The 131,769-nt window shown below is 39.4% G+C and overlaps 7 protein-coding genes across 8 annotated transcripts; 6 read left to right on the top strand and 1 right to left on the bottom strand.

Moving 5' to 3' along the window:
- Nucleotides 1-15,312: 15,312 nt before the first annotated feature.
- TAAR1 (trace amine associated receptor 1) lies at nucleotides 15,313-16,320 on the top strand. The gene has a single exon (XM_036249453.1). The coding sequence runs from the start codon at nucleotides 15,313-15,315 to the stop codon at nucleotides 16,318-16,320; it is 1,008 nt and encodes a 335-aa protein (XP_036105346.1).
- Nucleotides 16,321-25,749: 9,429 nt separating this feature from the next.
- LOC118621845 (trace amine-associated receptor 2) lies at nucleotides 25,750-31,595 on the top strand. The gene is made up of 2 exons (XM_036249243.1): nucleotides 25,750-25,766; nucleotides 30,596-31,595. Exon 2 carries the CDS (start codon nucleotides 30,603-30,605, stop codon nucleotides 31,593-31,595), a length of 993 nt encoding a protein of 330 aa, XP_036105136.1. The 5' UTR covers nucleotides 25,750-25,766; nucleotides 30,596-30,602.
- A 10,668-nt stretch (nucleotides 31,596-42,263) lies between these two features.
- LOC118621780 (trace amine-associated receptor 3) lies at nucleotides 42,264-43,332 on the top strand. Its single transcript, XM_036249180.1, has one exon. It carries the CDS (start codon nucleotides 42,284-42,286, stop codon nucleotides 43,313-43,315), a length of 1,032 nt encoding a protein of 343 aa, XP_036105073.1. The 5' UTR covers nucleotides 42,264-42,283; the 3' UTR covers nucleotides 43,316-43,332.
- Nucleotides 43,333-49,849: 6,517 nt separating this feature from the next.
- On the top strand, nucleotides 49,850-50,954 carry LOC118620822 (trace amine-associated receptor 4-like). The gene has a single exon (XM_036247831.1). The coding sequence runs from the start codon at nucleotides 49,911-49,913 to the stop codon at nucleotides 50,952-50,954; it is 1,044 nt and encodes a 347-aa protein (XP_036103724.1). The 5' UTR covers nucleotides 49,850-49,910.
- Nucleotides 50,955-56,392: 5,438 nt separating this feature from the next.
- Nucleotides 56,393-57,528, top strand: LOC118621661 (trace amine-associated receptor 5). The gene has a single exon (XM_036249024.1). The coding sequence runs from the start codon at nucleotides 56,443-56,445 to the stop codon at nucleotides 57,454-57,456; it is 1,014 nt and encodes a 337-aa protein (XP_036104917.1). The 5' UTR covers nucleotides 56,393-56,442; the 3' UTR covers nucleotides 57,457-57,528.
- Nucleotides 57,529-64,593: 7,065 nt separating this feature from the next.
- On the bottom strand, nucleotides 64,594-82,288 carry LOC118620760 (trace amine-associated receptor 9-like). Its single transcript, XM_036247765.1, is given in 3 exon segments — nucleotides 64,594-65,099; nucleotides 65,102-65,481; nucleotides 82,134-82,288. Coding segments are annotated over 3 exon segments (1,041 nt in total).
- A 2-nt stretch (nucleotides 82,289-82,290) lies between these two features.
- STX7 (syntaxin 7) lies at nucleotides 82,291-122,192 on the top strand. 2 transcript variants are annotated; one of them, XM_036248274.1, is made up of 10 exons: nucleotides 82,291-82,397; nucleotides 88,164-88,314; nucleotides 108,471-108,540; nucleotides 111,043-111,136; nucleotides 111,825-111,962; nucleotides 113,003-113,055; nucleotides 113,581-113,677; nucleotides 114,883-114,955; nucleotides 119,563-119,645; nucleotides 121,925-122,192. In XM_036248274.1, exons 2-10 carry the CDS (start codon nucleotides 88,230-88,232, stop codon nucleotides 122,012-122,014), a joined length of 783 nt encoding a protein of 260 aa, XP_036104167.1. In that variant the 5' UTR covers nucleotides 82,291-82,397; nucleotides 88,164-88,229; the 3' UTR covers nucleotides 122,015-122,192. The 2 variants fall into 2 exon arrangements, with proteins under 2 accessions (XP_036104167.1, XP_036104168.1); XM_036248275.1 differs by lacking the exon at nucleotides 82,291-82,397 and adding an exon at nucleotides 86,902-86,933.
- Nucleotides 122,193-131,769: the final 9,577 nt, after the last annotated feature.

The raw sequence follows: 131,769 nt of genomic DNA, 5'->3' as shown, positions 1-131,769 counted from the left end.
AAAACAAGTAAGGCCCACCTGTCGGTATGGTGGTAGGTTATCTGATAAATAGTTAATGTTTGGGCAATGTGCTTTGTAGACATGTTGACTGGATAAACTTGGAATTGAGTTATAAAAATATGAGTATCACAAAATACTGTTTTAACAGATTACAGTGTTGATTTAATTGAAATTGATTGTGAACTAGCTGATTTTTCTTTCCTTTTTATGATGAAATTTCACCTTGCTCTATCAAATACAATTAACTGAGAGTTTATTTGCTATCACACTATGAGTGAAAATTAATTGAAAAGCCTGTCAGTATGTGTATTCACTTCTAGCTGTAGAGGTGAAATATAAAAGCATTGTAGCAAGAAAATAAAATCTGATAACCTAAAAATTTTCCCCAAGTACATATATAATTTAATTTTAGCTGAATGTAAAAGTTTTCTTCAGAGATTGTTGATAAAAAATATATGATAACAATTTTAGTGCTTAAGAAAATTACAAATACTAATTTTAAAATGTTTTAAAATTACTATTAATATGTTATTTCACTTGCTTAGCTTGTAAGTAATAAGATTCTCCTGGTCACCTATGCACAGATAGGTGTGAAGTCAACTTCTTATTAATGTAGTTATCTCCTCTTTTCCTGGCCAGTTATTTGGAAGGGTCTGTGGAGGAAATCAGCTATGAAGAAAGAAAACACTTCATTTAGACTGTTTTTCTGAAATTTTTTTAGTCATTAGAAGGTTGGAACTCTCAGACAAATATAGAATCAAATTCTACTGCTGCTTCTCAGCAGTAACTTAACACCTAGTTCTCAGTTTCTTGCTTTGTAAAGCAGGGATAATAGCATCATTATTTAGAATCCTTGCGTAAATAAACTAGAGATTTTATGTCATGCCCTCTGCCCAGTGACTGGTTGTAGTTTTAGTAAAAGTTGTTTCTTCTCCCTGTTTTCTCTTCCTCTTTCTCTTCTTCCTCGTCCTCCTTCCATGTTTGAGCCTCTTCCTTCTAGTCCTTCTTCATCTTTCCTCTTTCCTCTCCTCTTCTTCCTTATTATTTCCCTTTCTTATTAGTGACAATAGCCTAGCTTAAGCTGTGCTTACTTGAGCAGTATATTCAGGTTCTGTCTTCAAGAGTTCCCAAGATGCAGCACATTGTGGAAGATCTTCTATTACAAACCATTGCCCCAGTGTATCACTGCCACCCCTCCCATGGCGGGAAAGGTGAGGAGGATGACGTTACTTCTTTTTTTATCCTCACTAGAGGACATTTTTGCATTTTATCTTCAGATAGAGCTGGAGGGAAAGAGGGGGAAGAGAGAGAGAGAGAAACATTAATGTGGGAGAGACACAAACATCAAGTGGTTGCCACCCACATGACCCCAACTGGGGCCAGGGACAAACTGCAACCGAGGTACGTGCCCTTAGTGGGAACTGAACCCAGGACTCTCTGGCCCATGGACTGGCGCTCTAACCGCTGAGCCAAACTGGCCAGGGCTGAAGTCACTTCTTACTGGGTCTCTCCATTCTAGGGCACGTGGGAGGATAGGGGAGGGGTCCAGTATAAAAATACATATCCTACAAAATTTTGCAGAATGCTGTCCTCTCTAGGTCTCTGTGGATATAGTACCTGGGACAAAGATTCAAGTTCAATAAGAAATTAACATTCCAGGGGCCCATGGACAGCTTCTTGCCTTTTGCAAAGCTAATAATAAAAGGCATCCTTGTCATTTTCTGCACTGTATCATAGATTAAGCTTTTAAGGAAAAATATCATTTATTCTCTTTCTCGTCAAGAAATGGATAGATTATACAAAGTTGACCTTTGTGGGAGGGGGTCTATTTCCTGTACGTTTCTCGATACTGCAAGTTCAGAAACTCAGTTGTCTCAATTCCACCAGGTGTGACCAGGCTCAGGGAAATTGAGCCACTTTAACTAAACCCTCCAGGTTATAAGCCAGAGTCTAGCTGTTTATACAATGGGAGAAATAAAACGGCAGAACAGAGAGATGGAACTTCGGCGTCAGGCCTGTCTGTGATTCCTGGCTTTGCTACTTACCTTGAGCATCAGTCTATGGGTCCACAGCCTCCGGGCTGGCATGAAGATTAAATGTGACAGCACAGTTTAGGGTCTGGCATGCAGGAGGTGCTCCATAAGTGATCGATTGCTTATTACTAAGCCAGCTGGATACTCGTTTCAGAACAGCAGTAGCTTCATGATATAGAGCTTGCTTGGGAAATTCAAATAACATATATAGTTCTACTTGCAAAAAAATCATTCAAGGATTAGAGTAAAATAATTTAACCTCTTAGGAGTCCCTGTCAGGAGGCCATGCTAATTTGTTGTATCAGCATTTTCCACAACAGGGGTGGCACTGCCCAGCGGACCATATGCATGTCTCACGTCAGGAAAGACTCAGTCACACACAATGCCAGGCCTATGCCATGCTTTCAGGGACTTAAAACAATACCCTTTGTACAAGGATCTTTTCCCCACCTACCCTAAATTCCACGGGTAGAGATTTTTTTTGATGTATTGAACACCTGACTTACTGAAGTCCTTTTAATGGCAGGTATTTCTGGATGTGGTCGTATTTGCTTTGTTATTGAAATCTTGGAGCCATTGACAGCCATTCACCCTGGATCTCTGCGACAAAGAAGCGGGAGGGCATCTGAGAAAAAGGTGAGGTGAAAAGACGTCAAAGTAAATTTCTGATCCCATCACCCTCAACCTCCCTGAGCCTGCGCCCCTTCGAATACCTCTCCTTTGATGTTCACTCTTTCTTTACCGCTTATCTGTCCTGGGGGCTGAGAAATTCTTTCCCATTTGTTCTAATCTAAAAGATGCTTCTGTTGGTGAATATACTTAAAACAAAATCTGCTCCCAAGCCAGAAAACCACTAAGGTAGAGAAAGAAGAAAACAATTTTATTATTGAATAAGCATTGAACCAGAATGTGACACACATCACAGGCAAACTGCTAAGATATTGCAGACAAGAAACCTTACCTTTTCTACAGCCGAGCAGATGCAACCCATTTCGTAACCTGCGACAGCGTATTTTATGTATCAACTTGACTGGGCCATGGGGTGTTCAGATTTTTGCTCAAACATTATTCTGGTGTTTCAGGGAGAATCTGTTTGGTTGAGATTAACACTGAAATTGAAACACTGAGGGAAGCAGATTGCCGTCCCGCATATGGGTGGGACTCATCCAATCTGTTGAGGGACTGAACAGAACCGAAACGCTCACCATCCCTGAGTAGGAAAGGACCCTTCTGCCTGACTGCTTTTGAACTGGAACATTGACTTTGGATTCAAACTGAAGCACTGGCTCTTCTTGGGTCTCGAATCTGCTGTCCTTTGGACTGGAACTATACCATTGGCTTCCCTGGAGACCTAGCTTGCTCTGCAGATGCTGTGGTTTGTCAGCCTCCATAATCACATGAGTTAATTTGCTATAATAAATCTCTTTCTATATCTATATGCAACCTGTTGATCTGTTGTTTTTTTTTCCTTTAGAGAACCTTGACTCATGCATATCTATTCTCAAGATAAATAATAACTAGTACTCAAGTAAAGAGGACAGACAACACCATTTGTCACACACAGTTGATCCTAAATTCATTTGGTTAAATAAATTTTCAGGTTAAAAAAATGACTCACTTTAAAATGAAAAGAAGATTGACTTGCAGTGTAGGTTTATATGAATTATGAGAATTCCATATCAATGTAATACTTTGATTTTAAAAGCTTAAAAAAAGAACAATTAATTTAATTAGTAATTCAACATTATTGGATCAACAGCTATATACTGAGCATTTATGGCTTGCAGGCAGTACTTTAGGCGAGAGTGAGGCAGTAATGAACAAAGCAGATAAGGTCTCTGATTTCCTAGACCTCCAATACATGAGACATTGTGCTTGGTTGCAAAGAAAACTCATTCACAAAATGAAAAGTATTTGTGGAATCTGAGGAACAAAATAAACTGATGAACAAAATGGAACCAGAAGCATGGATACATTGAGCAGACTGGTGGGTGCCAGAGGAGAGGGGTGACTAGATAAAGAGGGTGAAGGAATTAGCTAAAGAACATATATGCACACCCCAAGAACACAGACAGTAGTGTGGTGAAGGCCAAGGGAGGAGGAGGCGGGGGAAATGGGGGACACCTACAATAGTGTCAGCATTAAAAAAATTTTAATAAAAAAAAGAAAAGCATTTGTATAATTCAGCCACACAGTAAACTCATTTTTAGAAAGATGAATGATATTTTCTATAGATTATTAATAATAAGTAAACTTGGGTGTTATTTCTAGACCCAACCTTAACATCCAGGAATTTCTGAAGCAGGAATTATATTCACCCAGTAAAAGGTCAACTTCATTTAGTAAAGTGTAGTTTTGTTTTATGCTTTCTTTTTGTTTTGCTATTGTAGCTTTTGTTAATGGCTATTTAGATCACAGGTGACCCACTGTGGGGCGTGAGTTTTCCTTGTGGCAGTGTTACTCCAAAGCAGGACAGGGTAGTAGATCTCAAGAGTTTCTTTCAGAAATACAGTTAATCCAGGTAGCTATTGCCGTGAAAGTGCTGTGTAACAAATGACCCCTAAACTAAGTAGCTTAGAATAATAGCAATTTACACTCACGAATCTAAAGGGGCAGCTAGGAGAGCTTGGCCATATGCTGCATGTCTTTATGCCCCAGTCTGTTCCACATGCCTCTCAACCTCTTTGGACAAGTGGGCTTCACTGGAATATGTTATTATGAGGATGGCACAGAGACATTCATAGACATGTAAGTCCTAATGACTAGGCTTGGAATTGACAACCTGTTTTCCGTCTACATTCTTTGGCAAAAACAAGTCAAATGGCAAAGCTCAAGTTCAAAGGACAAGGCAAAACCTCCCACTCCTAGTGAAGTCAAGACGAAGGTGAAGATGCTAGGAAAGTAAAGAATTGGAACCAATAATCAATCTATCATAATGATCTTATGATTTACTGTCGCAGAATGAGAAACAGAAATAGATGAGAAACTGTACTTGGTTCAGCTATCCATTTTGCTATATTGAAGGTCCTGGCTCCATGTATTAAGAGTATCATTTTGGAAGTTTTGTATATAGGAATTAAAAAATTGATGTGCTAAATATGTGTGATTATATAACCTCTAAAGCAGCGTTTTCCTAATTGTGTTTAGTAACGTTATGGGGTGTAAATCCCACTAACTAAAAAATAGAATAAAATAAATAGCAGAGTGAATTCATTTAATGAGGTAAGGGTATTTTTTAATGAAAACATTTGCTTCTGTTATGGATACACACCTATCTGTGGACTGGGTCACGCTATGAAAGGCATTTCTTTATAGTGGTTTAAAAAGCTTGAAAGCCACTGCTTTAAATTATTTTCTAACTATAAGATGTTATTCAGTCTAGGATATTCTCCTTTTCAGAAATATTCCTTTGGTGGTACAAGCCATCTGTTTTGAAAATGAATGATTTCTTTAGTGCTAGTTATTTCCTTTGTACAGATGTCTAATACAGGAGTAGTTTCCTTTCAAATCAATCAACGATTAAGGCAGTTTTAATGGACAGGTGCCTTAATTTATATGCTGTTAACACCCATGACTGTGGTTACTGGTGGCCCATGCTTGAGATGATTTTTAAAGTAATGGTAATATTTACCTTCTCCATTTAGCTTGCTCACTGCTAGCTTCCTGATGCTGGTTTAGAATAAAAGCACCTTCCAGTTATATTTCCCAATAATATACTGTTACCTTGTGTCAGAAAGATTTATTATCAGCTTATCATTTTCTGGTTTTAATGTTTGCGTCATCCTGTCTGTGTGAACTGTGGCCTATGGAGAGGAGCTGAGGCTCCAGCCCGCAGCAGCTGTGCTGTGCAGTCTCCTCCCAAAGGCAGTGTTTCTGCAGTCGGCTCATCCGCTTGCTCTGTGCGCTTACCTGAGCAGGTAGGTCTGAATGCGCTCGCTGACAGCCAGGCCACAGTGCGGAGACCAGCCCGGGGCTCTAGGTCACCTCTTACAGGGAGAATGCTCAAGAGAAGGAGACTTACCAGTGGCTCATTACTTATTCATACATTAATTTTAGGATTGTTTAATGCAAAAAATTAACACGGTTTCTATGGGTTTAGGCAGTTAATACAGGCTTTTTTTTTTTTAACAGTAAGAGAAGGTAAAAAAAATAATTATATGTTTTAAATAGCTTGCCTTACAGGTGCTTTTTAAAATGTTTCCCTTTTATGGAAAATTTACCTATGGAAAGTTAGGAAATTTGAAAGGTTGAAATATAATTTTTTAAATCTCCTTTTCTTGTACATAAAGAAGGAAATTCCATGTTGTGTACTTGGCTAGTTTTAGTATGATAAAAAAAAAAAGTCTTCCTTGACATTTTTACAGGTTTGAAATTAAAATGTATCATATTGTTACCATAATAAATTACAGAACTAAAATCTGATTTGTACAACTATTATTTGGTAATAATAATCCTAGCACATTTCTGAATGACTTCGCACTTTAGTGTGTGTGTGCCTGTATGTTTATACATGCCATATATTAGATCAATTAACTTAAGAATCTTTCAGTTATGATTATTGAAATCTGATACGTATTATCTTATGAATGTACACATAGCAGAAACACGTTCAGGTATAGTCTATTGACCACAATATTGCTGTAGATTGTTTTTCTCTCTTATCTATGGGTCTATGGTGATGTATGAGCAAACAAATAGATTTAGCTACACTTCCTGTTTCTTTAGGATGGAAACAGTTTGCTTCCAGTGATGTCTCACCCCAGGAATCATGACCTAAACATTTGGAAATTCTGTTTCTCTGCTGCCCCTTGTCTCTTGCTGTCTTTTAAAATAAGTATTTTTCAAAAATATGCTTAGTATTTTAATAAATATTATTGGATAAGTTTCAGAGCTACAAACATATTTTTGGAATAAAATTTTTATCAAGTCCTAATTTTGTTTCCAAATTTGTAGAGTAGAATAACTTTGTATGGGTTAAGTTCAGAAATATAGCAAAAGTGTGATTTTAATATAAAGACAAAAATAACTCATGTAAATAATTATAAAAGCAAAATAAACACAAGTAATATAAATATATTAGTAATTATTCACCAATACTTTTTAAAGTTTCACTTGAAACTTAATTTGTAGACAATACCTTTAATTTTATTAAATATATTTTTTCTTGTTATGAAAGTGAAACATTCCCATAACACAAAACTTGGAAGATGTAGAAGTCATAGAGAAGAAAGCAAAACTCACCCATCAGTTCACCACCCAGGAAAAATTATTGCTAAAATTTGGTGTTATATGTCATTTTTGTTGTAATTATTTTTGTTTTTGAGTTTTAATTTCAGTATATCTAAGTAAACTATAATGAGAATTTAGAGTATATCATTCAATTCTATTTGATTTATTTTATTTTAATGTTTTCCTTCTTTGTTCCCCTCCCCCACCTCCTTTCCCTCTGCCTGTGGTGACACTCAAGAGCGCATTTTTCACATTAATTTAAACATATGTGTATTCTTAAAGCTTTATGATGTTTCTTATACATTTTCTTAATATGCTCTTAATATTCCCCTTGAATGTTTACTTATTTGATTAACATCATGCACAAGATGCTATTTTGCAAATCTTAACTTATTCCAGCCTCAGAAAATCCCAGGAAATAGATTATTTTTCCACATAAGAAAACTGAAGGCCCAAGAGGTTGGGTAGCATGTCCAAGTCTGCAGAACCAGTGAATGGCCAAGCCCAGACTTGAACAGGGGCAGCTGGACACAAAAGGCCGTGTTGCTCAGCCCTCAGCTCCACCCTCCCAAGTTCAAAACTGAAGTCCTGACTTCCTCCTGCTTCCTGTCCTTCTCCATCCACCATCTTTCCCATCTCAGTACATGGGACCTCCACTCCGCAAGCTGTTCAACACCAAAAGCCTTACTATTTCCCTTAACAACTTTCTCCCAACCCACGTTCAGTCTGTGGTCAAAACTCTGCCCGCTGTATCTCAGAACCTATCCCAGCTTGACCAGCACGCTCCACAGTCACAGCCGCTGCCCTGGCCAACTCACCATCTCCTCCCACAGGGTATTGCAGCAGCTTCCTCATCGTGGCCTCACTTTTGTCCTAGCCCTCTGCCTTTGTTCTCAACACAGCAGCCACAGCGCGTTTGCTAGAAAGGGTCAGATCACGTGGCTGAGTTCAAAATGCTTTGCTACCTCTCTTCTCACGCAAAGGTAACGCTGAAATTCTTACTGTAACCTCCAAGGTCCTATTCAGCAGCCGTGTGCAGTGTCTCTGGTGTCCCCAGCTGTTTTTCTGTTTTGCTCACCCTGCTCCAACCACACAGACCTGTGCCATTTTGCAAACACACGAGGCAGGCTCCCACCTCAGAACCTTCGCTGCACCCTCTAGCTGGGTTGCACTTACTCCAGATGCCCACGTGGTGGTCAGCTCCTCACCTCTTTCAGGTCAACTTCAGTCACTCTCTTATTTTAGTCTTCCATGGCTACCTTATCTTTAATTTCAGTCCTCTCCCCAAACATTCCGTATCTTGCTTCCCTGCTTTATTTTTTTTTCCTTAGCAACAATTGCAATCTAATATCTTATTTATTTATCATCTTTATTTTCTGTGCCCCACCCCCAAGTGGAATGTAAGTTGCACACGGGCGGGAAGTTTGCTGTGTCTGTCCACCACTCCTTCAGCACCCAGTGCCTGGCAGAGGGAAAGCATCCACTCAATATTTATTGAAAGAGAATGAGTGGATTTCTATTTCTTGTATTTTACCTTAATGTATGTGGTATTCTTCCACTCGCTTCACAGATCAGTGATTCGCTTTTCAGTTGCACCTATTCTCTTTTATAATTTATGCATTTCCGAAATGTCTGATTTCCTTTTCTGTACTCTAATTTGATTTTCTCGCCCGCCTTTACTAAATTTTGTTTCAAGTTCTCATTTTTCTGCCACCTTTTCTAATTGACGTGGCCTCTCTCTCTGTGCTGTTACTGTATTTGCTTACATGGGAAAAATTTCCTTTCGTAGGCAAGTCTGTTCACAGTGCTTGCTTCCAATTCTTAAATGGTTTGACTTTTCTCAAGCCCAATTTTTAAAAATGTATTTTTTTTTATCAGTGGCATGTCAATTCTAAAACTAGATATGCCAGGATAATTTAAAACTCAACTCTATGTTTGATTTTTTGTTGTTGTTGAATGTATTACAGATGCTCCCCTTTTTCCTCATTGACCCCCTCCTTCCTGCTCCCACCTCCCCCCTTGTATTTGATTTGCATAAAGCTAATTATTAGACCTTTACTGGCTCAGCTTCCCAATTCTTGAGATCCTAAATCTCATACCTTTCACAAGCAACTAATGCTTCTCTGCAAGTAATTTGTTTTTTCGAAGAAGATACACGGGTAGTGCATTTTATGAACACTTGAATATCATAGACCATTTTTTACAGCTCCATAAAGACATATTTCCTGCATATAAAATTTTTGGTTTCAAAAGTTTCTCCTCACATCTCTCAATATACTACTCTGTTAAGGTAAGGAATTTGGTATTTCTGAGAGGTTTGAAGTCAGCCTTATAGTCATCCCTGTGAAGGTACCTTATTTGGGGGTTTTGGATTTGTAGGGGAAAACCAAATCACATCGCTTACAAAGTTAAATTCTAGACCGTATTAGCTGTGAATACAAGAACTACCTGGTGTCTTCAAGTAGACATGCAAAGTAGAACTCAGCGCATTTCAACAGTTTCTGAGAAATACTGAGGGGACCCCTGGCAGTTAGCAACCCTCTCCTGCCTGGGGGGGTCTCACCAGATTAGCATGTTCAGTCTTGCTCTACTCACTGCTCTTTAAATGGAGTCTTGGAACAACATCCTTTCAGAAGAGCTTATCCTCACCATTAGTTTTTTATTTTAGGGCATAGTTTAAAAAGGTGAGGCTCTCTTGGCTTAAAGCCAAAGCAGAGTCAACAAGTTCCCAGTCCCATCTAGCCGGAGGGCGCAGTTCGGGCCCCTGAACAAGCATGTTCTATATTTGAGGACTATTAATGCTTTCACGTAGCGTGAATGACTTTTTCCTGGCACACTTCAACTCTTGTATCTCCCTGTGCGTCATAGACCCGTGACATTTTATAAACTCTACTGGCTGCATTGGCTGACAATGTTTTCTTTATGCTGCTCAAATGGTCACAGATTGGTCAAGAACCATCTACAACCTTAAAAGTTTACTAAAAGTTCAAGTGCAGAAGTTTCCGTTGGACCATACCATTTTTATAATGTTCTCTAAAGTGCAATAAGAAATCATGAAACTGTAAATATTGATTAACACAAAGTTTAGTTGCAATTTTAGGTCTATATTATTTTTAAATCCCCTGCCTTAATTCAATCAGGTATTATACATTTGAAAGTTTTTCTTGCAAAAGCAAGTACAGAATAGCCATAGAGAGTTCTAGAACAATCAAGTTTTGAATTATTATGTCTCATTTCGCAATTTCTAATTTTACATTATGTGGTAAATGCAAATCACCCCATAGAAGAAACACAAAGTCACTTAAAAAAAAATCCAAACACGCTAACCAGGCATTGAAATTCTGACTTCTTTCTGGGTCAAGGACAATTATTTATTATTAGATTCAAGTGGCCCCTGACTTGAATTGCCCAGTTAAACAGGTCCACATTTTCTGCTTGGAGCTGCTTTTGCAGGTCTTTTTATTTGGCTTGTACATCTGGGTGAGGACACACCAGCACCTATACTTGATGAGAGGTTTTGCACTACTGCAGCTCCGGGCTATTCCACTGTTATTTCCTTGAAGGGCTGTCAGTTTCCTTGAGGTAAAGGACAGGGGATCTTAATTTCTCCCAAAATTTGTAACAGGGGTTAGGTGATTTTCTCCTCAAGAGTTTGGGTATGCTGAGAAATTACTCATCTTATCCTATGTAACTCCTGCCTCTCCCAATCTCTGTGCACCTGGATACCTGGGAGAGCAACTTGGCTTTTAAAAGGCTATGACTTTTCTCTTTCTACATCATGATCATCTCCCTACATCATGATTGACTCTCGACACCATGATTGCCTCTTTTTAAGGGCACTTTGGGCCTCCTTTTCTTTTACTTCATAACTAATTTCCACACCTGATTGCAAAGAGAACATTTTCTATTAAATATACTCTCTGTACCTTCATTCATGTTCTTTCATTCATATTCTTTACCTTTTATGAAACAGTGGTGAAGACAGAACTGATTTTTTTCTTGGCTGAGAAGCTATGTGCTTGAGTCAAAAAATCTAAAAGTAAACCAAAAAGAAAGGAAAAAAATAAGATAGTTCAGCTTATTGAAATATATAGCTTCAAAGAAACCAGGGATGTTTCTGTCTTTTATTATTGGTATCATTGTTGTTGTTATTATTTTTATATTGTATGTCTCTAGTCAAACAAAAAAATCCTTCCATGTATACTTTTACCAATGCCAATTTATTACCTCAATCATTTCTTTTTTAGTTTTTCACCTACAAGACAACAATTATTGTATAGAGGTTGCCCTCTGAATATCCATGAAAAATAACACTTAGGATGCACAAGTCACAGAACACCAGGTTTGCAGCTCTTTCCTGCCTCGACTGTAAGAAGAGCATAATCATGACATTGCGAGGTGAAATAGGGTGAAGAACACATTTGTTGGAAGGGAGAGGGTTAAGGAGCTGAAAGTCCATTATTGGATCATTTATGTGGACCAACAACATCATTAAGAATTTTGGCAAGGATAGCCTTGGAGAAAGTGATAGGAGGGAGCTAATATCTTCAAGGAATAGAGACATGACATGGGAGTCTATAGATGTCTGTAGCAAGAGGGGATACAGTTTGAACACAGCTTCATAGCTTGCAGAGAGTGGAGTTTAGAAAGGAAAGAGGGACAATGCTATGCAATGACAAAGAGTACTAGAGGACATTTACTTTTCCTCCAGGTCCTATAGTATAAAGGGGTTCTCTGGATACAGGAGAGAAACCTGCCACCTTTGGTAGAGCACAGGGTATGAAGTATCCTCAGAGGAGAGACAGTTTTAGTGAGAACCAAGTCTGGAAAGCATTTAGAAAAGAGTTTGAGGAAGTAGGGTGATGACCACGAGCTCCAAAGGGAACACTTGGAAGGGCTTTGTGAGTAATGGTACTTTAAGAGATGGGTTCAGGTTAGAAGTTATATACAATAACAGTACGGAGATGAGAGACGGATGCTTGATAAAGCCAGGGACAAGGGGCACGGTGGGATTAGTGTGGCCAACCTTTCACTGGGACATTGGGAGCATTCTACCGGTAAATTCCTGTCCTGCTAGACAGATCTACTTAAAACTATAACTCCTACCAATATATTTTCATTCAAATGTCATTTTCAAACATTGGGTGATTAGATCATTTGCACAGAAGTGTTTGCTTAACTAGATAATTAATGAGAGATTTATTAACTTTCCATTTTACTGTTGTATGTTCAACTTGGATAATTTACAGATATATATATACAGATAACAATCATTTCCAGCTAGCTAAAATTTTTAAGCTGGAAGAAAAGAAACAAAACTACTATTATATCATATTCTTAGATAAACATTCAACTCATGATAGCATCATAGGACATTTATTTAAACAAGTCAATCTAAAAACAAATGATAAAACTTTATAAAATACACACACACAAATGATGTGTCATATTCTTTAAATTGTGCAGAAAAATTATTCTATGGAGGTGTTATTAACAATAACAATTTCCAAGACACTATGCTTAAGGCTCCATTTCTCCGAAATCAGGTTGTAAAAATATGGGAGGGGAAGCCTCTGAGTTGTTTGTTTTGATCTGGAAACCTAACATTTTAGATGCACAAAGAACAAGGCATACAACGTTGTCAAATGACTTTTTCATCTTCTATAAAGTAAGTCTTTCAAAATTGAACAAGTCCCCCCCCCCACCACCTTCTCTTACTGGTGTTCTGGACCCAGTTTCCACTGAGCGAACGAACCTATTCAAGATGATATCAGTAGGAATGATTTTTTGACTGGTAGTAATTAATTAACACACACTTCTAAATAGTGATTGGGGTGTTTTGCTTGGTTCCTTTAATATGTCAACAGAATAAGTAAAAGAAAGAAGGAAAAGGGAAAAATAGTGAGAAAAAAAAAGTCTAAGTAGAAGATTAGTAACTTAACTGAGAGTTTAGTGGAGTGTACCCTTAAATTTCATAGTAAAAAAAATCATTCTTTTAGTGAAATTATAATTCAAGGATTGCTTAGTTCGATAACCTCCTTTTCGTCTACTCTTTGTTCTTTCATAAAATGGGCCTGGGTGTCTACTAAAATAAATCTTGCAATTCATTTGGTATGAATAAGTTTCCTCCTGGGAACAGAAGGCAGAAAGGGGGAGAGGTGTTTTAAATTCATTAAAATATGCATTTTAGTTTCTAAATATTTTATTCATCCAGTTTTAGTTCTGGATACATTTGGATTTCTGTGAGGTCTTGATCTGTACTGTCAACCTAGAGGGAATGGGAAGAGTTGAAAAGGAATGCCAACTCCGGGAATTCTAAGGCTTGTTTTATTTTCTGGCAGTTTCATCGTATAATGTCAGGTTGTTCAATGATTGCCAGAAATTTAGATGCTTCCTCCAAACTACCCTCCATTTATCTAATCTATCTATCTGTTTTCCTATCTATCTCTATTATATTTAATAGATACACATCCATAATACTATATATAGTAAAATATACTGCAAATTCCCTAATTTATCTGCTACTTAGAGAATCATATAAAAACAAAAGGGAATTTTTTTAAAGAACTTTATTTTATTTTATTTTTTTTGTTAATCCTCACCTGAGGATATTTTTCCATTGATTTCTAGATAGAGTGGAAGGGAGGGAGGGAGAGAGAGAGAGAGAAACATCTATGTGAGAGAGACATTGATTGGTTGCCTCCCCCAAGGGCCGGGGATCGAACTGCAACCCAGTACGTGCCCTTGACCAGAATTGAACCTGAGACCTTTTGGTCCACTGAGACCAATGCTCCTACCATTGAGTCAAACTGGCACAAAAAGGACATTTTTAAACTGGGTCCCATGAAGCTTTGAGGTCTTCAGTGAGGCATGAGGAGGTTAGCAGAAGGACACATCACTGCTTTAACAAGATCTTACTTTTATCTGTTTTGCATGGGAAACAATCTTAATGGGTTTTAGAACTTAGACAAAGAAAAAGAGGCCCAGTACCCACAGTCCACAGAGAAGCTCGGGTCCCTGGGTTCTCATCTCAACGCTCTTTTCTCTGTGCCACGGGACTTCCTACCATGTGCTTTGTTCTGCACATTTAAAACCCTTAATAATATGGGCCAGAATACCACACTTCAGTAGTAGGTGCCATTATTCAAGACATTCTCCTTTCTTATATGAAAGTTCAAAGCCTAATGTTCTTGAAAATTATTCACCTGAGTTGATCCTTTCTGCAGTGAAACACACACACACACACACACACAAAACTGGGTTAGTAACAAAGACACTGTCCTAGCAATTGAGACATCAGATCTTATTCCAGCATTAATGATTTTATGAAATGAGCCTCAATTTCTTGCTAGTAAAATGGTCATGTCTTCCATATAAGGAATAATGTTGCTATTTTTGATGTCAAAATGTTAAATGTAATCATGCATAGAATATATGTAGAAGTGCTTTGCAAAGTGGAAGTAAAGGTATGTGTGTTTCTTTCTATTATCACCAATTATAAAATAAAATTGTTTACATGTGATCAAGTGCACAAGCAGGCATTAGTGGATATTACTTCTCTGTAAAAGGCATATTTAAAAGATTTCACTAAGTTATGTCAATTCTAAACTTTTTGGCAATTTGTATCTACCCTTTAGAATGTAAGCTTCCCTTACAAAACTTTCCTTTGAGTGAAGACTATTTTCACAGAGTAAAGCATATGAAAAATTCATCTTCTGACCTTCTCTGAGCTACAAAAGTAGCAATTTTATATATTTCAATCTAGTAATCCAGCTTTTCATTTCTAGCACAGTATCTGTAGATGTTAAAAAAATCATTAAACTCAACTTAGAAACAAAAGCTCTTTCTAAAGTAATTATGTTTCAGCAAGAAGTAATAGGTAAATGTGTTAGAAGTAAGCAAAATCAAATTGTCAATGATTCAGTCTTTTTTTTACCCCCTTCCAGTTTTCTGTGGAAATAAAAGATGGAAGTGTAAACCGATCATGGATTTCGAAGAAAGATTCAACACACAAAGGAAAAAATAAACTGGTGGATAGCCTTCAGAAACGATGTCTTTTTGCCACAATATAATTAACATTTCCTGTGTGGAAAACAGCTGGTCGAATGATGTCCGTGCTTCCCTGTATAGTTTCATGGTGCTCATAATTCTGACCACAGTGGTTGGCAACCTGATAGTTATTATTTCCATATCACACTTCAAGCAACTTCATACCCCAACTAATTGGCTCATTCATTCCATGGCCACTGTGGACTTTCTGCTGGGGTGCCTGGTCATGCCTTATAGCATGGTGAGATCTGTTGAGCACTGCTGGTATTTTGGAGACGTCTTCTGTAAAATTCACACCAGCATTGATATTATGCTGAGCTCAGCATCTATCTTCCACTTGTCCTTCATTTCCATTGACCGCTACTACGCTGTGTGTGACCCATTGAGATACAAAGCCAAGATCAGTATCACGGTTATTTTTGTGATGATCTTCATTAGCTGGAGCATCCCTGCTCTTTTTGCATTTGGAATGATCTTCTTGGAGCTAAACTTCAAAGGAGCTGAGCAGATGTATTACAAACATATTCACTGCGTAGGGGGTTGCTCTGTCTTCTTTAGCAAAACCCCTGGGGTACTGGCTTTTATGACTTCTTTCTATATACCTGGATCTATTATGTTGTGTGTCTATTATAGAATATATTTCATAGCTAAAGGACAGGCAAGATCAATTAATAATGCAAATCAAAAGTTTCAAATTGGATTGGAAGAGAAAAGTGGAATTTCACGAAGCAAAGAAAGAAAAGCTGCAAAGACTTTAGGGATTGTGATGGGAGTTTTCCTAGTATGCTGGTGTCCTTTCTTTGTCTGCACGGTCATGGATCCTTTCCTGGACTATACTATTCCACTCACCTTGAATGATGCGTTGATTTGGTTTGGCTACTTGAACTCTACTTTAAATCCAATGGTTTATGCATTTTTCTATCCCTGGTTCAGAAGAGCACTAAAGATGATCCTATTAGGTAAAATTTTTCAAAAAAATTCATCTAGGTGTAAATTATTTTTAGAATAACATCCATAGAATTATTATACCTTACTGTTTTGCACAACAGCTGGTGATCATATTTATGAACACAGCATAATCAACCGTATGCACCAACTGCAAGGTCTTTGGTCAATTACTTGATTTAAAGAATGTGTAATGAGATATGATAATTACATCTTGCTTCCTATTTGGGATGTAGTAGATCTGATCTTTGCCATTCTTACTATACATATGAAACTTTGCAAGTTCAGAATTTAAGGTCCTACATTTATAAAAACATTTCCTGCTCTTTCATGAATTGTCATGAGATTGAAAGTGGTTCTTTATTCAGTTATTTAGTGGTAGAAACTGCATTTGGAAATGCAAATTGGTGACATTGTCCTATATTTGCTTAAATATATACGGTGGTTTGTTTTTTTAATATATAAAATCAACTAAAAGTACACATAACTTATTTATTAAATAACTATTTATACATACTTTACTATTTATCAAAAATTCTTATTAATATGTATTTTAATTATTTTTTATGTTTATTTTTTATTGTTTTTGTTCTAATTCTTAAAAATCTTCATTTTCATCTTTTTAAGATAAGTATTTCTAATTCTCATACTTGTAGGAAATTTGGAAAATAAAGAAAAATATAAATAAAATATCATATGGAGACAGTCTTTGTAGAGTCATAAATATTTGTCAAGGAAGTAGGGCACATGAACTCCATTTCAGTGTGGATTCTGGTGAGTCACAGTTTCTGTTTAGTTGTACATATCAATAAGAGCTTGAACTTTAACTTAAATATATAGATATACATGAAGAATGATTAGTATTTTTAAATTTAGCAGACTACAAATTGTTCTAACAAAACTCTTATTCAGAGAAATATTTTGGATGCTGCTCTCAAATAATCTACATAAAGTAATAATCAGATTAAGCTAAAACATACATGCATTTTCCACAGTGTTCCAATGCAGGTTATTGAGTACATGAGTATCTGGCCAGCTGTAAAAAGTTTTCAAAAGGAAGTAAATTTGTCTTTGACAGGTCCTGACCTTTCTTCCCCACAGCCTAAAACTCCTCCTTTTAAAACCCCTTTCCTAGTCTCTAAGCTCCTAGTGAATTGACTATGCTCCAATATTCTAACTTGGTTAGAATATTTCATTGGAGATGGTTTTACTGTGAAGTCTTATCAACCTCAGCAATTAATTTGTTTCTCTCTTTGATATTTCCCAGGAGAAAGAAATCACTAGCTCACACAAATTAAATTTATTAGCATATGTATTAATTAAAGTGACTTAGAAGCTTAAAGTTAAGCCACTCACAATGGTTTATCAATGGCACACTTTCCTCTTCATTAATCTATAAATCATATAAGCAATAACTGAGATGATAAACCCTAAAATTTGTTTATTGGTCAACGTTTTCATGATGTGATATGTTAAAGTAGTGTTTCTCAACCCTGGGCTATGAATATAGGCTGAGAAGCTATGATATAAATATAAATAATGTGGATGCTCAGGCCCTGTGTCAAGAAGATGAGCTGTGATTAAGAGGGCAAGCTTGGGAGCCAGATGTCAATGGGTTTAAGTTCTGGCTTCAATATCTATCGGTTCTTATTTGGACACAGTTACTTAAAAAATCTCAACCTTAGTTTACTCACAAGATGAGGACAATGATATTACCTACCTCACTGGACCATTTATTATTAGATGAGACATACCACCTAGTATGGGGCCTTGCACATAAAAACACTCAGCAAACATACATTATTAGCACTGTTTCCTGTCATTTTATCGGTATGTGCTATGGTGGTGGTGCTCACTCAGAATACGCTAAGGTAGTATACACAGAGAAGTTCACATAGGCAAACATTACAGTTTCTTTTAAAAGTCAGTGCAGCCCGGCTGGTGTGGCTCAGGGGGTGAGTATCAGCCTAGGCATCAGGAGGTCCACAGTTTGATTCTCGGTCAGGGTAAATGCCCAGGTTGTGGGCTCCATCCCCAGAGAGGGGCATGCAGGAGGCAGCCAATTGCTGTTTCTCTCTTTCCCTCTCTCTGAACTCAATAAAAACATATTTTAAAAAAAAATAATAATAAAATAAAAGTCAGTGCAGACTTACATCATCCTCTTTCCTAGTAAGTTTCACAATTACAATTATGCAAAAGAATAGCAGAGAGTTACTCCAAGGTCTGCACAGAAGAGGGTTAACCTGGTGACACATTTTTGCATTGTCGGTCTGCCCCGTGTTGGTATTTGGCATATAGTATGTTTAAGACACTGGGAACAGCCTGGCCAGTTTGGCTCAGTAGTTAGACCGTTGGCCTGGGGACCAAAGAGGTGCAGTTCGGTCCAGAGCCCTGGTCGGGGTCGTGCAGGAGGGAACTAGTCAATGTGTCTCTCTCATATTGACCTCTCTCTCTCTCTTTCTCCCTACCACACTATCTGAAGATAAAAAATGGAACAAATTATCCTCGGGTGAGGATTTAAAAAAAAAGACACTGGGAATATTTCTTTCCCTAAAAATTATTTATAAAAAACATGTATTTATATGTACATATATAATATTGCTATTTATCTACAAATATCTACAAAATAACTTATCTACATATGTAATGAATTTGATGAACACTTTATGTAATCCCCACAGCATGTTAGCAGAGAGTCCTGAGGCACCAAGGGGCGTCCTTGGGCTTTGGAACCAGTCAAGCCTGGGTTCAAATCCCAGCTCCCTGCAGAGCCTGTGCTTCCTCTCCTTCGTGCCTTTGCTTCTGCAGCCCCAGTGCCTGAAATGCCTCCTCCCCCACTTGACCTCCCTTAACTGGCTGACATTTACCCATTTGACAGACTCATCTTGAAAGTTATTACCTCTCCAGGAATTTATCTATAATCCCCTTAGACCAGGTAGGTATCTCCCTCTGAATTCCCCAAATATCCCATGCACTCCTTGCCAGTGCTCTTACAGATTATGCTCAAGTGCTCACTGTCTCCACTGCACTGCAAACTGTTAGGTGCTGTGTTTTACTCATCGTTGTACCCTGTGCTTGGCACCACGCCTGTCACCGAGAAGTCACTCTACGTGTGGTTTTTAGGGAAATAAATGAATAGGGAATAATAAGGTGTCCAAGTGTATAGAACTAATACAAGTTAGAGGAAGATTTGAGCTCACATGTATCTGGCTACAAACTCCACCTTCTTTCCTAATTCAGGAAGTAAAGCGAACGACGGGGAAGCTGTGGGATTCATGGTTTTTCTCCAGCCACATTTAAGCAGATGTGCCTATGTGGGTTTAATTTTGGCAATAAACATACATTTTTATGAATATGTACATATGTAGAACATATTTTGCTTCTCTTGCATCAGCTAAAGTTTTCTTCCCCAGATTTACACTTTGCCTTTGCTTAATAGTCTGAGAATTCCCCAAACATTTGGTTTCTCAAATAAAGTTTTGTGATAAATGTTTTCCTATCTCTACTAAGTACAGCTGCTTCCCCAGTGACTTGTAGTGTGAAATGATTTCCCATCATGACCAAGGCGAAACAACAGATGTGTTAATGATGCCCTCTGGTCTCTACTTATTTGGAAGTTGGGCAAATGAAAGCAAAGTGAAAGAGATGTTGATTATACTTGTCTCTTTGGACTTTGGGCTCAAATTGCAGCTTCAGAGTGTCAAACTGTAAATGAAGTGTAGTGGGCATTGGTAAATATCCAATCAACACATTTAATTACCATTATTAGCAATTCTCACAAGACCTTACTTTGAACAAACAGAAGAGTTTGCAAACAGTGATATCATATGCTAGAAATGTGTTGATAACTTTATTTTCGAATGGCTAAGGGTTTTCACCTTTTTATACAAATTCTCCTAAACACAAAAAATTATAAAAGTTTGGGCAATAAGGAAAAACACATGGATCATCCACTGGTTTCTCCTCCATGGTTCATAGTACAAGGAACAATAAAATAAAACACAACAAAACAGAACATCACAGTTAATTTCTCTGCCATGTGGTAGACTCGACTATGACAATGCTAAATTTGAATATGTACAGCTAGATGACTGGGTGAGCTCTATGTAAAAAAGCGAAGTAGAAAATGATGGTTATTACCTGGGTAATCAGGTCATCTAAATTCTCTTCTTTATCACTCCCGTTACCTTGGTCAAATAAGACCAGAAACAAAAGGAACCAGAATCATTGCTTGTAATGTACCTGGAAACGTATCGGTCTGAGTTTATATTAAAATACTGGTGATTATTAACCATTTAGCAATGTTCAAAAGCTGAAAGTAATTTACTACACCTCTTTAAATTTCAGTTTCCTTATTTGTACAATAGGTAATGGGTAACTTTCAGGGTTGTGGTGAAGATTTATTCATTTATTAAATGATTTATTTATTCTCATAAAATTATTTATTGAGCATCTTTTATATGTCATTGTGTTAACTACATGCTAAGGATACAGATGTGAACAAAATCCACATGTCCTCCATCCTTCTGGAATTTCCATGGAAATGAAATAAAGATTTTAAAGTGCAATGAGATTGTATTTGTCAAGTGACTGCATGATGCACAATGGACAGTTCATAGCACATGGTTAATCAGTTAGAATTATTATTATTGTTATTATTTACAGTTCACTTGGTCATTGTCAATCTTGTTCACAGTTGCAGAGATAGAATTAAAAATATATTCCTGGCTGAAGGGCTTAAGAAGTATATATTGGTAGTTACAAAATAGCCATGGGCATGTAAAGTACAACATACAGAATATAGTCAATAATATTGAGATAAATATGTATAATGCCAATTGGGCACTGGAACTATCATAGGCAAGTAAAGTATATGATTGTCTAACCACTAAGCTGTACACCTGGAACCAATGCAAAATAATGTTTAAAGTAAATTGTTGTTGGGGGGGATAAAAAGAAATATATATATATATATATATATATATATATATATATATATATATATTAGACCAGACATTGATCCCTGGCTAACAATTTTGAGCTCAGATCACAGTATTATGTCTCTCTTTCTATACAGCTGATACAGCAACCCTAAAGGTTATTGCTGTGATTATGCTCTTACTACTCTCTTCTAATTTCTCTCCTTGCCCAGCCAAATCACAGAACATACACTGGTGTTTTTATTTCTCTTCAGTAGACACCCAAACTTCTATACATGCTAAACTAAACTAAATTATCCCATTATCCAACCTTCTTCTCCTATATTCTGTATTAGATGACATCACTGTCCTTGGAATTGTTCAAGCTGGAAATCTGTCAAAAATCCTTGACTCCTCCTTATTCTCCAAATCCAATCAAGTGTGGGCAATGTGTCTTAATTCAGGTCTTGGCTTACCCTCCCATGGGCTTTGGATAAATCCCACAACTGGTTTCATTTCCCAAGTCTTGACTTATCTGGTCCATTCTCCACACAGTAGCTACTGAGTATCTAAAACCCAAATCTGGTCCCTAATCCAAATGTCTTTCTGCTGTTGACCAGCCTTACGTTATTTTGTAGTACCTTTTGTATTAGTTATATTATAATGTAAAAATTCCTTGGGTAACATAAAAGACATTCTATGATCTGTCCTGCCTACTTTTCCATCTATATCTCCTACCTTTCTCTTATTAGTTTATTTTATTTCAGCCATACCAAGTTACCTGAATTTCCTGAAAACTCTGTGTTTTTACAGAACTCCCAGTTTTTGAACACCTGATTGCTGCTGTTCATAAGGCCCTTCATCAATTTGTTTACCTACTCATTGATGATGCCTTGACTTTAGCATTACTCTTTTCTGAAGTTTGCCTTGCTCAGGCCCATGTATTGCTTCCTTCTCTGATCTCCAAAAACAATTCAAACATGGTTCTATTGTTGCACATAATGATTCCATTGTGATTTGCTAGTTAATAATAAGAGGAAAGGATCAAAGGGAAAGCCAGACATTGTAGGCATGTCATTTGGGCAGCTTCACCAGGAAGCTGCAACTTTGCACTCCCCAGGGAATCACTAGCTTATTCCCTGAAAAACACTGGGGGAAGGGATCCAACAAAGGGAAGACAGACACATGCCCAGTGAAGTTGGGGTGACATAGGGAAGGTACTTGCCTGCCAGTCAAACCTGGAGACAGAGACAGTTAGCTAGAATGGGCATGGCCACTGCAAACCCACAAAAATTTGGGAATATATAATCCCCTAAACAAAGGAGTTCATTCTCTTATGACATTTGGTTTGAGATTAGCACTTGGCTTCCTTGCATTCACTCATGTTTCCTCCATAGCCCTGTGGCCCTGTGACCCCATGTGCAATGAACTGATGGACTGCAGTAGGGAACATAAGCTAAGCTAGCCTGATGCTGGATTGGACCCAGCTCCAATATGGAAAGGAGACTCTGGACACTGGCTCTGATTTTAGCTCTACTGAAGCCCCAGCTACAGGTCTATGTCTAGACTAAAGGAAATGGAACTTTGGAGACCCAGGGGTGTAATTCCACAGGAATCAAACTTTCTTCTATATTACATCCTCCCATGTGAGTCTCAGAAAATTCTTTTTTTGGAGGGGCTATTGCAAGAAATCCACCCCCACTAACAGGGGGAGAAGAGGCCCTCTCTCCTCTGTTAACACTCCCAGATTAAATTATTGTCAACTTAGTTCAATTAAACTATTGTCAATTTATTGATGTAAACTATTGTCAACTCAGTTCAGAGCCATGGGTGTTTATTATGTTATAAATAAATAAAGCAAGCAAGTCAAATGTGCTGTGATTGTGATTAATTCAAGTTCTACACACCTGAATTCCATTAAAAAATGTGAAAACTTGGTTAGTGATGTATCCCTTTGTTACAGCTGGAGATACAAAATAAGATCACATCTCTTTGTATTATTTAAAGAGTTAGCCATTCTCTGGGGACTGAACCCAGAGGTTCATTTCTCTTAAACTGCCACAGGGTGTCACTGCTCAAGCTAGAAGATTATGCCATTCCATCTACAATGATGTGGGGATAATGGACTGTGAGGGGAAAGCTACAGTTCTTTTTTTTTTTTCCCCCTGAAAACATGTCTAGAAACAGAGTTTATTTTGTGATAAAATGGTTTGTACATTTTATTTTATTTTTTAAATTAATTTATCTATTTTTGTTACAGATGCTTCTTCTTTTTCCTCCATTGATTCCCCCTCCCCCTCTCTCCCCGTCCTGTCCTCAGCTTTGTTGTCCATGTCCATTGTTCATGCATACATGCATGTAAGTTCTGTAGTTTATCTCTCCTCCCCCCACCCCCTCTTCTGGGGATTGTCAGTCTGTACCCCACTTCCATGTCTCTGGCACTACCCCATTCCTCAGACTGTTATGTTCATTATATTCCACAAATAAGTGAGATCATATGATACTTGTCTTTCTCTGTTTGGCTTGTTTCACTTAGGATAATACTCTCCAGGTCCCTCCATGTCGTCTCAAAGGATAAGAGATCTTTCTTTCTTACACCTGCATAGTACTCCATTGTGTATATGTACCACTGCTTTTTTATCCATTCATCTACTGATGGACATTTGGGCTTTTTCCAGATCTTAGCTATTGTAAATAGTGCTGCTATGAACGTGGGGGTACAGTGATCCCACTTCTAGAAATATACCCTAAGAAGCCTGAAACACCAATCAGAAAGAAGCTATAGTTCTTAAGGGCTTAGAAAGAAGAGTAGCGAGTTGGTGCTCATTATACTTATCTTTACCAAAGAGCTCTCACTTTCAAACCCTCAGGAGAGGTTGGTTCAGAAGAACCAACTCAACCAGTTTTCAAGGCTCAGCCATATATTGTTTCTAGAATTTGGTTTTGACTCTGCACCATCAGTCCTCTGGCCTCCCTCATGGTCAGTTCCAGTCAAGAAAGCTCTCATGATTTTTCCTTGCCAGATGGTTTAAAGTGTTATGTTTTGGTTTACTAGATATATTTAAATATCAGTGAACTTCAAAAAGGAAGAGGATAAGACTGATTGCTTTGCTCCATGATGGGTCCTTAACTCTTTAAAAATAGCAGTATAATTTCTAACCTCCCCCTGGTACTTGTCTGTCATTTATATTATTAAGAGAGAAAGCTTAAGTAGTTTTTTACAGAACCAAGGAGGTTTATCCAAAATGACTGACCATCTCCCCCAGCAGAGATAGAAGTTATGGTCAGTACTTGAGTAATAACATCTTTGGCTATTAAAGAAATTAAGTTCTATCTCTTGGCAAACAATTGCGCTAATATTTGTAAAGCTTTCTTTTAAAATACTTTTGTTACTGGTGGGAGTGGGGTTCTTGAGGTACTGTTGGCATAAGAATTTCCAGAGGCTCCCACAGGAGGATGAAATATTGTAGAAAGTTTTATTTTTATGGAGTCAAACCCCTGAGTTTCCAAGGTCCCATTTCCCTTTGTCTCTCCAAGGAAGAAGTCCCATTTTGCCTTTAGCAAGGCTAAAATCAGAGCCAGTGTCCAGAGTTGTTGTTCCATATTGGAGCAGTGTTCAACCTAGCATCAGGCTTACTTAGCTTGTGTTCCCCGCTGCAGTCCATCAGTTCATTGCATGGGGGGGAGGGGGGGGTCCGCAAGGCCATATGGCAATGGAGGAAACACGTGCAAATGCAAGGAAACAGGAGCAAAATAACCCCATGAGCCAAGAGTCAAACGCAACAAGAGCAACAAAAGAGTAAATTTGTTTAGGGAATTATGTATTCCCAAATTTTCATGGGCTGGCAGTGGTTACACCCATTCTGGCCAACCATCTTTGCCCCAGGTTTGACTGGCAGGCAAGTACCTTCTCTGTGTTACCCCAACTTCACTGGACATGTGTCTATCTCCCTTTTGTTGGACCCCTTCCCCGGTGATCTATGGGAAATGGGCCAGTGGTTCCCTGGAGAGTGTGAAATTGCAGCTTCCTGGTGCAGCTGCCCCAGATGACATGCCTGTAATGTCTGGCCTTCCCTTTGCTCTTTTCCTATTATTAATAACTAGCTAATTACAATGGTATCACGTTCATATACATTTTATCATCATAACATAATATAAATGTGAAAATATTCCTAAATGAAAAGATATTTGTTTTTTTAGTTACTCTTTGTCATAACTTCAAAAAGAGCTCCTGAGAAACACTGAGCCAGGACCAACTACATAATGTGTAAGGCCCACTGTAAAATAAAAATGCAGAGTCCTTTGTTAAAAGAATTATTACAAATTTCAAGAGGTGACTGCAAAACATTAAGTCAAGCTTGGGCCCTTTGGAATTCAGGTCCCACGTGACTGCAAAAATTGCATGCCCAAGCAGCAGCCCTGAGCCAAACTGACTGAGATCCCACAGAGCAGGTATAATTATAAGTCAAGCAGGACTCTGATGTCTTCTAGTGACCAGTATCATATTTTATCTACATCTAGGGTATGTTGCCTTCCAAGGCTCTCAGTGTAGAATAAACTTTCACATTCATTTTAGAAAAACACAAACAAAAGAGTAGAACCATTAGCACATAGTTTTAAGCCAGTAGCCTCTGAGAAGATTCTAGCATTATCATGTGAGTTCCTTAAAGAGATAGTGTGCCCCATTTGTCCAAGTCTAAGAGCATTGATTAGATTTATTCTTTTAGTCAGATTTATACAAAGGAAATAAGAGAAAACCAATGGGTGATAAGGCCTCTTCTCAGTGACTAGATTATGAAACAAAATTTGGACTTGGCAGTCTCTGATTTTCCTAAAGAAATGGAAACCATTTATTCATTTTTCTACCTGACCCACTGGTCCCACTCAATGTGGTTGGGATCATGTTCCCTAGGACCACCCATAACTCAATGGTTTAGATTTGCTTTGCAGTAGGTACATAATAGACTTAGAGCCTTCAGTGTTGCAGGTGATGAAAACTTAGGTAAGCAGAGATTCCTGAGAGAATGAAGTGGTTTAGGCTCATTAAGCTGTTAAAATTTAGAAAGGCGGGGTTTATTTTTGCTTAAAAAAAAAAAATCTTTAGAACCAAATCCCTTGAGACTAATTGTTAAGTTATTGAAATAGCACAATTCACATAGTTCGGGTTTTTTAGTTCCATATAAGCAGTCACAGGAGAGAGAGAGAGAGAGAGAGAGAGAGAGAGAGAGAGAGAGAGAGAGAGAGAGAGAGAGAGAAGAGAGAGAGAAGAAAGAGAAAGAAAGAAAGAAAGAAAGAAAGAAAGAAAGAAAGAAAGAAAGAAAGAAAGAAGAAAAGAAAGAAAGGAAGAAAGAAAGAAGAAAAGAAAAAAAGGAAGAAAGATCTATCAGGAAGACATTTAATTAACAATGGCTTCTTCTACAATGCAACAGGTATGTGGAAAAGGTATTAACAAAAACAGCTCTGTTTTCTCTTCCTTGAGGTTTTCTTAAGAAGTAAATTGTGACTCTGATAATGCAGTTGCAGGAACACTGATTCTTCTTTATACGCATTTGGGTCATGTGCAGAGAGAACGTGTAGAAATATGGAAGTTGATAAGTGCAGGATTTAACACGAATTGGTAATAAAAGCAGAGCCTTTAAAATATGTGAACAGGATAATGTGCTGCCTTTGGCCAGTGCACCATGTTTCCTGGGAAAACAACTTGGAGTCCTGGAAAGGGTTACCTCTTCCTAAGTGGCTGAGTAAAGTATTTATCAGTATTGTTCACCTAAGTGAAGCAGAAGGTGAGAGCAGTTACCTGGGCTTTTTACATACAATCCCATGCCTTTACTTTCTTAGGAGAAATCTTTTTCTGGTGAAATGTATTATTGAATGCAGTGTTCATCCCAACAAGGAAGAAGGATGAGAAAAAAGGTACTTTGATGGAGCTCTTTACGTATGAGGCATTGTGTTAAGGCTGTTTGTATGTATTATTTAATAAGTTAAAATTCATTAACACTTAATATTTAATAGAAATTGAACAACTAAAAGAAATAAATAGCTTGGGTAAGGAAAAAAAGAATTCAAGGAAAATAGAAAGAATAATTAGTAGGGAGAAAGACACTGTAAAGTCATAAGTTTCAAAAGTGGTCGCTAAAGCAGAGGAATATATAATATGAAAACACTGAATTTAATGATAAGGTTAAAAGAAATGAGATCACATTAGAAAGATCGGAAAATTCTTTATTATTGTGGCCATGTTCCTGCAAATTAATTACTTTATTAGGGATTGCAGAAGACATTTATATTTTAATAATTTAGCAGAATAAAGTTCGGATATGGTATTTATTCATAAGCTGAATAGACAGCAATTCATTATGTTCCAAATCTTTAATTTTTGTGCTTTTTATAGAAACATAACAGTAATGGAGAAAAGGCCAAATTTTTCATTTAATTTTGTTGCAATCCATGTATCTATATATTTATACTAATAGGTTTAAAAAAATAGAAAAAATGACCCTTGAGCTACATAGCCTTGAAAATATTGTTTTATGCATTTGGCTTTCACAGGCAACCGGTCTGAAAGGTGTGAAAGGTATGGCCGTTGAAAGGTTTAAATCGATGGTGCAGGGCACCTGCAGGAAACCTGCCAGCTACACCGTGGAGAACGGAGAATGGGATTTACTTAATAGCACTGTTTGATGAGCTCACCAAATACTCATCATCCTGCCTGTTCCGTAGCGAGTGTGTGAGCAATACAAATACTAATGTATGCATCACATTATGTGTTTCAAAGAACTTCACTATAGTTCTTAGAGTGGATTAGCTAATTAAAGCCTCCAAATGCTAAACGGGAAGAAAGGCAAGCTCCACACTCTATAATTTGAAGGTTAGAAGGATTAAGACTTTTCCAAAAGTGGAATAGTAAGGTGATTCATTAAATCAGTCACTAAGCCAGGAACACAATGATGTTTTAATTAAATCTTAAAATTTATTGTTGCTTTGGAGTTGCCTTTAGTACAAGAACATTGTGTGTGTGTGTGTGTCTGTGTGTACCATATTCATTAAAATGAAATTATTTGTTATTTCTCTTAGCTGTTCCTTCCAAGAAGTAAAGTGATTTAGAAATAAACCAATAAAATGGTCTTCAGCTCTCCTATGCGTTTGAATGAGTATACTGAAGGGGATTTAAACCTTCCTGTCTCTTTCATAAGACTGCATTTTCTCCCAGTATTTTTTTCTGTGGTGATTTTTCACTGGTCAGCAGGTGGCCAACGAGATGATGAGCAGTTGAAGTTGGCACCAAGATGGAGGGAAATTCCTTGCCTCTTATTTTCTCCTACTTTTTTTTTCTTCCCCTGGGAGGATGCTAGAAGGAATAGGAGAGAAATGTTATGTAGATATTAAAAATCCCTATGGTAGCTGTTAAGAATGAACGGACAAATAATTCAGTTTGAAAATCAGTTGTACACATTTTAGAAATTTTGGGATAAAAATGTTTTGGCAAAAGCATTTTTCAGAAATAAGCCTGTTGTTTCTGTAAGTAACAGTGAAGGCATTAGTTGGCAGACCCCAAGTGCAGTTTGGTAGCATTCTTATTATGTGGTTGTATCACCCATACCCCCCTCCCCCTTCCATCTTTAGTTCCATTGCTGAAATAGGTCCTGTCTCACAGTTAGGACATTGCTTCTGCACAGGTGGGTTGTAACTCCTGAGCAGGAAGGAGATTAAACTGCCTGGGACGCAACATTTAAAATCAGTTGGAGACAGCTTTTCATTTCAATCTTCATTCATTCGCCTGTAGCTTACAGTTGTTTTCTTTCTTTCTTTTAAAAATCCCTACTGACATTTGAGAACCAAGTGGGAAAGCTCCTTTGACTATATGCTGCGAAGAACACAGCCATAGGGGACAACGACAAAACTACAAATCCTCTCCTCGCCCACTCTGTCCTCTCTTCAAGCCCCCACATCCTCTGCTGTGCTTCAGGCACCCTGAGCGTGGCTTTCAAAGGTCTGCAAAAATCCTGTGCTTCTTCCTCGCCCTTCCTTTAGCTTGGTGTAGGCTTTTTTTGTCCCCTGCTCAAAGTCCACTCACTCACTGAGAGCCGGGTCAAGAGTTTCACCTCACTGGGAACATGCTTGTCTACCCCAGCCTGAAATGATCTTGTCCATATTTGATGTTTGATTTCACATTTTGCCTAGACCTCTCTTTGGTCAATTAATGGCCATTGTTACTTTTTACATGTGGTGCAGGATCATTTAGTTTGTACGTGTTTTGATGTGTTTTGTCTCTTCCGCTGTTTTACAGACTTTCCACAGACATGGACTAGTTTACGCTTTCTCGTTCCTTTCATTGCGTCTGGTGTGTTGTAGGCACTCAATATTCAGTGTGTGTGATGGTGCTCTTACACAACAGAGGCTGCGAATGTATTGTCTATCTATTAGTAGTTGCTCAGGTCTGACATGTGGGAAGTCGTTGATGGCCAAAGGCTTTCTGCAACATTAATAGTTATGCTTTTTATTTAATAGTGTTTTTTATATATGCTGGGTTTTATGTGCAAAATGAAGATACTGGACCAACACAGGAACAAGTCGCTTATTTTTCTTGTGGTGGCAATGGCTTTCGTTCCTAAAGCTTGCTAACCATCTGCTCTTGGGTCTCTGTGTGGCCCGCACAGAGGAACTTGTCAGGCTGTCACTGTCGCCTGTAGTTCACTGCATGGGGCTCTGAGGAGAGCTGGGAGGTGCACTTGCTCCTCACGAAGTGAGGGTGGTCCACCCTTGGTCTTCACCCACTCTGATTTAGCTGCTCTGGCTGGTGAGATGTTTAGCAAGGCTTCTTGATTGGCTGAAGAGGATGATACTATCAGATCGTTAGACATCCTTTAATGATTCTTCTTTTAAACAAGCATGAAAAAAATGGAAGCATAATGAAACACATGAATAAAACGATTTTCAAATAATAACCTCCAGGTCCCATAAAGCAATAAACCTCAACAAATTAAATCTGATTATGTATTCCTGACTCATTTGAAGAAGAACTGAATGTATTGTCTAGTAGATAGTGTTCTTTATATGTGTACAAGGAGGACCAATAAGTTCAATAATAAACCTATTCCTTCTTCTCCTCCCTCTTACCTCCTTCTCCTCCTCTTTCTTTTTAATTTCAGGCCCTGGCATAATGGAAGAGCTTACCAAATGTTGGTGGTACGCTTTGAATCAAGAACAGTATAAACAATGGTCATGTAAACTCATTAGGATTCTATGAAGTTGCAAATACAGATTGAGATGAATAACTGAGAAAGATCATAAGTAATATTTTAGCATACATTATCTTCCTTGAGTCTTTTACGTCTTTCTTGAGATTTTCTATGAAAACTATATAAAATGTAGACTGTTTTATCTATTATCTGACAAAATTACGTATGTTCCTGCTTTTCTAAAGGAAATGTTCAATTGCTCCGAATATGGAAATGGATCTTGCCCAGAAAACGAAAGGCCCCTGGGCATCCGAGCTGCCATGTATTCATTTATGGTGGGAGCCATATTCATCACGGTGTTTGGCAACCTCACCATGATCATTTCCATCGCCTACTTCAAGCAGCTTCACACACCAACCAACTTTCTTATCCTCTCCATGGCTGTCACTGATTTCCTCCTGGGGCTCACCATCATGCCGTACAGCATGATCAGATCGGTGGAGAACTGCTGGTATTTCGGGCTTACCTTTTGCAAGATCCATTATAGTTTTGACTTGATGCTTAGCATAACGTCCATTTTCCATCTTTGCTCAGTGGCCATTGATAGATTTTACGCTATCTGTTACCCTTTACGGTATTCCACCAAAATAACGATTTCCGTCATTAAACGGTTGCTAATTCTCTGCTGGTCAGTCCCCGGAGCATTTGCCTTCGGGGTGGTCTTCTCAGAGGCCTACGCTGATGGAATAGAGGGTTACGATATCTTGGTCGCTTGTTCCAGTTCCTGCCCAGTGATGTTCAACAAGCTATGGGGGACCACCTTGTTTATGGCAGGGTTCTTCACTCCTGGGTCTGTGATGGTGGGGATTTATGGCAAGATTTTTGCAGTATCCAGAAAGCATGCTCGTGCAATCAATAACTTGCCAGAAAATCAAAATAACCAAATGAGGAAAGACAAAAAGGCAGCCAAAACTTTAGGAATAGTGATGGGTGTCTTCTTATTATGTTGGTTTCCCTGTTTCTTCACAATTTTATTGGACCCTTTTTTGAACTTCTCTACTCCTGTCATTTTGTTTGATGCCTTGACGTGGTTCGGCTATTTCAATTCTACATGTAATCCCTTAATCTATGGTTTCTTCTATCCCTGGTTTCGCAGGGCACTGAGGTACATTCTGCTCGGTAAAGTTTTCAGCTCACATTTCTATAACACTAACTTGCTTACTCAAAAAGAAACTGAGTAGATTTATTCTGTATGAGTGAATTGAAGAAAAAGAACTAAAATTAAGAAGAATAAAGACACTTAAAGCACGTGTGTGTGTGTGTGTGTGTGTGTGTGAGAGAGAGAGAGAGAGAGAGAGAGAGAGAGATTTTGGCTACCATGGAAAGCTCTTAGTTTCTAAGGTTTGAGGGGGAAAATGAGGAATCTTCTTTTTGAACTAAAAATCCCTCCTTTTCAGAATGCTTCAGATGCTCACCACTTCTAGGTAGAGAAAAAAAGAATCTTAGAAAGGTGAAGAGGAGGACAAGCCAGGGATGGGATGCAGAGGAAGGGATCAAAACACAAGCTGCCCTCTTTCACCACCACACACAGTTCGGGGGATATTTCCATTTACTTTTTTTTAATTATTATTTTTTCTTTATTGATTTTTGAGAGATAGGAAGGGAGAGAGAGGGAAAGATAGAAACATCGATGAAAGAGAATATCGATTGGCCACCTCCTGCATGCCCCCCACTGGTGATCGGACCCACAACCTGGGCATGTGCCTTCACTGGGAATCGAACCAGCGACCTCCTGGTGCATGGGTTGACACTCAACTACTGAGCCACACCGCCCCGGCCCATTTACTTTGCTTCTTCAATGCCTGACCAGATGTACTGTGACACATCTACAACCAAAAATTATAGGTAAATAAATATGGAATTAACAATTTCAAAACCACGTAGTCTATCAGGAATCAGTCATTAGTTAGCTGAGAGTTAGATTTTACTGTTGTGAGGTTAAACATTTTTTAAATGAAAGAAGAAATGGAAACTGTGTAACTGGGGCCACAGATTCAACCAACGTTTTCATTCATGTATCATCTTAATTATAGCAATTTCTGTGTTAGTAGCAGGAGAATTTTATTCAGTGCCTTCCTTTCTTCTTCAGGCTCATCAACATTTTGTATTGCTAATTGGTATCCTGATTTTTAATAAATGTAAAATACAAACCCAAAAATGTTGTGAATCCATCATTTCTTTTTGCTCTGTGTGTGTGTGTGTGTGTGTATGTGTATTTGTGCATGTTAGAATAGTGAGAGAAGGAAACAAAGAAGAAAACTACTATTTACAGGGTGGGGAGACCTCAAGTTCTATAATGTTTTTTATTCAGTGTCTTTTGAACTATAAGTTGAGACCCATTAATAACTTGTGATCAGCAACCAATGGAGTGCTGGTAAGTGTTTAACACCTGGCTTGGAAAAAAAAAACAAAACAAAACCCAATTTCTAGAATTGTATTATTTTCTTGGTATATATAAAAAATAATCCTTATTAAGCCAATTTCAAGCTGTGAATGTAATATCAGCTTCTTTTCAAAATTTTTGCAAAGTTATCCTATTCTTGTAAGTGGGCATGAGTGGTCCCAGTATACTCCTGGCTGCAAATAACATTTTTAATGAGCAGCACTGGAGTAGAGGAAACTAGATAATCTCAAATACATTATTTGTGCTGAGGGTAAATATTGCCTCATTTTAAATTTTATTTATATATGTATATGTTTTGTGTGCGTGTGTTTTTGCATATGTAAGTAAAATGTTCACAAAAATTTTTTTGTTTAATTTCTTTATTTACAACATTTCAATGAACAAATTGACCTTTTTTTTTCTCTTTGTGGGAAAGTTTACATCATTGCCCACAAATTTGCTTTGACCTTATTGCACAGATCACAGCTCAGCGGTGACCACTCAGCTGTCAGCTAAGGTGCTGACCTTGCCTCGCTGCCCAAACACAGCCCGCACCTGTTGTCTGGACTGTCCATCGCCTCTGACCGGCCCCTCCCTACCGCCTGTGTGGTGCAGGTGGCAGAGTGGAGCTTCTTGGAAATGGTGAGACTACAAGTACAAAACAAATGGAAAAAGAGATTTTTCAAGAACAGCGAAATTAAAGCCAAATGCTTTTATAAGACCTAATATGGTATACTAGATACCGTTGAGTATTTATTTCAATAATTCTTCTTAATGAAATGATTGTGTTTTGGTATTTAAACATGCACATATACGTAAAGACTTTCTGTTTCTATTTTAAAAGACCCATTGCTAAGAAATGAGCGAAATAACCCTGGCCAGTTTGGTTCAGCGCTTAGAGCGTCGGCCTGTGGTCCAGAGACACCTGGGTTCGGTTCCGCTAAGGGCATGTACCTCGGTTGTAGTTTGTCCCCGGCCCTGGTCGGTTGTGCGGGTGGCAGCCATTCGATGTGTTCCTTTCACATCGATGTTTCTCTCTCTCTGTTCCTCTCTCTTCCTCCCACTCTACCTGAACAAAAAAATGGGAAAATGTCCTCGGGTGAGGATAAAAAAAAAAAAAGAAAAAAAAGAAATGAGCGAAATAGATTTTAGCCTCACCGTAAAGTGGAATGATTTTGAATGAATGTTTATTCAGTTTACCTCTCAATTCATTAATATGTGACTTTAGAAAATAAAACTAAATAGCTTGATGTAAGGCTGCCTGTTGATATTTATTGGAACGGGGTTTATGACTGTTCTTTCTGCAGAATGATGATGTCTGTGATGGTGGTTATTTTTATGCCGCTGCTTACAAATGAAATAAAAAATTGGCAGTCCTATGTGGACCATAAAGTTTCTTATGATATTTCTCTCCTTGTATTAGAATTTTATTTGCACTTTACAACATCATTGAAAACAAATTGCTCCTCTGCAAAGTTCTGCTCATTTTCTCTGTACCTTTTCACGGCACTCTTCAGTTTCGTGGTGTCGTCGTCCTGCCTGGTCAGCCAGGGAAAGGGTGGCCCGGCCTCCTGTGAATGTTCTGCCTCCATCGTTCTTCCTGCTTTCATTCTCGGAGTTAGAAACGTCTTCCCTCCACACCCAGAATTTCATAGGAAGTTAGAGATGACCGAAATGAACCTGGGGAAACCAGCAACTTGTCCTAGGTTATACAACTAATTATAACAACAGGACTAGAACCCAGCCTTCTTGTTTCCATCAGTGAGTGTCATTTGCTGAAGTTTTTTTTTTTTTTCCAAGACTTGTGACACTTGGGTATTTTTCCCACTTTTTTTAAAAACTAAGGATTTTAATCAAACTGGTAAAAATCACTGAAGCAAAAATAAATGCTTTCCTCCCAGGACAAAATATTCATGTTATGTCTGGGAATCAAAGTATAAACAGAAATCTTGTATTCCTCCTTTGGATATCAGCCAACACTTAATGCAGCCTACACATGTCCGTGTATTTTTAATATACAGAAGTTTCCAGTACCTTATCTTTCTAAAGCAAAACTCAAGGGACTATGCAATCACTATAAATTGTCCTTCATTTGGAAAAAAAGAAACTGAAAACTATCTGAGACATTAAAAACACAAAGAAGATTTCTGTGTCCCCCAGGAAGGAGAGTTAAAAGAGCAATTCTGCTGGGGCTCTGCTGTTAGTTCCTCTCCTGGAGCTCCCAGATTGAGTTCTTAACTCCAGCTCTCCCGGGGGCAGAGAACATCTTATATGATCAGACCTCTTACTCCTCAGCAGGACACTTTGTAGAATTTCCTGACCTCACGCCTGCAAAGCCAGAAGAGACACATAACTCACAAGCTTTTCAGGAGAGGGAAGGTACTGGGGGCATGAAAAGAATTGGGAATGCATTAGTCTTTTTAAAAATTGTTAATTCATTCCCTTCTTCAAAACAATTGCACAATGATAATTAAATTTTAAAAGAATCAGAAATTGTTATAAATAGGATGCAATAGAGAAGGTAGGTTTTTGTTTTTTTTTCTAACTGAAAAATAATCATTATTATATTTAGGGGAAAGAAAGGTCTTAACTTTTCCTTCAAAATTTGTTTGGCAATTTATAAATTTTTATATAGTGACATTATAAAAAGTTTTTTGCAAGGTACAAGAACTATGAAGGACATGATTTAGTAAATGTAAGGTACTTATGAATTTTAATAATGTTAAAATACACTCTTCTCTTTGATATTATACCTTAATTTCAATATCTTGTTATATACTACTTCATTCACTGTCAGATACTACATGTTTTATTTTTGGCATTTTTTCTCTTGCAAGCAGGTTTACTGATGATATTCTGCTTCTCTTTGCTCCTCATCTTAGATTCAAAAAATGCTCAAACTAAAAATTAAATTTCTCTGCCGTCATGAATTGGTCTTGAATTCAGTGAGCATACAAGTAATGCAGATATCTTGCTAAAAAGTACATTGTTGAATGGGTCTGATATTTTACATTTCCAGAAGTGTTTCCAGAAGATGATGATGTGCTGGTTTATGGACCATACTTTGACTAGTGAAGACTAGACAGGAGAAACTAAGTAGATGATGCCACAGCTGTTCTTGTTGTTCAAATAGATCAGAAATAAAGTGTTGCTCAGTATTAGAGATGTTAAGAGGTGCTGGGAGGCTCACTGGAACAGAAGCCTTTTAAAAGACCCAGATTATGATGTTGATTTTGGCAATTAGTAGCAATAGCTACCCACGACCTTAGTTGTTTCATACATACATGGAACAGTTGGGAGGATACTGTGGAAATGTACCTTTTAAGTAATTTAAAGACTTTAAGACATGCAGAATTTTTATCGTTGATTAGGTGTAATTTGAAATGCTGTTCGTTTTAAGGGGAATTTATTAGGTACTTTCTAAGCAGCATTTACTGTTTTCCTAATATTTGTATCTTTCCCAATTAGGTGTCTCTAATACCATGAGACTAAATGCCTATTAACTAGGTTTCATGATGTGTTGGAATTAACGTCTTCCCATTTAATTCAACTGCTTCCCTGCCATGTACATGGTTCTATGTTAAATGTTTCAAAGGATAGATGGTTAATAAGATGTTACCACAGAAACTATAAATTTCATGAGAAATGTAAATTTCTACAGAAATTTCTTGTGGTTAGGATAAAGCAGTTGTTAAAAAGTGCTAGGCCCGCGCTGGCCAGTTTGGCTCAGCGGTTGAGCATCAGCCTGCGGACCAGAGAGTCCCAGGTTTGGTTCCTGCTAGGAGCACGTACCACCAAAAAATAAATAAATAAATAAATAAATAAATAAATAAATAAATAAATAAATAAAAAGTACTGGGCCAGAAGAAAGAAACAAGGCGTTTGAAATCAGCTATAAGAAGAGGAAATAAAAGCTCTCTAAGATGTTTGGCCACCCCAATAGTCTATAATATTATGAGATTAACTCCAACTGGGAGAATCACAAAAGGTTTCTGGAAAGAAATGATATGTGAGCTGAGCCTTGAAGTGGCCAGAGATGAAAGGACTGGCAAGCAGGTGGGAGAAAGGGAGTCGCCCAAGCCGCAGAGTAGGCATTTGTAAGGCAATGTAGAGACCACTGTGGCCAAAGGTGACTGGAGAATTATAGACTGAAGGGAAGAAAGACTACAGCTAGGATTTCCAGGTAAACAGACACTGAAAGATACATTTATAACATGTAAGACAGTGCTCTGATGTTCTAGCTGAGGCGCATTGTCCCAGATCCTTTTCACTGTATGCACCAAAAAAAAAAAAAAGCAGATTGGGGCAAAAGTAGGTTTACAGTTATGAGTACTTGAAACCCAGAATTTATTTCTGTATTATTATTTATTTATTATTGTATTATTTTCCATGTGAACAACTGTAAACCTACTTTTGCCCCACCCTGTATATGTAGTCTTGATAAAAGATTTATTTAGATCAATTCCTTTTTGGTCCCCTACTTCTAACACATTCTCTGATGTTTAGTTTTTTGTTTGTTTTTTTATCCTCACCCGAGGACATTTTTCTAATTTTTGTTCAGATAGAGCAAAGGAAGAGAGAGAGAGAGAGAGAAACATCAACGTGAAAGGGACACATCAAGTGGCTGCCACCCACACGACCAACCAGGGCCGGGGACAAACTGCAACCGAGGTACGTGCCCTTAGTGGGAACCGAACCCAGGTCTCTCTGGACCGCAGGCCGACGCTCTAACAGCTGAGCCAAACCGGCCAGGGCTGATGTTTAGTTTTAATACAGATTCTTCTCTTCTGCCAGTCTTCAAATAATGCTGTGTTTTCTCGCTAAGTACAGGAATGGTGCTTTGCTTTGGTATTCCTTTTCCCTCTCTTTTCAGCCCTGCTCTCTGAAGTGGAGGGTCTCTGCCTGTTCCGTGAGTGAGGGTGCCTACTGCCGCTCTCTGCCAGCTGCTTTTAAGACGACAACGTCTCAAGATGTCATCTCTGCTCCAAATGCCATGTGGCTTTATAAGGCTTACTTATAACTGTAAGCTATTTGGAATAAATGTTATTTACGTGCCAGACCCCTCCTATTTTTACTTTTTGACGTCACAATGAGCAGATTAGTAAAGATAGTTACAAAATAGATTTATAGAAGAAATCATTTTCTTCTGCTTATTTCAGTGTTCTGTGCTTCATTTGAATACAGTCAACTTACTTTCATCCCTAAAATGGCTTTGAAGTTGTTTTTGTTATTGTAGTCTTAAATATTCATTATCATCTATATTAGATATTTGAGAAAAGATACAATACAATGAATTTTCATAAATTTCAAACCTTTGCTTATCTTTTCTATTATACTACATATACCATTTACAGATTTCTGATAAGATACTAGTCTAAATTTTGAAATTACTCATGAAATTGTACTGTCACACTGTTGTTTTTATTTAATGAGTTAAGTAAAAAATTAGTACAATTTTTTCTTTTGGATGGAATTTACGTTTAGGCCAAGAATGATTTTAGAGCTTTAAAAACAGAATTTATATTCAAGACCTTATAGTTTAAGATCAATTTTTAAATAGATTATATAAAATTTGACATTACCTTCTGGCCCGTGGTAAGAGAAATGATACAATAATCATTGTTAATATTAGTTCTAGGTCTTTAAATGCTTGCTGATTTTGGTAAGAAACTCTTCCTCCTACCCAGCAACCCTGAGCAAGCCTTCAGAAGTCGTCAGAGAGGCGAGTTTGAAATTTTATGTGGTTCTTTTAAGCAATTATCTAATCAGCTAAAATACTTTAGACTTTAGACTTAAATTCCAGAAGCATGGGACAATCAGACTTAAGGAGAAAAAGAAAACACATTATTTATGAAAGTTATGCACATTTGTGCTTAAAAAGAAAAACCTAAAGATTTATTTCTTATTACATTTAATTTTAATCAATATATTACACTAATTGCTCATATTTTTGTTTGCTGATCCTTCTTATCTGATTTTCTCCAACAAATAAAAATAAGGGAAATCATAATTGGATTATTAATGTGTTTCCGTACATGCATACAGAGGTGGCAATGGCGACTTGACCTGAATAGCTCAGTTTAGAAGACAGGAGCATGTTTTATAGCAGTGGTGACACTTGTGTTAGTTGGTACCATGTAGATAGCATGTGAATGTATTTGCCTCCTCCTGTTAGAGCCATGGAGTGTAAGTTCCTATTGTCTACCACATCTTGTATGCCATTCCTATTTCAAGGCTATAAAAATTAGATTCTGAACCTCGAGTTTGCTGTTGGGCCAACTCTTCCTCCTTCTGAAATAAATGTGTTCAGCTCATTGAAGTTTCTCTTTAGTAAGCTTCAGCGCAATGATTCAATCTTGCACTGAAAATCTGACTCGAAATTTTAAAAAATTTATCTTTATTGTTGAGAGTGTTGTAGATTTCCCCCCTTTTCCCCCATTGCCCCCTCCATTGAGTTCCTGCCCCGCCCCAGGCCTTCGCCATCTTACTGTCTGTGTCTATGGGCGATGCATGTATGCATAGAAGTTATTTGATTAATCTCTTCCAGTCTCCCCTCCCTGCTTCCCTCTAAGATTCATCAACTGGCAAATTGTTATGACTAGAGTTATGTCAACCTTTTTTTTTTAATATTAGTCAGTGCTTAAAATTGAAGCGTGAGGGGGAAAAGGAAAAGATCCTAAAGAGTAATTATAAATATTTAAACATTTTGACATACAAAATAGCAATTTAATGAAGGGTAATTATCAACATAATAGACAATATGGAAGACTCAACAAAGGGCAAAATTGAAGGAAATGTCATCGTTCTTATGAGAAAAAGCAGGAAGAAAGGTAAGAATAATGCCAATATCTCCACAGACAACTTCCAATCTTCAGGCAAGTTATGAAACAAAAGTTTATTTGAAAAGCAGTCATTTGGAAATCAGAATATAGTATTTTAAACCTGGTTAATGTGGGCTTCATTGAGTGCTTACCAGGTAGATGCCATTCTTTTCATATGTTATCTCTGATCTTTAAATCAAACGTATACCACCCTGGCCAGTTTGGCTCAGAGGGTGGAGCGTTGGCCTGTGGACCAGAGAGTCCCGGGTTCGGTTCCCGCTAGGAACATGTACCTAAAAAATAAATAAATAAATAAATAAATAAATAAATAAATAAACAAATAAATAAATAAATAAAACGTATACCATCCTTAATTTATAAAAGAAAAAACTGAGGCTTAGGGACACTTTTGCAAACTAATGTGGTTAATAAGTTGTAGAATCAATAATGAAACACAGATCTGCCTGATTTCAAAACCATGCTATGGAATGTAAGTTAGACGCAGTGCCGGAAACGACACCACATAATAAATCTTTGTAAACATTCTATTTGAGGTCTTTTCCAGTTCTGAAAATATATGAAGTTTCCTTTAGATAAATATAAGTGTGTGGAGTGGGAGATTTGATTTCAGGTTGAACCACCTCTTAGGAGAATCCTCTTAATCCTAAAAAACAAATTGAGCAGTTACTTGTATGCGATAGTCATGTGAGCTGGTTTCAATGTCATGGCTGTGATCATTAAGATCTTATGGGCAACTGAGGTGTGGCCGAGTTTCCTGGGTTATAATATACTTTAACTGAATACATCTTCGTGGATTTAAATACTGTACAAGTTTCGCTGTAAGTCTGGGATCTCCCACACAGCATTTTCTTTCATTTTTGAGAGTATGAGTTTCAGCTAGAAGAGACCTCCAACTCCCCTAAGTGGTAGGTAAGGAGCTGGGCATTGAATCGGGGACTGAAAAGAGCCTATAACCACATCTTAACATGTCCATAAAACACCGAGGGGGCTCTTGTGGCATCACTGCCACCACCTCCCAAGTGCAGCTTTTATTCCCTTTTACCTTTGTAGCTCTGTGTGGGCTCAACATCATCTGTTCTCTTCTCACCAGCCTAAGGATCAGTAAAGCATGTCTGGAGCAAATCTCTCAGCTCCGCTTGTCTAACTGCTACTCTAGGTTGTTTTATAGCAGCATCAGAAGCAACTTAATGCCAAAAAAATGTTTTTATGAATGGTGCTTGTTGAACGAGTCCATTCAACTATGGCAAAATTTCAAGCATATGGAACCGATTGTTTTTATCGTGACAATGCCGATTTTTAAAAACTGACCATAATTTGCCATTTATTTATATATGTACTCATTCAAAAATATGTACCTAGTGCCTGCTACAAGCACTAGTTAAAGTACTGAAAATCCAGTGGCAAACAAGATAGACAAGTTCTTTGCCTCACAGTATGTCAGAAAGTCATGCCTGTGCCCAACAGCAGTCTCATGAAACTTGATTGGCCCCAGTGTATGAGTGTGAAATTTGTGATCCTGTGAGGCACTGGGGATGGAGTATGTAACTTGACTCCACTAGTTAGAATCTCAGATAAGTGAGAAGGTTCAAGAACCACGGGGAAGGGGAATGAAGAGGGGGAGGGAGTAGACAGTAGAGAAGCTGTGAAGCATTGAGCCAGGTGCAGGTTTAGCCCATAGGTACAAGGTTTTCTGTATATTTCAATAGCCATGCGCCATTTCTAACTCTTAAGACATCTGTAGGCCTTTTAGAAATGAAGATTTCAAATTATTGAAATAATTCATTAAAAAAAAATGTGATTTCACTCAGCTTTCATGTATTAAGTATTTTTATGGTGGAAAAAAATGTTAGCTTATTGTACTTCAAAGAAGTTTCTAGGACAGTAGTTGGTCAAGGTGAATGTAGATTACAAATTCTTTTTTTTTTTTTTAACAGCTTTATTGAGTATCATTGCTCAACAAAGAGCTGCACAATTTGGACATATGCAAACATCTGTGATAGCACCATCACAATCAAAGTAATGGACATAACCAATACTTTCCAAAGTTTCCTTATGTTCCTTCATTTTTGTGTGTATGTGGTTACAATACTCAATTCAATCTAACAAAATTTGAAGTGCACAGTATCATATTATTAACTGTAGGCACTCTCCAGAACTTACTCATCTAACATAACTGACACTTGATAACCATTGAACAAAACTGCCTATTTCCCCGACCCCCTGCCCCTGGTGACCACTATTGCATTCTCTGCTTCTGTGAGTTCGGCTATATTAGATACTTCATATGAGTCAAATAAACTCTGGAAAAACTTCCAATACATTACCAGGAGTAGAGTAGTCAATAGATAAACCCATGTTGAATAAATATATGGAAAGAGATGAAAAAGAATAAAATAGGAAAGACAAACAGAGTTGAGATTTTTTTATTTTCTAATGCAGTAAAACAACAACAAGAACAACTCAGAAAGCAAACACAATTGCTATAATTTGAAATATTTAAATACATTATAATGGAAATGAATTAATAACAAGTGACTTTGAACTTTGTTGTACTATTAGGAGCTGAAAGTCACTGGACTGATTTTCAGAAGAGAGAAAACACTGATTCACCTTCCTAGAAAAGAATTTGAAAAGATAAAGCACCATGGACCTAACTTATATTCCTGAAGACTTATCCAGCTGTCCAACATTTGGAAACAAATCCTGTCCTCCCACCAACCGCCCTTTTCGCCTCCGGGTGATAATGTATTCGATGATGACTGGAGCCATGGTGATCACGGTCTTCGGAAACTTGGTTATAATGATTTCCATATCGCATTTCAAACAACTGCACTCTCCTACGAACTTTCTGATCCTCTCCATGGCAACCACGGACTTTCTGCTGGGTGTGCTCATTATGCCCTACAGCATGGTGCGATCAGTGGAGAGCTGCTGGTATTTTGGGGATGGCTTTTGTAAATTCCATGCAAGCTTTGACATGATGCTAAGCCTGACTTCCATTTTCCACCTCTGTTCTATTGCTATTGATCGATTCTATGCTGTGTGTTACCCTTTGCAGTACACAACCACAATGACCCCCTCCGTGATAAAGAGGCTGCTGGCATTCTGCTGGTCGGCCCCCGCGTTTTTTTCCTTCGGTTTAGTTCTATCCGAAGCCAATGTTTCGGGGATGCAGAGCTATGAGATTCTTGTTGCTTGCTTCAATTTCTGTGCACTCACTTTTAACAAATTTTGGGGGACAATATTGTTTGCTACATGTTTCTTTACTCCTGGCTCCATCATGGTTGGTATTTATGGCAAAATTTTTATCGTTTCCAAGCAACATGCTCGAGTTACCAGCAACAGGCCCGCAAAGACGAAGGAGGAAGTGAAAAAAAATGTGTCTAAGAAAAAGGACAGGAAAGCCGCTAAGACTCTGGGTATAATAATGGGGGTGTTTCTAGCTTGCTGGTTGCCTTGTTTTCTTGCTGTTTTGATCAACCCATATCTGGACTATTCTGCCCCCATAATACTACTTGATCTTTTAGTGTGGCTTGGTTATTTCAATTCTACTTGCAACCCCCTCATTCATGGTTTTTTTTATCCATGGTTTCGAAAAGCTCTCAAGTACATAGTGTCAGGGAAAATATTTAGCTCCCATTCAGAGACTGCAAATCTGTTTCCTGAAACACACTAATTACAAAGACACTAGAAAAGTGAATAGAATATTGAAAATGAGATTGTTTTTATTTTTACCTGCAGCACATACATTGCATCCCCAGATCATTGCAAATATTCTATTAACTTGCGGTAATCTAGATACGTGTTCTGTAACCTACACAAATGCTACATTCAGTGTCTCTGGTCAGCAAACTAACCAATCATTTAGAATTGTCAACCTCTGACTGCTAAGGAAAATGTACAAAAGAAGTATAAAACATAGTTGAAAATAAGTTGGTCTTGATTTGTATACATGAAATAATTAAAGACCATATGAGAATTTTTTAAAAAGTGCTAATGTTTTGGGGTCCTCTCTGATTTCATTACAGGAATTCAGAAAAAGGATCATTATGACTTGTGAACCCATAGAAGAAGTGAAACATACCACTTGTTTTTACTATCAACTGGAAGTCCACCTTTTCATTTGGCTTGGGAGAATTATTCATAATCATTACATAAATTATTCAGTTATTTTCTGACACCCAGAAGCTCACTAGAAAGAGCTGCTCATAGGAGAGGCAGTTTATTACAAATTATCAGATGCAATTTGAGCTTTTATTCTTATGACTTTTTTCTTTGTGGTTTATATTTGAAATGACTTTCTGTTTCCTCTGACTCTAGCTTCTTAACCTGCATGGTGTGTCTACACCATCAGCTAGCAATCACAAAGCCCCGCCTCGTACTTGTTTTAACCACTTTCTCTGAAAGTTGTCTAGAGTTCCACCAAATAAATTTCATCCATACCACAATGCCTATGATTCAAGTCAGATCATTAACACTAGGTAAAAGTCCTTCCAGTAATTTTTCTGGGAAACATTAAGAGACAAATAGAACCTTTCTTTATATGACAGATTGGGATGTACATGAGTACATTTAACAATCATGTTCAATTCCTTTGTTCCTGGGATTAAGTTGTTCCTTAATCTTAATTCAGCTTTAGGCCCATAGAGAGTGAAAGGAGGTAAAGTGAGACACAGTGGAGTCAGATGAGTGGTTTGAAATGCTTTTGGTGTAAAGAATAAATCATTAGAGAACAAGAGTGAATTGAGAAGAATAGGTAGGAGGCTACTTATTGCAAGTCCAGATGAGAGATGAAGGTAACTTAGACTGGGGGGATGTTGATGAAGTGGAGAGAATCTGCCAAGTCACCAGATACTCACCTGGCAAAACCAGAAGGATTTAGTAATATGTAGACTTTAGAGGGTGATAGAGAGAGAAGTTCCAAGCACGATTTATAGGTTCCTGACTTGTGCAACGGGAGGTGTGGTAGATAGCAAATCCCACAGGAAACCAGTTTGGGGAAGGAGGGAAGATCATGCATTCTGTCTGGGGCACTTGAGAATTTGAGACATCCTAGTAATATTAAACGTGTGATTGGATTGAAGGGTCAGAGCTCAGAAAGGTCTGGGTAGAAATGGGTCTGCAGGTATTGGCATGTGGGTGACATCTGAAAGAGAGGGAATGGTTGAGCCCACTTAGGGAGAGAATGTAGGAAGAGAAATGGGGGTCTAAGACTAGGCTTGAGGAGTTCCCACTTTTATGGCCAGGTGGAAAAGAAAAGAAAAAACAGGTCTGCTTTTAGATCAAGCTTTGAATAGAAAAATTTAATCCTGGCTTTTCCCTGTCTTTCTTCTCAGCCCTTCATTTAACATACCCTGACACCCCATGTCTTAGATCCAACTACAGAAAATTACCTAGGCTCATCCTGTGTCTTTATAGATGATATGATTCCATAAGGACTACTCCTCTTCAGCACCATTACAGTTTCATTTCCTCTAGTTGTAAGGAGAAAACCAAATGTGCATAATAAAAGTTTCGTGTTTACCAAAAGATATTTACTAATCTGTCTAACTGCTGGCCTTGAGGAGGACGTTCTAGGCTGTGTCAGGAAGAGATATGAGACCGTGAAAACCACGGCCAGGCTCCCTCTTCCCGTCTCAGAGGACCATGGACAGCTCCCATCAGCCTCTTCCTTCACAGATGACAACGTATGCTAAGTGAGATAAGCCAGAGAAAGACAAATACCATATGATCTCACTTTTATGTTGAATCTAATGACAACATAAACTGATAAACAAAATAGAAACAGGCATGGATACATGGAGCTGACCGACAGCTATCAGAAGGGAGGGGGAAAAGGGGGTGGGCTGGATGAAAGGTGAAGAGATTAGCTCAAGAACATATATGCATAACCCGTGGGCACAGACAACAGTGTGGTGATGGCCTGAGGGAAGGGCGGTGGGGGCTGGATAGAGGGGGGTAAACTGTAATAGTGTCAATAGTAAAAATAAAGTTATATAAAAAATTGACTTGCCCCACTTTGAAGTGCCAGACGTTTCATGGCTAGGGATCTTCCTAGTACTTCTGGCTTCCTCTCAGTTCCTGCTTAGAAAAGTCTCGTTTGTTTCTCTACTTCTGAACAATTTCTCTACTCTAAAAACATCATGGGGTGTGTGTTAGGGGAAAAAGTGATTCATTACACTTATCAAAGATGATAAGGCAGACTTTATTCAAGGGAGGCCACTACAGTGAGGTTTTTGTAGTAATAGGAGAGAGAGATTAGACTCAACAACTCCAGCAAAGCCAAGTGGGGGTTTATACCCAAGAACAGGGTGAGGGATAAACCCCAAATCTATGTTTAAAAATGCAAGTTTCTTCTTATGTGATTCTTAACTAAATGGACTGGTCTGTCCAAAAGTCATTTAAAAAAAAATCAGTGGCCTTTGTGGGGAACTTTTAAAATACCCAAACTTACTTTTCTTAAAACCAAATTGAACAATAATAGCTTTGACATTTGCAAAACTGAATGGAGTGCCCATTTTGAGTTCTATTTTGAACCTTTCAAAGATTACCAGGAATCAGAAGTGGCCTCTTTCTGAAATAAGGTTTTCAAATGGACTAAGGCTACAAACCTTTCATGCAAGAGAAAATGTCCTCTGAAGCCTGGTGTCCCCTGCCTCGGGCCCATCTTTCCCGTCCCCTGGACTCATCCTTTGCTTCACTCATCCTTGGCCCCTGGGCCATCACGCTCTTTTCCTTGACACATGGAGACACAATATGTCCCTTTTCATTCGGTTGGTTTGAAACATGGTTCTTAGTGGTTTTTGTTTGGGCTGAGACCTTTATTTGGAAAACTACAGACAATGAGCTACAGAGTGAATGAACATTCCTGACTGCGCATGCCAAATGAATGAAAAGATAAAGATGAGTCAAATTCCTAATGGGGATTAAAGAACTCACTGTTTGAAAACATTTAGCATTTAGTAATAAGTGAAGTGAGCATTTGTTGGATTTGAACTAAATTTTCTTCCTTCCTTCTTTTTTTCCTCCCTCCTTCCCTCCCTCTCATATTTTTATTCTCTTCCACTTGGGTCTTGTGTGAGGTTAGTCACATTATCCCTGGAAGTCGTAGGAATGATAGCACATCACAGATTCATCCTCCCAGAGCCAAGTCTCTGGTGACTTGCTGCGATCTCTTTGCTGGCAGCACACTGAAGGTTGTTAAAGGACACACCTGTCAAAAACATGACACAGGTCATAAGCCTCAGGAGGCATATTCTGTGTATAAGTACTGATGGAAGCACAGCCTGCCAGGAGCCTACCTGTGAGAGCTGGGGTCTAAGTGCGTTTTCTGGGGGAATCAGCAGGGAAGGGAGTAGTGGGGCAGGATGCTCATTTGCATGGTAAGAAACTTCAGCACAACAGCTAAGTCACCTTTCATGGTTTTAGCTCCAAAATAGCTAATTAGCCATACAAATTCTGGTAAACCAAAGGAGAATATATTAAGAGAGGGGGGGAAATCAAATAGATTTATCTTTTTTAATGTGGTGAAAAGAATCAAATTTAAAATACTGATCTATAAATATGATCACTGAAATTCTAAAGAGGCAATGAGAGGGTGACTTATCACAAATCTTTCTTAAATCTAATTCATAAATAACCTCTCTTACTTAAAAAACTGTGGTGAGATATATCAAAGCAAGATAAAATCCTTTTCAGAGAAAGACTCAGAGGTGAAGTGTTTGAGCTATTTAACCAGAGAGAGAAGAAAAATCATGCCTGATAAAGCAAGTATAATGTGTCCTCTTCTGATTTCTCGTTCTGTTTACGACTATTATTAAGCTTGTTGACTACATCCCTTCTTATTTAAGAAAAATACAAATACATCATTAAAGTGTTAGGTATTTAATAATTGAGAAATGACTACATAATTCCTTTTTCATTTTTTTCCTTGAAATTCTGAGGACATTTTAGATTTCGAAATCATTATTTCAGAGTCTTTGTATCTGTTTCCTTACTCTGTAATCTTTTCCCTTAAGGAACTAAATTTGAACTGAAAACCAATGCAATCTTTGCTCCGGCTTCAGAATTGTTAGAAAATGTTTATTTTTACCTCCTGGCAAAAAGAATGAACCGTTTTCTATGCTTTTATCAGGTGATAGTTTGCAGTGTTGCTGTGAATTTGGTTCCTTGTTGCAATACTATTGAGAAAAAGAAAAAAAATTGTTACAATGTCTCGGGATAAAAGTGAATGTCAAAGAGGGTTTAATTTCATCCTGTTTTATTAAAAAATTACTGTTATCTTTTGTGGAGGTGAATCTTTAAAGAAAAGAAAAATCTCTATTCTGTTTAGTTTTTAAATAACAAGCAAAACCCCCAATGCATTTCATTTCATGACAGTCTCTTCTCTTAGCAGAGCACAGACCTGCAGTCATATTTGTATTTTCTTATTTGTTTTTATAACTTTTGGTCAAAGCTTATACCTTTGACATTACCTTAACAATTTACCCATGTAATAACTTTATAAATAAATGTGTGTTTATTCTTTTTGTCTTAATCTAACATTTAGATGTCTAAATATTTCCCTAATATATATAAAATCATATATCATAAAAATATGAGCTAATACTATTAATTTCTAGCAGCTGTTCCATATTGTGTTTTCCAAAAAAATAAAATAAAATAAAATAAAATAAATAATATTTCCCTGATAAGCCTAGGAGTTAAATAATATTGATCCTTTCAAGGATTATATTTTCAAAAGTGAAACTTTAAACTCCAAAAATATATCATGAAATATTAAAGAGTGTACTATTTTATATGAGGAATGCTACTCATGTATATACAGTGACAAATACCTAAGCTGTGGCAATTTTTAGCTATCTTTAAAGATAATTTTAAAAGAATTAAGTGAAAGATTTTAGAAGGAGGTAGAAGAGGGTGTAGGGGGAATAAATGGTGATGAAAAAAATAAAAGAAAATAAGATTTTTAATTCACAAATACAAAGAATATAAAATGCAGAATAAAGTTAATTAATTAAAGAAGGTAGTTAGGTGTTTAAGATTCCATTATATTCAGTATCCTAGAGCATAGAAACCAAAGTGATAAGTAAGGAAATTATTTGTTCCAAAACTGAGAGACTAGAGTTTTGAAAAAAAGTTAAATTAAGTCTTTGTCTTTCTTACATTTTATTTCCCTATGTGTCAAGTTCAATTCAGTGGCATAATGTTTAATTGTTATAATTAAAATATATCTAAAGAAAAATGCTAATCTGAGACATTAAATAACAATATCCAGAATAAATTAAATGTGCTATACTGATAAGATTTCATCTACTACACATTGGAAAGAATGCTGGGCTATAGTAGCAAATACTGTAAGTATTATTTTCAAAGGTACTTGTATTCTCATTAATATCTTTTCCAAGTAAATCTGGTAGGATGTGCTTGTAGGCTCATTTTCCCAATGGACCAGGGAGTTTTTATCTATTCTCAGACCAAAGTCCACTTCTCTAACTTGGCCCTAGATCTCATTAATGTTTGTCATTGGTCGTCAGCGTTACATATCCAGTCCTAGAACTGGAAAAACAAATTAAACCCATGCCATATTCTGGATGAGTCAGTCCTATTAATTCCACATTTTAAGAGCAACGGCATGAATTATATAAAACAACAGTTTAAACAATGATGTATTATAAAATTGTATTCCTGAAACCTATATAATTTTGTTAACCAATGTCACCCCAATAAATTCAGTAAAAAAGATGTTTAAAATAAATAAATAAATAAGATTAAAAAAAAAAAAATGAGCACACACGTATCTCACATTTGTTTCTAATGCAAGACTTGAAATCTGTGGACAAGGCAACTTCAACCTGAATTTGAATTCATGAAATTTATGCTAAATGAATGGAGATCAACCACAAGATGAACAGAATTTATCATTTGAAATATTCCTCCCTTTATTTTGAGAGTATTCATGTATAATCTTGTAGGCATTAGCATATTTTTAATTTACCACACATTGCTCTAAGTTATAAAAACTATATTGTTTACATTGCACAGACAGATGTTTCCCTAATTGAATATATTGTGTGTAGTAAGTGGCAGCATCCAAAGCAGTGCTCCTGATCAATAGGGAATTCAACCTGGGATTGAAAATGCAGCTAGCTGGACCTCTCTGAGAAGTTGCAATGATTTTTATTGCTTTTTTTTTTTCTCTCTCTTTCACAGTAAAGAAAGGAACACGGCACTCTTGCAAAAAGACTCATAGTACCCAAGGGACCAAGGCAATGAATTCACCTGAACTTGGAAACCCCCCAGAAGTACAGTTTTGCTTTGCTTTGATTAACAATTCATGCCCGAGAAATGTGAGGTCCGTGCTGAGCATCTCTGCCATGTACATTGTCATGACTGGCGCTATAATGATGACCATACTGGGCAATCTGGTTGTGATCATTGCCATCACCCACTTCAAACAGCTCCACACCCCAACCAACTTCCTGATTCTCTCCATGGCCACCACTGACTTTCTGCTGAGCTGTGTGGTCATGCCCTTCAGCATGATCCGGTCCATCGAATCCTGCTGGTACTTTGGTGATCTCTTTTGCAAAGTCCACAGCAGCTGTGACATCATGCTTTGTACCACCTCAATTTTTCACCTCTGCTTTATCTCAGTGGACCGTTACTATGCTGTTTGTGACCCTTTGCATTATGTCACCAAAATTACCATTCCTGTCATAGAGGTCTTTCTGCTCCTCAGCTGGTCTATTCCAATTGTTTTTGCCTTTGGCCTGGTATTCTCCGAATTAAACATAATTGGTGCAGAAGATTTTGTTGCAGCCATTGACTGCACAGGTTTGTGTGTGTTGATATTTAACAAAGTTTGGGGGGTTATGGCCTCCTTTATAGCCTTTTTTCTCCCTGGGATGGTAATGGTGGGGATTTACACACACATTTTCAGAGTAGCCAGGAAGCACGCTAAGCAAATTGGCATGGACCCTAGGATGAAACAGGTTGGGTCAAAAAGCAAAATGAAAGCGTCATCCAAAACAGAAAGCAAGGCCACCAAGACTTTAAGCATAGTCATGGGAGTGTTTGTGTTCTGCTGGCTGCCCTTTTTCCTCTTGACAATCACAGACCCTTTCATTAATTTTACAGCTCCTGAAGATTTGTATAATATCTTCCTCTGGCTGGGTTATTTCAATTCCACTTTCAATCCCATTATATATGGCATGTTTTATCCTTGGTTTCGCAAGGCACTGAGGATGATTGTCACAGGAATGATCTTCCGCCCTGACTCCTCCACCCTGAGCCTGTTTCTTGGGCATGCTTAGGCAATGCTCTCTGTTCTCTAGGATTCTTTCCTGGTAGGGACTCTGGGATGCTCTTTACGCCCAAAGGTAGGGATGGGACAGAGTAGATATGGAGATTCTTCCAGTTAGTATAACAGACATCTAAATAGGAGCGCTTTAGATTTATCTAGCCTCTGGGTATACCAGAGCTACCAAAGTGGCTGATTTCTAGGGTTCTGAGGAAGGTGACTCTTATGAGAGGAAACTCTTCCAAGGTTTGCTGATTCCTGAATTTCCAAAATTAGAGATTTGGAATTTCAATCCTTCAGCATCAACCAAATAATAAGGGCCATCTACTTCTTTTTTTTTTTTTTTTGTAGTCATCAGAAGAAGAGACACAGTTGGTATTTACACTCATTGACAATCATGTACAGTTCATCTAAATATTATTTTTAATCTTTATTGTTGAAAGTGTTACGGATATCCTCCCATCCCCCCCCCCATTGTATCTAATATTTCTTGAGATTATTGTGACATCTTAGGAGAGGGGAGAGAGCTTGAGAATACTGGGGGCCTGAACTGTGAAGCATGTGACAAACAGAAAGAGAGAAGGAAGCAGATCATTGTATTTACTTCCAATTTTATAGTTCTGACTTAAACCTCTTTTCAAAAACACTAGACTGTCTTATTAAATGAAAAGAATGGACAAAAAGTTTAGAAGTATATTCTTTCTTTTTCTCAATATATACTTTTTCTTTATATACACTTGTGGCCTACACGTGTATATACAGGTGGTGTGTCCATCTCCTTGGGTGTGTGTGTACATACTAATCGCCAAGGCTGAGCTTCATCCACAAACTGAAGTTCTTTCCCTGCCCCAGAGTTTTAAGACAATATTCATTGCCTCGATGAATGTCTCTTCTCTGTGTCCTTTTGTCTTTCTCTTCCTTCTCCTACCCCATAAACTTATTCCACCAAATTTTTTTTTAATAATGTTCTTTTAATTCTTCACACTATTTCTCTGATCTCTCTAATCCAGTGGTCCTCACTCAAAGACAATTTTGCCCCTTGGAGACATTTGGCAATGTCTGGAGATATTTTTGGTTTTTACAACCAAAGAGGGAGTAGTAATGAAATGATATGCAGGGGTAGAGGTAAGGGATGTTGCTAAACATCTTACAATGCATAGAACAGCCCCCACAACAAAGACTTATCTGATCCAAAACTTCAGTAATGCCATGGTTGAGAAACCCTGTTCTAATCTCATCTAATCGCATAGCTTCAATGACCACCTCTCTCTATATTTCTCTCAAATATATTTATTGTCATCCCTATCATTTCCCCCAATTCAAATTTCTCTCTCTCTCTCTCTCTCTTTTTTTTTTTTTTTTTTTTACTATCAGTAAAGTATCCTTTGGATGCTTTGTCAGGATCTCAAACTAAACATATCCAGCATCTTCCTTCTCTGCCCACCCTACCTCCCCAAACCTGTCTCTTCTGGCCCCTGCTTTGTAGTAGAGTTGGGTGTGCTCAGGTGTGTTAGTTGCTCATCTAGCCTATAAGCTTCTAGTATGCAAGACTATAACCTTATATTATTCATGTTGGTATCCCATAGTGCTTGACATGGTGCCCTCCCCATAAAAAACTCTTAACACATTCACTGGCTGACTAAAACAGAGAAACTTTGAGGAAAATGAGAAAGAGTTACTCAGATTCCCAGAAATAAATAATTATACAACAAAGGATGTTAGACAGTGGGGACTTCTTTTCTTGGAAGGTCAAATAAAGGAAAAAAGCCTATTTGTAAAGAAGGAATTAAACTGAACTTAATTCCTGTTCTGATGGGCTTTGGTCATGTGCACACCATGTTGTTCTGGGGAACCCAAGCACGGGGCCAGCAGAGGCACAGGGTGGAAAATGACTCACCAACTCAGAAACACTTGCAACATGTAGAAAGAAGCTTGCATGTTCACACAGTGAGATTCCTGCTGATAGAAATTAGGTCTTCTGTTTCTTCTCCTAATGCATCAACAGTCCATATGCTTCCCAGAACAGTTTGGTCATGCAGAAATACTGTTCACTATCCTATGTATTGATCAATTGGAAAATTTTTAAGTGGAACTTACTTATAAACTTAGAATGTTGATATGTGGCTGGAACAATTTATTTACTAATGTCTGCCTATATTTGCAGGAAGTAAGGTTGCTTTCCATAGCAATAACCTTAAGACACTGGTAGGTTGCAAAGAAAACATTTGTTGACATTACCATAGATTTTAATGTTAAGCGTATTTCATTGTAGTAATTCTTATAGCAATATCAGAATATTTGGTTAATCAACCCCTTTCCTTTCTCTGAGCTGGCCAATGACATCACAGCTCTACGCAGAACATTTAATCCAAAGGTTTCTAATGTTCACACACATACATTCTAAATGCATTCATAAACCTTTTTGCTTTTTTCGATCCACCCTTGCTATTGGGAAACTACTCGTTGCTCCAAAACACCTTCAGTAACCTCTCTATTCAGTTAAGATTGCCGTACTCTCTTGATCTACCTGTTCTGTTGGACATTTATAGCTTCCCTTGCTGACTTCAGTTATATATGCTGACTTAACATATTTAGGTCCTGAGATTTCAGTAAATCATTGTTTTTGCAGAACAGTATTTGAAATCAGAATTGGGTTTTAGCAGAGAATTGGTTTGTTCTCTTCTGAATGCAGTAATTTAATCTTTCAGGAGGAGATTTCCTCTGCCCCTAATCTAGAAGGCAACGTGGAGGGGCTACGGTATTCCTTCCTTTTGAAGAATACAAGGAACAGGAGAAAGTTCCTCAGGCTTTGGGCCGAGCTAGACCTCTTTCCAGGGCTTGACAGAGCAATAGACCACCTTACAATGTCAGGAGTACGTTACTATGTGCTTTTCATGATGAGCTTCTTGTCCTCTTCGGGAATTCAACACAGACACTTAGACTGCTAAACCTGAGGGGCTGAGTAGGAAGGGCAGCCAGTCATTCAGCACAGATACAGTTTTTTAAAAAATAAATTTAATGCTTATAATATCATAAAATATGTAACTCAACATCAAGGAACTAATGTTTGAGCCCATGTGATGGTCCATTTTGCAGACCAGATTTTATTTTGCTCACTAAGAGCAGAGGTCAATAGAGGAGAAATGAAGGAGCAGGTGGAAGCTTCTGTTGCTGTCATAATCATTCCTTACCTCAATAAAGAACTTTTGTACTTTACCAAGGGTGTCCATGAACATTAGCTCAATTATTTCTCAAAATAGTTCCATATGCTCTTCCCAGGCTAGTCCAAGGAAAAGTAAACAATCCCATCATTACTCCTAATCTAATGCTCTACTTTCTAGGACTCATCCAGCCTGAACAGAGTAGCCATTATTTCAGGAGGATGGTGACTACAATGAATACCTTGCTCTCTGTATCAAAGCTACTCAGTTCAACAAACATTAAGTGAGCAACTACTATGTGTTAAGTGCTGTTCTGAGTGTTTATGGTTCAGAGATTAATAAAACCCAAATCCTGGCTTCATGGGGTGATGGTCTTATAGGAAGGACCATATTGCAAGAAATTAAGAGAGTAGGGAGGAAGAAAATTTAGCCTGACTTGGGTTAAGAGAAGACAGCCTGAACCTGAGGGGAAAGGAATATCAGGTTTAGTAAAGGACCCATTTCCAACCACTGAAGTGGGGCTATGCATATTGCTTTTCAGCTTTGATGTAATATATCCCAGAACCAAAAATCTTTTTTGAGAGTTACCTTCTTCAGGCCTTATGCTAGTTGTAAGACATTGGTCCCTATTTTTCACAGATTCTTGGTCAGATTAGACTTAGAGCCATGGAACTCCCTGGCTGAGTGCATGTGGATTATGACTTGTAACCTAAGGGGTGTCATGGCATGTGGTAAAGCAAGATCCTTCCTGGTTTGATTAACTTCTGGAGTTAGAAATCTATTTCCATGTACATAGACTTGGTATAAAGCAAGCTTTAAGCAATCACCACTGGGTTTATGCAGGGCTTTGTGGAGGAGAGGTACATACCAACCTTCTTCATTTGTTTTGACCTGTCTCACCTTCTCCTACAGGCCCTGCTAGTGGATGTTATGTATTATCACCGTTAGAATTCTGTCATTTTTGCAACAGCAGTTCGATTTACATTGTGAAATGATTTCACCAAGAGGCATTCCATCTTTTGGAGGTTTGGTACCGAGAAACAGAGAAATCAGAACATGATTAGATGTGTTTTTTCTTGACAATAACCTTGTGAGGTACATATATGTGAGTCTAATTGTAGGTACTCTTACTGATGAGGAGACAGAGACAGGAGGACGAAAGTGATGACCTAGAAAATGGCAGAACAAGAATCTAGTTCTTCTGTGTCCAGGTGAACTGTCTCATCTATTGTGATTTCTTTAACCAGTACAAAACAGAGCAAAGAAGACATCATGAAAAATTCTCTGAGGGTCACAAACCAAAGGGCTTCTGATCAGATATTACAAATCCATTGTGTTTAATTTTCATTGCTAATTAATTGGTAAGATGAATAATGATGCTATATTGAGAAGGAAACAAACTACTGAGACCTGTGAATAGTGTAAACTAGGTCCCCTGGTACTCATTCAGTGTTCATTTGCATAACATACCACATGGAGATGTAGTTTCTCTTTGGAGTATAAGATCATTAACTGCACATCCATGATCTTTGCAGATAGAAGAGAACTCTACGCACCCATGTCTACCAGCTACAAGAGGGACTTCTTCCCATAAGTGATTCTGATTCACACCTCTGTAAGTAGCTTGGAAACTCTGAATTCAATTTATGAGAACTTGCTTAAAAATTTTACAGACAAGTGTTTAGATAAAATACTTTTTTATGTCAGATAGTTCTCCCAAGATGTGTAAATACTGTGTGTTAATTTTGGAAATTGTGCAGGATGCAAGACTGAAACTGGGGAATTTTATTTTATTTTTTAATCTGTTGATTTGTTGTCAATTTATTTACTTCTTGAAGAGAGGACCCAGAAGTTACTCTTTACCTAAGTAATGATTTGTTAAAAAGAATTAATTCTTCACTTGGTTTGATTCATAACAGTAAATATCACTTTACTTTTAACAACAGGTAATTTATCAAAATGGAAGAGACACCCTCTCAATAATTGTATAATGCCTACTGTGAAATAGCTAATTTTTTTTTTTAGAAAACATTTAGCTTACATTCTTCATCTCTTTCTTTAAGGATAACTTCTTAATTAGTTTCAAAAAAGTCCAGTCAGACAAACCAGGACTATCAGAAGCAACGTTTATGAGACCTTGGATCTCATGCTGCATTTGATTTTCAGGGTGCATTTGATTCAGTACCCAGCAAAATTGTACTAGGTTCCAAATTGCCCTTTAGTTCTTCTTTAGATCTCACTTTCTAATTGTTTAACTGATGAATGATTTTATTTATTTTTTTTGGTGGGACAGGTGGCCTGTTCTCGGAGAGAGGGAGAAGAGGACAGTCGGAACCATAAATGAGTGCTGTCCTCAACCAAGGTTCTGAACAACACCCCCTGGCATTCTGTTACCAGGTGAATGGGTCTTGCCCCAGGACTATCCATCCTCTGGGCATCCAGTTGACCATCTACCTGGCCTGTGCAGCCGGCATAATCATTACAGTCCTAGGAAATTTGTTTGTGGTGTTCACTGTGTCCTACTTCAAAGCACTGCACACGCCCACCAACTTCTTGCTGCTTTCTCTGGCCCTGGCTGACATGCTCCTGGGGCTGCTGGTACTGCCACTCAGCACCATTCGCTCAGTAGAGAGCTGCTGGTTCTTTGGAGACTCCCTCTGCCGCCTGCACACCTACTTGGACACCCTCTTCTGCCTCATCTCCATCTTTCATCTCTGCTTCATTTCCATTGACCGCCACTGTGCCATCTGTGAGCCTCTGCTCTATCCCTCCAAGTTCACAGTCAGGGTGGCCCTCAGGTACATCCTGGCAGGGTGGGGGATGCCAGCAGCCTACACTGCCTTCATTGTCTACACAGATGTGGTTGAGAGAGGGCTCAGCCAGTGGCTGGAAGAGTTGCCTTGCGTGGGCAGCTGCCAGCTACTGTTCAATAAGTTTTGGGGTTGGTTAAACTTCCCTGTGTTTTTTCCCCCCTGCCTCATCATGATCGGTTTGTATGTAAAGATCTTCGTGGTTGCTACTAGGCAGGCCCAGCAGATCAGCACCGTCAACAGAAGCCTGGCTGGGGCTGCCAAGCGGGAAAGAAAAGCGGCCAAGACCCTGGGCATCGCTGTGGGCATATACCTGTTGTGCTGGCTGCCCTTCACCATCGACACGCTGGTGGACAGCCTCCTTAACTTCGTCACACCACCACTGGTCTTTGACATCTTTATCTGGTTTGCTTACTTCAACTCAGCCTGCAACCCCATCATCTATGTCTTTTCCTACCGGTGGTTCAGGAAGGCTCTGAGACTCATCCTGAGCTGGGAGATCTTCTCACCTCGGACACCCACTATTGATTTGTACCAAGAATGACAACTTTCACTGAACACAGGCGAATGGTAGGGCCTGGCAGGAAGGGTAAGGGGCGCCGTGTCGTGGGCTCTGTGGTGTCACGTGTGGGCATGCTTCCAAGCAGCCTGGTGTAAGTGGAGGAGAAAAATCAACTTCTTCATTTACAAAGAGATATGCACTTCCTTCATTCAATGTTTCTATAGTAGAACATGGGAAGGAGAGAGAGAAGTCATCTAACTATTTATTGGATGAGTTAAAACTCTGTGATAATATCTGGGTCCTCCTTCATTATTTCCGTGAGACAACTAAGATACAGAGGTGGAGGAAAAAGTGCCCCGAGGTCGGGATTTCTGAGTTCTTGTCTTGGTCTTACCACGTGGCAGGGCCCGTGTGACTACTTCAGCAATCTTGACTTCCTCCCCCATCACCGAGTTTCCTCACTTTAAAAATGAGGAGTTTGGCCCTGGCCAGTTTGGCTCAGCGGTTAAAGCGTCGGCCTGCGGTCCGGAGAGACCCGGGTTGGGTTCCCGCTAAGGGCACGTACTTCGGTTGCAGTTTGTCCCCGGCCCTGGTTGGTCGTGCGGGTGGCAGCCACTCGATGTGTCCCTTCAAGTCGATGTTTCTCTCTCTCTCTCCCTTCCTCTCTCTCCCTCCCACTCTATCTGTACAAAAAATGGAAAAATATCCTCGGGTGAGGAAAAAAAAAAAAAAAATGAGGAGTTTGGCCCTGGCCGGTTGCTAAGTGGTTAGAGCATGCAGGTCGTTGGCAAGGCAACCAATCGATATGTCTCTCACACATCAATGTTTCTCTCTCTTTCTCTCTCCATCCCTTCCACTCTGTCTAAAATTAAATAGAAAAACATCCTCAGGTGAGGATTAACAAAAACAAAAAATAAGAGGCTTGCACTGTTTGTTTTCTGAGGTGTTTTTAAGCTCAAATATCATATAACTTAACTTTGGGAAGCATTGTTTGAGTCTTAATTTTACCTTACTTTTCATAATCATAGTCAAGTGTTTCAACCATTTTCCAAAATGTTCTGTTAGGATCCCTGTCTCCTTAGAACCCCATCACTAAAAAGGTTTGTATGCCAGGTTTGCCTATTTCAACGATCACTGAGTTAATGCATTATTTTTTTAATGTATTATAATTTTGAAGGAATATTTTCTTCCTTTTCTTTTATAATAAAAAGTTGTAAATATATGGAATATTTTTCACACAAAAATAAGAAAAATAAAGTGATAATGAACCACATCTCACCATTTTAGTATTTCCTCCTTTTTTTGTTTAAATCACATAAGTTAGAACTACCATCTTTTGATTTTATGATAGTATATGAATTTCTTTGGAAAAACAAGTACCTATGCCATCTGCTTGCTCAGAATTGAGCCAAATGATTCTCAGGACGGTTACTAATAAAGCTCCTGAAAGTTTTATGTGCATCTTGTTTCTGGATTTTTCTAAATCTTTTCCTCAGGTCTCTCGTCACTCTACGTCCACTTACTTTTTTTCAGATTAATAACTGTTTATTTGGAAAATTTTTTGTAAATTAATTTGTGGTCTCTGGTGTAAAGATGTACAGATAGCTGTAGTTATAAAGATATAGACATAGATATCTCAATCAAAAGAAAGAAAGAAAGAAAGAAAGAAAGAAAGAAAGAAAGAAAGAAAGAAGTAAAATCATATTTTGAAGTTGGCTGAAATGAATTTATTCCAAATATTTCTTTTTATTTGCTAGAAAGATAACTTCTCTTGACATGATTCTTATTCCTAATTAAAAATATTGTTATAAAATATATTAATGTATTTCTAATGCTTGATTTTCTTTGGAAGTAATATTTCTTTTTCCCATTTACCTCTTAATTATTAAGAGAATTAAATTATAAGTAAATTATAATGCATTTGTATATAGTACACACAGTTTTGAGACATAAAAGAACTAGGAACACTGTCTTAGATTTAGCAATAGATACAATTTGCCAAGTATGTCAGGCATTGCTTTGAAAAACACACTTCCCTCTTGCCTTCCTAGAAATAAATTCACACCCATTCCCAGTCCACTGGGCATGGCACTCACTGACTGTCCTGGAAGTAGGCTCACTCAGGGGCTTCACAGGTGGAATTCTGCTTTCTGGTCGTTTTCACAGAAGCAGGAAATCTGCTTCCCTCGTATCTTGTTGTTTTCTGTTAGAGGGAGGAGGCTGCATTAACCACGAGAGGCTCCAGGGTAGAGAGAAAGGAAGGCTGGGAAGGGAAGAAACCAATATTTACTGAAAACCTACGCATCTCGCTTGCTGCCCACAAGCCCTGCAAAGTGGATATTGTTAACTTTATGTTACCGATGCGACACACAGGTGTTCGGCAATTTCCTCTCTTTACTCGAATGCCCTGACTTATCTGTCCCTGAGATATTAGAGAAAACTGGACAGCTAATAAACCTGTGAGCAGGACTAAAATGGAAAAGCAGGGAGGAGACTTCAGCTTCTGGTGAATCACAGGAGCACTGGAACATGAATGTCACTGCACACTGTCCCTGTCACCAGTGAACCAGGGTGGGGTGAGTGTAAAAATCACATCTGCGGGGGACACCACCGAGGGGTACAGGAGCTGATGCTTAACAGGTCAGGCTCCTGACCCCAGGATTTGATGCCCAGCTCCTTCATGATCTTTGATATGAGAACAAGATGTAAGAAGCAAAATTGTTGCACCCAAAAAAATCTAGTTAGGCCCTTGGACCAATGAAAACCTATGCTCAATGATACTGCCCTGAGATATGAATAGAATGTCTATGGTGATATTTTACTGTTCTGGAATAATAACCTTTTCTCACTCTACCTTTCTGAGTGCGAATTAACTAAATTTAAGGCAAGCGTTCTTAAATTTTTCTGCTATGAATTCCTTTGGCACTTTGGTAATGACCATGCGCCCTGTTTCAGAATAAGACTTTTAAATAGATTTTTAAAAAATTTTAAACATTAGAATTATAAGGAAATACAGTTATATTGAACCACAATGATCAGATTACCTTTACATTGCCAAGTTTGTAATACAATCATGCAGGCGCATCTTGCTCGGTCATTCATCAGCCTCTGCGCTCCAAATACACAGAAAAGGCAGGCATGCAAAACATGGGAGCGGGGAGGAAACACAGCAAAGTTCATATGAGATCATCTCTCTGCACAAGAAAAGAAACAAGAACAGCCCATGTGAGCAGGGCTGGCCATGAGGACCTACCTAGTAGTCTGCAGGTCCAGAAACAGCAGCGGGATTCAGGATTTGACTCCTGTAAAGGGGTTTAAAAGTGATCCACCCCACACTAGACGCGGTGCTCAGCTCACCGCTGAAGCCAGCAGTGAGGCTCGATCTCTTGCTGCACGCGTGAAGGGTGCCCACACACACGAGGCTGCCCAGTTCCACCCAGGACTGCCGGCTTTCAGAAGTGGCTAGCCTGGGGAGAAACAAAGACACGGGTACAACCAGAGCCTGTCATTTCCTCCTGGGAAATAATTCACTCACACCTATGTTTGGATGCTCCCAAATTTTTTTCACTACATTATACGTGGTAACATGTTGCTAAGGACTGAAAGATTGTGTCCCCTCAAAATTTGGATATTGAAACTTAATCTCCAGTATGAAGGTATATAGAGGTGGGGAGTTGAGGAGGTGATTAGGCCAAGAGGGTGAGGCTGTGCCACAAATGGGATTAGTGTGCCTGGGAAAGGGGTTCTGGAAGCTCCGTTGTCAGCATCCCGTCAGGCCCTGCTCAGCTGGGCAACCACCAGAAGAGACTCAGAAGGTTGCTCGGGGCCTGAGTCTCCTGGCCACCCCAGGGCCTGGTCTGACTTTCCTAACCCATTTACGGCTCACTGTTATGCCCCTGGTTGGGAAATTCTGTCTTGGAGAGAAGCCTTGGATAGAATTAATATTGTTAGGGCTAAAGAGAGCGCTAGAATCGGTGCAAAAATGAATCTAGATATTGATGATATTAGTGAGGCCCATCAGATCAGGACTAATATTTTCAATAAGTTATATATGTTCTCACCAATATATGTTGTCTACCTTGATATTATTTATTATTATGCTCGAAATGATACCTTTATTAGTCACTGTGTCTTTGTGGTAGACCCAGAGAGATACTGCTAAGATTCCTCTTCAAGGAAGAAATCTGGACCGTCTGGGCACCCTAAGGAAGATCACTTTGATTGATTACATTGATGATCAGACAGGGTGAGCAAGCTGTACCTCGCACGCTAGGTACCTAGTTCCTAGCCTTGGTCAGAAACAAGTTTCCTAGAAGTTTGCAGATAATCAATATGCAGATTCTGGGGCCCTCTATTTCATTAAATTAGTCAAGGGTGTCTTGTCCCAAGTAAAAGATAATTGACCACCTTTTATATCCCGTATAGCAAAGAAGGATGCTCAATACCTGGTAGACCTCTTCAGGTATGGCATCAACATATTCCATGCTTAGGAATACTGCTCTGGTCTGTACACCAGATAACAAAAAAAGCCTGCCAGCTTTGCGTGCAGCCTGGAGCAGGACAGGGCTCTGCAGCCAGTTTGGACTGCAGCATAACTGCCAACAGTCAGTGACCCTGTGGCTGGAGGTGCTACTAGTGGAAACAGATGCTCTGTAGATTTGCTGGAAGGCTCCAGTGGGAGAAATACAATGTAGTCCTCCGGGTTTCTGGAACCAGGCCCTGCTCTTTGCAATGGAGGATAGAGTACCTTTTGAACAATGGCTCTTTTTGTGCTGCTGAGCCCAGGCAGTGATGAAATATTTACCCATGTGACGCCAAATGATCAGGTGTCTTTAACGGCCCATCACAAAGTGGGTCTGCCTGGATCTTCCAAGTCCCAATGTTGGTGGATCCAACAGAATTCTTTGTAAATTGGAAGCCAATACATCAGTCAGAACAACCAATAATATTTCTTAGAAATGAAAAGACATAGACTATCTTCCCAGAAATTATATAGGAGCTGACATTTATATCGTATTCTGTTCTCACGCTTAAGCTCACACACAACACGAATGACAGTTGCAAAGATAAGCACTCAGCTGTGTCTAATGCCAAAGGGCAATATTTCACCAGTTTCTAAGGGCAATACTAAGCTAAGCAGTACAGACCGTTTTAAAGATAAGGAAACGTACATCCCTGTTATGACTCACCTTGGTTAAATTTATGAGGCAGGCAGAATCCACTTGGAAGTCCCCCACCTGCCCTGTCTCTACTTTCTACCTCTTCTCCTAGGAGTTTCCTTGTATCTCTGGCAGTTTGCACTGTGTCCTTTGCCACCAGTAATAAGAGCTACTAAACAATAACTATTTGCTGACTGAATTCGATGAGAATATTACATTATCAGCTCTGCGTTATAGCTGAGAAACCAAGACACACAAAGGATGAGTGACTTAACCAAGGTGGAAGCTAGTAGACAGCAGAGATGGGATCCAAACTCAGCCAGCCTGGCGTTTGAAGCTCAGTCTGGACTCTAACACTGCACAGAGCCTTTGCAGGTAAAAGGAAGCATGTGGTTTCAAAAGCAACTTGACATTTACAGTCCGCACAGTACATTTCTGAGGTATCACCTGTATATTCCTACTTTCTTTTTAGCATAGTAAATATCTATTAAAATAAAAAACTCAAAAAAATATGCAAAGGTCAAATTCTGTCAAAATCAAACAATGTTGGAGCTGGAAAAAATTAACAGTTTATCTGTCTGAACATATTGAAGGAAAAGTGAAAACCAACTCAGAAGTCTGGAATAAAGAAGTGCATCTTATGCAATCATAATATTCTTCTCACTCTTCCAATATAAAATATAAGTACTGGCAGGTGTGAGGTGATAGCTCATTGTCGTTTTAATTTGCATCTCTCTGATGATTAGTGGTGTTGAGCATTTTTTCATATGTCTATTGGCCATCTGTATGTCTTCTTTAGAGAAGTGTCTATTTGGGTCCTTTGCCCATTCTAATTAGATTATTTGTCTTCTTTTTGTTGAGTTGTATAAGTTTTTCATATATTTTGGAAATTAACCCCTTGTCAGATGTATCATTGGCAAATATGTTCTATGCAGTGGGTTCTCTTTTCATTTTGGTGATGGTTTCTTTTGCTTTGCAGAAGCTTTTTAGTTTGATGTGGTCCCATTTATTTATTTTTTTCTTTGTTTCCCTACCCCTAGGAGATATATCAGTAAAAATATTGCTACACAAGATGTCTGAGATTTATTACCTATGTTTTCTTCTAGGATTGTTATGGTTTCATGACTTACATTAAAGTATTTTATCCATTATGAGTTCATTCTTGTTTATGGTGTAATGCTGAACAATCATTCTTTTAAGATTGATATTTAAATAGGTTGATCATAAAATTTACATTTGAAACTTACATAATTTCATTAACGAATATCACCTCAATAAATGTAATAAAAATAAATAAATAAATAAATAAATAAATAAATAGGCTGTAATATGTCAAAAACGAAGAGCAGCCCAGCTGGTGTGGCTCAGCGGACTGAGAGGTCCTGGTTCGATTCCCGGTCAGGGCACATGCCCAAGTTGTGGGCTTGATCCCCGGTGAAGGGCGTGTAGGGGGCAGCCAGTCAATGTTTCTCTCTCACAATGGGGACCGTGCCCGAAAGCCAGGCACATGTCCTGACCAGAAATCAAACCGGGACGTCTCAGGCCATGAGATTCAATCCACTGAGGCACACTGGCCAAGCAACCCTCTATATTTTTTAGAAAACTAAACATTGGTAATGAGTGTGGGAGAAACTACAAATCTTCAAAATTTTTGAAGAAACAAGTAGAAAATTGAGAAGGCACTAGAAATTACCATAGAAATTAGAAAACTATAGACAAATACTGAATGGGAACTAATCAGCAAATTAATCACCCATCAGTTAATTCTAAAAAATGCCAATATGCAAGCAGATGACAAGGGCTTTGTGAAGTGCAATATCCTCCTACTTGGCAAATGATTACAGTTTCTACTCTAGAGTCAAGTGTTTAATATTGCACTTGATCTTAATTCTATGTTAATTTTGAAGTCCCGGCTGTAATCTTGTTAATCCATACCTGCTTCCTCAAAAGATAAATTAACTGTTGATGAATCACTCCTTAAGACTTTGCCACTTACAATAAGTTTTATTGCCTTCTGAAATCATGGGAAAAAGAAAGAATATATTAAGGGGTTCATAGCTGAATTATAATTAACATACACTAAAATCTCACAAACATAAGGAGGAGTTATAAAATTCATATAAGCATCAATCACAGCATCAATAATATATGGTAGCCAAGAGACAAGAAATGCTGCCATAGCAATGCCCAATGTTTTAGCAGCTTTTCTTCCCCTCTTTGCTACTCTTTCCTTGCAACTCTCTGAGGAGGACTGAGCTTGGCTGACTGTACTTTTTATCTTCCTAGCCTGATGTTTAGCCACCAAAAATATCTTACAGTATATATACACCATGACGACAGTGGGTATAAAGAATAGAAGAAAAGAAAGTAGAATACAATTTTGATTCAATGGAGCTTGACAGCCTCCTACACAGGTGAGAGCAACTCCTAGTTTCTCAATTCCTTCTTCATTGGCCCCAGTGTAAAAAATGGAACAACTGTAGGTGACAGAAAAGAACCAAGAAAGAACAATGCGTATTTCCGACCTGAGACGGTGAACTTGGTTGGATAGGTCATAGGATCAGTGACAGCAACATAAATGAAATAAAGAAGCAAAACAGAAGGAAGTATGAAACATGTATGAAATTTACAGTAACTCTCCCTAAAGTACCAGCAGCTGCACACAGACCTCACTGTGCTGAAGGGCATCCCAGTCATTCCCACCAAGAAGCCAGCACAGGCCAGGGATGAAATCGGCACGTTCGCAGGGGTGTGCAGCTGTTTGAAATGATGACCAGGACATTCCCAAACACGCCTGCGCAGCCCCAAACCAAGGCCTGCGCGCAGAATTGCTCCGGGTCCTGGCGAGGAAGGAGCCGTAGCCCAGCAGCCCAGCCCCTGTTCACGTGCTCGGAGCGGAGTCCCGCCGCTTCAGCTTGGGAGAAATGTTCACCGTTGCCTTCGTGTTTACCTCTTTTAAAGTCCTCAGATTTCTGTTTCAGCAGTTTAAAACAAGTAGGAGGTGGCCATTTGAAACGCTTCTGATAGAGGGGAAAAAAATCTAGGTAAAAATGAAACTTAGCCCTGGGCTCAGCGGTTAGAGCATCAGCCTGCGGTCCGGAGAGACCCGGGTTCGGTTCCCGCTAAGGGCATGTACCTCGGTTGCAGTTTGTCCCCGGTCCTGGTTGGGTCGTGGGGGAGGCAGCCACTCGATGTGTCCCTTTCACGTCGATGTTTCTCTCTCTCTCTCTCTCTGCCTCTCCCTCCCTCCCACTCTATCTGAACAAAAAATGGAAAAACCTCCTTGGGTGAGGATAAAAAAAAAAAAGTAACTGTCCTTTTTTTTTTTTTTTTTTTTGGCATATTAATTATAGCCTCTTAGTCTTTCAAAAATGTACTTATTCCCAAGTTTTTAGTATTTTTAAAGTGGAATCTTGTTGCAGAAAACCATTAAAATTGCAGTCAAATGTGGGATAAATAAATGGCTGGCAATATACTTAGTTCAATGATATATGCTATAATTATATATATTATAGAATGTAATTGGCTAACCATTAGAAAATCCCTGTATTGTGTCACTTTACCCTTTGAAATTTCACCTGTAACCACCTGAGTTGAGAAATAATTAGGCTTCCAAAAGCTGAGTTTTATTTACAAAGTTGTCTCTCCTGAGTAATGACAAACTGTACTTCACCATTTTCAAGAAGGAAGAAATAAATTACATCCCCTTCAAATTATAACCTCAAAAATCCCTAGAGTATACAGTATGAGGACTTAGGAAACAGTTACTTATCGTAGCTTGCTAAACGTATTTGCCAAATATATTTCTTTTATTGCTTATATTTTCAGAGTCTGTGTTTTTGTTTTTGCTTTTATATCCATTCAGGGTTTAGACAGCTTGAGATGATTTGGAGAACTAACCTTATTAAATTGATACTAATATAATCAATGTGTAAGTATTTTGCACCCTAATAGACATTTTTAGATGTCTAAAATCAATAAGATTAATTAAATATAAAGTAACTCGCCTAGGGGGTGGGAAGAGATAAACCACAGAACTTATATGCATGTACGCATAACCAATGGACATGGATAACAAAGCCGGGAAGGGGCGGGGGGAATGGGGAGGAGGGTGCCAATGGGGTAAAAAAGGAGAAACATCTGTAACAAAAATAAAATAATAATAAAAAAAAATAAAGTAACTCCCCTAGCCCCTCACCTTCCCATCCTTAAAATAGCCAACAGTGCAGTTGGAAACCTTTCACAGAGGAGTAGGCAACATCTGGCATGGTCTGGAGGGGTGGGTGTAGAATGGTCATGTCTCCGGAAGGAATGGATTTATGCTAAGTCATCCAAGTTTCAAATAGAACCCAAATGATATTAAATAATTAAGTCTTATTTTATTTAACCTTGCATTTAAATTTCAATCTTTGAGCTAGAGCCTGGACTATTTTTATTGCCATTTATCTCATACCATAGGTCTGGCCTCTGTTGAAAGTGTAGGATCCTAGGAAAAGCTATGTGCATACACAAGCATATGTGCATCATTTACTGATATACTTATACCCTCTAGACTTCACTAGTCTGTGGATTTTAAATGTTTGTGTATGTGTGATATGTGTATACACACACGTGATATTTTCAGGCTTTCCCAGTCTGTGAATTTTGTATTAATCCATTTTTACTTTTATTTCCCAGTTTATACCCAGTTTATACCTAAGGTCTCACTGGTTTGACTGTATAAATCTAAGTCTCTTCCACCCGGAGTATTTCCCAGTTACTCCTGGGAGAACTCAGATGGGTGCATCTATGTGCTCACAAGTCAGTCTGCCCAATAAAATCACCATGTGACATGCTCCCCCCGCCCCCAGCATCCTCCTGCCCCAGCTGTCCTAATAAATTCCACCACATCTCTTGTTTCACTCTATCTGGCCAGGGGATTTCAGCACTGCCATAACGGAGCCCTGTGAGAGCTCAGGTCTGTGTGAACGATGCTGCCTCCCCAGCTTTAGCTCTCCTCACTGCACTGGTGCCCGAGTGCTGCTGCTGCTGCTGCTGCTGCTGCTGCTGCTGCTGCTGCTGCTGCTGCGCGGGAGGGGGCGCTCCCTCTGCTCTTTGTACTCGGCCCTAAAACAGCCTTCAATTCTATAGCGTCTTAACTTTCCCTTCCCTAGAAGCAAAGACACGGGGGGAGTAATGAGCACTCCTGAGACCCACATTTTGGTGTCTAAAACCTTTCACCAGTAAAAGGAACTAAGGCTTCTCAAAAAAAAAAGACAAAACAACAACAACAACAACAAAAGTTTCATTCAAGCAATGGGACTGGAAAGGCAAAGGAACAAACTGGAATATATTTTTATATCGGAAACCTGCCCTCCTTGACAAGATGCGATAAAAAGCTCCTTTAAGTCCTTATTGACTTCCCATGATGCTGGAAATTCTCAGACAGGTGCCTTCTTTAAGAGCAATCTGAAAAGTGTATTTCAACTGTAAGGAGCAATGTAGCAGAGTATTTTCCACATCTGTTATTACATGATACCCATAGATAATCCATTCTTGCCTAGCATAGAGCATTGTACTGAGTGAATGAGAAGATGAAGCTGTTCATTGTACAACAGAAAGTTCAGAAAAGTCAGGTGTCTGTTGGGTACCCTTGATCATAGATCAGTCAGAGGCCAGAATAAACACACACACACACACACACACACACACACACACACCAAAAAACAGTGTATCCCAAGAAAAGGATGCCAAAGACAATATTTGCCAAGTGTCAGATCCATATTTTAAGCAAAAAAACATTTGCTTAAAAATCTCAATGATTTCCTATAATCCTTTTTAGACAATGTTTGAAGTTTTAGAGCAGAGTAAACAAGATGTCATGCCCTTGTGATTCAACGTTCTTGAAAAAAGAGACAGTTAATTTGAATCACAAATAGTCCAGAGTTAGCCAATAAGACTTTCGATGATGAAAAAAATGTCCTATAATCTGTGCTATTCAATATGAAAGCCAAAAGCCACATGTGGTTACTGAACACTTGAAATGTGGTTAGTGTGAATGAGAAACAGATTTTTAAATTTAATTTAAGTTAAAATAGTTATACGTGGCTGGTTGCTACTGTATTGACAGATTAGATCTAGGCTACAGGAACAAAATAAAATAAAATAAACCTATCACAGCACTTTGATTTAATTTCAGTTCCATTTCATCATACAAGCTTTATCTAGGTGATTTTGTGTAGTCAAAACTTAACTCATTGCACTGAAAGGACCATTGATTATTTTGTTTTGCATTTTAGAGCTTATTTATTTAATAAGCACCTATTATTAAGGTAGAATAGTGGGGTAATTAAGAAAACAGACCTCAGATTTAAAATAGGCTCATACTCAAATTGTTGCTCTGCCATTTGTATGATAAGGTACTAAATTACTCAGAATCTCCGTTTTTAGAAATTTAGAAATATTGAATGTGGCACAGGAGGAAATATTTGGCTGTTATTTTTTCACATATATTTTTTTCTGCTCAATGATCTTTCTCCTCTCTTTCTGCAATTACGCTACGTTACACCATTGGATATTATCTAACAATTCCCTGAGTCTGTATTCTTTTTTTTTTCAATCTCTTATTCCTCAGTTTTTATTATTGGATAATTGTAATGATCTATCTTCAATGTCACTACTGTTTTCTCAGTAACTTTCATTTTGGTTAAATTCATCTAGCAATATTTTATTTCAAGTATTATATTTCTGTCAATTCTAGACTTTTTATTTGGTGTTTTTATTGTTCTTAATTCTCTGTTGAGGTTTCTCATGTTTCTTTCATGAGTAGCATATTTGCCTTTACTTTGTTGAGGGTAGTTATAAGAACTGCTTTAAAATCCTTATTTCCTAGCTCATGTTCATCAACTCAGAGTTAGTCTCAAATGAGTTTCTTTTTTCTTGAGACTATGCCCCATTTTCTTGGCTTTTTGTATGTCGGATAATTTTGGATTGTGTTCTGGACATTATGAATATTAAATTGCGAAGATTACAGATTCTGTTATTTTCTCTTTGGTTTTAGTCAATTCTATTTCTTGGGTAGTAACTCTTAATTCAGATCTACTGTTTTACCTAAGATTTTACAATTAAATTTATTGGGATAACATTAGATAAATTTTGGGTATATACAATTTTATAACACGACATCTGTATACTCTACTGTGTGTTCGCCACCCGAAGTCTAGTCTTCTTCCATCATCGTGTTTGACTTCCTTTACCTCTTCATTTTTCCCCCTTCTCTTTCCCTCTGGTCACCACCATTCTGTTGTCTGTATCTACGAGTTTCATTGTCTGTGGGTTCATTTGTTGTTTTTTGTTTTATATTCTACATACGAATGAAATCATGTGGTTCTTGTTCTTTCCTCCGACTTATGCCACTTAGCTAAGATGTTGGGATGTTTGCTACATGTGTCTGCCAGGCATCAGCCAGAGCTGTAGGTAGACAGAATGTAGGGATCCCCATCTGGCTCGCTCGGAGATTCCCACTCTCCTCAGTGACCACAGTTACCCTAGCTAGGTTCAATTTTCTGATTCTCAGGTCAGGAAAATCACGTTTCCCACAAGTCCCTGCTAATCCATGTGCCAGGCTAAGCTTGGCCTTGGGCTAAAAACCATGAAAACAGAAACTTACTTTTTTTGTATCTCCATTTTTCAATCATGTCCTTCCCACCAAAATCAGTTTGCTTGTCTTTACTCTCTAGTGCCTTCAGGTAGCTGCCTTTTGATTATGTCCAAAATGTACAGTTGCTTTATGTGAAGGAGTTGTTTTGTCTGTTATCTTACCCAGGAATGACAGAAGCATGACAGTTGTGTGTTATAATTCAAAGCACTTTCTGTGGTTCCCTGGTTTTGCCATATTATTGCTGCTCACTCTTTTTCCATTTATGCAATTCACATGAATTTCTCTATGGATACTAATAAGAGTTGTTTAAAGATGTCTTATTTTCTCTACATTATTTGTGTTCTTTCTTGTGTTAGTTGCCTTGTTTGTTCATCCTGTTCATTTTTCTTCCTTTTATGAACTCGTTCAGTTATCTAGGATCATTCAGGGAGGATTTATACTCAGCTCTATCCTATTAACTTATTCTTTTATTTTTTTCCTCCATTAATTTATTTTCTTGGTTTTGAGAGAATTTAATTCATATTTTAGAAATAACTTAATTAACTGTAATATAAATTATGATGCTTGAAAATAAAATCCCTGAAAGTGAAGGTAAAATCCCTAAAAGGAAGGGGATTGGAGCATGTCATTATTACTGAACTACTGTATTTCAAAGGTGATGTCTCCATTGTGCTTTGCCGCCCTTCTATTTTTCCGTACTCTGCTGCCCCTTAGTGGTCACTCGGAACAATACTGGGCTGACCAAAAAAGGAGACACAAAAGCTGAAAAGGTAAAATGCCTGGAAGTGTGTGTGTGCATTTATTTAAAAATTTTTTTTTCTTTATTGATTTTAGAGAGAGAGGAAGGGAGAGAGAGACAGAACATCGATTGGCCACCTCCTGCATGCCTCCCCATAGGGGATTGGGCCCACAACCTGGGCAGGTGCCCTGACTGGGAATCTTACCTGCGACCTCTTGGCGCATGGGTCTACGCTCAACCACTGAGCCACACTGGCTGAACTGAAAGTGTGTGCTTAAAAATGAGCCCCCCCCCCAAAAAAAAGGAAGAAAAAAAAGGGGAGGGGAGGGGAGGGGAGGGGAGGGGAGGGGAGGGGAGGGGAGGGGAGGGGAAGGGAAGGGAAAGGAAGGGAAGGGGAGAAAAGGAAGAGCCTCCCACCAAACACTTCGAAAGCATGCCAGTTAGGTATCTATCTTTCTCCCTTCCAAGGCACCCCTCCATAAAAACAACTCAGAAAAAGGTTTTTGAACTTTTGCCTTCATTGGAATCACATGAGGGGCTTGTTTAAGATTTCTTCGCCCTACACCTCGAAGTTCTAATCTCTAGAACTGAAGTGAAATCAGAACTATGCTTTTTAAATCAGCACCCCAAGTGGTGGTGGCGTTCCATAGAACACCTTTTGAGAGCCACCGCCCCAGGGAAAGCAGCTCTGTTAGGAAGGAAAGCGCTCTAAACTCAGAGTCAGAAAAATCCATGCATCCCACTCACACCTGAGAGCACTTTCCAGCCAGGCATCCATGCTGGCTGCAAAGAATGCGAATAGAAGTCATAGTCCCTACTCTGCATAACTGAATACTTTGGGTAAGCCAAGTAAACAATTACAAGGCTCTGAGATAAGAACTCTACGGGAGGGAGGAGAAGTCCTGGGGGATAAGGAGGGAGGAGGCAAGGACTTGGGAAGAGCAAGGTTGGCGGTGACTACTTAGAAAGTTGTGTAGTCAGAGACTCTGAAGTGAGCTAGTGAGTGCAACAGGATTCAAGTTTCTGACTTCTGTGACTCTGCATACATCTCCAAACTCTCTGAGCTTCAATTTGTTATTCATGTAGGAAAAAGAAAGGTTCTATACATGCGGATTTGTAATTGTTTGGCTGTTTCTTGTGCTTTTCACTTTCACTTGACATTGTATTTACAGTTTACCAGTTACATTGTCCTTTCTCTTGACATTGGCATTACCGACCACTGTAACAGGTAAAGCAACTGATTGTGAGATGCTATTCACTGACTCCAAGCAACTTACGCCCAGTGTTTTGTGGTCCTGTGGGGGAGGAACAAACTTTCCTCCACCCTCAAGGTTCTTTCTGCTGGTCTGATAATCAAACAGACATGAGGCTGTTCTTCTCCCCACTATCTCCCTACTGAGCTAGGTATATACACCTTCATCTAAGATATACAAACCTTACACATTTGACAAGACAGCTACTTCTTTTGTTAGTTCCTATATGCTTGCAAAACAAACCTTTTTCCCTATTAACTGTCTCTTGTTAATTTAATTCACAAACCCCAGCTACTGAACATAAGAGAGTAGAGGAAAACATTTTTTCCTCCCAATGTGTCATAAATACCAATCATTCTCTTTAAGGTTTCGGCTTTCCTTGCCTTTATTTACTCCAAGATGAGAAAAGTCATTCAGGCAGAAGAAAAATAATAGGTTATACATTTGCACCTCCAAAAAGAAATAAAGAGATTAAGAAATGAAATATATAAAGGTAAAAAAAATTTTCTTGTTTTAAATTGCTCTAAAATAGCCCTGGCTGGTTTGACTCAGCGGTTAGAGCTTCGACCTGCGGTCCACAGAGACCCGGGTTCGGTTCCGGCTAAGGGCACGTACCTTGGTTGCAGTTTGTCCCCGGCCCTGGTTGGGTCGTGCGGGTGGCAACCACTCAATGTGTTCCCTTCACATCAATGTTTCTCACTCCCTCTCTCTTCCTCGCTCTCCCTCCCACTCTATCTGAACAAAAAATGGAAAAAAATGTCCTCGGGTGAGGATAAAAAAAATAAATTGCTCTAAAATGTATGCTGTATAAAAAACTAAAAAATATTGTTTTTATAATATATGCAAAAGTAAAGCTATATGACAACGATAGCATAAGGAATAAGAGCGAGGACTTGGGAACATACTGTTATAATGTCTTTAGAAATATGTTACTTAAATGTAGATTCAGGTAAATTTTAAAAAGGTGTATAAATAATTTTTAAAAGGAGTATACATAATAAATTGATAGAGGAGATAAAAATAGAATCATTTCAAAAATCGTAATTAAAACCAAGGAAGAAAGAAAAAGGAGAATAAACAAAGAACAAACATTTAGCAAGATGGTGGATTTTAATTCAAGCATGTCAGTAACTTTTATTTATTTATTTATTTATTTATTTATTTATTTATTTATTTAATCTTTATTGTTGAAAGTATTACAGATGTCCCCCCTTTTTCCCCCATTGACCCCCTTCTCCCCACTTCCACCCCCCTCCTGCCTTCCCCACACTTCAATAACTTTATTTTTTTCTTCTTTTTTAAAAAAATCTTTATTGTTGAATGTAGAATGTATTACAGATGTTCCTCATTTTTCCCCCATTGACCCCCTCCTCCCCACTCCTGCCCCCCTCCCACCTTTTCCCACACTATTGTCTGTGCCCATTGGTTATGCGTATAAATTCTTTGGCTTATTTCTTCCCACCCCCCAACCCCTTTTCCTTTGGGGTTTGTCAGTCTAGCAGTGAATTTATACTTCTTAATCCCTTCACCTTTTTCACCCATTCCCACAACCCCCTCCCATCTGGCAACCAACAAAATGTTCTCTGTATCTATGAGAATGTTTCTATTCTACCTGTTCATTTTGTTTGCAGATTCCATTGTCGGTAGATATGTATTCATTGCCATTTTGTTTGTTCATATATTTTATCTTTTTCTTCAAAAAGACCCTTCATCATTTCATATAATAACGATTTGGTAGTGACGAACTCCTTTAACTTTTTCTTGTCTGGGAAACTCTTTATATGGCCATCGATTCTAAATGACAGCTTTGCAGGATAGAGCAATCTTGGTTGCAGGTTCTTGCTTTTCATCACTCTGAATATTTCTTGCCACTCCCTTCTGGCCTGCAAAGTTTCTTTTGAGAAATCAGCTGACAGCCTTATGGGAACTCCCTTGTAGGTAACTAGCTGCCTTTCTCTTGCTGCTTTTAAGATTCTCAATTTGTCTTGAACCTTCTGCATTTTGATGATGATGTGTCTTGGTGTGGGTCTGTTGGGATTCATCTTGTTTGGGACTCTCTGTGCTTCCTGGACTTGTATGTCTGTTTCCTTCCCCAAGTTAGGAAAGTTTTCTGCCATCATTGTTTCAAACAGGTTTTCAATTTCTTGTTCTCCCTCTTCTCCTTCTGGCACACCCAAGATGCGAATGTTGGCACGTTTGAAGTTGTCCCAGAGGCTCCTTACACTATCCCCATTTTTTTGTATTCTTTTTTCTTTTTGCTGTTCTGATTGGGCATTTTTTGCTTCCTTATATTCCAAATCGATGGTTTGCTTCTTGGATTTACGTACTCTACTATTGAATCTGTGTAAATTATTCTTTATTTCAGTTAATGCCTCCTTCATTTCTGACTGTGCATCCATCATTTCTGACTGGTCCTTTTTTATGCTCTTGAGGCCCTCACTGTGTTCATTGAGCATCCTTATAAGCAGTATTTTGAACTCAGCGTCTGTTAGTTTGCTTATCTCCATTTCACTTAGTTCTTTCCTTGGGGTTTTGTTCTGTTCTTTCATTTGGGACCTGTTTCTTTGTCTCCTCATTTTGGCTGCCTCCCTGTGTTTGTTTCTGTGTATTACTTAATGAGAGGTATGGGGCTAGCTGAGACCAGATGCTGCTTGTTTTGAAAGAATTTAGGAAAACCTGAAGCAGGATCCAAGACAGGCCAATCCTATGGTTAAGCAAGTGGCAACAGCTTGGGTGGGCCTGAAAGTTGGGTGGGGCGGGGCCTCAGGGAGTCAGCAGGGCGGGGCTACCAGTGTGAGCCAGGTTGCTGGAGTCCCAGATATGGCTTCTGTCTGCCGCCCCAGGGAAGGGCTCACAAAAGGAACAAAGGCCTCTGACAGCACATTTGTCCAGGAGAAAGCCCCCTCTCCAGCCCTCGCTCCAGTGCCAAACAGCTCAGTTCTTCCCTGTGTGTCTCTGGCGCCCCTCAACCTGCCTCCCCTCCAAGCTTAGAGGGAGAGAGTCCGATAAGTCCGTGCGCGGGCCCTTTAAGGAGCTGCCTGGGGCTCCAGCCGCCTCAGCCTCCCTGAGCCTCAGTTCCCGCTGTTTTTTCCAGCCAGAAGTTATGGGGATTCTCTTCCTGGCACTGGAACCCTGAGCGGGGCACCTGGTGTGGGACAGGGACCCCTCAGTCCTCAGGGAGGACCTTCCCAGCCGAGGTGTCCTCCTGATTTTTATCCGCCACACGTGGGTGTGGGACCAGCCCTTCCCCTCCGCCCTCCTACCAGTCTGGATGCGGCTGCTGCTTTAATTCCATAGTTGGAGGACTTCCATTCAGCTCCATGTCAGGCGGTTTTGAATGATGGTTCTTCTGTAGTCTAGTTGTAACTTTGATGTGGTTGTGGGAGGACACGATACTGTGTTTACCCACCCGCCATCTTGACCAGAACCAATAATAACTTTAAATGTAAAAGATCTGTATATGTCAGTTAAGATCAAGTGGGATTAGAAATTTTAAAATACATGTATGATAGCACCAAAACAAATGTAAAATAGTATATATGACTCACAAAATATATGCAGGATCTGTATCCTGAAAATTATAAAACACTGATGAGTTTTTAAAATCTGAATAAATGTAGAAACATACTTGTTCATGAATTGAAAGTCTGAACATTAAGGTCTCAATACATTCTATAGAGTCAATGCAATCCTCGCCAAAATTTCAGCAAGATATTATAGATAGTGTGTAGCTGCTTCGAAGATTTATGTAGGAAGGCCAAGACAGTCAAAACAATTCTGGGGGTAAAAAAGTCAGAGACTCACAATACCTGATTTCAAAACTCATTCTAGAGCTTCAGTAACGAAGACAGCATGGTGCTGATGAGAAAGCAAACACAAAGATCCATGAAGCAGGAAAAAAGAGAACAAAAATAGATCCATACAAAAACAGTCAGCTGATTTTTTTATAAGAGTACAAAGACAATTCAATGGAGAAGGGATAGTTTTTTTCTACAAATGGTGCTGGAATAATTAGACATCCATATGCAAAAGAAGAGAAAGGAGGAGGAGGAAGAGGAGGAGAGGAGAAAGGGGGGAAGAAGAAAGAGAGGAGGGAGAGGAGGGGGAGGAGAACTTAAATACATACCTCATACATTATACAAAAATTAACTCAAAATGGATTCAGACCTAAGTATAAAATGCAAAACTATAAAACTTTATGAAGAAAATATAGGAGAGAATCTGTGTAACTCTGGGCTTGAGGATGAAGATTCAACACCAAAATCATGATCTATAATGGAAAATTTGGCGAACTGGATTTCATCACAATTAAAAATCTCTGAAAAATTAAAAACTTTTAAAAGACACTGTAAAGCCCTACCCAGTTTGGCTCAGTGGTTGAGTGTCGGTCTGCAGACCAGAGTGTCCCAGATTCAGTTCCTGCTGGGGGTATGTACCACAAAAAAAAAAAAAAAAAAAAAAAAAAAGACACTGTAAGGAAAATGAAAAAAAGAACTCTTAAAACTCAAAAATAAGAAAACAGCTTAACAAAATATTGTCCAAAGATCTGAACAGACACTTCACTAAAGAAGACATGGATTTTGAATAAACATATAAAAAGATGTTAACATTATTATGGAAATACAATTAAAATTATAGTGAGATGCCATTACATACCTATAAGAATGGATAAATTAAAAAAAAGAAAATTTAATCAAATGAAATGGTGACAAGAATTTAGAATAACAGAAATCCTTATTCATTGCTGGTGGCCATGCAAAATGGTACAACTACTTTGGAAAACAATTTGGCAGTTTATTTTAAAATTAAACATATATAACCTGACAATCCCTTCTAGATACTTCCCCAAGTGAATTGAAAACTTGTATTTTTATCAAAACCTGTATTCAAATGTTTATAGATCTTTTTTGCTTAAAGTTGGAAACACTAGTGAAATCCAAATCAAGTCAAAAGTGTAGTTGATACTACTACACCAACGTTAATTTTTTAGTTTGACAAATGCACCATGGTTATGTAAGGTGTTAACATTGGGAGAATCTGGGTGAGGTGTATATGGGAACTCTGTACTACCTTTGCAACTTTTCTGTTAATTTACAGTTATTCTAAAATAAAGAGTTTACTTTAAAAATGAGGAGGAAACCTGGCCGGTGTGGCTCAGTTGGTTGAGCATCTTCCATGCACCAGGAGGCCACTGGTTCAGTTCCAGGCCAAGGCACATGCCCAGGCTGCAGGCTTGGTCCTGGGTGGGATTCATGCAGGAGGCAGCCGATATATGTTTCTCTTTCTCTCCCCCTCTCCCTTTCTCTCTCTGAAATCAATAAAAACATATTTAAAAAAAATTTAATGAGGAACATATTCTAGACAAAGACAGAAGTAAGAAAACCTCTGGTGTGTGGTTGGGCAGCTGGTAGGAGACCGAAGAGATGGAGAGGTTCTTTCATACAGGGTGGGGACAAAAGTAGGTTTATAGTTGTGAGTATGCAAAACAGTTTATTCCTCTATTATTATTCACTAACTCTTGTATTATTTCCCATACAGACAACTGTAACCCCACCCTGTATTCCAGAGCATGCATTTTGATGCAGGAAAAGGCAGGATTTAGGTCTTGTAGGTTCTCTTCTATAAGGTGGCCATATAATATATCATCTGAACTGGGACACTTTGGAGCATGAAAGTGGGTGCTCGGCATACAGGAGGCTGGGACGACACAAGCATAAGCTGGGACTGTCCTAGGCAAACTGGACATGTGATCGCCGTGTTTATATGCCATGATAGGAGGGATAAGACTTGCTTTTGAGAGCAACATTCTCCACAATGAATATTTTGAAGGTCCTTCCAGTCATTAAGTATAAAAACGGTCTACAGTCAAATACATTCAGAACATACTCGGCTAAAGAAAGTTATACTTGTTTCTTTACTGATCAGCTTCTCAGAGCCTTTAATTTTACAAATGTGACTATGAAACTTCAAGAACGTATCATATCATGGTTTCCCAAACCTTTCTACAGTAATGCCCTTCTCTGTTTCCGCCCTCCAACCTACACAACCCTTCACCCTGCTCAGCCCAAGCACGTTCATTTTTAAGGAGTACCTTTGGGGGTATGCTGCAACGATGGGGGACGCATGAAGCCCGGAGTGAGGTTTTCAGATTTGTGCTTCAAACACTTAGTGGTGGCTTTGAGGATAACAAAGTGGAATAGAACCGGAGGTAGAGATGCCAGTGAGGAGTGTCGCAGTGGATTGGGATGAAAACAGTGAGGGGCCGAGAGAATAAGGCACGAATCTGCACTATTTAGGAGGTAAAATTAGAAACAATCATCCACGTCAGGTTTCTATGGGATACCTATCTCTTACCTCTATGTTTAAAAGTCAGAGCAACATCTGGTTGGTGATTGGCATATTCCTAGGCACTTGGTGGTGTTAGAAAGCAAGCCGACTGCAGAGGGGGCTGGGAGGTGCTTAAAAGTAGGTAGCAAAACAGAACAAACTCTTGTTTATTAGATATTAATTTATGCTGCCTTTTAATCCAACACAGATTTCTTAAAATAGTTGTGGTTTTGTATTATAAATAAAAAACAGACTTTCACAAGTCAACCTGTACCTCTCTTTTATCAATGCATTTCTTGTCTTGTGTTTTCTTTCTTGTGTCTTTTACCTCTCTGGCTTTCCCATAAGATCACATGGTGGTCACTTAAAAATATTTTCAGTTTGGTGACTATTAAATAAACAATTATTTCCTTCCATTCACTAGAATTGCTACTCCAAACACTGGAGATAGAACAGTGGAGAGTACCTCATCCTACATGCCAGAGGTTATTTCAGTGGTACTTATTTCAATAAGGACATAATAAATAGCCAGGTAACTCCCACTCAAGGACTTAAACCTGATTGTCCTTCAAAATCTTCCCAAGAAAACTGAAAACCCCCAAATGCCTAGCTTTGAAAAATCCAAATTCCAAGCCTTCAGACATAGGTATCTCCCTCAAATGTACAGAATTGGGGAAAGTGGGGGGACATGAAATAATCGCTGGTTAAATCAGCAGAATTTTTGCGTCCTGCCGGGTTCAAGGCACCAGGCTGAATTTCACCGAGAAGCAGGCAGATGCTCAGATGGGATACGATAAATGTCAGGAACTCACTCATCTTCCCTGCCTCTGTTTTGCAGGCATACCTAAACCACACACATTTTTTTTTTTCCCCCATTTGAATACAAAGGAGTGGAATCTTATTCTTAGTTTTCAAAAGACCTAGAAGGAATCTTCTCATAACATATTTTAAAACACGAGAAATTGGAAGGAGTCCAAGAGGAGGATTCACACAGCTGAGCTTTCTTCCCATTCTGTCCGTAATAGCAGGATAACCTGAAGAGGATACATAGTCTCAGGTTCATTGCGTTTTCCCCATCTCCAGCTCAGGGTTCTGTTAAAGGTAACATGAAAGGATGTTTGGAGAATGCCCCAGACCTACGTAGATGTACATTCTTTGCATGATCGTTTCTTGAATGAGGGAAATGCCTCTTTGTAAATTCACCAGCCACTTCTTAATTCTCAAGTCCAATGCTCAAGTTTCAGTTCTTAATTTACTTGAACTTCTTGTGACATGTAATATCATACATCACTACCTCTTTTTGAAATGTTTTTCTTTAGTTTAAATTTTCCTGGGTTATTTACTATTTCTCTGATTACTTCTTTTCAGGGTTTTTTTCCCCCTCTCTACCCTCCTTAAACATAGAAAATTCATAACATTCCATCCTTAGAATTAATGAGTTCATCTTTTTCCATAGCTCCAACCTCACATTTTCAAGTGCTTGTAATACATTGAACATCTCAAACTGGATATCACTTCCTCAGAATATTAAAATATAACATGTCCAACATTAAACTCATTGTCACTTTGTTCCCTCATTTCAACACCTTCAAACTTGGCTCTCAGCTACACTGTGTTCAGCTCAACTTCATATATCCTGAGAGTAGGTGTAATCTCTAATTGATTTCCAAGTCTTCTTAAATATTTTTCAAAGCAGTCCACACATCTTCTCCAATGCATTTACCTTAGTGCAGTCCTTCAACATTTCTGATATTGGGGAGATTCTTATTGCAACAGCTTCCTAAATGGTCGTAAACTCTCTCTCTCTCTCTCTCCCTCTCCCTCTCTCTCCTCAATGTTATTTCCCCCACTTCTCCAGCTTTCTTCATTGCATGGAATTATGAGCACATCATACCCTTACTTATAATCCTTTAATAGTTTAACTCCTATCTGATACTCACTTAACATCCTATAAACTGCACCTGCCTTTCCAGTCTCATGGCCTTCCAACCCACTCAGTAGGCTTCATCTGAATAAAATTACACAGTGAAACCTAAGAGTTTGCACTTGCCTATGGTTTTAAAATTTTTTATGAGCTCTTCCTTTTGCCTTTCCCACTTTGCCTTCCTTGTGAACTCTCACACACCTTTCAAGATTCTGTTAACGCTTCCCCTTTGGAATGGGTCCCTGGCTCCACCATAAGGCATCCTCATCTCTGGGATTCCACGGTGCTATGTACAAATCTTGATTATAGCACTTCTTACAGTGTCCTGGGAAGGATTTTGCTCACTGAGCTCCTTGAGGGAAAATGCAATACCCTAGTCATCTTAACTATCTGCAGTGCTCAGCACAGTACCTGACATATGACAGGTTTTCAATGAATATTTGCTGAATGAGTGATATGGTAGGAAGTACTCATGATTCTGAATTAAGTCTGTGCTGCTCATAATCATTTCAGTGATTTTGATTAACTTTCTTTTGGTTTCAGTTTCTTTAACATGTGAAATAAGGAAATAGAGCTAGATCTTCTATAAGACCCTCTCCAGCTTTAAAACTCTATGGTTGACACTATTGTCTATTATTGAGGTTGAAACATATTTTATCTGATCACAGAATGTTTGATAAAATTTAAGAATATTGAAAAAAATGAGAGATTTCACATAAAAGTCTGAATTTCCATTATATCTTGACAAAGCAGATAATTTGACTATATTGGGCCAACATCCCTAAAAGTCTACAATCAGCTCTAGCTGATTAGATGGAATGTGTGCTTCTACTTGGCCAGTGTGCCCACCTCTCCCTATTGCTCCCTCTTTATAGGTACAGGGTATCAGTACTGCTTATTATCACACTTGCACTGTAGTTTTCATCAATAAAGATGAGAAATAGAAAATGTTATTGCTCCCATTTCTTTGTTAAAAGTAGAAAATGAAAGATAAACCAAGAGGTCCTTGTGTTTCTTATTCCTGGCTGACTTTATTTATGTACTTAAGTATATGTGTGCATAGCACCAAACAACCTAGAATTTGCTCAGGTGGTACCAATTCAAAATATTTTGGATTTTTTTTCTTTTCCACCTAAGTGCTTCTGGACTTTTGATGTCTGAGGATCCTTTCAGGAGATAATGTTTCCTTAATCTAAGCAAAGGCCAAGCCCATCTACCTTCTAATTAATTTGGTGAGGTATTTCTTTCACCTGAAGAAAGTGATGATTTTTATGTAACGATTACATTATGTTTGAACATTTATTGTTAGAAGATCCTCTGCTTTTTTCAAACCCTGTGCAAAATATGCCCTGCACTTCAAGGATGTTTAGAATCACTTGTATGCTATGAAGACTTGCCTACTAAATGAACATACGGGGGTGACTCTTATTTCATTGTTCCTGCTAGGATTGGTAATTTGTGTTTGTATTTCTTACTGAAACTGTGAAAAAGGTCAACTGCAGAGTCAAGGGTTAGGAAACAAGGCAGGCATGAGCTGAGGGGAGGGCTGAAGACCTGAGTCTAGGGAGGCCAGCATCACCAGTTAAGGAAGACAGCTGTTCTCCATTTCCTTCTCCTGTCTTTTTTTTTTTTTTTTGCAAGCAAGCTAAGGCGTTCACCATCAGGCCCCCCAAAATACCTCCCTTGCAATTTTGCTGATCCCTCCATTCCTAAGCTTGGAACCAGAGAAAGCGGGAGACGACCGCTGTCACTCGGCCCCGCGGTCCAATGGGAGGAAGGTAGGCCCGCCTCCTTCTTGAGCTGTACTGCGAGCATGCGCAGTGGGCGTTCCATCGCCAACACCCACCTGCTGAGAATTGTAGCTGGCGGGGCTCAGGCGGGCGGTGGGGTCCTGTGGCCGGAGGAGGAGGAGGTGGAGTAGGTGGAAGACGAGGAGGTGGAGGTAAGACGAGCACAGGGAGGGGGATCCCTGGCCGGACCCCGGAGGCGCGATGTCCCTGCAGCTGCCGCGCCTCCTTGTTTATGCGCGTCGTTGGGAGGCCGTCCTGCGCTTTGCTGCAGGCTCGGGAGGGGAGGGCGGCTTCCCAGCTCCGGGAGCGCCGGCCGCGCCCACGCCCCCTGGCCCGCTGCGGGCGAGACGCGCGGCCCGCGGCCCGGCCAGTCGCACCGGGCGGGTGTCGGCAGCCTCGCCGCCTCCCCGGCTGCCCCGGGCCGCGCTCACTCAGGCGCACCGGCGGGCTGCGCGCACCGGGGCGGGACGGGCCCCCGAGCCCTCCCCGGCCAGCGCCGGAATCCAGCTTCTGCCTCGGTCGGGACACGAATTGACCTCTTCCTCTTTTTAGCCCATTGATTTAGAAAACACATTTTCGAGCTCTCCTTTCGGACATAGAAGAACTGAAAATACAGGGCTGTTGTAAAGGAACCGTATCCGTTTATTCAGAGGCTCATTGTGTTCGATTTTCTATTTGCCTTGATGAAAGCTAACTTCCTTGATCTTCTCAGTACACGTCATTCATTGGTTTATTTAAAGACCTTTAAAAATACATAAAATATTTCAAGATGCGGCCCCTCTCTTGTTTCTAGGTTGATACTTTCTTTAAATTCAGACTTAAAAAATGTAACGTTGCTTTTCTGGTCAGATGCTGTAATTTTCTCTCTTAAGTTTCTTGCATTTGCCTGGCTCCTGTATACATATATTAATTTTGCTTTAAATCCCATCAGTGTATTCTGACTATTACTATATATAATTTAAACCTTGTACAGAATCTGGAAGAAAAGGAAATGATTTTGAAATGCTGTTCTGTTTAGTAATGTTGGAGGTGGACGTCTCCTCTGGAGGTAGCCTGAGCCTCAGAGGACATAAACTGACAATCTGATAACCGTGCTAAACTGTCCTCTTCTTTACAGGCCACTTTGAGTAGTTTGTCTCAAACTTGTGGCTAGTTAAGAATTATGCTGTAGTTTCAAAGTTTCTGTTGAAGTTAATATGATACTATATTAACTGACTAAGGTCTACATCATTTTTCTTCAGATAGTTTACTTATGCTGCTCCCAGTAACAAAGCCAAACCAAAAGTTTGGGTTAGGATACCAAACTTCACCAAAGTGCTGGTGGTTGAAAAATATATAGAACATATGCAGTAAGTCTGAGTAACGTTTGCTGTGATTCCATTTAATTTGGAAGTTTAATGTTTGAAAGGGTGAAAAATAATCCTTGGCAATGTGAACTACAACCAAATACTGTAATAGTTGAACCGATGGAAGAGTTGGGCTAAAGAAGGAGGTTAATTCCTCATATATATATATTCCAGAGATAGAGATAGGTATTAAACAAGATACTAACTAGATCATTTGAAGTGATTAGCACTATGATGCAGTAAGTTAGAGAAATCATTGGATTGTCGCAGGGGTGGTGACTTCTCACTTCAGATCCCAGCAGTCACTGAAGGCTTCTCCAGCATGTGACAAGATGATGCTGGGAAAAAAGGAGCCAGTCACATGGAGATCATGGGAGAAGTCTTTTAGGGATAGAAAATGGACCCAAGCACAGGCCCAAGCAATAAGCCTCAGATGTTCAGGATCTGAAAGAAGGCACTGGAATTCAGTCTTAGAAATAGTGACATTTACGCTCAAACTGGTTGTGTTTTCTTAGGAAATAGGCACATTTATTTACTTATTCTACAAATTTTTATTAAGCACCTATTATATAGCCAGGTACTGAGAATAGAGCAGTCTATAAAAAAAGACCACCTGCCCCCCATTAACTGGTTTATATAAAGACCTTTAAAAATATATAAAATATTTTAAGATGCTTCTTCTTCTTGCTTTTTAGGTTGTTACTTTCTTTAAAATCAGACATGAAGGGCCCAACCAGTGGAGCGCAGTGGTTGAGCATTAACCCATGCAGCTAGAGGTCACTGGTTGAATTCCCAGTCAGGGCCCATGCCCAGGTTGTGGGCTTGATCCCCAGTAGGGGGCGTGCAGGAAGCAGCCAATCTATGTTCTCTCTCATCCATGTTTCTGTCTCTCTCTCTCCCTTCCTCTTTCTAAAATCAATAAAGAAAAATATTTAAATTAAAAGAAATCAGACATGAAGGGGGAAAAATTGCCTTTTTTTGTCAAATGCTATATTTTGACAAATACATTTTTGCATTTGGGGACATGGGGTAAAGAGAAATCCAGTGCTTTATGTTAATGCTCACAATTAAGAAAATTAAACTGACTGTTTCTAATGCTTTGCCCATGCCCAGAAGCTTAGTGTCTTGTCCAAGATAGAGATTTCTGGTTGCCAGTTCCACTGGCAGCTGAAAAAGAAATCGGTGAGTTCCTGTAGCTTCAAAGACCATGTAGACACTAATCAGTTAAGAGTATGACTTGTGAGACTCATTTCTATATGGGTGTGTTGGTGTATGTGGATGGAGGAGCCCTCCCCCACTGCCCAAGAGAGTAGAAGAGAGTACATAAATAAGAAAAAGGAACATTTCCTCATTCACTGTGTTTGTGTTGGCTATGAGCCAGTTTTTCTAGAGATCTAGTTGATTGAAGGAAAGGAAAAAGAAAGATATCATTGAACCAGGAGAAAATTGTCTCTACTCATGTCATAGAATATTATTTGGCTATAAAAGGTATGAAGTATTGATTCATATGGATGGACCTTGAAAACATGCTGAAAGAAGCTAGTCATAACAGAACAGATATTGTCTGATTCCATTCATATGAAATATACAGAGTAGACAAACCTATGAAGACATAAAGTGAATTAGTGGTTGCCAACAACTGGGGAGGTTAGAGAGCGGGGTGGGGGGGGCCCGGGGCATGAGTTTTATTTTTAGGGTAATGAAATGTTCTAAATGTGATGTGGTGGTGGTTGCACAACTTGGTGAATATTTTAACACACTGTTGCACACTTTAAATGGGTAAATCACGTGATATGTGAATTATCTCAATAAAGCTCTTACTGAAAAAAAAAAAAAATAGACGAGAATTTCAAGATCCAGTTGGTGGCTTGTGAGAGGCTGAGTCTCATTGAATCCCCAGCCTCAGTCTTGTTCTGTCTGGGCCCCAGTGCTTCAGCTCCCTGCAGGCCCTGCCCAGGGCTACCAGGAAGGATGTTTATTCCTGCTACCCTGCTGCAGTGGTTGTGCTCTCTGAGTTGAGGTTGTAGTTTGCCCTTTTATGAAATTGGTTTTGGGTGTATCTCTAGGAATTGGTGAGGTCCAGAGGGCCCAGATTAGATAAGTTGGACCCATGGATCAATGAAAAAGAATAGAGAGCATCTAAAAGCTCCCAGGAGCTCCAGGGTGGCCAGACACATGCCAGAATTTCAGGCACAGAACCAGTACTGTTGTAGCCTTCTCAACAGTTGAGAAGCTGTCTACTTGCCGGCACTGACCCTTAGAACAAAGACACACATTTCCTTGTGGCCTCTTCTCCCCTACCAGAAATCTCCAGTGGTTTTGTTCTTTTTTCTTCTTCTTCTTTATTGATTTTAGAGAGAGAGGAAGGGAGAGGGAAAGAGAGATAGAAACATCGATGGGAGAGAACATCAGTTGGCTGTTTCCTGCATGCCCCACACTGAGGATCGGGCCCACAACCTGGGCATGTGTCCCGACTGGGAATCGAACCGGTGACCTCTTGGTGCATGGGTCAATGCTCAACCACTGAGCCACACCGGCTGGGCTCCAGTGGTTTCTTATCACAACACATTCAAACTAAACCTAATGTCTAGGGCCCGCCCTCTTCTGTGACTTCAGTTTGTTTTTTTGTTTTTTAATCTTCACCCGAGGACATTTTTGCATTTTTTGTTCAGATAGAGTGGGAAGGAGAGAGAGAGAGAGAGAGAGAGAGAGAGAGAGAGAGAGAGAGAAACATTGACCTGAAAGGGACACATCGAGTGGCTGCCTCCCACACAACCAAACCAGGGCCGGGGACAAACTGCAACCGAGGTATGTATCCTTAGCGGGAACCGAACCCAGGTCTCTCTGGACCACCGGCCAGTGCTCTAACCGCTGAGCCAAACTGGCCAGGGCTTCTGTGACTTTAGTTTTTTGTGGTAGCTGAGCATGGGTAGCTTTGGAACCAGAACCCTGGGATTGAATCCATCTCCATGTGGTGGATGGGCTAGGAGACCTTTATAGTTGCTTCAGCTTTATAAACCACAGTTTGCTCATTGTTAAAACAAGGTGTATTTGCTACTACCTACTTTAAAGGGGATATTTTTTGAAAATTGAATTAGACAATCTATGTGAAATGCTTTTCATTTCACAGATGTGCAGTAAATGTTAGGTCATCTTCTCTTTTTCTTTTGGTGTTGTCTCCCCCTTGCCCCAGCCATGAAGCATCTGACTTGGAGTTGACCAGGAACTTCTCCTTCCTTTGGCAAATGACACAGTGTGTTTGGCCTGTCCACATGTTCTGGGCCTACCCACTCCAGGCTTGATTGTGTTGCCTTTGTTGTTTTCCATACCAGTCATACCCAGGTATCCAAATCTTAGGCTTCTGTTTCATGAATTCTTTCTAGATAAGAGTAATAGTGATATATTTTTTTCATAGTCTCTATCAGTATTGACCTTTTTTTACTGCTTTGTATTGCTTTTGTTGTTTTACATTATTAACTTGATCCTTTCTCTACTAAAAGACAAATTTGACTTGAGCAGATACTTTACCATTGTTGTTTTATTTGCTTACAGTTCTCAGGTTCTTCTTTCAATGCTGGTCCGATAGCAGACTCGTAGTAGAGAGTTGGCCTACAGCTTGACCACCCACAACTCTGGCATTCAGCACACACTCAGTGGAAAGATGGTGTAGGAGTAGTGGGAATTCTTTGTTGTGCACAGTCCTGCACATAGGGCACCCCTTTTCATTCTTTCTTCTCAAACTCTGAATGGTGTGGTATGGACGGAGGAAGGAAAGAACTTCGTCTTACCTCCTTACTATAGCAGCATGCCGGCTTAGCTTCCTGTCCTAATGCTGGTCCCCAGAAGACGAGAGCTGTCTTGCTCTCTCAGGAAGGTGTGTGCATGGTGAGCATCCTGGTCCCCAGAAGACGAGAGCTGTCTTGCTCTCTCAGGAAGGTGTGTGCATGGTGAGCATCCTACAGCGCATTCCCTTTTACCTTACTCGTCGGCTTTGCTCTTTCCAATTTGACCTTTCTCCTTTTTGATCTCTAAAATTAGAGATGCATTAATCATTTGTTCCCGAGCTCTTCCTATGTGTGGTAAATTAGATCTGGTAATGCCTTTCCTCAGATTGCCTGAAGTCTGTATTCCGTTGAATGAATACTTACATATCTGTTCTGTGCCAGGAATTGTTTTAAATGTCGGAGAAAGATAAATAGTAAGTGGGCCCTGCCGTATAATTGCTCACATTTTAGTTAAAGACAAAAATATATAAACAATTAACATTGTATTCAGTAAAGGGACTTGATAACTCTTGGAGAAATCAGAGAAGTTCAAAGGGAATGTATAATTTGAACCTTACCCTATTTAACATGTTTAACTTGACTCTGTCCTTTAAAGTTTATGTTTTGTTTTTGTTTTTTGTTTGTTTTTTTATAGACATAGGAGTTATGCTATTTGCTGTGTCTGTTTGATAGATTTTAACCCTGTTAGGTTAATCAGGTTTGTACTTGTAACCTCCCAAATTGACAGTTTGGAAACTGTAAGCCAGTAATTTTGAAAATACAATCATGCGACTTTTATGTTATGTAGGTAACTGCTTAGAAGACTGCACAGTCCACCAGCGTCTGATGAAATTAGTGACTCAGAGAATCAGCCATGTCTTACACGCCAGGAACTATTGGTGACCCCACTCAGCTGGCCCAGCGTATCTCTGCCAACATCCAGAAGATCACACAATGTTGTGAGTTGAGTTTTAAATTGACTTCATTGTTTGTTTTCAGTTCTTAGCTGAACTTGGTGGAGATTAATAAAAGGACAACTACTATTGATTGAGAGAGGGAGGAGCATTCTTTTAAGAACAGATCTCAAGGGGCTGGAATTCTTTAGAATGAATTTAAGAAATAATTATGTATAGAAGAGATAACACTTAACTGAACTAAAGATTTTAAAAAGTAGATACCTATATTTGCTTTATGATTATCTGATTCTAGATGAGATTAGTGACACTCATTGGCCAAATCTCACAGGTTTGGAACTGGGCAATACTGTCAAGTTTTTAAGGAATGTATCTTTATATAAAAAAATATCTGACTGAATATGGTTTAGGTTAAGTTTGTAAAGGGTAAACATGTGGTATGCTATTCAGGAGCAGGGAAGAACTACGGAGGAAACATTTTTATCTGTTGAGGCAGGTATAGAAGAGAACTATCTGGATTCTCCACAGACTCCTTTCTATACTTGTCGAAGATGGACTGTTAGTACGCTGGTCCAGTGTGGCATTTTATTAGAAATTATTACTCCTTAAAATATACATAGGACTGGAAAAAAATCACTATAGCAGATTTGAGCCTATAGATTTTTTTGTTGTTGTTGGGGTGGGGATTATTCTTTGTTTCTGAATCACAGCTAATCACATACCTGGATGATTCTAGTCATCTTGCTGTCAGTATTTTTGCCATCTGGGAATTACCTGGGCAGTACTTTTTCAGATGTTAGTACTGTGTCATCTTTAGCCTACTTTGCTAAGGCTGCTCGTTTTACCAGAATGTTAACCACTGCAGAAGTCAGGACTGTTTCCAGATGACCAAACTGTGTGTCTTTAATCATTAACTTCCCAATAATTATTACTCTACGTGAATGATTTAAATGAGATGTCAGTGTGTTTTGGGTCAGAGGGAGTAAAATTAGATTACAAATGGTTCTAAAAAAGTGCCCCTGTGCACAGCTGGGTAGAATAACACGGACTCTGATTTGGATTAATTCTTGTTGTATTTGGCTGTTCTCAGAGGAGCAGGGACGTGAACAGTGCAGAGGTGTCAGGTTGTCCAGAGCAGAGACTGTTGGGATGGTACATCAAGGACTGTTCCAGGTCACCGGCATTGTCTCCACCTTGTTCTTTCTGATTAGTCAGTTGTCTTCTCCTCTGTGTGGCTTCTCTGATGCTGGTTGGAACACGTACTGGTCCGCCTCAGGCTACCTGTGGGAAAATTAAGAGAGTTCATCATTTTAATTTACATGTGTGGGAAACCAGGACCTTTGTGTAAGAAAGGGGGCCAGGAGGCCTTTCTCCAAAGAATGGAGCAGGCATCCTCAAGCTAAACGGTGCCAAGACTTCTGGAAAGAAGGAGAAGTAACTAGTGTAGTGAAATTACAGAGGCAGTGAACACATGGCGGTGTAGAAGATATCTCACGTGGAGATTGCTTGTGAGCTCGAATTAAAAGGGGGTAAGGGTTAACTTAAATCAGGGCATGCTCCCTGAGAAGAGATCAGTTGATCCCATTGGATGAGAAATGATAAATTGGACCAGAGTTGCATATATGGCCAAGTCGATAGCTTGATTATGCAACTGTGTTGTGATTCAGGGCATTTTTGGAGTCCTGAGACCCACTACTGTGCCTTGCGAAGACCTGTTATGGGGAGTGTTCAGCCATGAGAAGGTACTATCACCACCTTTAGATATTTGAAGCATAATCTTATTTCTTGTGTAAAACGTAAGAAGATTAGCTTAGATGATGCCCTGAAAGAGGATGAGAAGGGGCTGGTAGTGAGAAGATACTGGGAAAGAGCATTTAAATGGAGGCCACACAGCTGGTGCTCAAAAAAAAAAAAGGCAGTCCAGAGATTGGCATGTTCAGAAAATACGGGGGAGAAAAACCTCCAGTGTTGCTGAAACACAGCACTTGAGGCAAGAGTGACCGTACGTGAAATCAGAGAGGAGGTTGAACAGGTCATCGAGAGCCTTGGAGGCTATCTAGGGAGCTTAGATTTCATTCTAAGAGGCAGGGACGAGACACAATCAGATCTGCACTTTGCAAAGATTGCTTTGGCTTCTCTTAGAAAATAGACGTTGGGCCCTGGCTGATTTGGCTCAGCGGTTGGCCCCCAGACCAATGAGTCACAGGTTCAATTCTGGCCAAGGGTACGTACCTCGGTTGCAGTCCCTTTCGGGCGGGAGGCAACCAGTTGATGTGTCCCTCTCACATCAATGTTTCTCTTTTCCTTTCTCTCCCTCCCACTCTATCTGAAGAGAAATGAAAAAATATCCTCGGGTGAGGATTAAAAAAAGAAAATAGACTTTGGGTAAATAGAGGGGGACACACTGGCCACCACAGGGGTCTGATGAGACCAGGGTAGTAGCACTGGGGACAGAGAGGAATGATGGGTGTTCTCTGGAGGTGGACCCAGCAGGACTTGCTGATGTCGGCAGCTGGATTGAGAGAGAGAAGAAACCGAGATGACAGGCCTGGTTTTTGCATTGAGCAACCAAGTGAATGGTGCTGAGCACATACTGAGGTGGGAAGGACTGCAGTTCAGAAGTGGGGAGAGTTTTGTTTTGGTCAAGTAACTACTGAGATGTCTTTTAAACATCTAAGGGAAGATGTCAAACATCTATTTTACATATATGAATTAGGAGATCAGAGTGTCTTCAGAGTATAAATAACATTTAAAACCATAGGTTTAAAATAATGAGGTATCACTTCACACCTGTCAGAGTGGCCGCCTTCAACAAATCATCAAACAACAAGTGTTGGTGAGAGTGTGGAGAAAAGGGGACCCTAGTGCACTGCTGGTGGGAATGCAGACTGGTGCAGCCACTATGGAAAACAATATGGTGTTACCTCAGAAAATTAAAAATTGAACTTCCATTTGATCCCACTCCTAGGAATATACCCTAAGAAGCCTGAAACACCAATCAGAAAGAATATATGTACCCACTGTTCATAGCAGCACTGTTTACAATAGCTAAGATCTGGAAACAATCCAATGTCCATCAGTAGACAGATGGATAAAAAAAGCTGTGCTATGCCCTGGCCACTTTGGCTCAGCAGTTAGAGCATTGGCCTGCAGTCCAGAGAGACCCGGGTTTGGTTCCCGCTAAGGGCATGTACTTCGGTTGCAGTTTTTCCCTGGCCCTGGTTGAGTTGTGGGGGTGGCAGCCACTCGATGTGTCCCTTTCACATCGATGTTTTTTTCTCTCTCTCTTCTTCTCTCTCCCCTCCCACTCTATCTGAATAAAAAATGGAAAAATGTCTTCGGGTGAGGATTAAAAAAAAAAGCAGTGGTACATGTACACAATGGAGTACTATGCAGCTGTAAGAAAGAAAGATCTCTTATCCTTTGAGACAACATGGAGGGACCTGGAAAGTGTTATCCTAAGCGAAACAAGCCAAACAGAGAAAGACAAATATCACATGATCTCACTTATTTCTGGAATATAATGAACTAAACAAACTGATGAACAAAATAGACCCAGAGACATAGAAGTAGGGTACAGACTGACATTCCTCAGAAGGGGGGGGATTCCACAGAATTTATATGCAGGTGTGCATAACCAATGGACATGGACAACAAAGCTGGGGACGGGGTGGGAGGGGATAGGGAGGAGGGAGTCAGTGGGGGGAGAGGGGAGAAACATCTGTAACAAAAATAAATTAATAAAAAAATAATAATTGCAAAGGAGTGAGTACAGTTAAGAAATGAGGACTGGGGCATTAAAAACACGCAGAGGTCAGGAAGGCAGGGAGAAAGCAGCATAAAGAATCAGACGAGTGACCAGAGAGATAACAAGAACATTAGGATATGGTGGATTTCCAGAAATTAAAAAAAAAAAAGGAGTTTCAAGACTGAGTGAAGCATCATCTGTGTCTAATGCTTCTGGGAGACTAAGATAAAAGCAGAGGGTTGGATCTTGCAAACTGGTGACTTTGGAAAGAATGACCTCATCCATATTCCAAGTATAGATGGAGAAAAGGAGGAAGAAGGACCAAGACTTTTCGGAATCCTGCTCACTCTGTTTATGTGACTGACCAGAATTTGGTTATAGTCACACGGCTGTTAGGAAGGCTGGAGTGCACTGTGCTCACTGAAACTGGGGATTGCTTCATTCGAGAGAGAAGGGAAATCCGTGTTAAGGCAACTGGCAGATTCTACCAGAGAAGTAGAAGGAGGATCAGAGAAGGTTGCATTTTTCTAGTACAAAATGGAGATTCTAGGGAGAGTATAATTGTAAAAGAAATGCCTTTGAAGGCTAGCCAGGCAGGTGAATGGGTCTTTAGTGTCTGGTTCATCCACTGTACAGTGTGGTGTAGATGGTAAATGTGGTGGGTGAAGATGAGGAGTTCCTGTCTGAAGGAGCTTTTTTTTTTTTTTTTAACATAGTTTATTGATTTTTAAAGAGGGAGGAAGGGTGAGGGAGAGTGAAACTTCGATCAACTGCCCCCTACCAGGGACTGAGCCCACAACCCAGGTATGTGCCTTGACTGGGAAGCGAACCAGTGACCTCTTGGTGCCCGGGTGCTCAACCACTGAGCTACACCGGCCAGGCAGATGAGCTGCTTTTAAACAAAATAGGAAGCAAAAGGCATTGGATAGAGAATGAGAAGGAAGGCTGGTGAAAGTCTATAAAAAGAAGAGAAAGTGCTTACCTGTGGTTTTGCCAGTCGAGAGAATTGACATACCCCAGAAGCAGAGAAGGGGGAATGGCAGGTTGAACATTCATTGGAGATTTGGGGTCATGAATTTATGTGTATGTTTTCTACATCTGAGATTCAGTGTCTGAATGAAGGGAAGTTTAGATTTACATAGAGTTGGTTGTTAAAAATGTAACCTACTATCCAGTGTGGGTCGCCGAGAAGGGCTGTGAAGAAATCACATGGAAGTGAAAGGCGGAAGTGTGAAATTTCAGTTCACTTTTCCCCCATCTGGTAATGCTAATAATACTAGACGTGAACAGAATAGTGCTTTGCACCACATTAGGTGTTCTTTTCCACATTGCATTTGCATCTTGTGAATTTGTGTCTGCACAAATTATCTACTTTTACTAAAGAAAACTAAAGAGAAGATGCTGTAAATAAGGTAATACCCTTGTAGTTAGAATATGTACATTTATTCAGGTAAAGCTGAAGTCTTTCTGAGCAGTGGGAAAGTTTGTTTTTAAATTAGTTTTGATATAGATCAATGAAAACTTGCAAAATATTTGGTTGTAGGTTTAGGTTATACCAAAAAAGAAAATAGCAATCAACAGGATTGTTTTTATTCTTGGAGGAACCAAGGATAACATTTAGTAAGATGAGAGGGAGTTTCTTCTGGTTTTGTTTTTTGTTTTTCCCTAGTATTTTATTCTTGGAATTCTGTTTTGCGAAGAATAGGGCAGATGAAACAAAATGTATTTAAACATTTTTTTCCCTTAAATGACTTTTTGTTAAAAATAATGTATAATCTTATCAGTTTGCTTTACTAGTGAGATATTTAAACCATATTGCAGAAATATAATTTATATTAAAATACTTAAATATAAAATATATTTAGACAAAAATAGTTTATATTAAAGTAATACAACTTTTTAGTAACTTTATAAGTGATTTCTCTGTGGAGCATTTAAAATAATTAAGTAGTTGTACCAGGTTATACTCCCACCAGCCAGTGTATCAGTTTGTATTGCTTCAAATCCTTGCCAAATTTGGCATTTACAGTCTTTTACATTTTACCCATAGTTGTATCTCATTGTGATTCCTATTGTAATTCCTTGATTAGAATCAGACTTTTTAGAATATTGCCTAGTTAGGAAAAATCCGTGAGACGACAGGAAAAGCTTCTAACTAGACGCGCTGTGTGTGTGTGTGTGCTCATTTCCTGAAATCAGATCCAGACAGCAGTGTGACCTTGGGTGAGCTAGTTCACTTTCTAGGGCATGGTTTGCTTATGTGTATATTTTCTGTGTGCTGGATTATGATCTTCCAACTTTAACAGACTATACTTTTAACCAAAGTTTTAAAGAATCCTGAAAACTCTTCTAACATATGCAGGATTGTTCTCTTTGTTATTAAGAGACCAGTTGCCATATCTGGACCCATAATTCATGCTTTTAATATTCCATAATAGAAACAGTCGTTCACAAGACCCACTAGAGTTCCACTAAGACTTAGGTATTAATTCTAAGTATTAAGAGGTGGACGGTTACAGTCACAAGGGATTCTGGTGTGAATCATGTCAGAATTAGCTGCTAAGTTATGAATTGTAGGAAATCAACAAATAGAAATGATAACAGCTGACTATGAAACATAGCCCTTGAGATAAAATGTTCCCCTACTTACATGTTATGTTAAGTATTCCCAGCAAAGCTATTGAGGATCTGGCATTTGTTTCTTTGTTTTTTTAAGGAGTAATCTGAAAGAGCCTGATACAGAGTGGCTAATAGTTAGCTTTTGGAAAATAAACCAAGTTGATCCATTGGTAATCTAAAGTACACGCATTTGAATTAATGAGTTCAGAAGTTTTCTGCTAAAACACGCAGGATTTATTGCCTGTGCACGCACTCTCGCGCTCGCGTGTGTTGTCCAGAAGATCTGGGAGGGAGAACTTTCTGGAGGCATCAAATGTTTGAACTTGAGCCCATGTCATAATGGTTAAGAGAAGGTGACTGAAAAGTATTTATGTTGAATCTTTATTGTTTCATTTTTTATGCTTTAGCTCCTATAGATTAAAGCTGTTAGACCAATACAGACTTGTTGAGAGTTGAAAAAATACATTAGTTTCTTTGTGTTGTAATTAGCTTCTCATTCCGTGTGTATACTTCCCTTATTTATTGATAAGGACCAGTGCTTGCCTTTTGTCCCCATAAGGTTCTCAGGACTGTGAGTCTATACACAAATGTGAGCCCTTCTGTTACTTACAAGAATGAATACAATTCTTTTCATTAGAGTCTGGTGAAGGGGACACGTGATTGAAAAACAGGAAGCTAATATCAACTTCTCTTTTTTAGAGCCTGAGCAAGCTTTTCTTGAAAAAACAATTCCAATCCTGAGCAGTTAATGAATTCACTGGAGCTATGTGGGTGTTTACCTAGGAATTAGGGATTTTTTTCTTTTGTAATGACCATCAGTGCATGGGAATGCAGTTATAGAGGAAGAGGAGTTGAAAACTGTTCTTTCTCTCTTTCTCCATCCCCCCCCCCCTTTGATAGACAGATGCATCCATCCATAGATAGATGTATCTACTTCTAACATTGCACATCTGAAAATATTTATCTTTTTCCCCTTTGAGGAGAAAAACTTCAATAGCTTTGATTTCATTTTGAGTTTTTTCATGCCTAAGATGTTGACATTAAACAGAAATAGGTGTGAAATTAATGTCTTATCCAAGGGAGTTTTAACAGAGAGCTACCACTTTTTTTCTCTCTGGTGGCTTCTCCTACACGACCAAACATAAGTACCGTTTATGACCAAATCTGAGTGAACCCATTTTTGTTTTATGAATGAAAACTTTAAGATATGGCTTCCAGGTGCTTCCGGAAACGTTACCACTCACTGCTCCTGTGTGTGAGTCTCCTGTATGCTTCTGCCCAAATAGGAAATTTCGTACTCTTGCTTCCAACCCCAGACCCTAGTACTCTGTGTCTTCTCTCCCCAGTTCAACCTAAGTGCAAATCCTGTTGGTTCTACTTGCCCAAATTGTCCATTTCTCTCCATCTCTGCTATTCCCTCCAGGTCCAAGCTGCCGCTCTTTCTCCTTTGCATGACTGCAGCCTCCAAATTGTTCTCGCTGTTCCATTCCTGCCTATATGCAGTCTGCTCTCCACGTTGGCGACTAGTAGCCACGCAGTATGCAAGGTGAACTTTCAAAACTATAAATCGGGTCATGTCATCCCACAGCTTAAAACCCTACAGTGACTTTCTGTGGCACTTAAAATAATCAACAAATTCCTGCCCCCGCTTGTCATCGCCTACCACTTTCCCCTGGCAACTGCAACCTTCCACATTGGCCTTCTTTCTGCTTCTTGAACCATTCTCTCATTCTTACCTCAGGGCCTTTGCACTTACTTGCTCTCTGCTTCAGACATCTTCCTAGACCTTCACATGACTGGCTCCTTCTTGGTGTTTAGTTCTCAGCCCAAAGGTCACTGCCTTAGGGATGTCTTCCCTCACCTATTATCTTGTTTCCTCCAATTATTCTTTTTCTCACGAACCTGTTTTATTTTTATTAAGCCTTTTATTAGTAAATTAAACTACTACAATTATTTACTGATTTTTATTTTATATTTTTTATTTTTTGCATTCCTTACTAAAATGTCGGCTCCCTGAGAAGAAATGTCTTTTCACAGCTCTGTGTGAACTATAGGAGCGGGTGCCCGGCTTGTCAGCCTCAACAAAATCGGGCCGAACGCCCTCAAGTGGGTTACTCAGCGTATTTGCATTACTTTTATATATTTGCAAAAAGTGGGGAGTGCCATTGGACACATTTTTCTTTCCTTTGGGCTTATGGTAGCAATTTCCTCTCGCTCATTTGATAGGAAGATGTGAATGTCTTTTGTATTTCATTTTTTAGTTTTTTTTTTTTTTATCCTCACTTGAGGACATTTTTGCATTTATCTTCAGGTGGAGCAGGAGGGAGAGAGGGAGGAAGAGAGAGGGAGAGAAACATTAACGTGAGAGAGACACACCGAGTGGCTGCCACCCACACAACCCCAACCAGGGCTGGGGATAAACTGCAACCGAGGTACGTGCCCTGGGCGGGAACTGAACCTGGGACTTTCTCGTCTGCAGGCCGATGCTCTAACCACTGAGAAAAACTGGCCAGGGCTCATTTTTTAGTCTTTATATATTTTTTCTAAGGGCCAACATTTTTTGTTATCTGCTCTATAATGTCTTCTGTGGCAGGGAATCGTGACCTTTTACACAATTGCATTTCCCACAGGTTTTGCGTACGGAGGCTGTTAGGGATTGTGGTGGACAAAGGCTAGAACAGAACATTTCAGAGAGGGGAATGTGATTCCAAGGTGTGACTCTGGAAGGAAGACAGCTGAATGAGTAGGAAGCTCTCGGGTGTCACGACCGCAGTGCAGAATTACCTAAGGAAGAAGGAGCACGGTCTATAAAGAAATCATGAAGGAAAGGCACATTATCTTTTTGTGAATTCAGTTCTTAAAAGGAAACAGGTATTGAATGTGAGCAATGGAAAGAGACAAAGAGACAGATGAGTGGGATAAAGAGCTCACACTCTGTGTTGATACTTGCAGCATTTTGAAGGTGCAGGGGACACTCCCCCTAGGGGCCGCTGGGATGACCCCATCAGACACTAGAAGGGTGGTAGGTGGAAGAGGTTTCAGCAGTTCTTATTTTCTTCTCTTTGGTTATTTTTTGTTGTTTTTCACCAATTGTTGAGCGATATTTTTCATTGAAGAGTAAATTGCCTTTTATACTTACACCAGACTGCTGTTCTTATTTTTGAGGCAGTTATTAATTAGTTTGCCTATTAATTGATTTGAAAGAACCCAAAGTTCATACAAGATAGTGTTCTGTAAGTCTCGGTACATTGATTTTTTCCCAGCCTTCCGTCTTGTTATAGTGTCATTATCATAATTATTTGAAGAAACCGTCATTGCAGTAGCATATTACCTACATGAAGGGAGGCCATCCACTTCTCGGGATAGTTCGGTCTTCATCTCATTTAAAGTCCAAGCGAATGCCACAGACATCATCAAGATGCCCTCCGAGCCTGTGGACTGTTTTTTCTTACTGAGGAGTGTGGGAGCCTTTAGCTGAACATTGAGCTGAGGCTTGCTTGTCTGAATACCCAGAGGACTGTGGGAGCGCGGGAGGAGAGCTGGGCAGGTGGCCGGATACGCCCAGTGATTGTATTTGTGTAACATTGCCTGAATATGCACCCCACTTTAGTCGAAAATCTGTTTCTGGAAGGTATATAATTAAGTATCTTTTAACTCTTATTAACTGTTTATTCTATGCATTGTACTTGTTATTTTATACCTATTTTTTGGGTGCACTTGATTTTCCAGCTAACTCTGTCAGATGGGAAAGGTTAGGTTTGGAGTGGCTAGGTCACTTGCTCATGTTCAGACAGCTGTTAAGTGGGAAAGCTGGTATTTGAATCCAGGACAGTCTGATCCACGTAACAGTGTGCACTTGGATCACGTTTATATTATACAAGGCATTTTGTGCATTCACTCTGCAAGTATTTATTAAGTACCCGTGATGTCCTAGGCACTGTCTAGGTGCTAGGTCAGTGAGTAAAATAAAATACCTGCCTTTTAACCTTTAATAAGAGAAGAGAGACATAAAATAAATTATATAGTATATTGGAAGGAGATGTCAGTAGGGATGTGGTATTCTGGAGAGGGGATTACATTTATAAATGGGATGCACGAGGAGCTCGGATATGCCTTGATGATGGGGTGGTAGCCGAACAAATATTTAAAGGAAGTAAGGGACTGCATCCTTCAGTATTGGGGAAAGGATGTTCTAGATGGGGCAACAGCTGGTACAAGGGCCCTGGGGTGGAAATATGCCTGGGTTTGGGAATAGTGGTGGGCAGTCCGGTGTGCACAGAGCATGGAGGATAGGAGCTAGTGTTGGGTTGGGTGGGGCCTTGCAGACCATAGTTAAGGATTCATATTTCTACTCTGGGTACAGGGTTTTGAGCATTTAAATAAATGGAGTGTAGAAACAGACAAGAAAATGTTATTTAGTCAGCATCACTTTATTTTATCTGTATAGTACTCAGGAGGATTTCTTTGTGGAGGCAGTATAAATAATAATTCCCCACCTTCTAAACATAATCTTAGGATAAAGCATCCATTAACAGAGATTTAGTTAAATGGCATATGGCATTTCCATGTAATAGAGCAGGCGCAGTGTTGGGCCCAACCAGAGTGTGGATTTGTCAGGTGGTTAAGGTGGACAGAGGGAGAGACTGATACATGCAAGAGAGTGATAGGATGAGCGACTGTGGCGTGTAAGCTGGGTCAGGAGGCAAATGAAGACTTGGGGGAGGGAAAGTGGCTCGGACCACAGGATGGTAGGCGCTGGTGGGTCCCGGGCTTGGGAGAGTCAGGGTACCCGTGGGTGTGAGCTGGACATCAGGTGGTCGTGATTTGTAAGCAGTGTGCATGAAACTAACATTATGGAAGAATTCGTTATTGGTAATGAGAAGGCATTTGATATGATTTTGGAGTGTGACTAAGGTAGGGTGGACAAGATCATTTCGGGAGAAACATGCAAAGAACTGAGGCCAGGACGGTGGAAGGATCATGGGCAAGTGCACTGAAGTCACAAAGAACTGGGAGGAGCTGAGTGACAGTGAGCCAAGAGCTAAAACCCTCAGAAAGGGCAGGGCGGCCGGGTGTGGCCTCAGCAGCCCTGAACAAGTGCTGCTGTCACAAGGGCTGTGAGGTCCGGTTCCGACCTGCCCGTGCTCCTTGCCACTTAGTCTTTGTTCCTGAATTTGCCTCTCTCTGTTTTTCCTGGGTGCCTTTAGTCTCCATTTCACCAGTGCCTGTTACCTGGCCATCTTGTCTATGAGTTCTTTTGTGAGCTTCCTTTAGGATTGCAGTTGTCTCACTGAGTTAAAAAACAACAACAACAACAAAAACAAAAAACAAAAAAAAACCATTGTGTTACTGTTTTGGGTTACAGTTTTCACATGATCTACTTCGTGGCAACATTTTTTTCCTGCTGCATTTTCTTTGGATGGAGTATGCTATTCTTTTCCATATTTTTATATGTATTTTTTGTATGTTGTTATATGTTCTTTTTGTTGTTGTTCAGTAGAATGAGTTTGGTTTTCTGGCAGGAGAGTGCTGTGCAGAGAGGGAAGCCCAGTCTCTGCTCAAGGTCTCCCTTCTCTCTGCCCTGCCCGAGGCAGGATTCTTCCCCCCTCTGCTTCTCAGACCAGCCTGGTGCAGGGGTTCCCCCCCCAGTCCCCCCATCACTGCATTGGCCCAGGATGCACAGCCACCTCCTTCTGCGGGGTCTGCCTCCTCTTAGAGAATAGGGGTGCTTTCAGAGGTTGGGCCCCCTGAGTAAGGTTGAAGCCTTTCCTTCCTACCTCCCCCAGGAGAGGACCCAGTTCCCTCTCAGCCCTGCTCGGGGTCCATCAGGGTGCAGTCACCCTCTTCTGGAAGTGGGTGTTTGCTGGTGACACCTTGCAGCTCTGCCTCCCCTCCGCTGCCTCCCCTACTCCCTGCCCCACGCATAGGGCTTCCCCCGTGGGATCTGCTCTTTCCTGCTGCCTTTGGACACGTGTACATATTTTTGAGAATGTTTTTGTTGTCTTAGTTTCCCAGAAACTGTAACTTTGGTGGGTCATCCCCCCACCCACCCCCTGGTTTGTTCTCTATGGCTTCAGGAGGGAAGAAGGAAGGTTCAGAAACAAACTTCGACCACATTCCTATCGGAAGGGGAAATCTATTTTCAGTGTTTTAGTGATAGAACTGATCAGAAATTAGGACTGAGGTGAAGGTTTGGGAATCGCTGCCTTATAAACTGGAGGTGAACTTCATGCTTCTGGAGCCGAAGGAGCATTACTGGGCCTTGGGGGATGACAGGAAATAAGCGCACCGGGGAGGGGGGCCCGGGAGGGGCCAGGACGGCTGGAGAGCTGGGAGGGGGCTTCCCCTTACCCCCCCCCCCCAACGCACTTTTTCTGAGATATTTTTATTTATTTTTTTAAGGATTGCTTTCAATTTGAAAACTACAAAGCAGATTTTGTACATTCTGCCATAAACAAAAACAACCAATAAGGCAGGACTCTACATAAGCAAACGGAGGGACAGCTATCTTCAGAATACGTGATAAAATGCTTTACAGTCATAAGCCATCCAGTTTTTAAAATAAAACGGTTGAACACTCGGAGGTCTGCAGGCAGCATGGACCAGACGGCCTTGAAGGGGGGCTTCTGTTTGGCCGTCACCTTGTTGAAAACCTGCTTTTGCTTAGAGCAAAGGTCTGTTCTGTGACCCCAGAATCGACACGCGCTGGTCTGTTCTTTACTCAAGAAACATAGGCTACAGGCAGCGATGACGGTACAACTTTCCAAGAACCTTGTAACAGTGTCTCTTTTCAAGGTGACTTGAGAGGCAATGAGGAAACCCTGAAGAAGGGTTTTCTTTCCCACGCAGGTGTGGAGTGGCTTCGCGAAGTCCTCGCCTGTGCTGGCACAGGTCACCTTCTCGGGCCACCACCCCTCTGGGCCTGTGTCACTTCTGATCCTACTCTCAGAGCAGGTGGACTGAGCAGGTCCCTGGGACAGGACAGTAGGGCTGACTGACTTTGCTGAGAGAGAGCCTGCCCTGCCTGGCAGCTGAGAACCCCGAGCTATGGTTCACATTAGTGGTCAGATGACCTGTGTTTGTACTTTATTTTTAAGACCCATGCCTTAGATTCAACTCTTTATTAACCTACAGCAAGTTTAAAATGCCCAAAATGTCCACTTGGCTAATAACCTCTGTGTCTTTCTACCTTTGAAGTATCCGGGGAGAAAGCCAATGAGAAACTTAAAATTAAATGTGCTCTGAATCTGGGGTTGCTCTGTGGAGCCCATCAGCCTTCGACGAGCACCGCGCTCCAGTGGGCTGGGCCCTGCAGCGCCTGGCCACTCAGACTCACCCCTGGAAGATCCCTCGGCCTCCTCGCAGCCCTCCTCCTCTGCACAGTGCGCGTCAGTTCTTTCACCCACAAAGAGATAAGCTCCCAGTTCGAATCACAAGACGGAGCATGAGATCGCCTATTTGGAAGAAAGCCCATAATTGTTTTAGTAGCTTTCTTTCAGATCCCCTAGGGAGTTTCTCCACGTGTGATGTGCTTTTTTGAATTATAGCACGCTTTTCTTGGTTTTTGTTGGTATGTGAAATCGATCGAGTTCACTTGATTTTTTTCCTAGAAACTTTTTGTGTTAGTACTTATCTACCTGATGCAGGTGTTTTCTTGTGATACGCTATCCCATGCACCTTGTACCTTGTAATGAGCCTAACCTCATGATTCTCTAATTATAGTCAACTTGCCAGTTTTCATATACTGTATATCCGCTTCTGTAATGCTGCAAACCACTGCTTAAAACAGGTAGGGGTTTGCTAGAGAAAAGAGTTGAGTCTCAAACAGAGTTTGTTTCTTTTAATATTTACTTGTTTGTTTATTTTTGGTTTTGTTTTTTTGGTATGTGCCCCTAGCGGGAACAGAACCCGGGACTCTCTGGTCCGCAGGTCGACGCTCCAACCGCTGAGCCAAACCAGCCAGGGCTTTACTTGTTTTTCTCTAGTTCAGTTTCAATTATGTCACTTGTATGTAACCCAGACACTTGTCAGGTGGCTGACGCTTCCCTCCTACATATGGGATAGAACTGGCTTGTGTCCGTTGATACTTATGATTACCTCTACGATTCGTACAACTTATGTCAGAAATTACGTTTCAGTGCGCTCCTGAAGCATGGCTCACATTAGTTGTGTTAGAATATTCCTACTGTTTATTTCTGACTTGAGGAGAAAAACATAAATCAGTTTATACTGTTAGCTCTCATGTATTGAGCTCTTACCATGGCCAGTAAAAGGTGCTGACATGCATTGTTCTCAGGTGAAGTTCGTGGTAACTGAGAGGAGGTGATTTTCTCTGTTTCTCTTTTGAGACAGTCATAGCTTGGAGAGAGACCAGGTAGGTTGGCCAAGGTCAACAGCCAGGAAGGAGAGAGGTCAGGTTTCCACGTCAGGTTGTCTGGTCCAGGGCTGCTTCCTGGTCAGCATTAAATGTGACTTCTTCTTGAGTGTGCAGAGGGTGAGACTGAGTCAGAATCTCACAGTCACTTGTTCGAGGATTTTACTAATCACTGTTTTTCTTGTGATTGGCTGTTATAACTCTGAGTTGCTTCGGGTTGAGCAGCAGGGATGTTTTGTGCTAAAAGGGAAGATAGCGGTATTCTGTTTTCAGCTCTCTGAGAGTGCTCCAGTGCCTGTTGGGGCTGGCCCGGGTGCCCCCAGTCTGCCACTTTCACTGGTCAGACAGCGTGCTCCCCATCCCAGGTAAACTCTGACAGGTCGTCATGTTGCACAGCCTGGGGTACCAACTGCTGCCTACAGTTTTATGAATACACACACATACACACACATATTTATATATACATTTATATTTATATATTCTTTACTATGAAAGCATTTTTTATGTAATCCACTATAATCCACTAGATGGCAGCAGACCCATGTGGAACAGAATGGGTCTCAGAAGCTATGAAGTTCAGAAAGGGGGACTGTTTTGGTTTTGAGGAAATAGCAATGCACCTTTCTTGAATGTATAGGAAATAGTGTTCTCTTGATTTTATGAAAAATTTAATATATTCTCTAAAGCCACCTCTCTAGAATTAATGGTGCAAATAGTGAATAATGTGAAAATAATTTGTTCACTACTGCTGCAGAGGTGCATCTTGATTTAATCCTCCCTCCATGTATTAGCTACATTTTTCTTTAGGAAACTGTTTATGGTTATGTAAATAATTTGTTCCTTAATTTTCATATTTCAAGAGTTTTCTTTAAAGTTGGACATATGCCAGTTAAAATTGAACATGAGCATCCTGTAAATTCACAGCACTCCAGGCTGGATAATGGAATGAAGCCCATTAGACCTGATAGGGGAGAAACTAGGAGTGAGTGATTATCGGTTTTTCCTTGTCACCATCCTGTTTGTCGTCTACAGCTGGAAACAAGGGTGCAGTGTGTATTAGTACTTCTCCCCCTTATCGGTTTTTCCTTGTCACCATCCTGTTTGTTGTCTACAGCTGGAAACAAGGGTGCAGTGTGTATTAGTACTTCTCCCCCTGAGCAGTGATTCCATGTTTCTGTGCCTTCCATCAAGCCTTGGCCATTCGGAGTGAGCCAGCCTTTCAAACCAGGGCCCCAGTCGTCCGGCTCACATGCTGTGATGCTGACTTTTATGGTTCAAGATGGCAGTGTTAGCTAGTTCCCTCCAGCTACTCTCCTGAGATTTAGTTACTTCTCCCTCTCACATTGGTTCTAGTTGGCATTCCCTTGCCACCCATTAGTGATGACCTGTCGACAGTGTACTATCCCGGCGCCAAATGGGCAGACGCAGTCTCAGCTTCTACTCAGGTGAAGACAGTGACATTTCTGACTCAGATACTGTCTCTAAGTCACCTCCAGAGATGGAAGAAAATTTGCCCCTGGGTAATTTGGCATACATGTGAAATATTCGTCTTTCTTCACTCTCAGCCCTTAGTTTCCAAATCTAAGTTTTCTTTCTGGCTGTGGGTGAAATAGCATCCTGGTTGTCCTTTGAGGGCACAAATAAGCTGTAGAACAGCTTCCCAAGACACTGTCGCCCAGGCAGCGCCATCAGAGTCTGCATTGGGCCACCAAGCACTCTAGAAGCCCGGCGGTTCTGGATAATGGAGTACGGGCAGGGCAGTGGATCCCATTGTCCCTGGAAGAGTGTTTGTTTTCTTCTCTGTAGTGTGAATGTCTTGCTCAGAAGCACTGGTGTGTGGAATACCATGAGTGTGACTCATGGATTGGGAAGCTGGGAGAATCTTGGGGTGACCTACAGTGCTAGCATTTCAGTGACTAATATTCTGCCTCCACCAGCGTGGAAGGAGTATAATCATCTTGCCGCTGGGTGGCTGGCTGATACCTCCAAGAACGGTGTCATGTTGCATATTTACTTCTGGCTGCTGTTGCTGCAGAGCAGTAGATGGCATTGCCAGCAATCGTGTGAGTGTGAGAAAGGGCAAGTCCGTGTTGGTGAGCCTTTATGTGGCTTTTTTGCCTCCCTTGCTGGTTGATTATCCCATTGAACAAGTGCTATAGGGATGGGGTGAGAGACTGGCTCTGATATGCACAGAACAAAATGTAGTAAGAGATATACCAATAAGGTCATGTAATACCTGATGCGTAATGGGCACCTCAGACCTGGTATACATTGTTTACTTTTAACCCAGGGCTCAGTAACAAGATCAAAACTATTCTTCAAAAGGATGACATAGGTTTGCCAAAGAAAGCATGACTTAGCCTCAAGATTCTAAGGGACTCCTATTGTTTTTTTTCTATTGGGGCTTGGGACTGGTTTCATATAGCATGCTGATAACACACAGGCTGTTAAGTTACCGTGGGATCACCCGGGTCATTAAAGCCAACTCGTAGAGCTGCTTGTACCACCACTTGCTGCCTAACCTCTTCTTTTGGGGAGTTGAAGCCAGAGCAGGCAACCTTTGGGGCATTAGATAAAATGGGTGGGAACAGCATAATTCTCACCAAGCACTGTTTCCTATTTGTTTTGCGACTCTAAAGAAAAGCCATGTGTCATTAACTTGCAGGAGTAACAACCCATACAGATTAAGGGGCAAGATTCTTTACTGAGGGCCCTATATTTGCGTGGAACTTATCTTCTACCTGCTGGCATGCTTATATCCTTCCAAGACCCTTGAGTACATGCTGCTGCTTGCTTTTCAGATCCTAAAAGATATAAGCAAGATGTTGGACCAGTGTAGTGTCCTAAAGGAGATGATCAATATCCTTGAAAACTGGCTTGAACTACAGAGATACGAGCATATGTAACCAAGATAAGACGATTAAGCTCACTGCTCTTCTCTCTGATTGAAAGCAAAGTCCTTCTCAAGTTTCCTATTTGTTTTTAGGATAGAACAAAGCGTACTTATCATATCAGCAGATTTATACAAGGTGCCAGAGTTTGTGATGATCTGTTCTAGTAAATATCACATTTTGAAGAGCATTTCAGTTGGTGGCACTGTCTGGATAGGCTTCTGCCAGCCGTCATGACTGCTTGCCACTGCGTCCCCCAGACAGGCCAGCTAAATGGACGGGGGAGGTTTCACCAGTCTCGTTTTGTTAGCTTGTTGGTGACATTTCTGAACAACGTGACAGGAACAGGAGTTGCTCTTGGTTTAGCGTTTTGTTAGAGCCCCGGGGGTTTCCAATTATCTCTTCCTTTCCCTAAAACCCTTAGGCAGGAAGGATGAAAACTGGGGCTGCTGAGTATATCTGTTTAAAAACAAACTAGGGGAATAACCACTTGGTGGGTTTAGTCTCCCACTGGACCAATCCGAAGTAGTTGAACTCATTCTTTTTTTTTTTCTTGGTGGGTGATAGCTTTTTTTTTCTTCCTTTTTTCTTTTTCAATTACAATTTACATTCAATATTATTCTATATTAGTTTCAGCATAGTAGATAATCATCTACTTTCTTTTAAAAAAGAATTATTTTTATCCTCACCTAAGGATATGGTTATTGATTTGAGAGAGAGAGAGAAACATCGATTGGTTGCCTCCTGAGTATGTGCCCTGACCAGGAATCGAACTTGAAACCTTTTGGTGTATGTGGCAACACTCCACACAACCGAGTCACCAGGACTTGATGTGACTTTTTGAAAAGACAAGAACCCTCTAGAGATGAGGTAAATGCCTGCCTTCATCCTATAGAGGTCTACACTTCAGTTAATCTAATCAATATACTTAAAAAATAAACTAAAAGCTTTAAACTCCTATAAGGTAATCCAAGAAAATCTGTTGAGGTCAAAAAGAAAATAAATAACTGATTGCAAACAGCCATAAGTTAAACAAGCAAACAAGAATTCTCCACCCTGCAGAAGAAAATCTGCCGCCAAAATAAAAGCAGAAGAGATAGCTGAGTGGTTAACAATTGCTATATGCTCTATGATTCGGCTCCAGTATTTATACTTTTCAGTTCTGACCTGAAAGCAGTGTTCATTACATCATCTTCAGTGAACAGTAGTTATCCTGTGTTTTGGAATACAATCATTCCCTTGATCCTATAAATAAATAATGACTATTTAAAAGCATTTAAGCTATAAGTAAACCACTTATTTTAAGTGAAAAGAATGGGTGGGTTGGATTATTTTTCTCTAGTTCTGGGAAATGTGAAAGTTCTTTGCCTTGAGATGGATTTACAGTTACTTTCTGCTTGATATTTTATGTGCACACACGGGTAAAACGATGGAACCCTTTCTTACTGCAGGAGCCTTTTTTAAAAAAATTGCCTTGGTTATAAACTGGTTTGTGAGCTTAGCATGAATTTTAAACCCCTAATTTTTAATTTTAAGTATTTTAAACCTACAGAAAAGTAAAAGTACAGTGAACTTTTTATATGCCCTTCACCTGGGTTCATCAATTGTTGACATTTTTCAACATTTGTTTATTATCTCTTACCCAAATTCTAATTTCAAATTCAGATTCTTCAATTGTCCCCACTGTTTTTTATAGCAGTTTTTTTTTCTGATTTAGAATCTAGTAAAAAAAAATCATATACCTTTTTGTGCTTCATTATTTTGAGCTTTTCCTTTCCTCGTGTAGAAAGGTCCCTGCTGTCCACTTTTTCCTTTTGTGACATTGACAATTAAAAAATCCGCGCCAGCTGTTTTGTAGATTATCCTGCAATCTAGACGGGTCTGAGTTCTTTCTCATGACTAGATGTTGGTTAAATATTTTGGCAAGAAAAATACACAGGTCCTGTTGTAACTTAGCTTTTGCATCGTCAGGATGCTCTTAGTGCAGTTTGGACCGTCGCTGGTGCTCACATTGATTACTTGTCTTAAGCTGCAAATGCACCTATGATGAAGTTAGCGCTTTTACACTTAATGCCATCTCTGTGGTGATCATTTGAGGTCCTGTGAATATCCTGTGCTTTTAGCATCCTTTGGTGATCCCTGCTTGCATCACTTATTACAGAAATCACTGAAGAATGATGTTTTCAAATTCTGTTATTCCTCCCTCATTTATTAACCATAACCTATTTACTGTATATTCCAATGAATTGTGCAATTGTTACAATTATTTTCCCTCACAATTTTTAAGTGACAGTCCATGTGCCATTGCACTAAATGTTCTGATGGGAGAGAGAAGACTATAATACTGTTGTATCATAAGTGAAGTTTCCTGTTAATGCCCATACACAATTTCCCCTTGAAAATTAACTCAGTATCAATAATTAGATTCAAATAAGCTATTCATTTCTCTTTTTAACTGTTTTCTGTATTTTTGTTTTTCTAACTTTTCAATTGCTTATAATAGTTTTTAACTTATGTTCTGTTGCCCTAACATCTGTAACAAGTATATGTTTATTTTCCATCACAATAGCTGTGGAAATACAGAGGAGTCTGAATCAACTCGGAACACCTCAAGATTCACCTGAATTGAGGCAACAGCTGTAAGTAATTAAACAACAAGAATGAAAAAGAAAAAAGGAAGAATGGGAAAAATAACTATTTTTATATTCCTTTGATAGTGTGTACTATTATGTTTACTGGAGAAAACAATGGAAAATTAATGAAGTATTTCTGTGCTCTTATCTATACCAAGGTTTTGTGCAAGTTTTCCCCTGTCCAGAGTAGGCAGATGTTTGTTTGTTTATCTATTTGTTTGTTTGGCTTACTCTATCAAAGCAGAACGTCTTTGGTTAATTTTCTTATACTTTTTTAATAGGTTGTTTTTTATGGCTTTTGAAAAATGGTAATCTAAGCTTCTCTGTGTGATTTACTTCCTATAGCTAACAATCCCTACAGTGCTACAGTAACCAGGTTTTTATTTGGTTTAGATGTAATATGAATCCAATATGAGTTATTCTCCAAAACTCATACCTACATACTTGAATTTCAGAAAGCATTAATCTGTTTTTTTTTTAAGAAACAATTATAATATAGTATATAGAACATATTTCAGTAACTGTGCTGTTAGAAGAACCGCAGTTATACTCTGTGGTGTGACAGGTTTTACAGAGTGTTTTTACACATTTTCTCATCTGAACCTAATAAAATTGGAGTGAGATAAATCAAAAGAATGATTTTCATTTTACTTGTAAGGAAAACATGTCTATAGAGGGTTTGATGATTTGCCCAACATCATTCTGAACCTGAGTTTTAAATTTTAGCTCAGTGCTGTTACAGCTACAAATTTCAAGTAATATATATGTAATAAGTGATATGCCAAACAATATTAGCGCTGGAAGGAAAAAGTGAAGAGGAAGAAATTAAAAGATAGGTAATAATCATATTTTTAGGAAGTACAATTTGAAGAATTTGTGGTTATCTAATTTATATTGTACTTTTCCATTGGGTATATATCTCAGGGTGGTATAAATGCCCAAAGCTAAATAATAAACCATCATTTTATGAAAGTAAAGTAAATGAAATAGAAACATATAATTTTTAATAGTTACAATATTTTGCTAAGATTAATAGCAGAGATTCTGAATCTGTAGTCATCATTAAAGTTTTTTAAAATATTAATTATATTACTTTTTCTAAAGATTTTAAAAGGCATATTAAATATTAGGTACTTAGGCCCTGGCTGGTTTGGCTCAGCAGTTAGAGCGTCGGCCTGTGGACCATTGAGTTGCGGGTTCAATTCCTGTCAAGGGCACGGACCTCCGTTGTGGTTCATCCCCGGCCCTGGTGGGGGTCGTGTGGAAGGCAGCCACTCGATGTGTTCCTTTCATGTTAAAGTTTCTCTCTCTCTCTCTCTCTCTCTCTCTCTCTTCCTCTCTCTCCCTCTCTCTCCCTCCCACTCTATCTGAACAAAAGTGGAAAAATGTCCTCTGGTGAGGATAAAAAAATAAATAAATAAGGTACTCAGGAAATAGATATAAGTAGGTTATAAGTCTTTCTTATCAGTCAAATGCAGATATCTGTATTTAAACATACTCTTCTGTAGTATCTCATTATTTTAAAGGATCCTGAGTGTGAGTACTATATATTTAAAGTGAGAGATACTACATATGAGAGGTACCGATGTTGTAATTCATAAAGCATCATATGAATACACACTTTTTTTTCTTTGCTCCTTTGCTACACCACTCAATACAAGCTATTTTTAGTGTCAAGTTCTTTAATTAGAAATCTTTTTACTTTATAAGCTAGCTAGCAAGATAGACGTAGATACTGATATCTTTACTCCTGTTATTGTGTCCTGTTTTTTTGTTGTTTTTTTCCTGCAACGAACTTAAATGCTATTAAATTTGTACTATTATTTATCACCTCTTTCTCTTTTCTCTTTTTAAGTATCTGTGGGATGTAAACGCCCAGGTAGAGAAATATATGAGGCCAGATGTACCTTGAGACCTGAGAGCGGGGCAGTTTAAGGCAGCAGATCCTCTTTACTTATCGAACCTCCCAGTGTGGGATGCAGATAAAAGGCTCCCACACCCCCCGTGTCTCAAACATCAGACATCGCACGTCTCGAGTTGGCTTGAGTCATCTTCCTTTCTGCATGGCTGTTGATATTTATTTCTCAGAGTTTGGTTCCCCTGCTGCATGAGCAGAGAACTTCCCATGTAGTGTTTGCTCACTATTTATCAAAGAATAGAACTTGAAATGAGAAATGTGGAGCCAGTCTATAAAAAAGTAGTTTGAAAAACATCCTCACCGAGGATATTTTTCTGTTGATTTTCAGGTAGAGTGGAAAGGGGGAGGGGGGGAAACATCGACTCCAACCAGGGCCAGGGATCGAACCGCAACCGAGGTGCGTGCCCTTGACCAGAATAGAACCCACGACTCTTTGGTCCAAGGGCTGCTGCTCTAAATGCTGAGCCAAGCTGACCAGGGCAAAAAAGTGATTTTTATAAAACTATTCATCGGAGTTGATTCAAGTGGCAGAGTTTTAGCTTAACAAAATATATTTGTTCTTTCTTCATAATGTGTGTTTCTCACTGTAGGCAACAGAAGCAGCAATATACTAACCAACTTGCCAAAGAAACAGATAAGTACATTAAAGAGTTTGGATCTCTGCCCACCACCCCCAGTGAACAGGTATTAAGCTTTAAAACACATGGTTGAAGTATTGAACGTGAAAGGAATCCGGGATCTTTGAACTGTTATGCTGGAAAGGAAATTCGGGTGGGAAAGAGGGGATTCTATTTGAGATTAGTTCACAGAACACAACTATATTTAATTGCCCAGGTAATATCCTGTGGTTCAATAAAGCAAAAATTATTTCCATGCAGTTGCCCCGACCCATAATTAAGTAAGTGCTCAGAAATGCCTCCTGAGTAATTGTTTCCTGGCCTTCCAGGACTGACCCCCCCGAACACGCACACTCGCTCAGGATGGGAGGCTTCCTAGGGTAACATATTTATTTCCTTGCTTATTAGTGGACAGTATTACGTAGGCAAGAGTATATAGTCTAATTTTCCTGTTAAAAAAAAAATGAAGGAGAAGAACTGCTTTAAAATAACCTAAATATCATGGCCCAGATGTTAGGGTGAAAATTTAGGTAAGAAATTCAGCATTGTGGACTTTTTGCCTCAAAGTTAATGTAGTCAGTGTTTGAACATGCTGTCGAAATGGTATTGAGAGTCATTTAGTAAGGCCCTGTAATTGCAGAGTGAGCGAGAATTTCAGAATTAACTAAAGAGCCAGCCGGTGGTGAAACAACTTTTGCAAAGTCTGTGGGACTTCACAGCTTGATTCTAGCAGGTTTTTATCCCCCTTTCTCCAGCGTCAAAGGAAATTACAGAAGGATCGCTTAGTGGCCGAGTTTACCACTTCACTGACAAACTTTCAGAAGGTCCAGAGGCAAGCTGCCGAGAAAGAGAAAGACTTCGTTGCCCGAGTGAGGGCCAGTTCCAGAGTGTCTGTAAGTGTTTAAAACGGCATTACAAAAATGGACTTAAGACTCTGCAGGGATCCCTTAAAAGACAACATTGGTATTTTTTTTTTTTTTTTTAAGTCAAAGCTTAGAAATCAGTATTTGAGTACTTTTGAAGTGCTTTGCACAGTTTTTAAGAAGGGTGGTAGTTATGTATTACTGTGGTTATTTTGTCCATACCATGGAACAAACGATTACAGATTATATTAAAAATACAGAAATATTGCCCTGGCTGGTTTGGCTCAGCAGTTAGAGCGTCAGCCTGCGGACCAGAGAGTCCTGGGTTCAATTTCTGCTAATGGCACGTACCTCGGTTGCAGTTTGTCCCCGGCCCCAGTTAGGGTCATGTGGGTGGCAGCCAGTCGGTGTGTCTCACATCGATGTTTCTGTCTCTTTCTTCCTCCCTCTCTCCCTCCTGCTCTATCTCAAGATAAATGCAAAAATGTCCGTGGGTGAGGATAAAAAAAATTTTTTTTTTTAAATACAGAAATATTTTGTTAGAAAAGACTAGGGGTCAAATCCTTAATAATATTTCTGCATTTACTTGAACTTGAAGCTGTCACTGGGTGTTCATGCTAGTGTAGAGAGGACTTCACTCCTGGTTTGTGTGAAGGTGGAAACGAACAGAGTGAATATATTATACAAATACTGAAGAATATTCACCGCGAGAAAATAAATGAAGAGATCATTTAGAGTAGAATTTTGACTTAGTCTAATTTAAAATTCCCTTAGAAACTAGCACAAGCTGTTTTCTTGTTCTTTAATGTAGAATTGGTTTCCAAGACAATGTTACATTTTAATTACATAATATTTATTATATGACTTTTGGGAATATTTAATGAATGCCATCCTTGTCATCTGAAGATACAATTTTATTAGTCGTAGAAAGAGTTGGGAACAAAAATTTTTTTTCTTTACCCTTATATTCACATGCGCATGTGAAACAGTCTAGATTGTTATAAGGGAAAATGTCAGTTGTGTTTTTTTCTTTGCCCCTTCTCAATCCACTCTGTTACTAAATTATTCAGGGCGGTTTTCCTGAGGAGAGCTCAAAGGAAAGGAATCTTGTATCGTGGGAAAGGTAAGAAGTATAAAACATTATACAGAATCAAAAGATACTTATTTTAATACATTTTATCCATTATGGTCCCTAGAACAGAATGAAAAGCTTTCAGTATATTATGTCATGACTCTCCTAAATTACTTATAAGTAGAAAACAAGTAATAAATTTGAAAAAGTTTCTGTATTTGTACAATATATAAATATATAAAAATATCCCAATATAGAAATAGTACTTTATAATTATTTGTCCAAATAAATATTACTTAATTATTATTTCATAAGATTATTCTCTTGGGTGAGGATTAAGTCAACTGACAAAAAATATCCAGTTGCCAGATACAGCTTCTAATAATTAAATCATAATTCTCAAAAAAATAGTGTCAGTGAAATGGAATAAGAGTAAAATTTGATTATTTCTGCTCTAAGAATTTGAGCAAGTCTGTGACTTTGAAAAAATATTCTATTTAGTATTTTTAAATAGGAAGGAAATCCCCTTGTTTTAGTACAGTCTTTCCTTTTTCCTTATTCTTTTCTTTTTATTAGCCAGACTCAACCTCAAGCACAGGTGCAGGATGACGAGATCACAGAGGACGACCTGCGCCTCATCCATGAGCGAGAGTCTTCAATTAGGCAACTGGAAGTAAGCCTTACATCGTGGAGATAGCCTGCGGCCCTGTTCTCAGCGAGCTTGTGCTCACGAAGCTTAGCAACGCCGGGAGACGGGTCGAGAGAGGACGCTAAAGGAATAGATAAATTTGGTGGCATTTCTCATATAAATTAGAGTAATGCCTTTTAAAAAAAAATCTCTTTAGAATTTGTGCTGGGATAAGAGAATATACTCTCTTCCACTCTAGCTTTTCTTTTTTTAAATTCTGTTAGCTGAGGTCACCTTATATTGAAAGAATTATCAGTCTAGAGAGAAATGTCTGTTCAGCAAGACTGGATGGCTTCCGTGGCACATGGTACACAAATCCCCTGCGTGTATGATAACTTTTACAAGGGCTTCAAAAGTATTTTATTTCTCTTTAGTATGTTTATGACATCAGAAAGATTTAAAACCTTAGTTCTTACAGCACCTACCTGTTAGGAGGTGGGCTACTAATAGCTAACCGTAGGTGCAGTTGATTGAGGGCTTCCATGTGCCGAGTGCTATGTGATAGGCTCTGTGTGTCCGTGTCTCGTTTAGTTCTCATAAATCTTTGTGACGTGGTTAGCTGTCACATTATCATCGCCATATTACAGATGGGGAAACTGAGGCACGGGGTGACTGAAAATTGCCCCACCCCTCCTGAACAAACTTTACTCTTTTATCAGGCAAAATAGTAGTTATTATGTATTGAAGAAAAGTAAATTTAGAACTTTTTTATCCATCACTATGTCATGAATTTGCAATTCAAAGTTTGTAATGTGTGACTTTAAATTGACATCTAATGTTTTATTCTTTTAAGTTGTCAAATTAATGTATACATTTTTACCAGAAATATATCATAACAAGAATATTGTGTACCCTTGTGAGGAAATAGCAAAACTAATGCTTGTGTTAACAAAACAAATCAGATTATATAACATAAACTCAGTAACCACAGCCCTTTTCTAACCTAGATCCTTCATTTCCATCCTGCCTTTCTTGATACTTTTAATGTCACAAACTTGTTCTAGAGAACTGGTTACTGTTATTCAAGCTCTACTTACTTGGGATTGCTTATAGTAAAATAGTTTTCTGATGTTTCCAAAATTTATGTATTAAATCTCTATGTATGGCGGTTTGGGTTTTTTTTTATGTTCCCCTTCTGTGGATTGGGGACTGGATTGCTGATTTGAATAATATGTGCCTTTTTCTCTTAGGCTGATATTATGGATATTAATGAAATATTTAAAGATTTGGGAATGATGATTCATGAGCAAGGAGATGTGATAGGTAAGCCCTGCTGATTACATTCCGTGAGGTGTGAGCGAACTCCCTGCAGTTCACCTGTGATTACTTCTCAGACAAGAGGGACTGCTCCTCCCTCTCTGTCTTTTTGTTCCTCTGGAATCAAAAACATAGTCTACAGCCGACAGAGATCACCCTTGGCATTATCTAAAACAGATCTCATTTTTGGCTCCTAATGATTGAAATGACCAGCCTCATCTATTTCAGAGGACTCAAATTCAATCAGGTCCTACTGCCGAGATTATGGAAGGCACCATGTAACATCATTTTAGCTCATTCCCAGGACCTCTGGTTTTACTCTCACCCCGATTTAATTCTCATCACAATAAGGACTTTGGGGGAAATTTGTGCTATTTATAATTGTGCGTGTGCTCTCTTGATTTTTAGATTAGAGGGAATAGGTAGCTATTTGCCTGATCATTCATTCTAATAGCTTTTTGGTAGATTAATTTAGTAGTATTACTTAGATGCTCAAAATTCTTTTAAAAAATAAATCAGTGACTAAGACTCCCTTAAAGTTTTAAATGAAACAGTGATTCATTTAAGGTGTAGTTGTCAGCACTGACCAGGGTCCTGATCCTTTTGTCTATTTTGAAATATAAATATGAAGATATTTTGTCATTTTGAAGTATGAAGAGGAATATATATCTAAAGATACATTAAATATATTTTCTGAATTTGGTTCAGTTAACGTACTTGAACCTATAGTTCGATATAAGTATTATTTGTCCATTCTTAGCCTTTTCTCTCACCCCAGTAGATCACAAGGTAAAATTTCAAAAGTCATTTGTGTAGCAAACACATATTTATTGAGTACCTGCTGTATACAGGAACAAATACAGGTACTGGGGTTCAGGCAGAAGCACACCTGACATCTCTGGTGAGTGACAAGAGCATGAGGAAGATGGAGGTGACGGCAGGAGTCACGGGGATGCCGTCATGTGGGACCCTGGACCACTGTAAGGGCTTCTGATGGTATTGATAGAAGGAAAGCCATAGAAGATTTGAGCAGAGGAGTGCTATAGTATGACTTAGGTTTTAAGACTCACCCTGGCTTCTAGGTTGAGAACAGGCTGTGTAGGGGTAAGACCCAAAGCAGAGACCACTGGAAAGGCTATTACAGGAATCCAGGTGAGCAGTTACATCGCCTTGGGTCGGATGGAAGCAAAGAAGTCGTGAGAAGGGCAGGGATTCTGGATATGTGTTTAAATGTAGTTCCAAAAAGTTTGACTGACTAGCCGGATATATGGCTATGAGAGTTAATTCAAGGATAACAGGTTCTGGCCTGGCCCACAAAGGTGATGGTGTTTCCATTTGCTGAGATGAGGAAATCTTTAACTGGAGCAGGTCTGACTAGATATAAATCAGTAATTTTTGGATATGTTAAGGTTGGGGTGCCAGTTGACACCCCGCTGGAGGTTTGAGAGGCATTGAACATGGAGTTCAGAGGAACAGTCTGGGGTGGGCGTGTAAACCTGGGAGTCGTCTGCACAAGCTGGTGGCTAAAGCCATGGGATTCGGTGAGGTCGTCCCGGGCAGTGCAGATAGAGAGGAGGGTGTGCAGACAGCCCTGGGTGCTGTAAACATTGAGAGCGTGGTCTCTCCGGCAGCTCTCGTGCAGAGGCAGAACTGAGCACGACAGAAGTGAACCACAGAGCTGAAAGTATTTGCTCTCTGCCCCTGACAGAGTGGAGCTGACCCCTGACGTAGAACCCAGAGCTGAGGCGGAAGCAGCAACAGGACTAAGAAGGCTTAGCCAGTGATTCGAGGGAAACCGAGTGCATGTCGTGGTTTGGAAGGTGGAAAGGGCCTCAACAGTTAAGGCTTATCAGCTGTTTCAGATGCTGCTGTGTTAGGTTAAGGAAACAGGATATAGAGTCGACTGCTGAATTGAAGTGTGTGGGGCGCAGGGGACTCGGATGAGAGCTGTGTTGGTGGAAACGTGGTAAGGGAGGCTCCGGACAGTGGGAGGAGAACATCTGGAGTCAGCAGGTGTAGACCCTGTTTGAAGGGTAGGCTGGAAAGGGGAGCAAAGGTCGTCGCAGTGAGCGGATGTAGGGTATCGAGGTGTTTTGGTTTGCGTGTTTAGAAGATGGCAGCTGCAGGATTGATGGGAATGATTCATAAGGGAAAGAAATATTGTGGCTGAGTGAGGAAGAGGAAAGTTGCTGGGCTGAGGTCTTTGAGCTGGCTGACAAGGAGTGGGATAAGGTGCAGGAGCGGAGAGCATGGGCAGAGCCTCGCTGCACAGGAGGAGCCGGAGCACAGGCGTGCGGCCTCTAGTCGGCTGACAAGGAGTGGGATAAGGTGCAGGAGTGGAGAGCATGGGCAGAGCCTCACTGCGCAGGAGGAGCCGGAGTACAGGCGTGCAGCTTCTAGTCGGCTGACAAGGAGTGGGATAAGGTGCAGGAGCGGAGAGCATGGGCAGAGCCTCACTGCACAGGAGGAGCAGGAGCACAGGCGTGCGGCCTCTAGTCGGCTGACAAGGAGTGGGATAAGGTGCAGGAGAGGAAAGCATGGGCAGAGCCTCGCTGCACAGGAGCCGGAGCACAGGCGTGCGGCCTCCAGTCAGCTGACAAGGAGTGGGATAAGGTGCAGGAGCGGAGAGCATGGGCAGAGCCTCGCTGCACAGGAGCCGGAGCACAGGCGTGCGGCCTCCAGTCAGCTGACAAGGAGTGGGATAAGGTGCAGGAGCGGAGAGCATGGGCAGAGCCTCCCTGCACAGGGGGAGCCGGAGCACAGGTGTGCGGCCTCCAGTCAGCTGACAAGGAGTGGGATAAGGTGCAGGAGCGGAGAGCATGGGCAGAGCCTCGCTGCACAGGAGGAGCCGGAGCACAGGCGTGCGGCCTCTAGTCGGCTGACAAGGAGTGGGATAAGGTGCAGGAGCGGAGAGCATGGGCAGAGCCTCGCTGCACAGGAGGAGCCGGAGCACAGGCGTGCGGCCTCTAGTCGGCTGACAAGGAGTGGGATAAGGTGCAGGAGCGGAGAGCATGTGCAGAGCCTCGCTGCACAGGGGGAGCTGGAGCACAGGCGTGCGGCCTCCAGTCAGCTGACAAGGAGTGGGATAAGGTGCAGGAGCGGAGAGCATGTGCAGAGCCTCGCTGCACAGGGGGAGCTGGAGCACAGGTGTGCGGCCTCCAGTCAGCTGACAAGGAGTGGGATAAGGTGCAGGAGCGGAGAGCATGTGCAGAGCCTCGCTGCACAGGGGGAGCTGGAGCACAGGCGTGCGGCCTCTAGTCGGCTGACAAGGAGTGGGATAAGGTGCAGGAGCGGAGAGCATGTGCAGAGCCTCGCTGCACAGGGGGAGCTGGAGCACAGGCGTGCGGCCTCCAGTCAGCTGACAAGGAGTGGGATAAGGTGCAGGAGCGGAGAGCATGGGCAGAGCCTCACTGCGCAGGAGGAGCCGGAGCACAGGCATGCAGCCTCTAGTTGGCGAGGAGGGCCGGAGGAGAATATGGGACTGTCGTCTGATTGTTCCTGGTACCTCAGTGACCTGGCATCAAGGGCACTGGCTGAGAACAATGTGCACAGGGAGGCGTGAGAATTTGAGGAGAAAGGAGAAAGTATGCCAGCAAGTACGGCAGGTCTCCTAGGAGTTAGGGACGTGAGGTGGGCTTGCGTGGCAGTCACAGATCAAACATGAAATAAGTCAGCATAGGTTCAGCTGCCTCGGACGGGTAGGGGTTTTGTCATGTCAGGTGACCGATGTGGAGGAGTAAGGGCCGAGGATGAAGGCAAGAAAGCAGGATCAGTGATGGCCCATGGGATCCGGCTCAGTAAGGAGGGAAGATGGGACATGAAGTGTGTGTGGGACCATGAAGGCGGCATGTTAAAAGGAATGAGCTGTGAAGTAGCAGGTGGTGAACAGAGAGGAATTTGAAACAGCTTATGGAGAAGCTGCAGTTATTTGAGGTGACCAAGTTTGGGACATGATCGTGAAAGTGAAAGGGTCTGAGAAAAGGTAACAGGTAAAGTCAAATGTGTGCTCAAGGGACTGAGAGGCCATGCTGTTGGGTCATCAGCTGGGTATCGAAATGGGTGATAGGGATAATAGGAAAAGGAATGAAGAAAACATCAGTGAGTCGGGGACGCAGATATATTCAAGGAATGAGAAGAAAAGACCATGAGATGTATAGATGTCTGCAGCAAGATGGGGTGGTTGAATTTGATAGCATGAGCTTTAAAACAGTTGAGACTGTGTCAGAACAGACAGTGTGAATAGTTCTAAGTCAGACTCTCAAAACTGAGAGTTGAAGCCGCATCTCGGAATTGAGACGGGTCTCATGCTGCAAAGCCACACCTGTTCAGGTGCAGGAGGGTGAGAAGGAGGACTGTCATCTCTTGAGAGGGCTGCGCGGGCCCCCCGGGAGGGCCAGGCTTCACACAGAAGTGGGTTGGTGGTGGCCCCAGAGCAATGACAGCTTTCAGTTCTCTATTTTCACCCTAAAAGCTCGGATAGTAAGTGATCTTCACCTTTGGATAATGAACATGTTTAATCTTCCCTGGAATGGAGTCCAGTGATGTGTGCAGCTCAGTCACTATAGCATCAACACATGTTTAATGGTTGTGCGGGCATGTGTTTTATTTTACAGACAGCATAGAAGCCAACGTTGAAAATGCAGAGGTGCACGTCCAACAAGCAAACCAGCAACTGTCCAGGGCATCTGATTATCAGGTAATGTTAACTGTAATAAATCATCTTATAACTTGGGCTGTGTGTGTGTGTGTGTGTGTGAGATCAGGTTTACAGTGGCTGGAGATGTTGATGTTTAAAATCCCATGGAAGACAGGTCAGAAATGCCAGAGATGTAAAACAGTTTAGCCTGAATATTTTCAGGGTTGAACCAGAGTCGCAGCCACAGGGATGGGAACTTTAATGTTTGAAGTCCTGAAGGGAGCGATGGGGGACTCCGGGCTTTTCCGACAGCCTTGGTGGCACCGTCACATTCCAACCTTGAACCCCCGTGATGGCCATTTCTCACTGTTACCTTCTCCCTTCTCTTCCCTTTGTTGTCGATGACACTGGATTAAAGAGGCAAAGATGTATGTCCTGGAGACATCTCTTCAGGTCCAGAAATTAGAGTGTCCTTGACGATAGGTGTTCTGTCAGCATTCAGCAGACCCTTCACTGGGAATAAACTGTGTGTAAGTCAGGTTACTACAAGGAGGTCGTATGTATGTGTCCTATATAAAGGATGTGTGAAGTGCTATATAAATGTTACGACCATGAACTATCAATCTGTTGTTTAATATGTAGAACTTTGATGTTCGACAAGGATGAGGCCAGGCTATTTGGAAACCACTAAGTCCCACCCTAAGATTTGACTTCCATTTCAAAGCTTTATTTTTGTTGTTGTTGTCAATAATATTATCTCACACCTTGTTACCTTCTTAGAAAATAACTAGGATTTTTACCATCTTAGATATTTTGTCTCACTTTTCACTTTTCTCACTAACTGTAAAAGTTCCTTTAAATGTCAATTCCGTTTTTTGCGGGACAGATACCATACATTCGGTGATACGCAGAGAACAGGGAAGCTGCACAGAGAACACTGAGTTATAGACAATTCACCGATAAAGTACCTTGTATTTACCGTCTATGTGTGTGTGATTCAGATACGTACCTCTGCAGAATTAAAGTCATTATGTCATAGACCGAGAAAACGCAACACAAACCCTGGGAAAAGAGCCGCTTTCCCATAGTCCTACTTGAAGCCTCGATAATAAACTCCTGCCTTTGCAAAGCAGGGTGCATCTAAATAGGTTGGGTGGACCATGAGCGTACAGGAAGGTTATAAATGTTCTTATCACTGCAGCACCCCAAGGCCCGCACTACCCAGCCCTCGGGAGGGTTCCCCAGGTAATAGCTATACTGTAGGGAACACCCATGATTCTTCATAAAGGTGCGTTACACGTCTGGGGTCACCACGTGGGGTCTGGGGCAAATATGTAAGCAGGATATTGAAACTTGTAAAGTTTAGAGGAATTGTGTTTTATATATAAGGAGTCTTTAATTGAAGCATTAGATGCGTATGTGGAATACTGAAATAATCATGGTTTTTGGGGTAACTTCAGAGTCAGAAACATAATCTTTTAAAAATGTAGTCATACTTCTGGTTGACACAAAGTAAATTTATAAACTTTTCTACTCTGCAAGAAGAAGGATCCCTGCATGCTGCTGTGAGACCCACAGGCCATAAGGAAATGTAGAGATCAGCAGCTGGGCTGGGAACGAAGACGGGACAGATCCCTAACCTGTGTATTTTGAATGACTGTGTCTTAAATTTTTGCCTCTGTTTTTTATTTGTATGTTGAGATTTTGAATGCAGTTTTCATTAACATTGAAGAATGAGAATGATTTTGGAAACTAATAAATAAACCTTGGGAAAAATTGCCAGACACTTACTCTTGCTGATATTTTCAGAGAACTCATTTTGAAGAATAGCTTTTTTAAAACAATGTATTTTTCAATTATAGTTGGCATATGATATCATATTAGTTTCAGGTGAACAACATAGTGATTAGCTATATATATACCTTACGAAGTGGTCACCTCAGTAAGTCCAGTACTCATCTGATGCCATACATATTTATGACAGTATTATTGATTATGTATAAGCTTTTTGCTGTTCTTTGTTTTCATGCAGAGGTAACCTCAGTCTTTATTGCTTAATCAGTAACTTATTTTTCTGTCTTCTAACCTTCCCTCCTCCACCCAATTACCAACAAACGTTGAATAATTACCTCTTGAATTGTCCCATTAACTCAAGAAGAATATTTTTGAAAAAATAGTTCCATGTGTATTAAAGAGATTTTTGAGAAAAACAATACAGCCAAGAATTTGGGGGCAACGAATTACTATTGATCTTATTCTAGAATGAACCAGTTGATTTTCAGTTGCTATGGTGATACTTCACTACATTTGTAAACATATGTTTGTTTTTGCATCTGCAGCGCAAATCCAGAAAAACCCTGTGCATCATCATTTCTCTCCTTGTCATCGGAGTTGTAATTATTGGTGTCATTTTGGCAGTGAAAGGCTAGAATTATGAAGGAGCACACTGTTGCACTGTTACCTAAAATGTGTAGGAAGGTTCCTGTAATCATGGTTTTTTATTATTATTATTTCAAAGGTATTGCATAAAGAGTGGTTTCTATACTTCTGTTTTTATTTGGGGGGAAGTTTCCTTTGGAATAAATCTGATATTTTCTAATACTGAAAGTTTTTCTAAATATCACTGCTGGCATAATGCCCATGATTTTCGGTCTAATAAGTCTTAGTGTTTTGCCCACATTGTATGTTTTTCATGTATAATTTATTTATCCTATTGACTTAGATTTTGGAATTAATAAATTTAAAGGTGTGTGTGTGTGTTCTGTGGGCATCTGTCTCTCTGTCACAGTGTAACATGCACCCAGATTTGTGACACTTCAATTAAAAACCTCAAATTTTGATTAGGGCCTACAGAGAAAATATTCTCAATAACTTAAAAAAATAAATGTATCTGTTTGTGTTGCTTTTTTTTTTTCTGGTTTATACCATCAGATTATCTATTTAACTTTTATTGTTTGTCTTCTCTTAAGACCCTTGATTACTCTGAATGGAATCAATGAACAATTCTCTGTAATATTTCTCATACCTGATGTGTATATATTAAGCATTTGCTGTGGGTTGCCTAGTGAAATACTAAGGATCGATTGTACAGAGGCTCTGTTTAAATCTGACATTTACTGGGGAATGTGTATTCACTATAAATGTTTAATGTGATTTGGAGCAAGAGTGTGACACATGGATCCCTATTGTGTTAGAATTCTAAAGGTCCCAACCTGTTATCTGCCGTGCATCTCCACAGCTGTTATAATGGGAATCCATGGCCTTTCCTTACATCCTATAGAATAATGTAACCTAACCTAAGGTCAAAATTGTTGGGGAGGTTACTGTTCCACAATTAGTGTTTCAGCACCTAGCACTTAAAATGTAGTGTTTACCCTGAGTACCATTTTGTAGCATCCTTTATTGGAAAAGGAATTGGATGTTTGCCAATTGACTAACTTGCCTTTTTAAGTCAATGTTGTTTTAATGCACTAATCTGAATACTGTAAAGAGAATTATCTTAGTTTATAGTTTGTATTTTATAATGTTCTTACCTTGCAGTTTGATAGTGAAAGCAGTGTTTCACATGGCAAACTATGAACTTCAAATGGGAACAATAAAATATTAAGTAACTAAATAGTACATGTGCAACCAAAATAAAGAGGATTTGAAAAGTGTCTGCACAGTTCTATTTCCTGAGGACTCTGCCTCCACGAGACTGACACTTGGTACTTAGCTCCCACTTCTGCCACTGTGCTGCCGGACGCCCAGCAGAGGGCTTAGCACCAGCCCTCCTGGGTACCGCGGCACTCGGTTTTCATTGGCAAATTTGAAAGGTTTTATCCCTAGCAGGTAAAAGTTACTTTTCATGACAGTAAAACTCAATTTTTTCCTACAAAATGGACTGTAGAAAACTTTTGTGAGTGAGTGATTAGAAACTTTGAGACTGTCTGTTTACCAGAATCAGCTTGCTTTCGTGAACCTGGGTAATGTAGGGAAAATTCACACTTTCTACCTGGGCTCAAGTCAGCGGGAGCCCCCCAGGCTTTCTCGAACATTCTTCTCTTTGGAAGTGCAGAGGAGCATGCTGTTTCATGTCATGTACCAGTATCTTATGGCTACAAAAGTCCCAGTAACTTTCACAACTCACTTCATTTTTCCCCCCACAGTTGTACTTGATAAATGTTAGTATAAAGGCAAACACATTTACTTCTATTTCACCGTAAGTCCTCAGTAACAGCAAAAGTACTTAATTTTATTGGCATGACTTCAGCACCACTATTTAAAGTGTAATAATGTGTAAGTGATTTTAACTGGGACACAGATCAATGACTAAAACCAGGAACTTCTGTGGCTTGCATTCTTTTAAGAATCTTGAAACTTGAAGGGGTATTTGCACAAAATATTTGGAATACACAGAATAGTCTTAATTAGAAAAAAATGTGGTACAGTAGCCAAATTTTTTTAATTCTTGAAGTTTTCCTTTAGATTAGTTTTGGAATCACTATAGAAGTGACAGAGCTCACACTATACAAAATAACATTTGAGTTGATTTAATGACTGTCAACTTATCGGAATCTGTTTGAGGCAGTCTCAAACTGAAGAAGTTTCCTTATCAAGTGACACATACTGTTCAATAGTGTGCTCCAAAGACACTCCAGAATGACGCAGACAGGTTAACCAGCTTAAATGGAATGACAGTGTGGCATGAAGTATTTGGTCATTGTGTCGGTTATTAAATATTATGAAAATGTTTTAGTTTTGTACAGTGATTGATGGTAAAAGAATAATTGTCATTTCAACATAATGCAACTTTTCTAGTGGGCATGGATGAACTCCACTGAAATATGTAGATATGGGAACAGGTGGAACTCAGTCTAGGACAGCAAACCTCGGACGCAGCATCTGGAGTCAGGCGCACTGAGCCTGCCGCGTCCCGTGCAGCCTCTGCATCGCTGACTGAACACTGCTCCGCGGAGAGGTTGCCACTGAGTCCTTTGGGGTCTTCGCTGCTTTGTTAAAAATGGTAAAATTTTCTACACAAAAACGTGTTTTGAATACCAATCTTTCTAGACAAATTTTTAATGAAAACAGAAATGACGTTGGAAGACTACTCGTTCCACAAAACCAGTCTGCAGTTTAGCAAGGAAAGTGCAGAAGAGCCTTTCTAGTTGGTGTAACTTTTGTTTCGTTATGTAGAAAAAGATGTTGTAACGGAAGATAAAACCTGTACAAAGAAAATAAAGTCATGTCCACCATTTAATAATAAAGATCAATTCACAAAAGTAACTTGTTCAGCATTTATTTTTTTGAAAAGCAAAAATGGACTGTTTTACACATGACCAGGTTGCTGCAATAAAAATAAAATTTTAGAATGGGATGAAGAGGGTTTGGGTAAGTTATGAATTAAGTGACAGTTTTAGTTTATTTAAATTCTTCATTAGTGGTAAATAACAGGGTGGGAGAGAAAGGAGGCAAGAAAGACATGTGAGGATGGATTCATCACTCGGACCACCTAACACCTGAGAATTGGGGACCATTCACCCAGGGACTGGCTTCCTGTTTTTATCCTGTTCCCCACTTACCAAGGAACGAAATTTCATTTTCTTTGCTCTGTTAACAGACTAATAGGAAACTGATAGTTTTCTAAAGAGTAGCTACTCATGAAAGGTAATCTATATATAATGTCTCCAAAAGAAACTTTCTTTTGGTGGCAGCGTCTGGATTCAGAGCTAAGGCGTCCGGGTGGTCAGAGTGGCAGTTCCAGAATTATTGCTCCCAGTAGAGGGCAGAGCACTGGGAAGAAGGGAAAGGCAAGGGGCCTTTGGAACCTATATTTCTTTAATTTTTGCTCTTGGCAAAATGCTCTTTCAAGTGTAATTTAACCCTACCCTATCTCTTAGCAAATCTTTTTTCTTCTGGTATCAAAAGGGAATTAACACCCGCTTAATGGCTCATTTAATCCATCTTATAATTCACATACTATGTCAATATGTCAAGCGTAATGCTTGGTTTTGGCAGTCATTTGGTTAACAAGAACATTGTGTTATATTTATCTCCAAAATAATCCTAATTTTAAAGGCAGAAATAGAACTGAGTAACTGACGCACTAAATAGGTTTTTATAGATACTGTTGCTTCTGGCAGGTTTTTAAGAGGTTGGTCACTTAATTACTCAGAGTGGGATTCTTGTAGGTTTTGTGCAGTGATGGCATTTCTGCTTAAAATGTAAGTTGTGGAAGGCAAACCCAGATTTCCTGTGCAGTTGTTACATGCATAACACCCCTGCTTGTTTTAGAGGGAGTCTGCTAGGACTGAACTGAGTCTTTAAATAAACTTGAAAGGACCTTAATTCCCACTTTGGCAAACCCAAAGTACAAATTTTTAAGTGTTTACTGTAAGTACTGTTTGACAGTAGTTGCTAACTCCAAAACCTATTAGCATTGGTGGAAAACTTAGAAATGCAACCATTGAGTCGCAACAAAGATTTACTGATACTAGTTTCGATTTCTAATATTTCCTGAGTTTTATACCAGCGGTTTAATGGTAGATCTGAAACATGAAAGACCAGAATAAAGAGAGTCCAGTTTACAATTCTAGGAGATAGACATTGAACCCAAGAGGAAGATAGAAGCTTTTAGGAATTTGCGTAGCTGAAGACCTGGTCATGAAAGGTTTTCAGGTCAAAGCGGATGCTTCTGTCAACAATGATTCCAGGAGCAAAAGGCCAAATTATAATTTAGTGGAGAATATTATATTTAATTTTTTCCCCAAACCTAGATGTTATGGTCATTTTATGTTCATTTAAAGGTGTTTTTAATACCTGATCACATCCAACCTCTTTCCAGTGCCAAATTTGATGTTTTAATTTCCCCAAAGGTTACCATAATTTTATCTTTTGATTCTTGTTTTGTGGTGTGCTACATACCAAAATTTAGTAAGACAACCATCATATATCATTTAAATTCTATCTTGGATGGAACAGGATATTATAAATTAGAGCTACCCTGTTATCTCTGTATCTTTTCCTGATCTATCATCAAACATTTTTCTTAGTAACTTAGAAGTTTTCTATGTTGCATTAAACTTTTATCAAGCCAGGAATGGAGACAAATGGCCAGTACTTTACTTTGAAATGGCATGAACATTAAAAATAAAGAGCCCATTCTCTATAAAGTGTAAAATATGCATAATGCTAATATATTGAATGAAACTTATTTTGGCATAAACTTATTTTCAATTGTAAGAAAAAATATAGAGATCCCACTCATGTACCTTTCACCCAGTTTCCCCTAATGGTAACATCTTGGGAAACTAGGATTATATCACAACAGGATATTGCCATTGATACAGTTAAGATGCAGAACAATTCTATACAGAACATTCCAGCACAGAGAACCCCCGTGTTGCCCTTACATAGCCACGACCACTTTGTTTCCAACCCCCACCCTTCATTCACCCTTGGCAATGGTAATCTGTTCTCTATAATTTCATTATTTTGTTAATATTATATAACTGGATTCATATGGTATGTAACCTTTTGGGATTAGCTTTTTTCATTTGAAGTAATTCTCTGAAAATTCATCTGTCTTGTGTGTATCAAGTACATCAATAGTTTGTTTTTCAGGGCTGAGTAGTATTCCATGGCATAGATGCATGACAGTTTGTTTAACCATTCACCTGCTAATTGACATCTGGCAAGTTTGGGCTATTATGAAGAAAGTTGCTATAAACATTTTTGTACAGGTTTTGTGTGAACATAGTCTTACTTTCTCGGATAAATGCCCAGCAGTGCAATTGCTGGGTCATATGGCAGTTGAATGTTTAGTTTTCTGTTATTGCCAAACTTTTCCAGAGTGGCTATATCATTTTACATTCCCACCAGCGATGTTTGATCGTTTCTTCACTTCCTTATGCATTTGGTGGTGTCACTATTTTGTTTTGTTTTGTTTTAGTTATTCTGATAGGTGTACAGTGATATCTTAATTTATACTTCAGTGATGGCTAATGATGTTGGACATCTTTTTGTGTACTTACTTGGCACCTATATTTATCTTTCAGTGATGTGTTTCTTCATGTTTTTCCCCCTTTTATCTAAGGGTTATTTATATTTATACTATTTATATTTATACTATCCTTATTTTTCTAAGGATTATATTTTTACTATTGAGTTCTGAGTGGTTTTTAAAATATATATTCTAAATACTAGTACTTTGTGAATCAAATTGCAAGTATTTTCTCCCAGTCTGTAGCTTGTCTTTTTTTCTTAACAGAGTCCCTCACAGAACAAAAGTTTTTTATTCCGATGCAGTTCAAGTTATCAATTTTAACTTTTATGGATCATACTTTTGGTATCAAGACCTCTTTCCTGAGCCCTAGATTCCAAAAGTTTTCTTTGCTATTTTATGTCCCTTTCTAAAAGTTTTATAGTTTTACAACGCTTGTAAGCCTGTGATTCTTTGAGTGAATTTTGTGTTAAATGTGAGACGTGGTCTAGGTTCATTGTTGTGCCTACGGATAGCCAATTGTTCCAACACCGCGTTCGTTGTAAACGCGATCTCTCCTCCACCGGGTGGTTCTGCTCTTCTGCAAAACCCGATTGGACAGAAGTGAGCGATTGGGGGGAAAAATCAGTTGAACATATTTGTATAGGTCCATATCTAGGTTGTCTGTTTTATTCCATTGATCTATGTGTCTAAACTTTCACCAATATCAGACAGTATTGGTTATTCTGTTTAATAAGTCTCGAAGTCAAAGAGACTGCTTGCTTCTACTTTATTCTTCTTTAAAAAAAAATTGTCTAGGTATTTCAGTCCATTATCTTTCCATGTAAATTTTAGAATAAGCTTATCTACACATACGTCTTGCTGGAATTTTGATAAAAATTATGTTAAACCTGTAGACTCATACCTCAGAGATATTGTGGATTTGCTCTTGGATCATTGCAATAAGATGAAGGTTGCAATAAAGCAAGTCACTAACTTTTTGGTTTTCCTGTGCATATAAGTTATGTTTATACTACACCAGTCTATTAAGAGTGCAATAGCATTATGTCTAATAACATGTACATACCTAGTGAAAAAATACTTTATTCCTAAAAAAATGCTAACCGTCATCTGAGCCTCGAGCAGGGTGAGTCATAATCTTTTTTGCTGGTGGCGGGTCTCACGTCAGTGCTGATGGCTGCTGTCAGCCCAGGATGGTGGCTGCTGAAGGTTGGAGAGGCTATGGTAATTTCTTAAAATAAGACAACAGTGAGGTTTGCTGCATCGATGGACTCTTCCTTTCACCAATAAAATGAATATATGAAAAGTACAAATTACCAAAATCAACCAAGAGAGAAAGAGATGATTTTTGCTTCTGGCAGTATGATTGACTGGGTACTCTCAGTGATTCTTCTGCTAAAATAAAATCTGATCTTGGACAAAGTACAACACATGGAATATTTAGTTTATTTTCTGGCTCATCAGAAAGCAATATAATCACTAAGGGCTATTACAAATGAAAGAGAGTCAAATCCAAGGTAATTGGGAAACAGGAAAAGGCTCCGATTCTGAGACACACTAGTCCCAGGTCAGTGGACTCTGACAGTTATTCTAATAAGTGGATGAAAATCCCTTCTGAAGGAAATTCTCCCTAATTAATGCTTCTAGATTAAGTAAACAAACACGCATGGGAATAAGCCATTTTGAATCAGAAACAATTTATAAACAAGTTCAGATATTGGAATTAGCAAAATGGGAAAACTATTATGAAATACATAGATAAATCACTATGAATGAAAATGAATATGTAATAAGAGATAAGTGAAAAAATTCAGATTAAAAATAAATTGAAGTATAAAATATTGAAATATATAGCAATGAATGGTTTGAGAGCACGTTAGTCATAGGTAAAGGAATCATTAGTTAACTGAGGAAATAACATGTTACAGCAAAGACAGGTAGAGAGAGAGAAATGGGAATGACGGATTATGGAATCCGAAGGACAACGAGAGTGTCTAGTGTGTGTCTAACTGGGGTCTTGGAGATAAAGGAATAGAAAGAATGGAGATGATTGCTGAGAATTTCTAGAACTAATAAAAAAAAATGAATCCACATATACAAGAAACAAAAGGCATATAAAGCAGGATAAGGAAATGGAAACCAAAGTAATTTTCTTATAAGGAAACTTGAGAACAACAAAGACAAAGACACCTTAAAAGCAGCCAGAATATTTAAATATCCCCCTACAAAGGAATGGTTAATTGACAAGAGACTTTTCAATACCAAAAAAAAAAAACAAAACTGAAGCCGAAAGACAGTGGAATAACATCTTCAAGGTGGTAAGTGAAAATAAGTGTCAACTTAAAAGGAGTTCCAGTGAAATTTCCTTTCAAGAACAAGGGCAAAATAAAGACATACTCAGTTATTTTTTCCAATAGAAGAATTGATAACCAACAGACTTTCACTTAAAAGAATAAGTGGATGGTCTGGCTGGTGTGGCTCAGTGGTTGAGCATCAAGAGACCGTCAGTTCAATTCCCAGTGAGGGCACATGCCCAGGTTGTGGGCCCAATCCCCAGTGGGGGGCATGCAGGAGGCGGCCAATCGATGTTCTCTCTCATTAATGTTTCTATCTCTTGTTCCTCTCTCAAATCAATAAAGAAAAAAAATAAGTGGATGAATTTCAGGATAGAGAAAAATAACTAGGAGAAAAGTCAGAGAAGCAAGAAAGAAGGATGAGTTCAGAAGCTGGTAATCACGTAGGGAATGTAAGTTAATACTGCCTGTAAAAAATATCTACTTTGTGGGGTTAAAAAGAAGAGCATAATTAAAATACTAGCACAGGCGTATGCGCCAGGAAATACGTGTGCAGGAGATGGGAGGAAGCACTCAGGAATCAGTGAGAATGCTCCAAGAACCTTATTCCCTTTAACGTGGAAGTTAAGATAATAAGTTAAGGCTTGTTGACCTAAGTATTTATGGTACATTTTCAAGGCTAATCACAAATAACTTCCAAACCAGTAGAAAGAAAACATTCTGAAATAAGGGGTGTGAGGGGTGATTTTTAACAAAAATCCCAACTTTAATAGATCAGAAAATTCAATAAAGGAGAAAAAAAAAAACAGAAAAAGCAAAGAAATGGTTGATCAATAGTCATACTGAATATAAATGACCTACCTCGTCTGATGAAGGAAGGCAGCATTTCCCGATGTATGCGGTTTACAAAAGACAGAACGCACACGGGTAGAGAAAGACAAAAAGTAAGATTAGGAAAAATAACAAGCAAATATACCAAGTTAGGGTAGCTATTATCAATATTAGTCCTGATAAATACTAGGGTGAAAAGCTTTAATAGGAATAAAAATAAAAGTTCCATTTAAGAGGCAGGGATAACAATTCCAAACAGTTCTTAATATAGTCAAAAGTCCAAAATTAGTAACTACAGAGGGAGATGGAGAAACCTACTGTATTGTAGTTCATATACCTCTCTCAGTTTTTATCTCAAGCAGCCAAAACAAATATTTAGGACACAAGAGGTTGATTTAATTGATACATAAAATATTATACACCCCAAAATGAGAGAATGCACATTTTACACAAGCATACATAAAAGTCTATAAGGAACATGTCAGAAGAATGTTTTTCTGACCTCTTATTAAAAAAATATTTCCTAGAAAACATACAAAAGATATTAACCATAATCTGCATAAGGTCAACCACTTTTTACTTACAACCTCTCTAGAAATAGCATTATAAATTGTTTAAGAAACACTCAAACCAGTCAGCTAATCAATGTCTAATGAAAGTCTAAAACGTAATAGATAAGATTCTGTCTTAGGGTTCCTTCCTTAAAAAGGAGCGTAGTGTTGAATGTAACAAAAAAACTTTTATTTATAGGAGGTTTTCTTTAAATCTTAAGAGAGAGAATTATTTCTAACATACAAGTTATGTTCATCAGTTTTGTTTTTTAATGTGAGAATGTCTTTATTTCACCTTTATCTCTGAAGTATATTTTCACTAGATTTACAATTCTAAACATTTTGTTTTACTTTATAGTAATATATAACATTTTGTTATACTCTATAGTTTCTAATGACAAATACAGTTATTTGAATAGTTGTTTTCCTAGGAGTAATGCATCATTTTTCTCTAGCTGCTTTCAAGCTGTGTTCTTTTATTATTATTAAAGTTATTGGGGTGACATTGGTTAATAAAATTATAT

Source organism: Molossus molossus, unplaced genomic scaffold, assembly GCF_014108415.1.
Source record: "Molossus molossus isolate mMolMol1 unplaced genomic scaffold, mMolMol1.p scaffold_m16_p_8, whole genome shotgun sequence".
NCBI classification, from domain to species: domain Eukaryota; kingdom Metazoa; phylum Chordata; class Mammalia; order Chiroptera; family Molossidae; genus Molossus; species Molossus molossus.
Note: the sequence above shows the minus strand (reverse complement) of the source record. Positions and strands in the feature narration are given on the sequence as shown.

Coding starts and splice junctions, on each gene's coding strand:
- STX7 (XM_036248274.1), top strand. CDS start 88,230: ATGTCTTACACGCCAGGAACTATTGGTGACCCCACTCAGCTGGCCCAG. Junction 113,678..114,882: donor CTTCAATTAGGCAACTGGAA/GTAAGCCTTACA, acceptor TTTTTCTCTTAG/GCTGATATTATGGATATTAA. Junction 114,956..119,562: donor TGAGCAAGGAGATGTGATAG/GTAAGCCCTGCT, acceptor TTTATTTTACAG/ACAGCATAGAAGCCAACGTT.
- LOC118621845 (XM_036249243.1), top strand. CDS start 30,603: ATGTTCAATTGCTCCGAATATGGAAATGGATCTTGCCCAGAAAACGAA.
- LOC118621780 (XM_036249180.1), top strand. CDS start 42,284: ATGGACCTAACTTATATTCCTGAAGACTTATCCAGCTGTCCAACATTT.
- LOC118621661 (XM_036249024.1), top strand. CDS start 56,443: ATGAGTGCTGTCCTCAACCAAGGTTCTGAACAACACCCCCTGGCATTC.
- TAAR1 (XM_036249453.1), top strand. CDS start 15,313: ATGTCTTTTTGCCACAATATAATTAACATTTCCTGTGTGGAAAACAGC.
- LOC118620822 (XM_036247831.1), top strand. CDS start 49,911: ATGAATTCACCTGAACTTGGAAACCCCCCAGAAGTACAGTTTTGCTTT.